At 52.8% G+C, this 138,891-nt stretch overlaps 5 protein-coding genes and 1 non-coding gene across 18 annotated transcripts in view; 3 read left to right on the top strand and 3 right to left on the bottom strand.

Annotated features, from left to right (window-relative positions):
* MAU2 (MAU2 sister chromatid cohesion factor) overlaps positions 1-29,124 on the bottom strand; it is a 36,922-nt gene extending 7,798 nt beyond the window's left edge. Inside the window, exons 1-16 of one of the 8 annotated variants that reach the window (XR_675861.5) lie at positions 28,780-29,055; positions 14,202-14,219; positions 13,750-13,815; positions 12,671-12,766; positions 10,997-11,091; positions 9,064-9,091; positions 8,530-8,685; positions 7,255-7,401; positions 7,070-7,160; positions 5,996-6,099; positions 5,007-5,084; positions 4,564-4,629; positions 2,547-2,656; positions 993-1,042; positions 699-776; positions 495-606 (exon numbers count right to left, since the gene is read on the bottom strand). Coding sequence is in view for 6 of the 8 variants with exons in the window: in XM_512526.9 (XP_512526.5) it covers positions 495-606; positions 699-776; positions 993-1,042; positions 2,570-2,656; positions 4,564-4,629; positions 5,007-5,084; positions 5,996-6,099; positions 7,070-7,160; positions 7,255-7,401; positions 8,530-8,685; positions 9,064-9,091; positions 10,997-11,091; positions 12,671-12,766; positions 13,750-13,815; positions 14,202-14,219; positions 28,780-29,055 (1,548 nt within the window). In the remaining 2 variants the exon portion in view is untranslated. Of the gene's footprint in view, positions 1-494; positions 607-698; positions 777-992; positions 1,043-2,546; positions 2,657-4,563; positions 4,630-5,006; positions 5,085-5,995; positions 6,100-7,069; positions 7,161-7,254; positions 7,402-8,529; positions 8,686-9,063; positions 9,092-10,996; positions 11,092-12,670; positions 12,767-13,749; positions 13,816-14,201; positions 14,220-28,253; positions 28,345-28,779 lie in introns of those variants that run through there. The other 7 variants (XR_675862.5, XM_512526.9, XM_009435080.5 and 4 more) reach the window with 7 other exon arrangements.
* A 279-nt stretch (positions 29,125-29,403) lies between these two features.
* SUGP1 (SURP and G-patch domain containing 1) lies at positions 29,404-73,433 on the top strand. The gene is given in 14 exon segments (NM_001246595.1): positions 29,404-29,450; positions 33,299-33,470; positions 39,712-39,815; positions 43,840-44,067; positions 46,069-46,192; positions 46,468-46,568; positions 47,528-47,651; positions 52,582-52,937; positions 69,655-69,761; positions 70,557-70,734; positions 71,151-71,257; positions 72,067-72,212; positions 72,870-72,999; positions 73,272-73,433. Coding segments are annotated over 14 exon segments (1,938 nt in total). The 5' UTR covers positions 29,404-29,416; the 3' UTR covers positions 73,299-73,433.
* Positions 73,434-76,554: 3,121 nt separating this feature from the next.
* TM6SF2 (transmembrane 6 superfamily member 2) lies at positions 76,555-85,529 on the top strand. Its single transcript, XM_001140342.7, has 10 exons — positions 76,555-76,819; positions 78,761-78,864; positions 79,444-79,541; positions 79,610-79,713; positions 80,117-80,199; positions 81,149-81,273; positions 81,817-81,918; positions 82,191-82,283; positions 83,291-83,410; positions 85,022-85,529. Exons 1-10 carry the CDS (start codon positions 76,725-76,727, stop codon positions 85,229-85,231), a joined length of 1,134 nt encoding a protein of 377 aa, XP_001140342.2. The 5' UTR covers positions 76,555-76,724; the 3' UTR covers positions 85,232-85,529.
* A 1,551-nt stretch (positions 85,530-87,080) lies between these two features.
* On the top strand, positions 87,081-94,294 carry HAPLN4 (hyaluronan and proteoglycan link protein 4). 2 transcript variants are annotated; one of them, XM_016937069.3, is made up of 5 exons: positions 87,081-87,162; positions 88,367-88,484; positions 88,755-89,117; positions 91,080-91,412; positions 91,727-94,294. In XM_016937069.3, the coding sequence occupies exons 1-5, from the start codon at positions 87,160-87,162 to the stop codon at positions 92,116-92,118; spliced, it is 1,209 nt and encodes a 402-aa protein (XP_016792558.1). In that variant the 5' UTR covers positions 87,081-87,159; the 3' UTR covers positions 92,119-94,294. The 2 variants fall into 2 exon arrangements, with proteins under 2 accessions (XP_016792558.1, XP_524163.2); XM_524163.9 differs by lacking the exon at positions 87,081-87,162 and having other exon boundaries at positions 88,164-88,484.
* A 3,421-nt stretch (positions 94,295-97,715) lies between these two features.
* On the bottom strand, positions 97,716-138,063 carry NCAN (neurocan). 5 transcript variants are annotated; one of them, XM_009435041.5, is made up of 15 exons: positions 137,957-138,063; positions 133,007-133,086; positions 130,717-131,118; positions 125,853-126,027; positions 125,615-125,742; positions 124,778-125,071; positions 122,955-123,542; positions 121,389-122,747; positions 116,106-116,222; positions 114,915-115,028; positions 111,576-111,734; positions 109,262-109,344; positions 104,496-104,640; positions 101,054-101,236; positions 97,716-100,180 (listed from the first exon to the last, which is right to left on the bottom strand). In XM_009435041.5, exons 2-15 carry the CDS (start codon positions 133,077-133,079, stop codon positions 100,035-100,037), a joined length of 3,966 nt encoding a protein of 1,321 aa, XP_009433316.3. In that variant the 5' UTR covers positions 133,080-133,086; positions 137,957-138,063; the 3' UTR covers positions 97,716-100,034.
* LOC112206479 (U6 spliceosomal RNA) lies at positions 117,065-117,168 on the bottom strand. The gene has a single exon (XR_002940842.1). It is a non-coding gene; the product is annotated as a U6 spliceosomal RNA (small nuclear RNA).
* Positions 138,064-138,891: the final 828 nt, after the last annotated feature.

Below are 138,891 nucleotides of genomic sequence, written 5' to 3'. Positions count from 1 at the left end.
GACAGGAAGGACTGAGGCGGCCAGTCCCACCAGAGACCAGCTGACCTTGGGTGGGGACCAATCCCAGGGGCCACTTGTACCCTGAGAGGACACTGTGTTGGCCAAGGATGATATGTTTGGAAGTCCGGCTGAGAGGAGGCACCTCTCTGCCCCTCAGGTGTCAACACATAGCATGGGGTGGCTGCGTCATCCCCAGTAGCTCAGGGCAGCTCCTTTGGTTCTGGCTTCAGCTCCCCTGAGCCCTGGGGCTCTGCCTGCCCAATGTCTGAGGCCACACCCATCAGGCCTCCTGCCTGCCCCCACACCCTCTGTGGGTGCCCAGCTCCTCTGGCCCTGCCTGCCCAGGTTGTGGGAGTCAGGGCATCCACCTAGACGTGCTCTGCGAGGGGCATAGGATGAACAGTGCCATGCCACCCTTAGGGTGCTGGCCGGCTCCTGTCCCTCAGCCAAGCCCCACAGGCACCCAAGCGAGGGGCCCAGGCCAGGGCACTCACCCTGTGGTTTCCCAGCACATAGAAGATGTGGCCCAGGAGCACGAGGGAGCAGGCTGTGAGCCGGTTCAGGTCCTCAGCATTGGACATCTTCAGAGTTTCCCGCAGAAATCGCCTGACAAGGAGAACATGGACGCTGATAACTGCAGGACGGGGCCTGGGCTACCCTGAGCATGGCCCTCACGCCACCCTCTGCCCCACACTTACTTGGCCTCGTTGTAGCGTCCCTGGAAGAAGGAGAAGAGCCCACGCACATAGAAGGCGGCTGCTCGGAGGCAGTGCGAGCTGCAGGGAGAGTGCAGTGTCACATGGGGTGGCGATTTTGAGAAGCAGGTTTACAAAACGGCAGTGGGCAGCTGGGGGCTATTTCTGAGAGCCCCCGCTGCAGACTGTCTGTGAGGAGGGGTATGGGGTATCAGGGTGCAAGGGGCAGTCGGGGGCCCCAACCGAAGAGCACGGGGAGCCTAGGCCATGCGTGGAGTGGTGCCTGGAGCGGCTCACCTGACAGGGAAGCTGTGGTCCGGGTTGATCCTCTCCAGCAGACTGTAGAGCTGGGGGGGAAAGAGCCAGTCAGCACCATTCTGCATCTTCACAGGAGAAAGGTCCCCAAGACACACTGCAGTGCATGGGAATTTCTCTACACCCCCGTCGGGACTGTGGCCTCCAGGCTGAGCCTGGTGACTGACCAGCAAGAACAGCCTCTGGTGAGAAGGGCCGGGGGCAAGATTTCCACGCCCTCAGCCAGCCCTGCCTGTGCCACCCTGTCCTGCAGTAGGTGACAGGGGCCTGGGCATCCAGAAGGCCTTTGTATGGTCAGAGTGGTGCTGAGGGGCTGGCCTGGCAGTGGGTAGGTTGGCAGGCTGGGGCCCGTGAGCCCTGTGGGCTGTGGGGGTGAGTGGGTGGGATTTCTCTGGAGGTGCAGGGACCCCGGGAGGCTCTGATGGGGGCGTGATCTGACTGATAATTTAGATGCCCTCTAGCTGCAGAGGCACAGGGGAGCCAAACTCCTCCTCAACACTGCGAGCCCACGTATGGCATCGGATGACTAAGCCGGGGCTGGGCTTTCTTTTTCCTTTGAGACAGGTTCTTGCTCTGTCGCCCAGGCTGGAGTGCAGTGGCTGGATCATGGCTCACTGCAGCCCTCAATCTCCCTAGCTCAAGCAATCCTCCTGCCTCAGTCTCCCGAGTAGTTGGGACCACAGGCCTGCACCCCCACACCAGGTTTTAAAAAAAATTTTTTGTAGAAATGGGGGTCTCCCTATGTTGCCCAGGCTGGTCTTGAACTCCTGACCTCAAGTGATCCTCCTGCCTTGCTTCCCAAAGTGCTGGGATTACAGGTGTGAGCCAAGCACCTGGCCTGATACACTTTGGAGGTAGACCCCCAGAGGTGAAGGAGATACTAGAACTGAGGGACATCCTAGGGCTGAGGGGGATCCCAGGGCTGAGTGGGCATCCCAGGGCTGAGGAGGGAATCCCAGAGCTGAGGGGGATCCCAGGGCTGAGGAGGGGATCCCGGGGCTGAGGAGGGGATCCCGGGGCTAAGGGGGATCCCAGGGCTGAGTGGGGATCCCAGGGCTAAGAGGGACAGAAGAGGGAACCTAACTCTTATGCAAGCATTGGTTCAGAAGCGCCACGTGAGGGCAACCCTGGGCATCCCCACCCAACACTGCAGCCAGTGAGTGCCCCTGATCCTGCAGGGGCATCAGCACAACCTGGGGACAAGGTGCTCTGGCTGCTGCCCCTTAGGACTGAGCCTCAATGCCTGGCCGACATCCTAGAGCAGACAGCTTGGGCTATAAGACCTTGTCTGTGTGATTCATACAGCTTGCTTTGTTTGTGATAAAGAGAAGTGTTCTGTGGCTATGGGAATGTTTTTGTCCCAGACCTGGCCTCCCCCGGCCATAGCCCCTGATTCACCTCTGGGTCGCCTTGTGTGTCTGTGTCGGGTGCCGCCCATCCCTCAAAAGGTGAACACCCTGGGGTCTGCTGAGATGTGCTGCTGCCCAGGACAACCCCCTGGTTCCCCAAAAAGAAGAGAACAGAGAGAAAGGATACCGAACATGAAGCATGTCACCTACTACCTCTTGGTGTCTATTTCCTTCCCGTATATACACACTCGCCAGGTTGGTGACGATGAAGGCCCACAGCTCCTGGTGGTTGGTGAGCTGGAATGGGAGGCGGGGACATTAGGGGGCTGGGTCGGGTGCTGTGACCCATGTGGCAGTGTCAGAGCACCCACAATCTCCATGGAGACTACTTTGGAAAAGACTTGTTCTTTTCATTTCAAACACACTTGTCTTGCCTCCTAAGCTCAAGGATAACACAGCTATTACTTCTTCTCATTATAAGACCATCATCTGCGTTACGGGGCAGTTAGAGAACACAGAAGAGGAAAACCAGCCACCCCAATCCTACCCTCAGAACATGTCGGGTTTTGGTCCATTTTCCACTGTCTCTCAGGACTGAGACCTGGTGGACCCTTCCTCCAGGCCACAGCCAGCAACCTGTGGGACCCAGGTGTCCACTGCCATCAAGGCATATGCTGGTCCTAGGCGGGGGTCACTCTTCATAGGGGGAAGTGGGGAAGAGGGGAGCTGTTTTCCCACAGGGGCCAGCACAGGCCCCGCTCGAGGTAGGTGATGCTGTGTCAGAGACCAGAAATGCTGCTGCTGACAGGTGGTGGATGGGCCATAGTCCCTGGCTCTTCTTGGCAAATGAGATCGTTCGTCAAGAGAGGGACCAATCTATGTAGCTCAAGCCCTGCTCAGACCCTGCTTCCCAGTGGGGCTGGGCAAGAGGTGGAGTGAGCCCAGGAAGCACAGACCCCACCTGCACAGATCCCCCCTGGCACACACCCAGGAGGCCCAGAGGATCTTCCGAATCAAGCACAGATGCTCTGAGACGTAGCAAGGTGGGGGATGTTTGTTTCAGGGCCACAGGAGGCGTGTGTGTTTGGGGTTAGGGGTGTTGGGGTTGCATCCTGGCTCCATCACTCCTGGGTGGGCCATGAAAAAGAGGCTCTCTTTTGGCCTCGGGGTGAGGACTCCTTAGGGTACATGGCCTTGGGAACTTTGATGCGGAACCAAACCAGCAAGAGCAACCACTTGTGGGGAGTGAGACGGAGACGGAGATGGAAGGATGGCAGGGCCACGAGGAGGGTCCTGGCCCTGCTGCAGTCAGAGTGAGCCAGGGTCCTGGGAGCGAGGTGAGGAGGCGGAGGAGTGGGTGCTGAGTCAGCCCTTCCCTCCCAAGCATGCTGTCTGCATGTCAGGGCTCCTGTGCATCTCTGAGGCCAGTGGCGGGGGTGGCAGCACCCACAGGCCTGCGGGGTGCCGTGGAGGGGAACCCTGTCCAACAGTCAGGGCGCACACAGGACTCCCTGGTGACCTTGCCCGAGTGGCAGACAGAGCAGCCTCTGCTCCCTGACACCTCTCCTCAGGGCCCTTCCTGGCACCACCAGGAAAAAGGTGTCCACAGCCTCCATTTCCTGTGAGGAGGTTGAGGCTGAGGTGGGGACACAATGGTCCAGCCCTGGGCTGGGGCGCTCCGTGAGGATGTGGCACCAGCCTTCTTCCAGGGCCTGGCGGGGCCCCCGTCTAAGGCCAGGAGCCTGGGGTGCTGCTTCACCCTCTCTGGCCCAGCAGGACCAAGAGTCCTCCTCTGTCCAAAGAGCACCTGGGAGATGGCCCAGCTCCACCACTCCCCATGGGAGCCCTGAACCCAGGATGGCTCTGAGTCGTCAGCTGACACTTGAGCCAATCCAGCCTTGGGGGTGGGTGCCGCAAAAGCTCCCACTCAGGCATGAAAGTGGTGTCCCCGGACGCGTCGCACCTCTCCCTCACGTCTGCCCTTGGGTCAGCTCAGGAAGCCCCTGGCCCCATAGCTGTCCCTTATCCAGATAAACAGTGCGTCACTGCCAAGGCTGGCATGGGCTGACTACTGTGCATCGCCTCTGGGGCTGCGGCTTTGCATAGCTGACCTAGCGCGACTGCTGTCCTCATCACAGACCACGCCCGACTCCTTACTCAGAAGTGTGGCCCGCCCCGAGCAGCAAGGAGGGCCGGCACCTTACCCGCAGGGCTGTGGTGAACTGGGCTTCCGCGTTGTCCATGCAGTTGACAGAGACACAGTACAGGCCCTGGAAGAAGGTGGTGCTGTCATCAGGGCTGGCCCCTGGGGAGGGGGCTCAGATCAGAGACACGTGGTGTGCCCGGGGCCTGCACGGCTGCCCTGGAGGAGTATGACAATGGCTCTACCGAGCCAGCTGCAAGGCAGGTAATATGCTTCACTGTCCCCACCTTTCAGACCCAAGCCAATGTGGGGTGGGACAAGATGCTCACTGGGAGCATTCCGGATCTTGCCTGGGAAGGTTATATGATTACCTATGGGAACATTCCGGATTCTGATTAGGGTGCTGTCAGGGGGTCCTTCACTGGGAATGTTCTGGATCTGGTTAGGTACTTACTTACTGACAACATTCGGATTCTCCTGGGGTGCTGTCACAGGGTTACTCACCAGCAATGTGTGCAGCTGTGCTGCATGGTTGGAGAAGAGCCGGGGGGACTGCTGGCACAGCTGGCAGACCTGGGAGATCTGCCGGGAGAGAGTGTACTGCCATCACAGGACTGCAACCTGGGACCTGGCGTCTGAGCAGCAATGGAGAGACCCCATAGCTGGTGGGTGAGCCCATGTCCTGTCTGACCAAACTGGGGTACAAAGCCCCAGCAGACATGTCCACCATGAGGGCAAAGGGCAGCCCAGATCCCATCGTGGACAGGGACCCTTGTCTGTTACTCGTCTCTTCCACCCTGTCCAACAGGTGTCTGGGTTGTAAAGGACCTCCAGCCTACTGAGGGCCCCCATGCCCTCTCAGGAGGGTGGGTACTGGGGGTAGAGTGTTCCTAATGGCAGGGTGGGGTATAACAATCACTGTCAAAGGACCCCCCCAAATCCCCAGAGACCATGTGCGCTATCCCCTTGGTGTGCAAGCTTTTGGGCCATGGCCCATTAGTTTTTTGGGTTTTTTTTTTTTTGAGATGGAGTCTCACTCTGTTGCCCAGGTTGGAGTGCAGTAGTGCGATCTCGGCTCACTGCAACCTCTGCCTCCTGGGTTCAAGCTATTCTCCTGCCTCAGCCTCTCAAGTAACTGGGATTACAGGTGTCTGCCACCACACCTGGCTAATTTTTATATTTTTAGTAGAGGCGGGGTTTCGCCATGTTGGCCAGGCTGGTCTCAAACTCCTGGCCTCAAGTGATCCACCCGCCTCGGCCTCCCAAACTGCTGGGATGACAGGCGTGAGCCACTGTGCCCGGCCTCCACTGGTTTTTGTATGAGATTCTCTGATCAGTGGTGCCCATGCAGGGCTGTAAAACGCTGGCCGACAGCGAGACAGCAGGATGGGCTGGCCTGCCAGTATGCACTTGGCGAATTCAGTCTCTTGTCTGACACTGCTGAGACCCAACAAACTCCTGGGCCTTCCCGCCCCTCCTGCTTCCAGCCTTACCTCCTGCAGCGCCGTGGCCTTGTGACCCGTGACGAGGCGGCACATGATGATGTGCTCCAGCAGGATCACTTGGAAGGATGACAGGATGGGGCTGCAGTCCAGCACTATGGGTGAGAGTCAGGGGTAAGCATGCAGGGGAGGCCAGAGGAGGCGCCACCCCCAGCCCACCGTGCCCCCACCTCGTTCCTGTCTCCTGCCACACTGGCTAGGCACCCACCCCGTCATCTCCCCTAGTCCCCACTGCACCCTCTGAGCGAAGGAGTGTGTCTTGCTGTCCAGGTGGGGAGACGGAGCTGGAGCCAGAGGTTGGTTCCCACAGTGCTCCAAGAAGGGTCGGCTCTCACCCTCACCCTCACCCTACGTGCTCAAGAGCTTGTGGACATGGCAGGTTCTAGAAATGTAGAAATGTGGAAACCACCCTGGATCATGAGACCATGCAGCAGAGCCTCAGGCAGTCGGGTAGGGGGACCTGGGCTGGGCCCCACCTCCCAACAGCCCCAAGCAACCATCCTCAAATGGGAATGAGAGAAGCACAGGGCCTATCCGGCTTTGGGCTGCCTTGGCTCTGATGCCTTCTCCCCCAGCAGCACTCACGAGGGAGCAAACAGACCGACTAATGGGCACACTATACCAGCCAGGGACATCTGCTCTGGGTTTGTGCTAGTCAAAGGTCCCTGGATGGATTAGACACTTGAGCATCTGGAAAGAACTCACAGCCTCCAAAGGACATGCTGGTGGTCAGTGAGGGCTGAGTTCTGATCCTGGCCTCATCCCGAGTGTCCCTGTCACAACACTGATAATAATTGGGAAAAGCAGCTACCACCTGTTTCAACTGAGCACGACTGGGCACAAGGGACCTGACCAGTCAGGGAGGTACCCCCGACCCCAGGCCTGTCTGCTCTGCTCTGACGTTGGACACCAGCATTTACCAACTAGGGGTGACGAGACCCACCAGGCAGGGTGGCTGGGCGCTGCGGTCACACAGGGTCACTGGGCCCTGGTACAGCCAGCGTCTGGCCAGGCCGTCCGCCAGGGGTCGCTGTGGCCATGTGGCCAGCCGAGCACCTGACTTACTCTTGAGCTTCTCCAGCTGCATGAGGGCCTTGTCCGTGTACTTCTGCGCCTTCTCCAGGTAGCCGGCCTGCATGGAGTGCATCACAGTCACCTGGCGACAAGACCAGACAGCAGGGGTTACCAGGGCCCTCTCCCTCTCCCTGCCCCCGCCCCCAGCCCTGGCCCGGGCCCTGGTGGGGACGCACCAGGTAGACAAGCACACACATGTGCTCCTTGGGCAGCCAGTGGAAGAGGTCAGCGGGGTTGCTGGGCAGGATCTCATCATCGTGCAGCGTGGAGATGGTCTGGATGCACTGCTGCAGCTGCTTCAGACACGGCTTCACGCTCTTCACCTGTGCAGCACCCACACCCGAGCATCCACCTGAGCCTGGCCTCTCAGGAAGCCAGGCCCAGCCCAGCCACCCCTGCTCCTTCCTCTAGGGAGCATCTGCCTTCCCCTTCTGCCAGGGCCACCTCCTGCAAGATGAAGCCGCCCCTGCCGCACTCCCATGAATCAGCCAGGCTTTTGGGGCATGGGGCACAGCCAGGCGGGCAGCTGTGGGACTGAGGCTTGTCCACTGCCCAGTGTTGGGTCCAACACCAAGGCCCAGGAGAGGCCTATCCAGACCCTGCTGGAGCTGCACTTGGTCTTCATGCAGCCAGACCTGAGACGGCAGGGGGAGGCTGTGCTCTGAGGGGGTGGGAGGTGGCTTCCTGGCCCAGGAGTCAGGCAGGCGCTGTGGTCCATCTCGCCCTGAGGCCCCGAGGGATGTCTCTGCAGCCCTTGCACCCTGAGGGAAGTGTGGCTGCAGTCTGCTCTGTGTCCCTATGCGCCGAGTGCAGTGCTTCACCCAATGGGCAACGATGGGTATGGATGGACGAACTGGGCAACCCCCTTACCAAGCCCTGTGGAGACTCGCCTGTGGCCCACTGCGACAGGGGTGGGTCTGAGTGGCACAGGGCAGCCCCCAGCCCCCGAAGGGCTGAGACTGTCACACAAGCACAGAGACAAGGAGCTCAAACACAGCCGCTCCCCACCCACGGCAGGGTCATGAGTCCAGTCTCGGACATGGCTGAGCACATCAGTCCCTACTCAACCCCACAGCCGGGGGGCCTGACAGACACCACCTGGGCATCTGCTGTGTGCAGGTGCCATCCCAGCACCTCTGTGGTTTATTCTCATGATTCCCTGAACTGCCATTGGAATCTCTGAGTGTCCATACACTGAGCGAGTGTATGCAATGTCACACATAGTACTCCCAAAGGGAGGTGGGGTGGCCAGGACAGACTCTGTTCCCAGATACCAGCACTCGTGGCAGAGCAGGACAGGAGTGTGTGTGTCCGGGACTGGTATGACAGCCCTGTTGTGTGGCAAGGTAAGGCGATGACACAGCTGACCTCACAGCCCAAGACCCATTGGCCTGGGTACCACCCATACCCACCGGTCACAACCAGCAGCTCGCCTGAGAGGCGCCACACACCTGCCCGGCATCCAGATAGTGGGTGACCTGGAGCACCAGGAAGAAGACACGCAGCGACTCCTTCTGGATGGGGTTCCCCTGCCAGTTCTCCACGATCTGCCCGCAGAGGGTCAGCAGCGGGTGCACCTCCTGCAGCTTTCGCTCCATCAGCAGCAGCTGGGGAGGGAGAGGTGCAGGTGTAGGGTACAGGGCTTACAGGGGCCCTCCCAGGACCGGGAGCACAGGGTCACCTGCCCACCTGCCCTGGGACTGCTGCCACCAACCCAGAGGGCAAGGCCAGCCTGAAACCCCAGCCCAGGCAGCTCCTAACCAGGCTCTTGCCTCAGCATGAATCCCATAGGGTGCAGCCTGAGTTTCCCTCCTGAACCCAGCAGGGCCTGGGCCTCACATTCCAGGCTGCTCACTGTGCCTAAGGGTCTGGGCGCCTAAGGGGCCATGCCATGGAGAGTGGGTGGGGTCTGAGCAGACTCTGTGGGGGCCCTGCCTCACCTCCACAACACCAGCTGCATCCAGCCATGCCCAGCCTCAACTTACCATCCCCTTGCTGAGGAGGAACAGCGCCCTGCAAAACAAGAGGCAGGGGTCAGGTCCTAGCAGGCCCAGGAGCCTCCTGGGATGACTGTGACTACCCCAAGGCTCACAGGACCTAATATGCCACCTCAGGGGATAGTTCAGTGGACAACAGAGAACAGTCCCCTTACAAGACTGCTCTGTTTTATCCTATTGTGTCTGTGTTTGTTTTTATTTTTATTTATTTATTTATTTTTTTGAGACGGAGTCTCGCTCTGTCGCCCAGGCTGGAGTGCAGTGGTGCGGTCTCAGCTCACTGCAAGCTCAGCCTCCCAGGTTCACGCCATTCTCCTGCCTCAGCCTCCTGAGTAGCTGGGACTACAGGCGCCCGCCACCACGCCCGGCTAATTTTTTGTATTTTTAGTAGAGACAGAATTTCACCGTGTTAGCCAGGATGGTCTCGATCTCCTGACCTCGTGATCCACCCGCCTCGGCCTCCCAAAGTGCTGGGATTACAGGTGTGAGCCACCGCGCCTGGCCTGTTTTTATTTTTATTATTATTTTTTTCTTAGAGTCTCACTCTGTTGCCCAGGCTGGAGTGCAATGGTGTGATCTCGATTCACTGCAACCTATGCTTCCCGGGTTCAAGCGATTCTCCTGCCTCAGCCTCCTGAGCACCTGGGACTACAGGCACCTGGCACCATGCCTGGTTAATTTTTTTTTTTTTTTTGAGACGGAGTCTCGCTCTGTCACCCAGGCTGGAGTGCAGTGGCACGATCTCAGCTCACTGCAACCTCCGCTTCCTGGGTTCATGCCATTCTCCCGCCTCAGCCTCCTGAGTAGCTGGGACTACAGGCACCCGCCACCATGCCCAGCTAATTTTTTGTATTTTTAGTAGAGACGGGGTTTCACCATTCACAGGATGGTCTTGATCTCCTGACCTCGTGATCTGCCCACCTTGGCCTCCCAAAGTGCTGGGATTACAGGTGTGAGCCACTGCGCCCGGCCATGCCTGGCTAATTTTTATATTTTTGGTACAGACGGGGTTTCACCATGTTGGCCAGGCTGGTCTCAAACTCCTGACCTCATGTGATCCACCTGCCTCGGCCTCCCAAAGTGCTGGGATTTCAGGCATCAGCCACTGTGCCTGGCCTGTATTTATTTTTCTTACATGGCTTAGACGCACTCACGTGAAAAGCCCAGAAGGTGGTTGGGTGCAATGGCTCATGCCTATAATCCCAGCACTTTGGGAGACCAAGGTGGGCAGATCACTTGAGGTCAGAAGTTTGAGACCAGCCTAGGCAACATGGTGAGACCCTATCTCTACAAAAAAAAAAAACCAAAAAAAAAAACGCGGCAGTGGACACACAGCGTTGGGGCCAGTGGGCAGGCTTGGGTGCCTGAACTCAGGCTCAAACCTGCGCCTCATGGTGACTAATTTTTTTTTTTTTGAGACGGAGTCTCGCTCTGTCGCTAGGCTGGAGTACAGTGGCATGATCTTGGCTCACTGCAACCTCTGCCTCCCGGGTTCAAGCTAGTCTCCTGCCTCAGCCTCCCGAGGACCTGGGACTACAGGCACCCACCACCACGCCCAGCTAATTTTTGTATTTTTAGTAGAAACAGGTTTCACCATGTTGGCCAGGATGGGCTCAATCTCTTGACCTCATGATCCTCCCACGTTAGCCTCTCAAAGTGCTGGGATTACAGGCCTAAGCCACTGTGCCCGGACCCAATTTTTGTATTTTTTGTGGAGATGGGGTTTCACTATGTTCCCCAGGCTGGTCTTGAACTCCTGGGCTCAAGTGATCCTCCTACCTTGGCCTTCCAAAGTGCTGGGAATATACTGTGAGCTACTGTACTTGGCCTGAAATGCCATTTCTGTGATTTGTCCTGGACCAAGATGGCCAAGCCCCTTCTGTTAACAGAGCAGGAGGGAAGGAGGGGAGTGGGTGCCTACCGTGTGTATTCAGATCCCACCACCCGGGCGTACTCGGCCCCTACACCCAGGAGGTCACAGGCCGACACCAGGTCCTTCTCAAGCGTGTGCAGTTGCTAAAAAGGAAAGAGAGCAGTGACCTTTGCTGCCAAACCCATCAGTTTTACGGTACCTGCCTTCGTGCTCTGTTAGCAAACTCAACCAAACCTCCCCACATCAGTGAAACTGCCTGTGTCAGTTCTGAGCTAAATTAACCAAATTATCTTATCAACGCTAATTGCTTTGGGTACACAGCTCCAGTTGGCCTGTAGTATATATGTCATCTAAACTGAATGGTGCCTGCAGTGGACACTATCTAAACTTAATGGAGCATAGAACCAGCAGCCAAGGCTCACGGCACAGACCCCCAAGGCTGTGTGAGCACCTAAGGCTGTTCTGAGTGCTTTGTGGGGTCTGTCTTCAGTGGGGTGTCCCTAGTGTGTTCCAGGGCCGAAAAGGAGGGACTCCCTCAGAGGCAAGTGTCAAAGTCTGAACAGGCTGAAAGGGAGGCACATGCCTGGCTTGACCCTGCAAGGCAACACCTATGGGGCTGTGGTGAAGAGCTCGGCCCTTGGGTGTGCGTGCACATGGTGCCTGCCAACTCTGTGGCCCAGGGGAGGTGACTCATGGCCTGGCCTGCTCCTTTGTCTGCTAATGGGCACAAGAGTGCGTGGGGAGATGGAAGGACACAGCATGTGTATGCGGCTTCTCATCAGGCCTGGGGGAGGAGGGCCTCGGGAACTCCTGGCTGCTGGGGGAGCTCTTCCCTGTGGGTACTTTTCTCAGCCAGACCCTCCTGGGGTGAGGGACTCAGCTGGAGGAACTCCCAACCCAGGGTCCACATACTGCATAGGTGTCATGGGAGGTGGCTAAGTGGTGGCCCGGAAGGCAGGCTGGGTCATGGAAGAGAGAGGCTGGGGGCCGGCCACCCGCCTGAGGGTCCCCAGTGCAGAAGTATGGGTGGAGCCCAGGACAGGAGAGGTGCCCCACGTGGTGGAGCCTGCCGGCCCCTCCACTGCAGCCGGGAAGGCCGAGTTCAGAGTCCCCCAACAACCGAGCACTGTGGAGCTCAGAGACCAGGGCTTCACCTATATCTGGGGGGGCCAAAGGGAGCATGAGGAGGAACTGTGTGGATCCCAGGATGAGGGTGTGCCCCAGCAGCCTCCAACGTGAGGGGCCCCATGTGGGAAACAACGCTTGACGTGGACATTTGTGGCCTGATAGGCAGCCCCTTGGAGTCTCAGTGTAGCTCCTAAAAAAAACCCACAGTGGGTCTCTGGCAGGAAATGTTCCTGGGATTTCAATGAGTGCAGGCCAAAGATGAGATGAGAATGGCTGGGAGGGAGGGGAACCCAAAGACACCCAACAAGCAGCAGGCCCGCTGTCAGTGTTGGCCCCGGGGAAGCCCCGCACTCCCACCACTCACCCCTGGGTGTTGCCAAGAGCCAGGCTCAAGCCAGAGATGCTCTCAAGGACGGAGGCTGGAAGTGGCTTGTGTGCAGGTTAAGGAAATGTTCCCATGTCCCCACCCACTCCATGTGCCAGCCCGAGGGGGTCTGCGCATCGTGGACTCTGCTGTTCTTTGCAAATGGGGCAGGTGTGCCCCAGGGTCATGGTCCCTGCCGGGCACCCTCGTTCCCGGGCCGCGGTACTCACAGCGAGCTGGAAGAGCAGGCGGCAGTGCCAATATGGGGTCTGCTGTGAGATCTGGATCGCCTTCCGCAGCAGCGGCTTTGCTGCATCAACGGAATTCTGAAAGGAAATAGTCACGTTTGGGAATGTAAGAAAAAAAAAAAAACAAGGCGGCAATCAAGCTGGATTCCTTAGCAGCAGCTGTGGTGCCAGAAGGCAGTTCCTGTTCATGCTTACCAAAGGATTTTTTGGGGTTGCCAATTTACTTTATTAAAAGCAAAAAAAGATATTTTATTGGACTCACTGGCTGGGAAGTTTCTGCATCACTCTTAAAATAACTTCTCATTCAACTGGACTGAAAGTAGTTTCAGTTCAAAATTCTAAACACTCAAATCAGACGCCAGTTCCCTTCTTTTATGTTCTCAGACCAGAGAGAGGCATCAGGGTGTGAAGCACACACATTCCCTGCTGCCAATGCCACCTTACCCGTCATCATTCTGAGGTGGGAGGAAGGCAAATTTCAGCTACAATTGAAATTAGGAACCAGATTAAGAAGAGAAACGGTACAGACTTGTCAGGTGAGGAACAGGCTGATCTTTCCAACAGTCTTATGTAGAAAAGGAAGCTGCTGGCCCTCCTTAGCAGGTGGCTACCCACCAAAGCCCTGGGGCTGGGGCATAAGAGGCAGGAAAGTAATCTGAGTGTTAAAAGCCACCGGGCTGGGCACAGTGGTTCCTGTGTATAATTTTGGCACTTTGGGAAGTCGAGGCAGGATTGCTTGAGGCCAGCCTGGGCGAGACCATCTCTAGAACAAATAAAAAAAATTAGCCAGGCATGGTGGTGCATGCCTATAGTCCCAGCTACTCGGGAGGCTGAGGTGGGAGGATCAAGTGAGCTCAGGAGTTTAAGGCTGCGGTGAGCCATGATTGTGCCATGCACTCCAGCCTGGGCGACAGAGTGAGACCCTGTCCTCCCACCCTGACCAAAAAAACAAAAAAAGCCGGAGGGATTCCAACTCCCGGAACCCCAATTTACCAATGTGCTGTCATGTCTTAGCGACACGGAGAAACACTTTGCTTTCAGAAACCTTAATATGTTCTTACCTCTTGACAGTACAATTCAGACAACAGACTTGCTGCTTCAAATTTAACATCTTCGAACTGCGGGATCTAGTGACGTCCAGTTAAGGAAGTACAGACACTGCGAAAAAGGTCGGTTTGAAAGGGCCACAGCTTGGGGCTCCTACCCTGCCAAGGTCTGCAGGGCACACACGTCCCTGCCTACCCTGAAATTCCAAGTTTTCCTGTTCCCCCAGTGAACCTTGAGCTTGCTGCAGGGCAGGGCTTGGAGCTGGATGCAAGGTACGAAGAGAAGCACAAAGAGGAGCACAGCGCCCAAGGGCAGCAGAGGGCCAGGTGGGGGACACTCCAGGTGCTCTGTGGGCCGAGCCTAAACTCACAGGGCATGTCGGGAGGTGGGATTCAAGCTTTGATACATTCTTTTTATTTAAGAGGAGAATTCCTTAAAGGGAACCATACCAACACAGAAAGGATACTTGCTGTGATATCAACCACTGAAAAAGAAAGAAAACAAAGATTAATTCTCAGGCAAACACCTGGCACCTGGTTACTGGCTCGCTTTGGGGCTTCCACAGGTTGTCCTGAGAACAGAGGCTGCCAGGTATCCAGGTAACAAGAAGGCGGCCTGCTTGGCCTGAGAGGGTAGGCTTACTCCCCTCCAATCCAGCCAGGGGAATGGAAGCTATAGAGAGAGCCCCAGTGGGTGCCTGGGCAGGAGGGGACATGCCCTTCTGACATCAGAGGAGGGGCTCGCACTTGGAGTCAGAGCCCACAGGCCCATGGGTGGGAGCTGCTTCAGAAAGGAACAGAGCTCAGAGGTGACCTGGCCCCAGCAAGGCCCCCACGTGTCACACGGAAGTAGGGCTGGCAGTCAGAGGTCAGGCAGAGAGGAAGGACGTTCAGCAAAGCATAACACGAGAAATCAGTTTCAACTGGAGAATGGGTCTTGGGGGGCAAGGTTAGTCCTTCTGAGCAAGAGGCATTAGAAAGATGCTTGGCTATAAGCAAAGTCAGTCTCTCAGAGGTGAGGGAGGGGGCTCCAGGAAGGGCCGACACAGGCAGAACTGCGGGATGGCACTGAAGATGCACACCAGGAAGGCAGTTCAGACAACAGGCTCCAACTCAGGGACCACTGTGCCCTAAAGTTTCATGTTCCAACAGTTCCCAGGCTAGTCCAGGCCACTGACCACAGCCCATCAGACCACCCAGGGTCCCAAGCACACAAGCCTAACGCTGTCCCCAGTGACTCGCATGTGCCACACACATTCAGAGCAACCTGCACCTGACAAGAGCCTTCGTGGTTGCTGGAAGGTGGATCCGGAGCATAGCAGGAGACCCTAACTCATCGCACTCTGTGGGAGGACTGCATGGGGCAGGGCAGCATGTGTGGCAAGTATGGGAAGTGAGGGGCCAGTTCTCCAGGAAAAGGGGGAGCAGGAGGTGCTCCAGGCACTGAAGAGCCCATAAAAAAGGCACAGAGGGCCAGGGAGGTGAGGCTGAAGCCCGATGGTCGCTGCCACTCATGCGGCAACAGCGGCCACTCCTAGCTGAGGGTCAGAATGCCCTGGTGTCACCCCTGGAAGCTGACTCAGTCAGGGGTGGAAAATGAAAGCACCTGCCCAGATGGGAGTTTTCAGACCATCCTGGATGCAGCAGAGAGTATTCACGAAGGGAGCGCGGAGGAGCCAGTGAGGCCTGGAGATCCACGGCTGGGGGCAGCCTTGGGGCTGGAGATCTCTAAGGCAAGGGTGAGCAGCAGCTGGGAATGTCACAGGCACTGGGAAAGCACAGAGCTGCATCGAGAGCAGCTACTGCCAAGACACAGGGGGCCAGGAGGACAGCTGTGGGAGAGAGCCCGAGCCCCTGACACACATGCACCCACACGCAGGAGCCCAGACCACAGGCCCTCTGCCAGCCCAAGCATCTGCCTCCTGTGGTCCCCTCTTGTGGCACGGACAGGAGGGGCTCGGGGTCCTCAGAGTGGCGGGGCCAGCACCTGCCGTCAGAAGTGTGGCCCCAGAGGTGAGGCTCCTCAGCCAGAGGCTGTGTGTGGGGACAGTGGCAACGTGTGTGATGTAACAGAAGAGCAGAAGTTGGGGGCTTTTTTCCACAGAAGCTGCTGCATCCCACTGAGAAGCCGGGTCTAACACGAGAAGCTCTGGAAGGCCACCAACTGGAAGGGATGCCCAATCACACAGGAGAGAGGGGACTGTGACAGAGGAGCCGTACTAGAGCTGGGCTGAGGTCTCCCCGAACCCTGAGATTTGGTGGTTCTGATTTGGGCACCATGGGGCTGGCAAGGGGGAGCTCTTCAGACACAGTCCAGGGTAGACAGCACTGCCACACACAAGCAGCAGCCCCAGCCTGGGTGAGCAAGGTGCAAACCTGGCACCTGCAGCTAAGCCTGGCACCTGTGACAAAGCTGGCCCCATTTCTGTCACTGCATCCCAGCAGAGGTAAGCAAGGCGACCAGTCAACACGTGAATTCCCCCACCTCCCTTTGGGCGGAGAAGCTTTCCTTTCCAGTCTGTGGCCATGGGATGCTCTCCCCAGAGCTGACGACAGCCCACACGTGCATGTCTGTGGCGGGTAGACTTCAAAAGGACATGTCCAGTCACTTCATGCCTCAGAATACTACACCCCCTTCTACAAAGCTTTGGCCTATGCCACCGAGCTCAGGCCCATGTGGGTCCAACAATGTCTCCTCATAGCAACAGCTTTTCCTTTTTTTTGAGACACAGTCTCACTGTGTTGTCCAGGCTGGAGTGCAGCAGTACAGTCAGAGCTCACTGCAGCCTTGACCTCCTGGGCTGAAGTGATCCTCCCACCTCAGCCTCCTGAGTAGCCGGGACTACTGGTGCGCACCACCATGTCTGGCTAATTTTTTTTATTTTTTGTAGAGATGGGGTCTGGCTACGCCGCCCAGACTGGTCTCGAGTTCCTAGGCTTGAGTGATTCTCCTGTCTTGGCCTTCAAAGGTGCTGGGATTACAGGCGTTGGACATCGTGCTTGGCCAGCAACAGCTTTGTGTCCCTTCTCCGTTTGGGGCCATGATGTGGCTAACATCAATCTATTCAGCACACAGTTGGACTGGACCTCATTTCTCCTGACCCCATGGACGTCTCTTCTTTTTTTTTTTTAAGATGGAGTTTCGCTCTTGTTGCCCACGCTGGAGTGCAATGGGATAATCTCAGCTCACCGCAACCTCCGCTTCCCAGGTTCAAGTGATTCTCCTGCCTCAGCCTCCCAAGTAGCTGGGATTACAGGCATGCGCCACCATGCCTGGCTAATTTTTGTATTTTCAGTAGAGACGGGGTTTCTCTATGTTGGTCAGGCTGGTCTCAAACTCCTGACCTCAGGTGATCTGCTCGCCTTAGCCTCCCGAAGTGCTGGGATTACAGGCGTGAGCCGCAGCGGCTGGCCAAGACATCTCTTCTTTACAAGCCAGTTATGCCTGCTGCTAACGGGCTCGCCTCTCTGCCAGCTCCGTCTGTCCACGGGTGGGCTAGACAGAGAGGATCCCATATCCCCTGAGGAAGGGGAGGCTCTCAGTGAGCACTGGTGAGCTGGGAAGTAATGTGCCCAAAGGCTCCAAATACAAGCATTCTCTTGTGGAAGGCCTTGTCCACTAGCGTCAGTGGGTGTCAGGAGTGCTGACTGGGAGCCAGAGGATTGGGTTCAAGGTGTGGATCCACTGTGAGTTAGCGACGCTCTAAGGCACTGGAGAAATTACATCCTAGCGCTTTTTAACATCCGTTTCCCATGTATCTTTATCGCCCACTTTAAATACATACAAACAGAGGACATTAGATAAAGCCCCTCTTTTTGTGACCGGCCTGGGCAACATAGCGAGACCCTGTCTCTCTCTCTAAAAAAAAAAAAAAAAAAAAAAATCAGCCAGGCATGGCGGTGCATGCTGTAATGCCAGTTACTTGGGAGGCTGAGGTGGGAGGATCACTTGAGCCCAGGAGTTTGGGGCTGCAGTGAGCTATGATCGTGCTGTTGCACTCCAGCCTGGGCAACAGGGCAAGACCCTGACTCTTACGAAAAAAAGCCCCATGATGTTTGACTTTAAAGTTGTGGCTGAAATGCCTGCAGCAGGCTGACATCCAGTAGGTGCTCGGGAAACATCTGCTGAACGAACGATGGCTTTATCCACTTGGATAATGAGTAGAGTTCATTAGAGGAAAGTGAGGGCTTCTGTGTAAGTGCAAATGGCCACAGAACGGAGGCGTATGCCTTTCAGACACAAAGCCCTAAATGGCATGGGATTTCTCCCTGTCTTTAAATGCCACTGCTTCTTCACTGGGACATCAGTGACACCTGGATCTCTCTGCATGAGGACACACATTCCTGAAGGGCAGTATGGGCCTGGTGTCAGGGTGATCCAGTCAATTCCCCAGGGCCATCAATCTGACACCTACTAAATGACTTCACTTTTGTATCTTTGTTAGAGTTTTGTTTTTTTTTTTTTTTTTGTAGAGACAGGGAAGGTCTTGCTATGCTGCACAGGCTGGTCTTGAACTCCTGGGCTCAGGTGATTGTCCCATCTCAGCCTTCCAAAGTACTGGGATTGCAGTTGTGAGCCACCTCACCCAGCCCTCTGTATGACTTGTAGCATATATTTGGAAATCAGAAAAATATATCCATCTCACAAATAAAGGATGTAGAATGCCTTACCCAAGGTTGCTACCTCATCTACGTGATTTTTTTTTTTTTTGAGACTGAATTGCGCTCTGTCGCCCAGGCTGGAGTGCAGTGGCGCGATCTCAGCTCACTGCAAGCTCCACCTCCCAGGTTCACACCATTCTCCTGCCTCAGCCTCCTGAGTAGCTGGGACTACAGGCGCCCGCCACCACGCCTGGCTAATTTTTCTTTGTATTTTCAGTAGAAATCGGGTTTCAGCATGTTAGCCAGGACGGTCTCGGTCTCCTGACCTTGTGATCCGCCTGCCTCGGCCTCCCAAAGTGCTGGGATTACAGGTGTGAGCCACCGTGCCCGGGTGTTTTTTTTTTTTTAACTTTGTAATGCTAAAAAGTAGCTTTTATGTTTCCTTCCTTATGATGGCAAAGCAGCCAAAGTGAGAGGCTGCAGGGAGCAGGGCAAGGAGGTGACTGTCTCCATCAGCAGCCCCTGGGGTCACCTTAGGGTTCTCAGGGAAAGCAAGAGAGGGTTGCAACAGGGCCAACAGGTTTCAAGTGGGGTGGAAGGGTCCAGACCAGCACAGCTCTGGTGCCTGGAGGATTCAGTCCAGGGCTGAGTGTTTCAAGGCTTCTTATTCCTTAAAACCAAAGTAACTTTTAAAAAAAAGGTTTTTTTTGATTGTAGTTTTTAGACATGGTATCCCTCTGTCACCCAGGGGGAGTGCAGTGGTCCTCACTGTAACCTTAAACTCCTGGGCTCAAGAGATCCTCCTGGCTCGGTCTCCCAAGTAGCTGGGACTACAGGTGCATCTCACCAGGTCCTACTAATTTTGTTTTTTGAGATGAATTTTCGCTCTTGCTGCCCAGGCTGGAGTGCAATGGTGTGATCTTGGCTCATGGCACCCTCCGGCTCCCGGGTTCAAGCAATTCTCCTGCCTCAGCCTCCCGAGTAGCTGGGATTACAGGCATGCGCCATCACACCTGGCTAATTTTGTATTTTCAGTAGAGACAGGGTTTCTCTATGTTGGTCAGGCAGGTCTCGAACTCCTGACCTCAGGTGATGCACCTGCCTTGGCCTCCCAAAGTGCTGGGATTACAGGCGTGAGCCATGGCGCCTGGCAGGCCCAACTAATTGTTTTACTTTTTTGTAGAGATGGGGGTCTCGCTATCTTGCCCAGGCTGGTCTCAAACTCCTGGGCTCAGGAGATACTACCACCTCAGCCTCCCAAAGTGCTGGGATTACAGGCGTGAGCCATCATGCCTGGCCTGTTGTTGTTTTGTTTTTATAAGAGACAGGGTTGGCTGGGAGCAATGGCTCACGCCTGTAATCCTGGCACTTTGGGAGGCCAAGACAGGTGGACTGCTTGAGCTCAGGAGTTTGAGACCAACCTGGGCAACATGGCAAAACCCCATCTCTACAAAATATACAAAAATTAGCTGGGCATGGTGGTGTGTGCCTGTCACATCAGCTACTCTGGAAGCTGAGGCAAAAGAACCACATGAGCCCAGGAGGCAGAAGTGGCAGGGAGCTAAGATCGTGCCACTGCACTCCAGCCTGGGTGACAGAGTGAGACTTTATCTCAAAAAAATAATAAATAAATAAATAAAAAAGACAGGGTTTTTGTCACCCAGGCTGGAATGCAGTGGTGCAATCATGGCTCACTGTAACCTTGAATTCTCAGGCTCAAGCACTCCTCCTACTTCAGCCTCCCAAGTAGCTGGGACTATAGGCATGTGTGGCTAATTTTTTATTTATTTATTTATTTATTTTAAGAGACAGGGTCTGGCTATGTTGCCCAGGCTGGTCTCAAACTCCTCCCGCCTTAGCCTCCCAAAGTGCTAGGATAACAGGCATGAGCCACCATGCCTGGCTCAAAATCTTTTTTTTTTAAAACTACCCTATTGCTTGCAACACCTCTGGGATGGAAGCACAGCATTTAGCAGCTTCCCTGGCCTCTTGCTGCTGTGTGACTGTGGCTAAGCACATTCTCCTGCAGTGGCTGGGTGTCATCACAGGTGAGTCTGAGGTGGGCCTTACCCTGTTAATTTGTTGAGGATCCAGGGAGACCTTGCTCTGTGAAGCACCAATGCAGGGCCTGGCATGTAGTAGGTGCCAATGATGCTATAGTAACTGGCAATCAGGAAGTAGAAGAACTGGGGTGGGAGAGGAAGGGACCAGCTGGTAGAACCGTGAGGTGATGGTTCCTAAACAGATTTCACATCCTGAAGTCAGAGGTGACTCAAGAGTGAGAGGGAAGGAAATAGAAACAAAAACAGGAGGAAGCACAGATCACTTCATGAAACTGCATAACGGCCAGCTCTGCACAAGTCTCTGCTCCCTGCAGATGGGACACGGAATTTAGCAGGACACAGTTGTGATCCTGAAGAATGAAAGAACTGCTTACGCTGGGCCTGATGAGGAGAGGCTCAGAACCTAGCCCTGTTGGGTCTTAAGAGAAAAGGAAGCATTGAATCACTTGCTGAGAAAGTGAACCATAGATGCTCAGGCTAAACCTGGATGCAGAATTAAGTATCTGACCAGCACAGTCTGGAGCTGCTTTCTAAGTCAGATGAGCAAAACCACCATTAAAAAGCAGCCCTGTTCCAACCACAGAGAAAGCATGCATGGCATTGACACAGAGAAAGCAAGCATGGCATACGCAGTCAGAAAACACCACTGTTCAAAGAATGACTGCCTGGATTATAGAAAATAGTAAGTTCTTCCAGAGAGGCGGCATTTAGTCCTGGGTGGCTTTCAAACCAGGAAAACCTAAGAATGATGGTGCACTTCCCAGGCCAAGGGATAAAAGGGACTGTGATCAAAAGTAAGAAAGTTAAAGGGGTGGCTGGGCACGGTGGCTCACGCCTGTAATCCCAGCACTTTGGGAGGCTGAGGCGGGCGGATTACGAGGTCAGGAGATCGAAACCATCCTGGCTAACATGGTGAAACCCCGTCTCTACTAAAATTACAAAAAATTAGCCGGGCACGGTGGCGGGCGCCTGCAGTCCCAGCTACTTGGGAGGCTGAGGCAGGAGAATGGCATGAACCCGGGAGACGGAGCTTGCAGTGAGCCGAGATCACGCCACTGCACTCCAACCTGGGCAACAGAGTGAGACTCTGTCTCAAAAAAAAAAAAAAAAGTTAAGGGGGAAACGGATATGCAGGTACATTCTCTTGATTCAACAGCAGATGTCCAAATGACCAAGATGGATCTGTCTGCTTAAAAGACAGGTGGGAAAATAAGAAAAAAGCCATAGGGCCTGGAAGAGAGGAGAAGAATGAAAACTTACAGGGATGGGTGTACAGCAGGAAGAGAGAGAACAAGAGGAAATCAAAATATAGAAGAACACAACCTGTCAGAATCTGCAGAAATGGCATTGCAAAAATTTTTTTTTTTTTTTTTGAGACAGGGTCTCTCTCTGTCACCCAGATTGGACTGCAGTGGCAGGAACACGGCTCACTGATGCCTCGACCTCCTGGGCTCAAGTGATCCTCACGCCTCAGCTTCCCAAGTAGCTAGGACTACAGATGTGAGCCACCACGGGCCCACTAATTTTCAAATTTTTTGTAGAGACAGGGTAGTGCCCAGGTTGGTCACTGCGAATTCTCTAGCCAAGGAATTTCTAAGTAAAGTGACAATGCTTATAGTCATCAACTATTTACTTAGGGGAGTCCCAGAGCAGCCAAAACACACCCACATCACTGCCAAAACCATACTCAAAGAAGGAAGGCTTTCAGGTAAAGTGTCCTGTCATGCACTGTAACAGCTCCAGGATCTGCTGAGCAGACCCAGGGAACAAGGCGGCCGGCAGGTGTTCTGAGGCCCTACGGAGGCAAGAGTCACCGAGACACCAACTACTGTGACCCCAAAAAAGCTGCTGAGGAGTTCGAGACCAGCGTGGCCAACATAGTGAAACCCCATCTCTAATAAAAGTAGAGGCCGGGCGCAGTGGCTCACGCCTGTAATCCCAGCACTTTGGCAGGTCGAGGCGGGTGGATCATGAGGTCAGGAGATCAAGACCATCCTGGCTAACACGGTGAAACCCTGTCTCCACTAAAAATATAAAAAATTAGCCGGGCGTGGTGGCAGGCGCCTGTAGTTCCAGCTACTCAGGAGGCTGAGGCAGGAGAATGGCATGAACCCAGGAGGCGGAGCTTGCAGTGAGCCGAGATCGCGCCATTGCACTCCAGCCTGGGCAACAGAGCGAGACTCTGTCTCAAAATAAATAAATAAATAAATAAATAAATAAATACAAGTAGAAAAAATTAGCCTGGCATGGTGGCAGGCACCTGTAATCCCAGCTGCTTGGGAGGCTGAGGCAGGAGAATAGTCTGAACCTGAGAGGCAGAGGTTTTAATGAGCTGAGATTGCGCCACTGCACTCCAGCCTGGGCAACAGAGTGAGAGTCCATCTAAAAAAAAAAAAAAAAAAAAAAAGCTGCTGGGGAGGCTGTGTGTGGTGGCTCACACCTGTAATCCCAGCACTTTGAGAGGCCAAGGCAGGTGATTGCTTGAGGCCCGGAGTTTAAGACCAGCCTGGGCAACACAGTTAGACCCTAGCTCTATAGAAAATATAAAAATAAATACAATCAAATTTTTAAAAAGTTGCTGAGGAAAGGAAGACATACCCTCTTTGACTCTGATGGGGATTCTTTTTTTAAAGTTTTGAGACAGGGTCTCGGTCTGTTGTCCAGGGTGGAGTGCAGTGGCACGATCACAGCTCACTGTAGCCTCAACTTCCTGGCTCAAGAATTGTCTTGCCTTAGCCTCCTGAGTAGCTGGGACCAGAGTCATGTGCCACCATGCCTGGTTAATTTTTGTATATACACATATATATATATATATTTTTTTTTTGAGACGGTCTCGCTTTTTCGCCCAGTCTAGAGTGCAGTGGCGCGATCTCGGCTCACTGCAAGCTCCGCCACCCGGGTTCACGCCATTCTCCTGCCTCAGCCTCCCGAGTAGCTGGGACTACAGGCGCCCGCCACCACGCCTGCCTAATTTTTGTATTTTTTAGTAGAGACAGGGTTTCACCTTGTTAGCCAGGATGGTCTCGATCTCCTGACCTCGTGATCCGCCCACCTCGGCCTCCCAAAGTGCTGGGATTACAGGCGTGAGCCACCGCGCCCGGCTATATTTTTTTTTCTGGTAGAGACAGGGTTTTGCTATGTTGCCAAGGCCGGTCTTGAACTCCTGGGCTTAAGCAATCTGCCCACTTTGGCCTCACAAAGTCTTGGGATTGCAGGTGTGAGCCACCACACCTGGCCTGATGGGGACATTTAATGGATGATTCTTTCAAAGTTAGTTGACTTGATGAAGTAGACGACTAAGTATGTTATATATCTTTCTAGACGACTTAAAATGCAGTTGAGGGCCAGGCATGGTGACACACACCTATAATCCCAGCTACTCAGGAGGCTGAGGTGGGAGGATTGCTTGAACCCGGAGGGCGGAGGTTACAATGATTTGAGATTGCGCCATTGCACTCCAGCCTGGGCAACAAAGTGAGACTCTGTCTCAAAAAAAAAAAATGCAGTTGAGGAGACCATTAGAAACTGACAGAAGCAGATAAAAGAGAAATAACCTTAAATAAAAATGTGATGACCAAGGAGGCTGGGGTCTCTTAGAGAGAAAGCAAAAGACAGTGAAAACAATAGGAAAGCTGGACGTAGCACTGAGTTCAGGGGCCAATAATAGGTTTTACCTAAGCACTTATGTTAGAGAAAATTAGTTCAGTGAAGAAGAGCAGAGAGATGCCGGGTGTGGTGGCATGCCTGTAATCCCGGCACTTTGGGAGGCTGAGGCGGGCAGATCACCTGAGGTCAGGAGTTCGAGACCAGCTTGACTAACATGATGAAACCTTGTTTCTACTAAAAATACAAAATTAGCCGGGCATGGTGGCACATGCCTGTAATCCTAGCTACTCAGGAGGTTGTGGTAGGAGAATCGTTTGAACCCGGGAGGTGGAGTATGCAGTCAGCTGAAATCCCACCACTGCACTCCAGCCTGGGTAATAGGAGTGAAACTCCTTCTCAAAAAAATGAAAAATAAAATAGGCTGGGTGTGGTGGCTCACACCTGTAATCCCAGCACTTTGGGAGGCCAAGGCGGGTGGATCACCTGACGTCAGGAGTTCAAGGCCAGCCTGACCAACATGGTGAAACCCCTTCTTTACTAAAAATACAAAAATTAGCTGGGCGTGGTGGTGGGCGCCTGTAATCCCAGCTGCTTGGGAGGCTGAAGCAGGAGACTCGCTTGAACCCGTGAGGCAGAGGTTGCAGTGAGCCAAGATTGCGCCATTGCACTCCAGAGCCTGGGTGACAGAGCAAGACTACATCTCAAAAAATAAATAAATAAAATAAAAGTAACAATAAAAATAAAAAGAACAGCAGAGAGAATGAGCAAGGAGAAAAGTCACAAACTATTGCAAAATACTGTTACACTGGGTTGGCTCTCCAAGAAGATACTGGAATCTCTTCAGCCATTTGCTTTTCAGAAGTAGAAACCAGCAAACCACCTCTAGGCGGAGAACATATGATTCTTTATTAAGTAGCTCTGGGGAAGGAAAGAATAAAAGTTGATAGCTCCCTGATTGGGAAAAAATGCACAATTAATAAAGAATGAAGATGAAAGAAAGCATGCTTATGTTGTAACACAAAAAAAATTCACAAACGTTGGTGGAAGGAAAACAGTATAGAAAACATTACTTTAACTAAAAGCTGGAAAAATTTTCAGTTGGGATGCGACTGACAAAAAGAACGGGATTTCCAGGCATAAAGTTGGCGTGAGCTACAGAGGGCACCATGTGGCTCAGTGGAAGACCCTTCAAGATTCAAAGTTCCATTTGACAGAGCAAAGGCACTTCGCAAGGAGAAGGGTTTAAATTATGGGTCCAAAAGCCAAGTGGTAAAGCGAGCAATTTGCAGCATGACTGCTTCTCCTAGACAGGGCTGAGTGGGCAAAATACGACAGTACACACAGTGACTATTAGCCACTGCCAGAAACAGGCTGAACAGCCCTGGGAGACAAGGGAAGGCAGGTGGTGGGAGTTGTTCATGGAGAGAAAGGAGAGTTTTAGAACCAGCACATCCACTGGAGATGCTGGGCCACCAGACCCCTCCCAGTCAATAAAGTCTGGTGCCTCATTTGATCTCAGCCTCATCATGACCCTGGAGAGACCCTGATACCATCTGCCAGTCCCCGACAGCTTAGGCACTCCTTGCCATCAACCTGACCCCCTGAGTGGTTCTCCAGGCTCCCTGCCCCACCCATTCAGGCCTCTGCTCAAATGTCACTCCCACAAATAGAGACTCTCTCACTACCTCTGCCAAAAATAGCTCCAAGTCAACTCCATCTCTTCTCCCTGGTTCAGTTCTCAAGGTTCTTCCATCACTGCCTAACCTCTTACTATATGCTTATCATTTGTCTTCCTCATGAAAACCTAGGCTTACGTGGGCAGAAACTGTTTTAGCCATTGCTGATCCCCCGGCACCAAAAATAGGGCTTGGCATCCTGCATGAGCTGAACAAGTATCTGTTGAATGAATCAAAGGAAAAAAAACTTCACCAAAACAATAATGATGTATCATCTTGGCATGTAACCTGGTTATCACTGAGCTGGAGTTTGAGCCCAGTTTTGTCAATAACTTGTTGTGCAGCCTTGGGCAAATCACTTTACCTCTCTGGGCCCATAATGCCTCCCTTTTGAAACAAGGCAGTTGATCCAGTGAGGACTAAAGTTGCCTTCCACGCTGGGCACAATGGCTCAAGCCTGTAGTTCCAGCACTTTGGGAGGCTGAGGCAGGTGGATGGCTTGAGCTCAGGAGTTCAAGCCCTTGTCTTTACAAAAAACACAAAAATTAGCTGGGTGTGGTGGTGCGTACCTGTGGTCCCAACTACTCAGGAGGCTGAGATGGGAGGACTGCTTGAGCCCAGGAGGTCAAGGCTGCAGTGAGCTGAGATCACGCCAGTGCACCCCAGCCTGGGTGATGGAGCGAGACCCTGTCTCAAAATAAATAAATAAATAAATAAATAAATAAAACTGGCCAGATGTGGTGACTCACACCTATAATCCTAGCACTTTGGGAGGACAAGATGGGCAGATCACTTGAGGTCAGGAGTTCGAAACCAGCCTGACCAAATGGTGAAACCCTGTCTCTACTAAAAATACAAAAATTAGCCAGATGAGGTGGTGCAAGCCTGTAATCCCAGCTACTCGGGAGGCTGAGGCAAGAGAATTGCTTGAACCCACGAGACGGAAGTTGCAGTGAGCCAAGACTGCGCCACTGCACTCCAGCCTGGTGACAAAGCGAGACTCTGTCTCAAAAAAAAAAAGAAAAAAAATTATCTGGGGCTGGGCGCAGTGGCTCATGCCTGTAATCTCAGCACTTTGGGAGGCCGAGGGGAGTGGATCACAAGGTCAGGAGTTCAAGACCAGCCTGGCCAATATTGTGAACCCCTGTCTCTACTAAAAATACAAAAATTAGTTGGGTGTGGTGGCGCACACCTGTAGTCCCAGCTACTCGGGAGGCTGAGGCAGGAGAATCACTTGAACCTGGGAGACGGAGGTTGCAGTGGGCTGAGATCCTGCCAATGCACTACAGCCCCTGCAACAAGAGCGAAACTCCGTCTCAAAATAAACAAATAAATAAAATAAAATAAAATAAAGTTTCCTTCCAACTTTTCAGTCTGTGAAACAAAGATTTGATCTATTCCTCAAGGCAAGTTGTTACTAGCTGAGGGTGGGCTTGGATTTACCTCAGATTAATGAGTTTTTAAAATCTGAGCTGATTCTTTTCAATAATTCTCTATTCAAGCAGGACAGAGCTGGGTAAAAGGTAAAAGGGAGGCAGGGGTCTGACAGGATCACAGCGCTGCTGTGAGAAAAAAACGACTCCACAGCCTGAAATTTTATTATTTTTTCCTTAATATTATCTTTTTTTTCTGAGACAGGGTTTCACTGTCACCAAGGCTGGAGTGAAGTGGCGTGATCACTGCTCACTGCAGCCACGACCTCCCTGGGCTTAGCTGATCCTCCCACCTCAGCCTCTGGAGTAGATGGGACTACAGGCCCGCGTCAGTACGCCCAGCTAGTTTTTGTATTTTTTGTAGAGACGGGATCTCACTGTGTTGCCCAGGCTGGTCTCAAACTCCTGGGGTCTAGTAATCTGTCTGCCTCCGCCTCCCAAAATACTGGGATTACAGGCATAAGCCACTGAGCCTGGCCCTAGAAAGTTTATTAAAGGGGCCGGGCGCGGTGGCTCAAGCCTGTAATCCCAGCACTGTGGGAGGCCGAGGTGGGCAGATCATGACGTCAGGAGATGGAGACCACCCTGGCTAACACGGTGAAACCCCATCTCTACTAAAAAATACAAAAAATTAGGCAGGCGTGGTGGCGGGCGCCTGTAGTCTCAGCTACTCAGGAGGCTGAGGCAGGAGAATGGCCTGAACCCGGGAGGCGGAACTTGCAGTGAGCCAAGATGGCACCACTGCACTCCAGCCTGGGTGACAGAGCAAGACTCCGTCTCAAAAAAAAAAAAAAAAAAAAAAAAATTAAGTTTACTAAAGGGCAGAATGACAGCCACTCTCCCGCATTCTTTGAGGCACCAAGATGACACAAATCAAGTTGGGTCAGGGGAGGGACTCACTCGGACGGAAGAGGATGGACTGATGGATGGTAGAAGTCACCAGTGGATGGAGAAAAAGCAGGAGCTGCTTTTAGTTCCCCTAATACTGAAACTGAACAGCGGGGCCTGGAATCCAGAACCCCTGTTTCTCCTCCTCATAGGCCTCAAATGACCAACTCCAGACTCTGGGTCTCAGCTTCCCTCGTACGACACCAGGCATTATTGATGGGGGCACAAGACCCTCCAAAAACCACGATTACCAAACTTCCGTGTCCAAGGAGAAGCATGCCCTTCCAGGTTCCTGAGACCAGACTTCAGATTCCCGGGAGAATGCCAGGGGTCTCGCCTCCGCCAACCCCTACCCCAAGTCACTTTAGGTGGAAGCGTTTGGGGCTGATGCTCCGGAAGCTGAAACAGGAGGAGCTAGTAGCTTCAGGACCCTGTGATGTCCCCATCGCCACCAACAGGTGGGATCCTCCTGAAAACCAGACGATTTGCGGATCCTGTTGCTCCCAATAACAGGCAACTTTCAGAGCACGGTGACGAGGCTCCTGGAGCCCTGTCACCAGAAACGGGAAATAAGGCGTGGGGGGCGAGGCTTTCGTGTCCCCTGAGAGGCTGGTGGCTTTGGGGTCCGGCAGAGGCGGGTGGGGGTCCTGCGGCTTTGACGGAGGTCGCGCCCCCAGGTCGCCGAGGAGCGGCCCCCACCCGCCGCGGTCGCGACCCGTCAGCCCAGATCTTGCAAGGAGCCCGCGACTCCTCCCTCGCGGCCCGGCCCGCGCTCACCGCCTTCTCCAGGTGGCTGCGCGCCTGCTCGCTGTTCTTGGTGTGGTGATAGAGAACGGAGCCCAGCTGCAGGTGTGTACGGGCCTCGATGCGCTGCGGCGGCTTGAAGGGGAACACGGCCTGCAGGCAGTGCACGCACAGGCGGATTTTGGGCGGGCTGGAAGTGCGGAAGTGCTCAGCGAAGCCCAGAAGCGCCAGGTACCACGAGTCGGCCGCCTCGGCCTGCGCAGCCTGAGCCGCCGCCGCCTGGGCCGCTGCCGCCGCCTGAGCCGCCATTTTGGCCTCCACAACAACAAGCCGCCGCCACAGGGAGGCGGAAGCAGGCGCGCGAGACGGGGCCGGGCTCTCCTCGCGGCTTCCGCGAGATCTGCCGCCCAAAGCATCCTGGAACATGTAGTTTGTATTTGAGATGACCGCCGCTCCGGGAAGGTGTAAAAGGGCGACGCCGTTTGGTTATCGTGACTGGGACTTAGGCATCGCCGATAGGCTGAGGCTTCCGTTTCTGGAGGTGAAAAAAAAAAACCCAGTCGTTCACGCAGTAGTAGGGCGAGTCTGACCGAGGCGGACTACATCTCCCATCAGGCGATGCACACTATAACAGGGCCCCTTAAGTGGCGCCGGAGCATTGTGGGATTGGATGAGTCTCAAGATGGACAACCGGGATGTTGCAGGTAACAGCCCCCGCCTCCTCTCAGGCGGCCGCCTGGGTCCCTGGGGCTAGGTGTCTCCCCTTACTCCTCGGGTCCGTCCTGCTGCGACCCGTGGATCCCTCGCTTCAGCCCGGGGCAGCCCACAGCGTCGGCTTCTGCACCTCTTGGTTTCTCGAGACCCCAGACCCAGGTTGCTGGCCGCCCCCGCTTGGTTTGTTGAGGACGCACGGATCTCCGTAGAGGCCGCCACCCGGCTCGGCCCTGCGTCCCGTTTCCGAAACAACCGCCTTCAGGGCTTCTCCAACCTCCGTTCCCCAATACGGCGACAACCTTGGGCTGTCCCTGCACCCCTCTTTTCGTAGCAGCTGGCCTCTGGCCTGCGTCCCGCTTTCTGGAAAAGCTGCTTTTCCGAAGTGCTTTGAGGCTCCCTTGACACACTTTCCCGCGTCTTTTGACCCTCACTTTGCTGCAAGCCTTGGCCTTTCTACTTCCCCAGTATAGAATGCATTTACCCATCAGCAAATACTTAGGGCGTGCTCACTGTGTGCCAAGCAGTGTGCTGGGCGCTACGCATGCAGCGGTGACCGAAACAGGGCCCTGCCTTCCTGGAGGTTGCTTTCTACTGGGGTGTCAGTGCATTAATGAGAAAATATTTACAAAAACTTACGTATGATGTGAGGTTACGTATGATATGATCAGAGTGGAGGCTTCTGATATTGGGTAGTCAGGAAAGACCTTTTATTTCTTTTCTTTTTTTTTTGAGACAGGGTCTCACTTTGTCGCCCAGGCTGTAGTGCAGTGGCTCACTGTGGCTCCCTGGGTTCAGGTGATCCTCCCACCTCAGCCTCCCTAGTAGCTGAGACCACAGATGCGCGCCACCACACAGCGAATTTGTGTATTTTTTGTGTTGCCACGTTTCCCATGCAGGTCTGGAATTCCTAGGCTCAAGCGATCCTCCCATCTCAGCCTCTTAAAGTGCTGGGGTTACGTAAAGGTGTGAGCCACCACACCTGGCCCAGGGAAAGGCCTTTTCAAGCAGAAGACATTTGAGTTAAGACAATGAATGCCAGCTATGGGAATCCCTGGAGGGTGGAGCCTTCCACACAGAGGGGGGCCAGTAAATGCAGAGGCCCTGGTAGGATGGGCTTGTCCTTTTGAAGAATGTCAAGGATGAAGCAGAAGGGAGGGGAACCATCTGGCGGGGCCTTGAAAATGGCCTTTTAGAATTCTTTTTTTCTTTTTGTTGAAGCGGAGTTTCGCTCTGTCACCCAGGCTGGAGTGCAGTGGCACGATGTCGGCTCACTGCAACCTCTACCTCCCGGGTTCAAGCCATTCTTCTGCCTCAGCCTCCTGAGTAGCTGGGATTACAGGCGCCGGCCACCGCACCTGGCCAGTGTTTTTTTGTATTTTTAGTAGAGACGGGGTTTCACCATGTTGGCCAGGCTGGTCTCGAACTCCTGACCTCAAGTGATCTTCCTGCTTCAGCCTCCCAGGTGCTGGGATTACAGGTGTGAGTCACCATGCCCGGCTCAGACTTTTAAAATTTGGATTTTATTCTGAGTCCCATGGGGAACCTCTGAGGTGTCTTCCCTGTCTCCATACTATCACCCTAGTCTGAAGACATCATTGTCTGTTGCTTGGAGCCAGTGAGCCTCCCTGGTCTTGTTGCCTGTGGATTCTCCGGCCAGAATGATTACCTAGTAGCCAGGATGAAAATAAAACGACCCTGTGGATATTGGCTAGGTGTGGTGATCCATGCCTAAAATCTCAGCATTTTGGGAGGCTTAAATGGGAGGCTCCCTTGAGGACAGGAGTTCAAGATTAGCCTGGGCAACATAGCAAGAACCTGTCTCTACAAAAAATAAAAGAAAATAGCTAGGCCTGGTAGAGTGTGCCTGTAGTCCTAGCCACTCGGGTGGCTGAGGTGGGAGAATCTCTAGAGCCCAGGAGTTTGAGGATGCAGTGAGCTACGATCATGCAACTGCACTCCTGCCTGGGCAACTCAGCGAGACCCTGTCTCAAAAAAACAAAACAAAACAAAAAAAACGGCTGGGTGTGGTGGCTCACGCCTGTAATCTCAGCACTTTGGGAGGCCGAGGTGGGTGGATCACTTGAGGTCAGGAATTCGAGACCAGCCTGGCCAACATGGTGAAGCCCCATCTCTACTAAAAATATGAAAAAATTAGCCAGGCATGGCGGCAGATGCCTGTAGTCCCAGATACTCGGGAGGCTGAGGCAGGAGAATCGCTGGAACTCTGGAGGTGGAGATTGCAGTGAGCCAAGATCGCACCATTGCACTCCAGCCTGGGGGAAAAGAGCAATACTTCATCTCAAAAAAAAAAAAAAAAAAAAGAAGGCTGGGTTCGGTGGCTCACGCCTGTAATTCCAGTGCTTTGAGAGGCGTAAATTGGAGGTTCCCTTGAGGACGGGAGTTCGAGACCAGCCTGGACAACATGGCGAAATCCTAACTGTACTAAAAATATAAAAATTAGCCAGGTGTGGTGGCTCACGCCTGTAATCCCAGCTACTCAGGAGGCTGAGGCAGGAGAATCGCTTGAACCTGGGAGGTGGAGGTTGCAGTGAGCCGAGGTGGTGCCACTGCATTCCATCTTGGCTGACAGAGTAACAGTCCGCCTCAAAAAAAAAAAAAAAAGCCACTGGGGCACGGTGCCTCATGCCTGTAAATCCCAGCACTTTGGGAGGCCAAGGTGGAAAGAATGTTTGAGACCAGCCTGGGCACTATAGCAAGACCTCATCTCTATGAAAAAATTTAAAAATTAGCCAAGTGAGGTGGTGCATGCCTATAATCCAAGCTATTTGGGAGGCTGAGGTGGGAGGATTGCTTGAGCTGGGCAGGCGGAGGCTGCAGTGAGCTGAGATCACACCACTGCACTCCAGCCTGGGAAACAGATCCAGACCCTGTCTCAAAAAAAGACCCAATGGATCTTGCATTCTTCATCTTAGTGCTTCTCCATCACTCCCCAAAGCGCTTATAATAAAGCACAGATGCTCTGACATGCCTCACCTCTGCCTGTCCCTGGAGCAGGCCCCTCTGACACTGGGCACTTGCTGCTCCTTGGATGTACCAGGCTTCTTCCTGCCTTGAGCTTTCACATCTGCTCCTTCTTCTGCCGAGATCATCTCCCATTTGGCTTTTCATGACGCTGGCTTCTTATTTGTTTTTTCTGGTTTAAATGTCTCCTCCTCTAGTGTTTATTTTCTGCCTGTCCTACCTGCATATGTACTCTCCTGTTACTTTTTCACCCTTTTTTGGTTTTCAGCAGAGCTCTTACCACATTGTGCACTTACTTTTTTTTTTTTTTTTTGAGACAGAGTCTTGCTCTGTTGCCAGGCTGGAGTGCAGTGGCACCATCTCGGCTCACTGCAACCTTCACCTCCCTGGTTCAAGCAATTTTCCTGCCTCGGCCTCCCTAGTAGCTGGGATTACAGGCACATGCCACCATACCCAGCTAATTTTTGTATTTTTAGTAGAGACAGGGTTTCACCACGTTGGCCAGGCTGGTCTCGATCTCCTGACCTCAAGTGATCCGCTTGCCCCTGCCTCCCAAAGTGCTGGGATTGCAGGCATGAGCCTCTGCACCAGCCTGAAAGTTACTTTTTTATTATGGGTCTATTGTCTTCCCAGCCCAAAGCGAGTCCCACGTGGGCAGAGACCTGTGTTCTCTTGCATAGCACGTAGTAAGTACAGGGTATGGTATGCAGCAGGCACTCTGTAAGTGTTTGCTGAATAAATGAACTAATAGACATATAAATTAATCTGAACATCAGTTGCTCTCTGGCCTGTCACAGCTTCTTGGGGTGTTTGTGGAGTAAAGGTGATTTCCGACGTACTCCTTTTCCCTCCCCAGGAAAGGCTAACCGGTGGTTTGGGGTTGCTCCCCCTAAATCTGGAAAAATGAACATGAACATCCTTCACCAGGAAGAGCTCATCGCTCAGAAGAAACGGGAAATTGAAGCCAAAATGGAACAGAAAGCCAAGCAGAATCAGGTGGCCAGCCCTCAGCCCCCACATCCTGGCGAGTAAGTGCCTGCTGGGGCCTGGATGGGGCCTGGATGTGAGTCTTTGAGGGTCACCAGCACAGGGTTTGGCTTGTGAGGGCAGTCGGCATGTGCTTGCACCCAGCCATAGCCTGATGATCCAAGGAATGACCCAGATGCCCTTGGGAGGCTCACTATGGCAAGAGAGAAATGAGGGGTATGTGGAAGCCCAGAGGACAGCCTGCCAACTCATCCACTCAGCAGTTATTTACTGCCAGCCAGCTGTGGTGCAGAGGGAAGGGGTATAACAGAGTAAAAATCTCTGCCTTGAGTTCAGGTGTGCTGCCTCACACCTGTAATCTCAGCCCTTTGGGAGGCTGAGACAGAGGATCACTAGAGGCCAGGAGTTTGAGACCAGCTTTGCCAACATAGTGAAACCCCATCTCTACTAAAAAATACAAAAAATTAGCTGGGCATTGTGGCACGTGCCTGTAGTCCCAGCTGCTCAGGAGGCTGAGGCACGAGAATCTCTGGGATCTGGGAGGCAAAGGTTGCAGTGAGTTGAGATCGTGCCACTGTACACTACCCTGGGCCATAGAGTGAGACTCTGTCTCAAAAAAAAAAAAAAAAAAAAAAACCTCTGCCCTTATGGGGTCACAAACTACTAGCAAAGGGATGCAGGTGCCGCCCCAGAGCTCCTGGAAGATAACAAAGGCAGTGTGTTCCCAGGCCCCGTGGCCACAGTAAGGCCACAGAGCTTTGCATCCTGAAAGCCCAGGTGGAGCTGGCCCACTGAGGAAGCAGAGAAAGGCCTGCCCAGCAGAGGGCAGGAAGGGGAGAGAGCCCATATGTGGAGGGCCAGCCTGAGCTGCTGTACCAAAGGGGCTGTCCCTTAGTGGATGGCAGGTGGATGATAGCTCAGCAAGGGTTTCCACTTGCCTGTCCTGAGAAACACTGAGGGCACCAAGGGTTTTGATCAAGGGGTGATGTTGTGATGAGGGTGACCAGATCCAAGCTTTTCAGGCTGGAGATTGATAATCTGAGAGGCAGGCCCCTTCCTCTGGGGTCTGGAGTGTAGAGTGTGTTAACCTTCCCCAAGGCCTTGTCCCAGCTCCAGCTTTTCCTTTTTTTTTTTCTTTGAGACAGGGTTTTGCTCTGTCACCCAGGCCGGAGTGCAGTGGTGGAATCATGGCTCACCGAAGCCTTGAGCTCTTGGGCTTTAGCAGTTCTCTTGCCTCAGCCTCCCAAGTAGCTGGGACCACAGGCACGTGCCACCATGCCTGGCTAATTTTTTTCTATTTTTGTAGAGATGAGGTCTTGTTATGTTGCCCAGGTTGGTCCCGAACTCCTAGACTCAAGTGATCCTCCCACCTTGGCCTCCCAAAGGGATTACAGGTGTGAGCCACTGCACCCAGCAGCTCTTGCCTTTTCTTTTTTCTTTTCCTTTTTTTGTTGCCTAGGCTAGAGTGCAGTGGCGCGATCTCAGCTCACCACAACCTCTGCCTCCCAGTTTCAAGCGATTCTCCTGCCTCAGCCTCCCAAGTAGCTGGGATTACAGGCATGCGCTGCCACGCCCAGCCAATTTTGTATTTTTAGTAGAGACGGGGTTTCTCCTTGTTGGTCAGGCTGGTCTCAAACTCCTGACCTCAGGTGATCCGCCCCTCTCAGTCTCCCAGAGTGCTGGGATTACAGGCGTGAGCCACTGCACCCGGCCAAGAACCGGCATTTTTATCTCCCAGTATTTGTTACCAATGGTTTTCAGGTGGGAGCCGTTCGCTGTACTCTGCAGCCTGAATGTGATTTCTTGTCTTTCCTTGTCCCTACCTCTTCTGGTCCCTCCTGAGTGAAGTGCTCAGGGTGTGAGTATGGGGGCAGGCACAGGAACTGAGGGGTGCCCAGAATGTCCTGGTTGTTTAGTGTCAACATTGAACCTTCTTTTTCATATAAAATTACTTCTACTCCTTCTTTTTTTAAACTTTAAAGGTAATTCATGTACATGGTAGGAAATCCAGGAAGTAGAAGAGGGGTAAACAAAAAACCAAAGTCACTCATAACTCTGCAGCACAGAGACAAGCACTGGTTGAGTGTTGAGGTGTTTTTCTGTTTTTTTTAATTTTATTTAATTAATTAATTAATTTATTTTTGAGACGAGTCTTGCTTTGTCACACAGGCTGGAGTGTAGTGGTGCCATCTCGGCTCACTACAACCTCCGCCTGTTGGATTCAGGAGATTCTCCTGCTCAGCCTCTCGAGTAGCTGGGATTACCAGTGTGCGCCACGATGCCCGGCTATTTATTTATTTATTTATTTATTTATTTATTTTATTTTTTGAGACAGAGTCTCACTCAGCCGCCCAGGCTGGAGTGCAGTGGTGTGATCTTGGCTCACTGCGACCTCTGCCTCTTGGGCTCAAGCGATTCTCCTGCTCAGCCTCCCGAGTAGCTGGGATTACAGGAACCCACCATCGTGCCCGGCTAATTTTTGTATTTTAGTAGAGATGGGGTTTCATCATGTTGGCCAGGCTGGTCTTGAACTCCTGGCCTCAGGTTGTTCCTCCCACCTCGGCCTCCCTAAGTGCTAGGATTACAGGCATAAGTCTCTGAGCCTGGCCATTTTTTTGTATTTTAGTAGAGACAGGGTTTCACTATGTTGACCAGGCTAGTCTTGAACTCCTGGCCACAGGTGACCTACCCGCCTCTGCCTCCCAAAGTGCTGGGATTACAGCCTTGAGCCACCGTGCTGGGCCTGTTTTATTTCAGAGGCAGGATCTCACTCTGTCACCCAGGCTGCAGTACAGTGGCACTATCATAGCTCACTGCAGTCTGGAATTCCTGGACTCAAGCTATCTTCCCACCTCAGCCTCTTGAGTAGCTGGGACTACAGATGTCCACTGCCATGCCTAGCTAATTTTTAAATTTTGTGTAGATGGGATCTCACTATGTTGCCCAGGCTGGTTTTGAACTTCTGGGTTCAAGTGATCCTCCTACCTTGGCCTCCCAAAGCATTAGCATTACAGGTGTGAGCCACTGCTCCTGGCCCGATGTGTTTGTCTAACAATTTTTTTTTATATTTGAGATGAAGTCTAACTCTGTTGTCCAGGCTGGAGTCCAATGGCGCGATCTTGGCCCACTGCAACGTTCGCTTCCTGGGTTCAAGTGATTCTCCTGTCTCAGCCTCCCCAGTGACTGGGATTACAGGTGCCCGCTACCACGCCCGGCTAATTTTTTGTATTTTTAGTAGAAACGGGGTTTCATCATGTTGGCCAGGCTGGTCTTGAACTCCTGACCTCAGGTGATCCGCCTGCTTTGGCCTACCGAAGTGCTGGGATTGCAGGTGTGAGGTCCCGCACCCGGCCTTTGTAACAATTTTTAATTCAAATGTATTTTGATGTAAGTAGAACCACACTGTAGATACTGTTCTATAGCCTGTCCTTTTGTTTTTCCTTTATTTATTTATTTATTTATTTATTTATTTATTTATTTTTTTGAGATGGAGTCTCGCGCTGTTGCCCAGGCTGGAGTGCAGTGGCACGATCTCGGCTCACTGCAGGCTCTGCCTCCTGGGTTCACGCCATTCTCCTGCCTCAGCCTCCTGAGTAGCTGGGACTACAGGTGCCCCCCACCATGCCCGGCTAATTTTTTTTTAATTTTTAGTAGAGACGGGGTTTCACTGTTTTAGCCAGGATGGTCTCGATCTCCTGACCACGTGATCCACCCGCCTTGGCCTCCCAAAGTGCTGGGATTACAGGCGTGAGCCACTGCGCCTGGCCTTGTTTTTCCTTTAACATTGTATTTGATTGCTTGTCTAAAATTTCAACTTTTCAGGGCTGCCCCATCTTCCCTGTGGATGGCCCGTAATTTATTTAACCAGTGCCCCTTGTTGATGTATTTAGGTTATTTTAGTTCTGATGAACTAAAAATTATTCCTTTCTCCTATTTAAAGGAAAAGGCTAGCCCTGTGGACTCCATGAGCTTTTTGCACCATTGGGTACATCCATATGGTGGAACGTCATGCGGGTTTAAAAAGCAGCGTATGTGAGGAATTTGAGATTGGAGCAGGATGGTGTGCTACAGTAGGAAATGGAAGAAGTAGAGTGTGTGCTGTGATCACAGCCTTATTTCTTCTGACTTCTAATTTAGAGAGCAAAATAAAGATATATACCAGTGTTAATAGTGGCTGTTGCAAAGTAGGGAGACGTTGTTGGGTTTTTCCATTCCTTTCTGTTTCAGTTTTTCTTTTCTTTTTATTTTTTTTTAAATGATCTTACTCTGTCACCCAGGCTAGAGCGCAGTGGCATGATTGCGGCCCACTTCCGCCTTGACCTCCTGGGCTCCGGTGATCCTCTGGAATGCTGGGATTATAGGCACACGCCACCACACCCAGCTAATTTTTTGTTTTGTTCGTAGAGATGGGGTTTTCTTCATATTGCCTAGGCTTATTTCAGTTTTTCTACATTTCCATTTGTTCCATAATGAGCCTCTGTTACTTTTTTTTGTTTTAAGAAACATGATCTCACTCTGTTGCCCAGGCAGACGTGCAGTGGCATGATCATATGTCACTGCAGCCTCAAACTCCTGGGCTCAAGTGATTCTCCTACCTCAGTGTCCCAAGTAGCTGGGATTACAGGGATGAGCCACCATGCTTAGCCAAAGCCTGTGTTTCTTTACCCATGTGGGCCTGCAGCTCAGAGCTGGGGTCTGCAAGCATTTCTGTGGGCATCATACATTTCTTTTTTTTTTTTTTTTTTTTTGAGACAGAGTCTTGCTCTGTCGCCCAGGCTGGAGTGCAGTGGCGCAATCTCGGCTCACTGCAAGCTCTGCCTCCTTGGTTCACGCCATTCTTCTGCCTCAGCCTCCCGAGTAGCTGGGACTACAGGCGCCTGCTACCACATCTGGCTAATTTTTTGTATTTTTAGTAGAGATGGGGTTTCACTGTGTTAGCCAGGGTGGTCTCTATCTCCTGACCTCGTGATCCGCCCACCTCGGCCTCCCAAAGTGCTGGGATTACAGGCGTGAGCCACCGCGCCCAGCCTGGGCATCAAACATTTCTAAGAAAACAGCCAAAGCAATCTTGCTGGAAGAATCACAGGGCATTTTATATTTTATCTTCACTCTCTCCCTCTTTTTTTTTTTTTTTTAGCAAAGTATTATGTTTTACTTTTTAAAAAATATGTTTTTAACAAGTTAACACAAAGGCAAACCCAGGGGCCTAAATATATTTAAACCAAAGTTGAGCACAGCTGATATACTGTTGTCAGAGCTGCCCTTCATGCCTGTCAAAAAAATGGCATTGGCCAGGAACAGTGTCACATGCCTTTAGTCCTAGTGACTTGGGAGGCTGAGGTGGGACCATTGCTTGAGGCCAGGAGTTCAAGACCAGCCTGGGCAACATAGTGAGATGTTACCTCTACCAAAAAAAAAAAAAAAAAAATTAAAAAATTAGCCAGGCAGAGTGGCACATGCCTGTAGTCCCTGTTATCGCACCATTGCGCTCTGCACTTTAGCCAGGGCAGCAGAGCAAGACCCTGTCTCTTAAATAAATAGGTCAGGCGTGGTGGCTCACACCTGTAATCCCAACACCTTGGGAGGATGAGGTGGGAGGATGGCTTGAGGTTAGAAGTTTGAGAACAGCCCAGCCAACATAGCGAAACCCCATCTCTACAAAAATACAAAAATTAGCCAGGTGTGGTGGCACATGCTTGTAATCCCAGCTGCTCAGGAGGCTGAGGCATGACAATCTCTTGAGCCTGGGTGGAGGAGGTTGCAGTGAGCCAAGATTGCCCCACTGCACTCCAGCCTGGGCGACAGAGTGAAACTCCGTTTCGGATAGATAGATAGAGAGAGAGACAGAGAGAGACAGAGAGAGAGAGACATGTAGGCCCTGCCTTGGAAAACTCTAAGGTCTAGCAGGAGGACAGACATGAGTCAGTAACAACCCAGATAATCAACTAGCAAGGGAGGACAGGTGCTGTGCAGAGAGAGCAGGAGCCATCTTGTTGGAGGGCCATTTGGACCTGGAGGGTTAATATTCAGGCAGAGATAATACATGGAGTATTGCTTTTATCAGAACAAGATTGTTCCCAGCTTACCGTACTGAAGCCTGCTGTGCGCACTTCGCAGTAGTCTCTTGAAATCTCTGGGGGCCAGTTTGGGGTCCCAGTAGGTGAGAGTGCTGGGGTGAGTTAGGGGCCATGATGGACGAGGTGATGGCCTCATCCTCATCCTCTGGTGCCCTCACTCCATCTCTAGCCAGCTCACCCTCTCTGTCCTCTGTCTTGGTTCTAGAATCACAAATGCACACAACTCTTCCTGCATTTCCAACAAGTTTGCCAACGATGGTAGCTTCTTGCAGCAGTTTCTGAAGTTGCAGAAGGCACAGACCAGCACAGGTGAGTGTAGGCCTCCCCTTTCCTTGTGCTGTCCTTGCATCTCCCCCTGGGGTTGCTGGGCACATGGGAAGTGATGGGTCCCACCTCAGACTCCTGCTCACCGGTAATCATAGATCGCCCTCATTCCACCCATGCGTGCACCAAAGGCATAAATAAATAAATAATACATAAATAATTTTTTTTTTGAGACAGAGTCTCGCTCTGTGGCCCAGGCTGGAGTGCGGTGGCGCGATCTCGGCTCACTGCAAGCTCCGCCTCCCGGGTTCACCCCATTCTCCTGCCTCAGCCTCCTGAGTACCTGGGACTACAGACGCCCGCCACCACACCTGGCTAATTTTTTAAATATTTTTACTAGAGATGGGGTTTCATCATGTTATCCAGGATGGTCTCGATCTCCTGACCTTGTGATCCGCCCACCTCAGCCTCCCAAAGTGCTGGGATTACAGGCGTGAGCCACTGTGCCCGGCCTTTTGTATCTTTTTAGTAGGGACTGGGTTTCATTGTGTTACCAGGATGATCTTGATCTCCTGATCTCGTGATCTGCCCGCCTTGGCCATCCAAAGTGCTGGGGTAATAGGCGTGAGCCACTCCGCCCGGCCAGTAATTTTTGTTTTTTTGAGAGGGCCTTACTCTTGCTCAGGCTAGAATGCAGTAGTGCAATCATAGCACACTGCAGCCTCAACCTCCGGGGCTCAAGCAAACCTTCCACCTCAGCCTCCCTGTAGCTGGGGCTACAGGGGCATGCCACCACACCTGGCTAATTTTTGTATTTTTTGTAGAGTTGTGATTTCGCCATGTTGGTCACGCTGGTCTTGGACTCCTAAGCTCAAGCAATCCACCTGTCTCAGCCTTCCAAAGTGTTGACATTACAGGCAGGAGCCACTGTACCCAGCCCAAGTAATAAATATGTAAATTAATACCAAGGGGGCAGGCTGGGCACAGTGGCTCACGCCTGTAATCCCAGCACTTTGGGAGGCCGAGACAGGCGGATCACCTGAGGTCAGGAGTTCGAGATCAGCCTGACCAACATGGTGAAACCCTGTCTCTACTAAAAATACAAAAATTAGCTGGGCGTGGTGGCAGGCGCCTGTAATCCCAGCTACTCAGGAGGCTGAGGCAGGAGAATCGGTTGAACCCCAGAGGTGGAGGTTGAGGTGAGCCAAGATCATGCCATTGCACTCCAGCCTGGGGGACAAGAGCGAGACTTCGTCTCAAAAAAAAAAAAAAAATTACCAAGGGGGCAAATGTAGACCCTGCACTCAATGTGCTTACCCTGTAGGAGCAGAGACAGATAAGTCAGATTTCAGTCTGGGGCAGGTGGAGCCATGATGAAGCCCTCCCCACACTTGTGAGACCACTTTGGGAGATGGGAGGCATCCCTAAGCTGGGTCAGCTTGAACCCACCAGCAGGGGTGAGCAGGTCTTCTGCATACAGGGTTTTCAGAGACACCAGGCTGGCCCGAGACACCTGAGCTGCATCAGAGAACAACAGGTTCTGGGGCCTGCTGCGGCTGAGGTGCCAGGTGGGCACGCAGCTGGGGGCACCCAACAATGACCACCAGGGCACTAGTGTTCATCGGGTACCACCCCGTGTGCCAGGGAATGTGGACTCAGTGCCTGCCATGTCCCTTGCTCCGTGCAAGCAGACCACGTCTGTGCTCTCACTGAATCCTCTGGAGGGACACCTCTCTCTACCTCTGTTTCCCTTTGGTAGACGTCTGATAACACACGTCGTATTCTCTTCACTCAGAATTTATAGATGTCGGCCGGGTGCGGTGGCTTATGCCTGTAATCCCAGCACTTTGGGAGGCCGAAGGGGACAGGATCGCTTGAGCTTGGGAATTCAAGACCAGCCTGGGCAACATGGCTAAGTCTCCTCTCTACAAAAAAAATACAAATAATTAGCCAGGCATGGTGATGCATAACTTTAACCCCAACTAATGGGGAGGCTGAGATGGGTGGATCACTTTTGGGCCTGGGAGGCGGAGGTAGCAGTGAGTGGAGATCACGTCACTGTACTCTAGCCTAGGCGACAGAGCAAGACTCCATCTCAAAAAAAGAAAACAAAAAAGAATTCATAGATGTAACATTTTGCCTTTGATACTTCTGATCTTTGTTAATTATGAAAAATACTCACTGGGCACAGTGGCTCATGCCTGTAATTCCAGCACTTTGGGAGGCCGAGGCGGGTGGACCTCCTCAAGTCAGGAGTTCGAGACCAGCCTGGCCAAAGTGGTAAAACCCCGTCTCTACTAAAAATACAAAAATTAGCTGGGCATGGTGGCACACCCCTATAATCCCAGCTACTTGGGAGGCTGAGGTGGGAGGATTGCACGAACCTGGGAGGCAACCAGCTCTGCTCACGTGAGCTGAGCTCACGCCACTGCACTCCAGCCTGGGCAACAGAGCGAGACTAAGTCTCAAAAAGAAAAAAAAAAAAAGAAAAATACCAGAGGTTGAAGTCCTCCCATCCGCCTTTCTTACAGGAAGTAACTGTCGAGAAATTGTGTGTCTGACAACCCCTGTTGTCCTCTCAGTCAAGCAGTGTGTGCCGTAGTTTCAGATGTTTGACCCTTTACGCAGATGACGACATAGTGTGCGTTTTGTTCCAAGCTTTTTTCTCTTACTTGACGTTATTTTTTTTAGGTCTAGGTGGTCCAACTAAATCTCATTGAGTTCTGTAAGCAGCTGGTTACCTCCATTTCCACACTTTCCATTTAGGAAGCTAAGGCTTAAAAAGATGAAGCCCCTGCCAGGCATGGTGGCTCATGTCTGTAATCCCTTTGAGAGGCTGAGCTGGGAGGATCGCTTGAATCTAAGAGTGTGAGACCAGCCTGGACAGCCTAGCAAGAACCCATCTCTGCAAAAAATAAAAATAAAATTAGCCAGACATGGTGGCGTGCACCTGTAGTCCCAGCTACGCTGGAGGCTGAGCTGGGAGGATTGCTTGAGCCCAGGAGTTTAGGAGGTAGAGGCTGCAGTGAACCATGATTGCACCACTGCACTTCAGCCTGGGTGATAGAGCAAGACCCTGTCACTAAAAAAAAAAAAGATGAGGTCCCCAAGTGCAGAGCCAGCCTCTTTCATGATCCGGGGGCCCTAGTCCTGCTCTCAGGGTGGTGAGCTGGCCAATTTCATGATGCTGCTCCCCACCAGACTCAGGGCTCTTCCTGAAGCTGTCACACACCAGCCTTGCCCCATCCCCTGCCTTGCTGTGGGTGCTTCTGCACTGTAGGTCCTCTGGACACCAAAGTGTGGGCTAGAATGGCTGGTCTCCAGGTCCTCACCTGGCCCCCTTGTCAGTGCCCCAGGGGATTCCCAGCCTTCTCCAGTGGGCAGCAATGCCTGTGCAAGGAATGGGACCCCTGTCTGTAGGTTGGTCGCCTACAGGTGTGCAGTGTGATATGCCAGGTGGGTAAATCGTCACCCGTGGAGCTTCTGCCCATGTCTCTGATTTTGGGGTTTACCGACCAGAGCCCATTGTTGCTGGTGAGACAGCTGGTCTTCGACCTCTGTCAGGTTTGCCAGGGAACAGCTAAGAAAAGTTAACCCAAGGCCAAATTCATCCTAGAATGAGGAAGGCTGGTTTGAGTCCCTTCCCCATCAGGTCTCAGGCTGAGAACACCCAGTAGGCTGGCCCCCGGCCAGTCACCCTGGCCACAGACCTCCAAGGGAATGGTTGTAAACTGAGATTCGGGGACTCGGGTCTTACCCGGCAGAACTGACGTTCTGTCCCCAGAACTGTCCCCAGTCTGTGGGTGCAGCGCGACCGAGATGCCTCCAGCCACAGCAGCCCACTTCAGAGCCCCAGGCTGCTGCTTTTCTGGCTGGGGGACCACAACGAGTCCTTTTGCTCTTTGCCTCACTGTCCCCATCTGTAAAATCAGGGTGGCCTCCTCTGAGCCCCTGAGTTCTGGAAGTCAAGGACCCAGCTCCCCCGGGGCCCACAGCACCTAGGTTAGGTTGGAAGCCGGGAGAGGTGCCCTGCAGATCCCGAGTGCGCATATCCTTCCTTCTATACCAGACGCCCCAACCAGTGCGCCCAGCGCCCCTCCCAGCACACCCACCCCCAGCGCTGGGAAGAGGTCCCTGCTCATCAGCAGGCGGACAGGCCTGGGGCTGGCCAGCCTGCCGGGCCCTGTGAAGAGCTACTCCCACGCCAAGCAGCTGCCCGTGGCGCACCGCCCGAGTGTCTTCCAGTCCCCTGACGAGGACGAGGAGGAGGACTATGAGCAGTGGCTGGAGATCAAAGGTAAGTTGTGGGAGCTGCTGCTCCCCCACCACCAGTGCCCGTGCTCTAGCAGGTGGGATCTGTGGTGGGCAGGGCAAGTGCTACCAGGGGCGTGGGTGCTTTGGGCTGAGTTGCAGCCACCAGACCTCCGAGCTGAGCCTCAGGCCCTCTGAGGTGAGGAGAGCAAAGGAGGGTGAGGGGCGGGGCTGGGGTGTTGCTGGGCATCAGCGCGTGGGCTTCATCTTGGGAGCAGCGGGATCCACCTTCCACTCACACAGCGGCTCATCCCAGCCAAGGCAGGGGCGCACGCCCTTCTCGCATTTGCTCCAAAAGGGCATCCTCACATCCCTTCTAGGAGGAGCTTCTAAGGCTCTTCCGCTGAGCCCTTGAGGCCCCAAAGCACTGCCCCTCACCATGGGTTACCTGTCCCCTGAGTTTAGGCCAGAGGTATGAGCTGCAGGTTGGAGGGTGCTCTCTTTTATCCCTGGGAAAGGACGGTCACTGGTCACGGGTGAGCTTGTCCAGACCACCCAGTGTAGGAGGGCAAAGGGGGGTGGCTGTGGTGACAGCATTGCCAGCAAGTCCAGCCCTGTCCACATTCAGGATGAGTCCCTGTGACACCTGAACTGTGTGGAGGGCTGGCCGGTGAGGTCACATCACCCTGACAGCACAGACTGAAGCGACTGTGGAGTTGTGCCATGACAGCCTTGAGATCCCTTGCTTCTGGCTGTGTGTCTGAGCGGATCAGAGGCCAGCTTGGCCCCCGGGCCATTAGAATGGAGCTGGCGTGTGTCCTTTCCTTAGAGGGGTGCCCCAGCAGCTCCAAGGGTACCCTGTTGGGAACTGCTGCATTACAAGGGGTATTGGCCATCTCGGGGCCCTTGAAGCCCATTATGACCCACTGTCTGCATGGCCTCAGAAACGCACCTGTTCCTGTAAACAGCAACCAGGTCAGGATTGTTGCTGGGCCCATGGCAGGAGGGCGACCTAGGGTGAAAGACAGTCACGGAATGCTCTCGGGACCTCACAGGGGCCCTCGTTGGGCCACACACTCCCCACCTCTCCCCCATTCCCAGCAGCCCAAGCAACAAGGGGAATAAGATTAGCCACAGGTCTGGCATGTTGCCCAGTTGCCAGGCACTTGCTGGCAGCGAGAAATTTCTCTTGTGCATCTCCTACAAGGACTGCAGTCTGTGTAGTAGCTGACAAACTCACAGCCTCAGAAACAGGCCAAGGGAAAAATGCAAAAGCAAGTTCCACATGGCTCAGTGGGGAGGCTAATCCGTATATAAAAATATATCTTTATAGCTCTGTTCACTGAAAAGGCCCCGAAATAATGATTAAGCCCGTGGCATTGAGCATCCCTAGCTCCCAGATGCTGGTCTGGAGATGCAGTTTCTCATGGAAACCGACTTCTTGGAGAAGTGGCTGGCTCTGGGTCTGGGCAGGAAGTGTATGAGATGATCTTGGAGCGCCTGTCCTGGCAGATGGCAAGGAGGCCATCAGAGACTCCTGGGGCCATGTCCAGAGCCCTCAGGAGCCAGCTTGAAGAGGTTCCACCCGCCGCAGAGCTTCTATGATGACACTAGTTGCCATGGATCGAAACCCACCCAGTGTGTTTAAATCAGAGCTCATAATGGTATTTTTTAAAAAAGAATGTGTCATCTTTGAAGGATGAAAGGGAACCGATGTATTATGCTGAAAACTGGTAAAGAAAGAAAAGAATTAAGCATTTCCCCCACCAAAACCAGGGGAAGCTGGATATATTTTCTGCTAGCTTCCAGCCTGGAGTTCACCACAGCCTCACACACTTCTCTCCCACCTAGTGTGTCTCACCAAGACAGTGAGACCGACTCCCCCCTCGTCATGGTGTTTTGTGCCTGGACTCGGGACGCCCGACAGCCTCCTGCATCTCACACTCTTCTCCCCCCACCCCCTCTGTCGTTGTGGTCCATAGAGAGAGTGTGCCTATTGACTGTGGGGTGTGTGAGTTGAACCCCAGTACTGACAGCCTCCTTAAAGTTTCACCCCCAGAGGGAGCCGAGACTCGGAAAGTGATAGAGAAATTGGCCCGCTTTGTGGCAGAAGGAGGCCCCGAGTTAGAAAAAGTAGCTATGGAGGACTACAAGGATAACCCAGCATTTGCGTGAGTATCTCCGGGGAAGGGAAGGCTGTGCTGTTGAATGCGTTTGCTGCACAGTCGCACGTGTGGGGCTGGATGCTTGCTAGTGTGGGCCGGATGCTGTTCCAAGCGTTTTCTGATTCTCACCAGAAGTGACAAGTGGCTCCCATGTGGCACGGAGACTTGCTTTCGGGTCCCTGCTCGCCAGCCTGCCTTTTTTTGCACGATAGAAGCTGCAGGGATATGCCTGTCACAGATACTCATTTTCCCCTCTCTTCTGCAAACTTCCTCCTCTCCAGATTTTTGCACGATAAGAATAGCAGGGAATTCCTCTACTACAGGAAGAAGGTGGCTGAGATAAGAAAGGAAGCACAGAAGTCGCAGGCAGCCTCTCAGAAAGGTAGGTGGACGGAGCGGGTGGGAGATTCTGGGGAGGCCTGTGGACATACCGTGCCCCAATGCGGAATCGGGGTTCCTGGAGGTGCTGGAGTGGCACTGTGTGGCACCGGTGGTTGAGGCCTGTATTCTCCCAGGCATCTGGGGTCACTCTGGGAATGGGTCTGACACCACCTTCCCCCTCAGTGCTCCAAGGACCTGGTGAAGCCTGAGCGTCAAGCCACATTGTGGGGTAGACGGGAGCTCATGGAGGTCGAGGTCGCTTCTGGGAGAGCGGTTCAGGGCAGTACCCTAGGTAGAGGGGGCTTTTGCTTGTTGGTTCTTTGTTACATTAACAAGTGTTGATGAGCCCCAGCTTCCTCCTGGGCACTGAGGACAGGGCAAGGCAAGTGTAGTGTAGGGCCGAGGGCCTGGGGGACAGACACTGTCAGCTGGTGCAATTCTGATGGGATGAATTTCAGGGGAAGGGGAAATACTGGCTGGTCTCTGACTGCAATGACATAAAATCCCAGCCAAGTGCTGGTGGGTTGGGGGGGTGGAATTGATGTTCAGGCCAAGCGCAGGCTGCAGAGGTTTGTTCCTTGTGTTCCCTGTGGCCCTGTGCCCTGAGCCTCTCCCCAGGAGAGGAGGCCCAACAGCACCCCCTAACCATGTAACCTGGGGTGCTCCCATCTCCCTTCCCGCCCTAGCCAGACCCGCAGTCACATTTGGATCCTTTGTCCTGGCTCGTGTCCCAGGCCTTCTTGACCTCCCTTGTGGGACGGGGCGGGGGTCGGGGGCGGGGGCTTGAGGTGTGTTATGAATTCTGGCATCTGGTCCCAGTGTAGTAATCTGATTCCCATTTGCCTGTTTCTCTTTGCATCATTCCTAAAACAAACCCCACTTGTTGCCCTTGGGGTTCTTAGCAGAAATTAGGCTGTTGGGTGTGGTGAGTTGAGCCCAGTACTGACAGCCTGCTTAAAGTTTCACCCCCAGAGGACGAAGAGGTCAAGAACCTTGCAGAAAAGTTGGCCAGGTTCATAGCGGACGGGGGTCCCGAGGTGGAAACCATTGCCCTCCAGAACAACCGTGAGAACCAGGCATTCAGGTAAGGGGGGCCCTGCCAGGGAGGTGACCGTCACCCTGGCCACAGCCCCCCTGCAGGGGAGAACACTGGATCAGCATAGTCTAGCCACCTGCTGGGGTCCCACTGTGAGAAGCTGGCAGGTCCAAGAGTCTCTGACCCCAGAGCCCAGCTCTGCCTCCCCACAGGCATGTCCCACGCACACACCAGCACCCCTGGGTAGTCTCTGAGGCAGGTGCACGGGGCCTTTGGGGCCTTTGTGTCTTTCAGGTGCCTCATGGAGAAAGTCTCTAGCACTTGCCCAGTTGCCTTTGGGACACACAGCAGCCCTTGGCCGGGGGCAAGTCAGGCTCTCAAGTGGAAATTCACAGTACTGTTGAGTTTATGTTGTGTATGTTTTTAGGGTCTCCCCTTTATGATGAGGGAAATGGCAGGGAATGGGGAACTTTAGGATCTGTGGAGGGGGAACACCCAGCCTGTGTGCGAGTTCCACAGAAGGGTGGGTGTGTGACAAGCAGCCTAGCCTCCCTGCCATCCCCGGCCATGTGGTCGTACCCTAGCCCCCAGTGGCTGGGTCTGTGTTCACTGGCTCATCCATTCATTGGGTGGGTTTGGCACTTGTTCTGTGCCCGGGGAGGCGGGTGGGTGCCTGGGGGATGTGAGGGTGACATGCCCGTGAGCACACGCCTGGCCTCAGGTTACACAAGCCCCGACTCAGTCAGTGAGGAGGTGTGACAGCGCATGACAGTCCTGGGGCAGCAGCTGTCTGGGCTGGTTGATTCAGCAGCCCTAGACTTCATCACAGATGGGGCAACTGTGCTTCTGTGGTCACTGGCCAAGGTCGTGGAGGGTGGGCAGACATGGCCAGGCCAGGTCCAGGCAGACGAGGGCAGTGGGCCACCATTGGGAGGTGGGACTGAGGGAACATGGGGGCTGGGAACAGGGAGGGTCAAGGCTCAGCTGACCCAGTGAATGGGGACGGGGAGAGGGGCTGCTTGGGATTCAGGTGTGCCCCAGTCTGGTACCTGTGTGTCCAGGAGCCTGTGTTGGGGCCGTGGATTGTTTAGGCCTGGAGTTCAGGAGATGGATCTGCCTGGGACGGGAGGCCCCCCCGACAGGTGTCCTGAATGTCAGACTTGCCCTGGGGATCATTGAGTTGTTGACCACACCTCAGGGTTGGATCACTAGTCCACTCCAAGTCATCATTGTCTTTCCTTCATTTGCCTGATTAAGGCTATATAAATAAGAAACCTAGTTTGCTGTCATTGTAGGTAGACACTGACTGTGGAACCCTTTCAAAGGAGAAGCAGGCAAGGATATGGAATTCTGTCCAAGGCCCAGAGCCCAGTGGCTCTGCTAGGTCAGAGGGGTCCAGGGCCCAGCCGCTGCAGCCCAGCCTCACCCCTGATGTCAGAACTGAGAGATGCTACTGGTGCAGGTGGCCCCGGCCCTCCTGTGTGTCCTTTCTGTTCTGGGGTGTTGCTGACAGGCGCCCAGCTTGTCAGGTGTGGCTGTCGGGGAGGCCAGGCTGGTTGAGGTCGCCTGGGGTGGGTACCCTGGGCAGCCAGAGGAGACGAGGCTGAAGGGAGCTCATTTCCGCACTCACTGCAGAGCCAGAGCCAGACCAGGAAAGAACTGGGTGGGTCGGGGGGACGACCAGGTATTCAAGCCCCTGCAGGGTGTGCAGGTTTGCTCCTGCGTTTAATCTCCATGCAGGGTCAACTGTGAGGCAGCCCCAAAGCACAGAAATGCTGGTTAGACCCACATGGTTGGCAGACCTCCCCTCACCCCCAAATCTAACAGCCGCCTCATGTGGCCACTCCTGGCCCTTCCCTGTCACGCCTGTGGGCCAGGCATACCCCAGCCACTTTGGGAAACAATTTGTAACCAATTGCATGGCTATAAAGAAGCTGGAGGCCTGGTGCGGTGGCTCACGCCTGTAATCCCAGCACTTTGGGAGGCCGAGGCAGGTGGATCACCTGAGGTCAGGAGTTCGAGAACAGCCTGGCCAACATGGCGAAACCCCATCTCTACTAAAAATATAGAAATTAACTGGGCATGGTGGCATGTGCCTATAATCCCAGCTACTTGGGAGGCTAAGGCAGGAAAATCACTTGAACCCAGGAGGCAAAGGTTGCAGTGAGCCGAGATCATGCCATTGCACTTCAGCCTGGGTGACAGAGCAAGACTCCATCTCAAAAAATAAAAAATGAGGCTGGGCTTGGTGGCTCACACCTGTAATCCCAGCACTTTGGGAGGCCGAGGCAGGTGGATCACCTGAGGTCGAGAGTTCAAGACCAGCCTGACCAACGTGGAGAAACCCCATCTCTACTAAAAATACAAAATTAGTGCATGCCTGCAATCTCAGCTACTTGGGAGGCTGAGGCAGGAGAATGGCTTGAACCTGGCAGGCGGAGGTTGCGGTAAGCCAAGATTGCGCCACTGCACTCCAGCCTGGGCAACAAGAGTGAAACTCCGTCTTGAAAAACAAAACAAAAAAAAAATGAAAAGCTGGAAACGCCCATCCCTTGGACTAGTCATTCTCCCATTTCTGAGATACATCCTGGAAATCATGTCAATAGAGCATCAGCTGTAATGAAAAGTCAGTAGGCCGGGTGCGGTGGCTCATGCCTGTAATCCCAGCACTTTGGGAGGCTGAGCGGGGTGGATCACGAGGTCAGGAGATCGAGACCATCCTGGCTAACACAGTGAAACCCCGTCTCTACTAAAAAATACAAAAAAAAAAAAAAAAAAATTAGCCTGGTGTGGTGGTGGGCGTCTGTAGTCCCAGCTAGTCAGGAGGCTGAAGCAGGAGAATTGCCTGAACCCAGGAGGCGGAGCTTGCAGTGAGCTGAGATTGTGCCACTGCACTCCAGCCTGGGTGACAGAGCAAGACTCCGTCTCAGAAAAAAAAAGGAAGAAAAAAAAGAAAAGTCAGTGACACAGTCAGCGTCCAACCTCTGTGGGTTAAATCATCAGCACATCTCCCCAGTGGAGTATGCCGCCTTCAGAAGGCACCCATGTGAGCTGGCAGCCCAGTGTGAGGGAACTGAAGCAAGGCCAGTCAGTGAACATGCTTCCACTGTTCTAATAGGAAAGGCTTATGTCATCAGCTTGAGGCAGAAATTTTTTTTAAAACTGGGATATGTATAGGATCACAGCTCTATTAAGATAAATCTTTGCTGAAACTGGCAGGAAACACCTTAACAGTGGTTATCCCTGGGTTCAGGGTGGGATTAGTTCCACCAGAGGGGAGCCTTGGTGGTGCACCCAGCCGTGTTCTAGATGGGGTGTTGGGGGGGCTCCACTTTCTCCCCCTCATGGGGGTCTACCATTGGGTGCCATTGTAACCCCCTCCCTGAGATGGGCAGACCCTCCAGGGGACTGTGATGCATCCTTGGACCATCCTGGAGGACACTCAGGGTGAAGCACCAGCTGAGACCAGGAAGGGGCCCCCACACCCCGATGCCTGCTTGCCCTAGCAAGTGAGCCTCCCCAGCTTGGCCTCAAATCCATGTCTGAACTCACCCGGCTGTCAAGTGTCTTTTCCAAATCTGACCAACTGTTCCCTTCTCTCCTGAACAGTTGTTGCTTTTACCTCTTAATCTTTGCAAATGTTCCTCACTGGGTCACACGTGTACCATGACCCAGGATTACAGAGAAGATGCTGTCATCTCCTGTCCTTCCGTCCCACCCTCTTGAGGTACCGGATGTTAGCAGGGCCGTAGACACACAGGCTCACCTAGAAACTGTCTAAGGGGTCTCTTGTTGCTTGCTCACTATTTATCTTATTTTTTTGAGATGGAGTCTCACTCTGTGGTCCAGGCTGGAGTGCAGTGGCCCAGTCTTGGCTCACTGCAACCTCCGCCTCCCAGGTTCGCGTGATTGTCCTGCCTCAGCCTCCCGAGCAGTTGGGACTGCAGGCGTGTACCACCACGCCCAGCTAATTTTTTTATTTTTAGTACAGACGGGATTTCACCATGTCGGCCAGGCTGGTCTCGAACTCCTGACCTCAGGTGATCTGCCTGCCTCGGCCTCCCAAAGAGCTGGGATTACAGGCGTGAGCCACCGCGCCCGGCCTCTCTCTAACACAAAGGGACTTCACAGCATCCTTGACCCTTTAATTCACATTAGTTGCACGCCTTGGTGCTATGACCATCCCTCCAGATTCACAAGTGCAGGTCCAGCCCCATCTTGTTCAGCACTGTAACATGCTTTCAGGGCTGTACATGCATTCAGTTCTCTCCCAGTGTTCTGCCATGTGGAGCTGGGCCAAGACTCTCCCTTTTGGCATAGACCCCAAAGACAGTCCTGTGGACTGGGGATGTGTACGGTCCGAGAGGCGCCAGTAGGTGCGGAACATGGCTCTGAACCCAGCGCCACCTGCTGTGCTCCTCAGGCTGGGTAGGGACAGAGAAGACCTGTGCTCCCAGCCTCACTGGAAGCCACACTTCCCTGAGGCTGCCTGCCCCCACGTGGGGTAGAAATCAGCTCCTTGATCCATTCTGATGTTCAGTGTCTCAAAGATGCATTTGAGAAGCCCTTGGGATCAAGACAAGTCCCTCTGCCCTGTCTCGTGTCTGGTGTCTCCCCACAATCTGAGATTTTTTGGTGTGAATGTCTCACTTTTCCCAGGCCCTGGGGAAGGGTCTGAGGGTCCCTGCCCTTTCCCTTTGTAGCAGGGTGAACAATGACAGTGTGATGGGTGCCTGATAAAGACAGGGTGAGGATTGGAGTGACTCAGTTCAAAGGAAGGGCATTGGGCCACCAGAACCAGCAGTCACTGCCAGGAGGCCTGGCAGGGCAGGAGGTCGTGGTGGAGACCGTGACTATGACATGACCATGAAGTGACCCTGGCCAACGTGGGCACACAAGGCCAGAACTGCTCCTGCCCAGAATCAGGGACAGGGCCTCGGGCCCAGCTGACACTGCACCCCCCAACTCTCCTTTGCAGCTTTCTGTATGAGCCCAATAGCCAAGGGTACAAGTACTACCGACAGAAGCTGGAGGAGTTCCGGAAAGCCAAGGCCAGCTCCACAGGCAGCCTCACAGCACCTGATCCCGGCCTGAAGCGCAAGTCCCCTCCTGAGGCCCTGTCAGGGTCCTTACCCCCAGCCACCACCTGCCCCGCCTCGTCCACGCCTGCGCCCACTATCATCCCTGCTCCAGCTGCCCCCGGGAAGCCAGCCTCCGCAGCCACCGTGAAGAGGAAGCGGAAGAGCCGGTGGGGGCCTGAAGAGGATAAGGTAGAGCTCCCACCTGCTGAACTGGTGCAGAGGGACGTGGATGCCTCTCCCTCGCCTCTGTCAGGTGGGCAGACCCTCTCCCCCTCCCTGTGTTGGAAGGGTCTGGCTTCTTTCACTGAGCATAATGTCTTCAAGGTTCATCCACAGTGTAGCTTGTATCAGAATTTCATTCCTTCTGTGGCCATATCTTCCACTGTGCGTACATACCACATTTGGCTTACCCACTCATCTGTGAATGAACTCTTACATTCACAGAGGTTGTTTACACTGCTTGGCTGTTGTGAATAATACTGCTGTGACTATCTGAATTGTTTTCAGTTCTCTTGTCAGTATACCTAGGTGTGGAATTGCTGGGACTATTGCAATTCTGCCTTTTTTTTCTTTCTTTTTTCTTTCTTTTTTTTTTTTTTTTGAGACAGAGTCTCGCTCTGTTACCCAGGCTGGAGTGCAGTGGTGCGATTTCAGCTCACCATAAGCTCTGCCTCCTGGGTTCACACCATTCTCCTGCCTCAGCCTCCCAAGTAGCTGGGACTACAGGTGCCCGCCACCATGCCCGCCTAATTTTTTGTATTTTTTAATAGAGATGGGGTTTTACTGTGTTAGCCAGGATGGTCTCTATCTCCTGACCTCGTGATCTCCCGCTTCGGCCTCCCAAAGTGCTGGGACGTAGAGATGGGGTTTCACCATGTTGGCCAGGCTGGTTTCGAACTCCTGACCTCAGATGATCCACCCGCCTCAGCCTCCCAAAGTGCTGTGATTACAGGTATGAGCCACCACGCCTGGCCTGTAATTCTGCTTTTAACTTTGAGGAACCTGCAGCTGCACCATTTTACATTCCCACCAGCAGTGCACAAGGGTTCCACTTTTTCTGTATCCTCACCTTTTTTTAAAATAAAAAAAGTTTTATGGAGACGGGGTCTCACTATGTTGCTGAGGCTGGTCTTGAACTTCTGTCCTCAAGTGATCCTCCTGCCTCGGCCTCCCAAAGTGCCGGGATTATAGGCAAGAATCATACTCTCATCTTTTTATTATAACCATCCTAAGAGGTATGAAGTGATATCTCGTCGTCTGGGTTGGCATTTCCCTAATGACCAGTGCTGTTGAGCTTATTTTCATATGCTTATTGACCATGTGTATAGCTTCTTTGGAGAAATGTCTATTTTAGTCCTTTTTTCCCCACGTTTTATGTTTTTGACATGAGGTCTCTGTCGCCCATGTTCGAGTACACTGGCACAATCATAGCTCACTGAAACCTCTACCACCCTGGCTTAAGGAATCCTCCTACCTCAGCCTCCTGAGTAGCTGAGACCACAGACTTGCCCCACCATGCCCAGTTTTTGTTTGTTTTGAGACAGAGTTTCGCTCTGTTGCCCAGGCTGCAGTGCAAGTGGCACGATCTCAGCTCACTGCAACCTCTGCCGTCGGGTTCTTTTTTTTTTTTTTTTTTTTTTTTGAGGAGTCTCACTGTGTTGTCCAGGCTGGAGTACAGTGTGGCACAGTCTCAGCTCACTGCAACCTCTGCCTCCGAGGTTCAAGTGATTCTCCTGCCTCAGCCTCCCAAGTAGCTGGGACTACAGGCGTGTGCCACCACGCCTGGCAAATTTTTTGTATTTTTAGTAGAGAGGGGGTTTCACCATGTTAGCCAGGATGATCTCGATCTCCTGACCTCATGATCCGCCTGCCTTAGCCTCCCAAAGTGCTGGGATTATAGGCGTGAACCACCGCTCCCGGCCCACCTCCCAGGTTCAAGCGAATTCTCCTGCCTTAGCCTCCTGAGTATCTGGGACTACAGGCACACACCACCATGCTCAGCTAATTTTTTTTTTTTTTTTGTAGTAGAGACAGGATTTCACCATGTTGACCAGGCTGGTGTTGAACTCCTGACCTCAAGTGAGCCACCAGGCCCAGCCTTGCCCAGTTATTATATAAACAAGGTCTCAGTATGTTACCCAGGCTGATCTCGAACTCCTGGGCTCAAGCCATCTTCTTGCCTCAGCCTCTCAGAGTCCTGGGTTTACAGGCCACTGCACCCAGCCACCTTTTCCCGTTTTAAAGTTGGTTTGTTTGTGTTGTTGAGTTGTACGAGTTCTCTTTTATAGATTCTGGATATTAACCCCCTCGTCAGCTATGTGATTTGCAAATACTTTCTCTCATTCTATGGGTTGTCTTTTCACTTTAGTAATAGCGTCTTTTGATGCATACAACTTTTAAATTTTCTTTCTTTTTTTAATGTGGCCAGAAAGTATCATTGTTTTTTTTTTTTTTTTTTTTTTGAACTGAAGGCAGACCCTCCAGGGGGTGGTAGTGCCAGGGAGGGGGCAGGTAGTTGTGCGGTCTCCCAGTGCCTGCTGTAATCCAGCCCTCCCTAGAAATGGAATTTTAATGAAGTCAAATGTATCTATTTTTTCTTCTGTGGTTTATGCTTTTGGTGTCATTTTTAAGGAACCATTGCCAAATCCGGGCATGAAAATTTGCCCCTGTGTTTCCTACCGAGAGTTTTGTACCGTTAGTTCTTAAATTTAGGTCTTTAGCCTATTTTGGGTTTTTTTTTTTGAGTCTCACTCTGTCACCCAGGCTGGAGTGCAGTGGCTACTCACTGCAGCCTCGACCTCCCCAAGCTCAAGTGGTCTTCCCACCTCAGCCTCCCAAGTAGGTGGGACTACAAGTGCATGCCAGCACACCTGGCTAACTTTTGTACTTTTTGTAGAGATGGAGTTTCACCATGTTGCCCAGGCTGGTCTTGAATTCGTGAGTTCAAGCAATCCTCCTGCCTTGGCCTCCCAAAGTGTTGGAATTATAGGCATGAGCCATTGCACCCAGGGTTTTTGGTCCATTTTGAGTTAATTTTTCCAACTTTATTCTTTTTTTTTTTCTTTTGAGACAGGGTCTCACTCTGTCACGCAGGCTGGAGTGCCGTGGCATGATGACAGCTTACTGCAGCCTTGACCTCCCGGGCTCAATTGATTCTCCTGCCCCAGTCTCCCAAGTAGCTGGGACTACAGACATGCTCTTCCATGCCTGGCTAATCTTTGCATTTTTTGTGTCGATACGAGGTCCCACTATGTTGCCCAGGCTGGTCTCAAACTCCTGGCCTCAAACAATCTTGCCACCTTGGCCTCCCAAAGTGCTGGGATTACAGGCATGAGCTACTGCACCCGGTCTGTTTGGATTCTTCAGGGTTTTCCACATTAAAGTTTGTGTTATCTGCAAACAGAAATAGTTTTACAGGTTCTTTTCCAACTTGGATACTTCTTATTTCTTTTTCTGCCTAATTCCTCTGGCTAGGACTTCTAGTACCGTATTGAATGGAAATGGTGGAAGTGTGCATCCTTGTCTTGTTGCTGATCTTAGGGGGAAAGCTTTCAGCCTTTTACCAGTCTGTGAAATGTATGATGTGTGGGTGTATGATGTTAGCTATGTGTTTTTTATATATGGGCTTTATTGTGTTGAGGAACTTCACTTCTTTTTGTTCTTTTTTTTTGAGACAGAGTCTTTCTCTGATGCGCAGGCTGGAGTGGTGTGATCTCAGCTCACTGCAACCTCTGCCTCCCGGGTTCAAGCAATTCTCCTGCCTCAGCCTCCCTAGTACCTGGGACTACAGGTGCCCACCACCACGACTGGCCAATTTTTGTGTTTTTGGTAGAGACAGGGTTTCACCATGTTGGCCAGGCTGGTCTCGAACTCCTGACCTCGGGTGATCTGCCTGCCTTGGCCTCCCAAAGTGCTGGGATTACAGGCGTGAGCCACCAGGCCTGGCTGGAAGTTCACTTCTGTTCCTAGTTTATTGAGCGTTTTTATCATGAAAATGTTTTAGTTTTTGTCAGATGCTTTTTCTGCATCAATTAAAACAGGCCAGGCACGGTGACTCACGCCTGTAATCCCAGCACTTTGGGAGACTGAGGTGGGCAGATTACTTGAGGCCGGGAGTTCAAGACCAGCCTGGCCAACATGGTGAAACCCCATCTCTACCAAAAAAAATTCAAAAATTAGCTGGGTGTGGTGGCACACGCCTGTAATCCCAGCTACTTGGGAGGCTGAAGCAGGAGAATCTCTTGAACCTGGGAGGCAGAGGTTGCAGTGAGCCGAGATTGAGCAACTGCACTCCAGCCTGGGCAACAGAGTGAGACTGAGTCTCAAAAAAAAAAAGTAAATAAATACATAAAATCATCGTGTGGTTACTTTCCTTCATTCTATTAATTTGGTGTATTACATGGATTGATTTTCAAATGTTGAGCCATCCTTGCATTGCGGGGATAAATCCCACTTGGTCATGGTGTATAATCCTTTCATAAGCTGCTGAATTTGGTTTCCTAGTATTTTATTGAGGATTTCTCCATCTGTATTCATAGGAATATTCAATTGTATTTTTCTTTCTTTCTTTTTCTTTTTTTTTGAAATAGAGTTTTGCTCTTTGTTGCCCAGGCTGGAGTGCAGTAGCGCGATCTCAGCTCACTGCAACCTCCACCTCCTGGGTTCAAGCGATTCTTCCACCACCACACCCGGCTAATTTTTGTATTTTTAGTAGAGACAGGGTTTCACCATGTTGGCCAGGCTGGTCTTGAACTCCTGGCCTCAAGTGATCTGCCCATGTTGGCCTCCTAAAGTTCTGGGATTACAGGCGTGAGCCACCACACCCGGCCTATTTTTCTTTCTTTGTAGTATCTTTGTCTGCCTTGGGTATCAGGCTAATCCTAGCCCCATAGAGTAAGTTTAGAAATGTTCTCTCTTTTGTGTTTTTGGAAGAGTTTGAGGAGAATTGGTATTATTTCTTTTTTTTTTTTTTTTTGAGACGGAGTCTCACTCTGTCACCCTGGCTGGAGTGCAGTCGTGCAATCTCGGCTCCCTGCAACCTCCACCTCCCAGGTTCAAGCAATTCTCCTACCTCAGCCTCCCGAGTAGCTGGGATTACAGGCACCTGCCACCATACCCGGCTAATTTTTGTATTATTAGTAGAGATGGGGTTTTGCCATGTTGGCCAGGCTGGTCTTGAATGCTTGACCTCAAGTGATCTGCCCACCTCAGCCTCCCAAAGCACTGGGATTACAGGCATGAATCACTGCACGCGGCTTATTTCTTCTTTTAAATGTTTGCTTTACCAGTGAAGCTATCTGATTCTTGGCCCTTTTGTGTGTGTGTGTGTGTGTGTGTGTGTGTGTGTGTGTGACAGAGTCTCACTCTGTCACCCAGGCTGGAGTGCAGTGGCGTGATCTCGGCTCACTGCAAGCTCCGCCTCCCAGGTTCACGCCATTCTTCTGCCTCAGCCTCCTGAGTAGCTAGGACTACAGGCGCCGCCACCAAGCCTCGCTAATTTTTTGTATTTTTTTTTTTTTTTAGTAGAGACGGGGTTTCACTGTGTTAGCCAGGATGGTCTTGAACTCCTGACCTCGTGATCCACCCGCTTCGGCCTCCCAAATTGCTGGGATTACAGGTGTGAGCCACCGTGCCCAGCCTCTTGGCCTTTTTTTGTTGGAAGGTTTTTTCGAATCCTGATTTACTTGTCTATTCAGATTTTCTATTTCTTCTTGTGTTTTGATGGTTTGTGTTTCTAGGAATTTGTTCACTTCATCTATCTAATTTGTTGGGGCACAGTTTATTGTATTTTCTTATGGTCCTTTTAACTTATGTCTTATTTTCAGTCGTTAGTTACAGCCCCTCCTTCATTTCTGATTTTAGTAATTGGGTCTTCTCTCATTTTTTTCTTAGTTTAACTAAAAGGTTTGTCACTTTTGTTGATCTTTTCAAAGAACCAACTTGTGGTTTCATAGATTTTTCTCCATTGTATTTATAGTCCTCATTTTCTTATCTCCACTCTAAACTTTACTATTTTCTTCTTTCTGTTAGCTTTGGATTTAGTTTGATCTTCTTTTTCTAGCTCACTAAGGTGTACGCTTAGGTTATTGGTTTTAGATCTTCTTTCTTTCTTATTTTTTTGTTTGTTTGTTTTTGAGATGGAGTCTCACTCTGTCACCCAGGCTGGAGTGCAGTGGCATGATCTTGTCTCACTGCAACCTCTACCTCCCGGGTTCAAGCAATTCTCCTGCCCCAGCCTCCCGAGTAGCTGGGATTACAGGTGGGCGCCCCCATGCCCAGCTAATTTTTGTATTTTTAGTAGAGACGGGGTTTCACCATGTTGGCCAGGCTGGTCTCGAGCTCCTGACCTTGTGATCCGCCCACCTCAGCCTCCCAAAGTGCTGGGATTACTGGCATGAGCCACCACACCCAGCCTCTTTCTTTTAAAAATAAATAAATAAATAAATGATTGTTATATATATTAACTGATAGATTGGCTTTGTCAGTAATCTATAATAAACTTCTCTTCAAACCCTACTTTCAGAAATACGGTTTTCCTTAAAAATAAAAATAACAAAACTGTGTATATATAGCAAAGAGTTTTTTTTGTTTTTTGTTTTTTCCCTTTGAGACAGAGTCTTGCTCTTTTGTCCGGGCTGGAGTGCAGTGGCACAATCTTGGCTTACTGCAACCTCTGCCTACCAGGTTCAAGTGATTCTCCTGCCTCAGCCTCCCGAGTAGCTGGGATTATAGGTGCCCACCATCATGCCCGGCTAATTTTTATATTTTTAGTAGAGACGGGGTTTTGCCACGTTGGCCAGGCTGGTCTCGCACTCCTGGCCTCAGATGATCCACTTGCTTCTGCCTCCCAAAGTGCTGGGATTACAGGTGTGAGCCACCGTGCCTGACTTAGCAAGAATGTTTGTACGTTGATTATCTAAACATTAAAAATAATAACACAAGCACACTCAGTTCTCCTTGTATAGATTTATGTACCATAACCAGTTTCTGCTCCTTCCCTCTCTCCTTGCCCGCAAGAACTTGCAGCCTTCCTCCATCACTTGGGAGCCACAGGAAACTGAAGGGTAATTTCCTAGGGGTCTCCAACTAGTCTCAGTGTGCCACCATCTCTTCCATTCTTCTTGTGTGATGGCGGGTCACATCTGCCAGTCTACCACCTTCTTAAAATTCTAGAAGAGAAGCAGAGCAGAAGTTCATGTTGCTCTTAGATCTCCAGACATAAAGTTCCTATCACCCACACCCACCGAGATTAGGGGTTGGGGGCCGAGTACATGGCCCTTATATTCTTCCTAACTCCCTCTTAGTTCCTTGTATTCTTGACTTGAGGGATTTTTTCAGATGAAGAGTCACATAGGGCGACGTATGGGGGAAGGGGCGTGGAGCTTCCATGCCCTCCCTGGGCACGCCACCCTCCAGGAATCTCCATGAGTTCTGCTGTCCGGAACCTCTTTCTTCATTCATTCTTTTTTGTTTTTGTTATTGTTTTTTGTTTTTTTTTGAGGCAGAGTCTCCCTCTGTCGCCCAGGCTGGAGTGCTGTGGCACTATCTCGGCTCATTGCAACCTCTACCTCCCGGGTTCAAGCGATCCTCCTGCCTCAGTCTCCCGAGTAGCTGGGACTACAGGCGCCTGCAACCACACCCTGCTAATTTTTTTGGTTTTAATAGAGACGAGGTTTCGCCAAGTTGGCCAGACTGATCTTGAACTCTTGACCTCAGATGATCCACCTGCCTCAGCCTCCCAAAGTGCTAGGATTACAGGCGTGAGCCACCATGCCCAGCCCACGCCCAGCTAATTTTTGTATTTTTAGTAGAAATGGGATTTCACCATGCTGGCTAGGCTGGTCTCAAACTCCTGACCTCAAGTAATTTCCCCGCCTCGGCCTCCCAAAGTGCTGGGATTACAGGTGTGAGCCACCATGCCCGGCCCTGTATGACACTATTTTGGTCAGTGATGGACTGCATATATGACAGTGGTCATTATTAAAATTGTTATAAGATTATAGTACAGTATTTTTACTGTACTTTTTTATGTTTAGATACATAAATACTTACTGTGTTACTTTACAGGTTTGTAGCCTGGGAGCAACGGGGTATACAGCTGTCCCTTGAACAACATGGGGGTTGGGACACCAAGCCCTGTGCAGTTGAAAATCTGAATATAGGCCGGGTATGGTGGCTCACACCTGTAATCCCAGCACTTTGGAAGGCTGAGGTGGATAGATCACAAGGTCAGGAGTCCGAGACCAGCCTGACCAACATGGTGAAACTCTGTCTCTACTAAAAATACAAAAATTAGCCGGGCATGGTGGCACATGCCTGTAATCCCAGCTACTCAGGAGGCTGAGGCAGGAGAATCGCTTGAACTCGGGAGGTGGAGGTTGCAGTGAGCTGAGATCGCGCCACTGCACTCCAGCCCAGGTAACAGAGCAAGACTCCGTCTCACAAAAAAAGAAAAAAAAAAAAAAGAAAATCTGAATATAAACTTTTTTTTTGAGGCAGGGTCTCACTCTGTTTCCCAGGCTGGAGTACAGTGGTATAATCACAGCTCACTGCAGCCTCAACCTCTTGAGCTCAAGCTATCCTTCCACCTTAGCCTCCCAAGTAGCTGGGACTATAGCCCTGTACCAGCATGCCTGGCTAATTCTTTAATTTTTTGTAGAGACAGGGTTTCACCACATTGCCCAGGCTGGTTTCAAAACTGAGCTCAAGTGGTCTGCCCACCTCAGCCTCTACATGTAACTTTTCACTCCCCAAAAACTTAACTACTAATAGCCTACTGTTGACCGGAAGCCTTATTGGTAACATAAACAGTTGATTAACATGCTTTTTATATGTTATATGTATTATGTACTATATTCTTATAATAAAATAAGCTAGAAGAAAGAAAATATTACTAAGAAAATCATAGGAAAAATTAGCCAGGCTGTGTGGTGTGCATCTATAGCTCTAGCTACTCAGGAGGCTGAGAGGCAGGAGGAACACGAGTCCAGGAATTTGAGGCTGCAGTGAGCTATGATCGTGGCACTGCACTCCAGCCTAGATGACAGAGGGTCCAAACAGAGCAACCAGACAGACCCTGCCTCTTTATTTATTTATTTTTGAGACAGTTTCACTCTATTGCCCAGGCTGTAGTGCAATGGCATGATCTCGGCTCACTGTAACCTCTGCCTCCCGAGACCCTGCCTCTTTTAAAAAAAAAGAAGGGAGGAAGAGAAAATATATTGACTATTTATGAAGCGGACATGGATCATCACAAAGGTCATCTTCATCAGTGTCGTGTTGAACAGCTAAGGAGGAAGAAGAGTAGGGGTTGGTCTTGCTGCCGAAGAGGTGGAAGGAGAGACAGGCACTCTGTAACTTTATGGGAATATCTCACAATTTCTGCCTGACTTCTTTTTCATTTCCCTAAAAATGTTTATATACAGTATTATTCCTTCTTCTACCATTTACACTTAGTTTCAGTGCCCATGTCTCGGGTCCATGTCATAAAAGAAGTCAGAAACAGTCTCGAATAATGAGAATCCTCCTACCAGATTGTCATTTTCTTTTCTGGTGCTGCTGCCGCTTCTCCAGCTTCTTACTCATCATCTGGCACTCATTTGGAAGCACTCCTTTCCATCCAGCTGTCTTCTGTTAATTTCTCCAGTGTGGTATCTGTTAGCTCTTCTATTTTTAATTAATTAATTATTTTTCGATTTGGAGTGTTTGTGTGTTGCCCAGGCTAGAGTCCAGCGGCACAATCTCAGCTCACTGCAGCCTCTGCCCCTCTGGTTCAAACGATTCTCATGCCTCAGCCTCCCGAGTAGCTGGGATTACAGGCATGCACCACCATGCCCGGCTAATTTTTTGTATTTTTTGTAGAGATAGGGTTTCACCATGTTGCCCAGGCTGATCTCAAACTCCTGACTTCAAGTGATCCGCCCACCTCAGCTTCCCAATATGCTGGGATTACAGGTGTGAGCCACCTCGCCTCACCTATGTTTTGAGACACGGTATCACTCTGTCACCCAGGCTGGAGTGAATTGGCACGATCTCGGCTCACTGCAGCCTCTGCGCTCCGGGGTCAAGGGATCCTCCCGTCTCAGTCTTCCGAGCAGCTTGGATTACAAGTGTGTGCCATCATGCCTGGCTAATTTTTGTATTTGGTAGAGACAGGGTTTCACCATGTTGCTCAGGCTGGTCTCTTACTCCTGACCTCAAATGATCCATCTGCCTCAGCCTTCCAAAGTACTGGGATTACAGGCGTGAGCCACTTTGCCCGGCCTATTTTTTTGTTGTTGTCGTCGTTTTTTTTTTTTTGCTTTTTTTTTGGAGACAGAGTCTCGCACTGTCACCCAGGCATGTGCCATCACGGCCAGCTAGTTTTGTATTTTTAGTAGACATGCGGTTTCGCCATGTTAGCCAGGCTGCTCTCGAACTCTTGACCTCAGGTGATCCACCTGCCTCGGGCTTCCGAAGTGCTGGGATTGTAGGCATGACCCACTGCGCCTGGCCAGACCTATTTTTTTTAATTTTTATTTAATTTTTATTTTTTTATAGAGACAAGAGATTTGTTATGTTGCCCGGGCTGGACTCAAACTCCTGGGCTCAAGTGATCTCCCCGCCTCAGCCTCCCAAGCAGTTGGGACCACAGACATGAGCCACCCATGTCCAGCTTTTTAGTTCTTAAATTTCTCCAAGATCTATCTTTTGAAATCCCTTACCCTCTACCCGTTTTTGCTGTCTCTACAATCTCTTTCATGATTTCCTTCATGGACTCTGTTATAAATCCCATGAAGTCATGCACATCTGAAGACAGTTTTCTCTAGCAGGAATTTATTGTTTCAGGCTTGATGGCCTTTCCTGTAGTGTAACCCTTCCAGACTTTCATAATGTTCGCTCTGCTGAGGTTCTCTTCCATAGCTTTGATAATCCTCTCCATAGAGTACGTGTGTTATGAGCCTTGAGGGTTTTTATGACCCCCCAATCTAGAGGCTGAAGTAGAGACCTTGTTTGGATGCAGTAGACCACTTTGATGCCTTCAGTGTTAAACTCATGAAGTTCTGGGTGGCCAGGGGCATTGTCCAATATCAAAAGAACTTTAACAAGCAGTCACTAGCAAGGTACTTCCTGATTTCAGGGGCAAACCAATCTAGAAAAAGAATTTTTGTTGTCCAGGCATTTTTACCTCCTGCCTTGGCCTCTCAAAGTGTTAGGATTACAGGCGTGAGCCACCATGGCTGTCCTGCCCTGGCCTTCTTGTTGTATAACCAGAAGACGGGCAGCTGGTGTTTATCTTTTTCCCTTTAAGACTCAGGGGTTAGCAGCTTCATAGATAAGGGCAGCCCCGATCATAAACCCACTGCATTTGCACAAAACAGTAGCATTATCCTGCCTTAAGTTCTGGTGCTTGGCCGGGTACGGTGGCTCATGCCTGTAATCCCAGTGCTTTGGGAGGTGGGCGGATCGCTTGAGGCCTGAATTGAGACCAGCCTGGGCAACATGAGAAAACCCTGTCTCTACAAAAAAACACAAAAATTAGCCGGGTGTGGTGGTGTTCACTTGTAGTCCCAGCTACTTGGAAGGCTGAGGCGAGAGGTTCACTTGAGCCTGGGAGATTGAGGCTGCAGTGAGCCATGTTCACGCCATTGCACTCCAGCCTGGACAAAAAAGTGAGAACCTGTGTCCAAGCAAACAGAAATAAATAAATGAATTCTGGTGTTAGCCCCTCTTCCTTACTAATGTCTTTTTTGGCTCCCCCACCCCAATAGGGCACTTATGTCTGCATTAAAAAACCTGTTTGAGGCCGGGTACAGTGGCTCATGCCTGTGATCCTAGCACTTTGGGAGGCCAGTGTGGGTGGATCACTTGAGGTCAGGAGTTTGAAACCAGCCTGGCCAACATGGTGAAACCCCATCTCTACTAAAAATACAAAAAATTAGCTGTGTGTAGTGGCAGGCTCCTGTAATCCCAGATACTTGGGAGGCTGAGGCAGGAGAATCGCTTGAACCCAGGAGGCGGAGGTTGCAGTGAGCCACGATTGCTCCACTGCACTCCATCCTGAGTGACAGAGCAAGACTCCATTTCAAAATAAACCTGTTTGAGGCTGGGCGTAGTAGCTCACGCCTGTAATCCCAGCACTTTGGGAGGCCGAGGCGGGCGGATCACGAGGTCAGGAGATCGAGACCATCCTGGCTAACACGGTGAAACCCCGTCTCTACTAAAAATACAAAAAATTAGCCAGGCGCGGTGGCGGGCGCCTGTAGTCCCAGCTACTCGGGAGGCTGAGGCAGGAGAATGGCATGAACCCGGGAGGCAGCAGTGAGCCGAGATCACACCACTGCAGTCCGGCCTGGGCGAAAGAGCGAGACTCCATCTAAAAAAAAAAAAAAAAAAAAACCTGTTTGAGCACATGCATATCTTTCCTTCTCAATGATTTTCTTAATGGCATCTGGGAACTCATCTGCCACCTCTAGGTGGGCAGAAGCTGTTGTTCCTGTTATCTTGACATCTTCTTAAAGCCAAACCTCTTTCTAAACCTGTCAAACCATCCTTTGCTGCCATTATATTCTCCACCTTTCACTCCTTCGCCTTGCTTTTGTTCTAAATTGTCATATAGTGACTTTGCTTTTTTCTTAAATCATATTAAACCTTGTAGGTGTGTCATTCTGATAGCAGTCCTATACACATAAAAACTGCATTTTCAAAGTGAGATAAAAAGTTACTTCACAGAAAGTGCAAGGTTTTCACGCCTGTTGACATAGCTGCAATAACAGCTTCGTGAATTTCTCTTCTTCTTTTTTTTTTTTTAACAGTGGTCCTTATGCTGGATTCATTTATCTTGAAATAGTGGGCAACTGCAGTTGCAGACCTCAATCTATGGCACATATCAAACAATTCAGCTTTTTCTTGTAATGTCTTGACTTTTCTCTGCTTCTTGGGAGCACTTCCGCCATCACTAGTGGCACTTTTTTTTGAGATGGAGTCTTGCTCTGTTGCCCAGGTTGGAGTGCAGTGGCACACTCTAGGCTCACTGCAACCTCCATTTCTGGGGTTCAAGTGATTCTCCTGCCTCAGCCTCCCGAGTAGCTGGGACTACAGTCACTTGACTAGTGGCAATTTTTATGGGACCCATGATGTTATTCAAGGTTTACTATATTGCACTAAACCTGAAAAATACTTGAGAACACTGAGAGATGTCTCTTTACCGCAATATGCAATTTGCTAAAGGGACAAACAGCTTGTGCAGAGATGATCAGTGTCACGTGGTGTTTTAAGCAGCTATTCTCAACACTTGAGCTCATTACAATAGCAACAGGAGGTTACAAAATGATTACAGTAGTACCGTGTGCACTACAGCTAATGTTATGCAGTTAAGATTTAATCTGCTAGGTGCAGTGGCTCACGCCTGTAATCCCAGCACTTTGGGAGGCCAGGGCGGGCAGATCACAAGGTTGGAGTTCGAGACCAGCCTGGCCAATATGGTGAAACCCTGTCTCTACTAAAAATACAAAATTGGCCAGACGTGGTGGCTCACGCCTGTAATCCCAACACTTTGGGAGGCCGAGGCGGGCGGATCAGTGAAGTCAGGAGTTTGAGACCAGCCTGGCCAGTATGGTGAAACCTGTCTCTACTAAAAATACAAAAATTAGCTGAGTGTGGTGGCGTGCCACCTGTAGTCCCAGCTACTCGGGAGGCTGAGGCAGGAGAATCTCTTGAACCCAGGAGGCAGAGGTTGCAGTGAGCCAAAGTCGTACCACTGCATTCCAGCCTGGATGACAGAGTGAGACTCTGTCTCAAAAACAGAAAAAAAAGAAGAAAAAAAAAAAACTAGCTGGGCATGGTGGCAGGTGCCTGTAGTCCCAACTACTCGGGAGGCTGAGGCAGGAGAATTTGTTTGAACCCGGGAGGTGGAGGCGGAGGTTGCAGTGAGCTGAGATTGCGCCATTACACTCCAGCGTGGGTGACAGAGCAAGACTCCATATCCAAAAAAAAAGATTTAATCTACCATCTTTACATTTGTTTACATTTCTCTTGACTGCAAAACACATTATGTATAGTCTGTGTGCATAAGTTTTGATAAAGTTTAACTTTCTGCAATGTGTATATGTTTTATGGTAGTAAGTGATAAAACAGACTAGCATCTACATATATCTTATACATTCATTGACACTCCTAACTTTTTTTTTTTTTTTTTTGAGATGGAGTCTTACTCTGTCGCCCAGGCTGGAGTGTAGTAGCATGATCTTGGCTCACTGCAATCTCCACCTCCCGGGTTCACACCATTCTCCTACTTCAGCCTCCCAAGTAGCTGGGACGACAGGCGCCCACCACCACGCCTGGCTAATTTTTTGTATTTTTAGTAGAGACGGGGTTTCACCGTGTTAGCCAGGATGGTCTCGATCTTCTGACCTTGTGATCCGCCCACCTTGGCCTCCCAAAGTTCTGGGATTACAGGCGTGAGCCGCCGTGCCTGGCCACACCTAACATTTTCTTGATATTTTTTTTCAGTATTTCTAGGCTACGTGGTTCATCTGACTTTTTTCGAATTGTTGCAAATCTCCAAAAATTTTTTCAATATATTCATTCAAAGAAATCAGCATATTAAGTAGACCTGTATAGTTCAAACCCATGTAGTTCAAGGTCAACTGTAATATCTAGTGTAGGTGTGCAGTAGGCGGTAGCATCTAGGTTTGTGGAGGTACAGTCTGTGATGCTCACACATTGGTAACAGCGCCTAATGATGCATTTCCAGAATGGTCCCCTCCATGAAGTGATTCCTGACTGTATTTGTGTCTTTGAGTCTGAATTGAGTCTCTCTTTTTTTTTTTTTTTTAACATAAATAGAGATGGGGTCTTACTATGTTGCCTAGGCTAGTCTCAAACTCCTGGGCTCAAGCTGTCCTCCCACCTCAGTCTCCCAAAGTGCTGGGATTACAGGCATGAGCCACCACTCCCGGCCAGTACTTAGATTCTTTCTTGTCATAGAAAGTTCAGGAGGCCGGGTGTGGTGGCTCACGCCTGTAATCCCAGCACTTTGGGAGGCCAAGGCGGGCGGATCGCCTGAGGTCAGGAGTTCAAGACCAGCCTGACTAATATGGTGAAACTCCGTCTCTACTAAAAATACAAAAATTAGCTGGATGTGGTGCCACGTGCCTGTAGTCCCAGCTACTTGGGAGGCTGAGGCAGGAGAATTGCTTGATCCTGGGAGGCGGAGGTTGCAGTGAGCCAAGATCGCACCACTGCACTCCAGCCTGAGCGACAGAGCAAGACTCCATCTCGGGAAAAATGAAAGAAAGTTCAAGAGACAGACAACGATAAGCACAGTAATTACCACAGTTTTGCACAATCACCTTTTCACCTCTCCCTTCTTAGCAGCAATTTCGGGGAGGGCCAGCCTATGGCCTGGTCTCTCATTTTCTTACCAAACCTACAAGGGTTGGGGGGTGGTCTCTTGTCATTGCATTCTGCAGATGATAATCAGTGACTGACACCCACTATCTCATGTCATATGGTCCCCCACTATGCAGCTATGCAGCCTGCACTGTGAGCAGAAACATCACCCCCTCACTCCACCTTCACTGGCGCTCAACACACAGGTGCATGGAGGAGTCCGACGTGCCCTGTTGTGTGGCGCCATCACCTGTGTTTGCAAGATGAGGACAGGACCCCAAAAGGGAAGGCGGCAAGCCTTCCCAGGTCGGGTGGCCAGCCTCTTGGACCTACCTGCTCGTCCAATTCAGGGATGATTGCTTTCTCGGTGCCTCCCTGGCCCCAAGGGCCTCAGAGATTCTAGGTCAAGGAGAAAAGCTACTGAATGAAGATTCTTATGCTTACCAGGGCTGTAGCCAGCAACTGCAGCCAGGGTGGAGGGTACCTAGGATTGGTTTGTCACTCAAGTGCCGAACCCTAGTGCTTAGATCCGGGTGCTTCAATGCGCACACACCCCAGCTCTGAGACACCCAGCAGGTGAAGAAGTCGCCCTGTGGCTTAGTTGGACAGAACAGGCTCCAAAGTCTGAGGCCCAGGTTCAAGTCCCACTGATCCATGTCCTCAGGGAGCATGGCAGCCCTCACCCGCCCGCTCATGTGGTGGAGTGGGCCTGGGGGAAAGGGACTGTGGGCATGCTCTAAGGCAATCAACCAGATGCTCAGACTTCGGCTCCTGCGTCTCCCCAACAGGGCTCCCCCACATCCCTCAGTGCCCTGTAAACCAAGGAAGGACTAAGAGTGCAAATGTGGGCCATTCTTAGCGGCAAAGCCCGAGTGTTGATGAGCTGGAAGGACCCAAATCTTTTCCCTTCCCAGAGGGCCCGCTGCACCCCTCTGCTCACCTTCTCCCCCGGGAAGCACCACACCGCCCAAGGGGTGGTGGTTTCTGCCACCCGGATGGGGCTGTTGCAGCATCTTTCTATGTGTCAGTGTTACTGGAGCCTGCCAAGTTCCACAGCTGATGCCAAATTAAATGTCAGCTGCTCTGAGGATGGTTGGCTGCCTCCCCTGAAGGAGCTAAGGGAGTCGCACAGCTGAGTCTTACGCCAGACTCTGAATCTGTGCGCGCTTACACCTGGTGTCTGTTAGCAACGGAGCTGCCTTCTGAGAGCCCGTTTGTGCGTGCGCCCATGCATGCTGCCCACATGCCGTCTCAGCTCTCTTGTCTCCGGCTCTGCAAATTCCTGCCCTGTCACTCATTAGCTGTGTGACCCTGAGTGAGTCCCGGAACCTCTGATTCTTGGTGTCCACATCTGCAATGTGGTGGTGCGTAGAGCCTGGCTGGAGAGGTCACAAGGACATAAGATGCGGGGGTGCACGTGGCAGCACACAGCGGGACCCCGAGGCCGTCACGTACCACGTGGCACTGACAGTAATGATATGAGGTCCCCGTGTGCCTGGAGTGTCATGAAGGTGTGAGACTCACAGCACACCCCAGCGCAGGAGCGAGATCGGGGTGCACCTGTCAGGCTCTGACTACCCTGTGTCTTTGGTTTCCAGTTCAGGACCTCAAGGGGCTCGGCTATGAGAAGGGGAAGCCTGTGGGTCTAGTGGGCGTCACAGAGCTTTCGGACGCCCAGAAGAAGCAGCTGAAGGAGCAGCAGGAGGTAAGACTGCGGGGACAAGGGGACGGGGACATGGTCGGCGCCCATAGAGTGTTGTCCTCTACCACCGGGTGCAGCGGTCACAGGGGTTCATGTGCTTCGCCAAGCTCCTGTGTTCAGGTGGAACCCATGGCCAGCGGGGAGGCTTCCAGGCAGGCAGGTCCCCCTGCCCCAGTAGGTGGCATGCCACCCCCCACTGCACCTGAGTGGCCTCTCAGCCTGCCTGGGAGACCACTGGCCCTTGGGGCGGCCCCGGTGGTCTGTGATCCTGGCCTGAGCTTTGTGGCTGCTTCTCGCCGCGCTCCAGGGCTGGTTCCCATGGGAGAGTCTACGTTGATGTTCTTTGTCTGCAGTCCTCTGTCGTGTCTAGTGCAGGACCATCCTGGTCAGCACAGGGCACCCTGAGGGACTTGAGGCCTCCCAGTTGTAGTTGGGCAGTGTCGGTGTTGGCTTCCCTGAGGAGCTGCAGGCGCTTGCCTGTCAGTCTCTGGGGTCAGCTCACTGTGACCCCTCCTCCAGGCCCGCAGCCCCGTCACATCACCCTTGACCCTCCCAGGGGTCAGGACCCTGAGTCACCCTCATTCAGTGGCCAAGAGGTCCTCCGTGCTCCACACTGGGATTTAGAGAACCCAGGGCAGTACTCAGTACTTGCTAGAGTCCTTGCTCCAGTCCTGCCCAGGGGTCCAGATGAGCCACGTTCCGGCGGGGGCATGCCCAGCGCTGGAGGCGGGGAGCAGGAGCGGGGCTCCGGCAGGCCACGGCACTGTGCCCTGGCTCACTGGCGAGTGTGCCCTGCAGATGCAGCAGATGTACGACATGATCATGCAGCACAAGCGGGCCATGCAGGACATGCAGCTGCTGTGGGAGAAGGCGGTCCAGCAGCACCAGCACGGCTATGACAGTGACGAGGAGGTGGACAGCGAGCTGGGCACCTGGGAGCACCAGCTGCGGCGCATGGAGATGGACAAGACCAGGGGTATGTGGGGCAGCGGGGTGGGCCGGGCTGGGCTGGGCATGGCCCCCCTCACCTGCCCTGGAAGGTTACCTGGATGCGCCACACGTGGTCTTGAGCTGCCATCCTGGTTCAGCCCCCAGCCTGCTTCCTGTGGCTGTGAGGCCTGGAGTGAGAGGCTCAGTCTCTCTGGGGCCTAGTTTTCTCCGTGGTGAAAAGGAGCAGTCCTGACATCGTGAGGGTGGAGAGCTGCACAGGGTTCACTAAATGCTGGGCTGCCTCACCAGGCAGAGGCTCGGGCTGGGGTCATGGCCTAGCTGCCTCCTTCCCTGGGGGCCCCAGGCTCCCACTGAGCCTCATACCTGTGCCCTGGGAGCCACCAGGCCTGCTCCCCTCCTTCCTGCTTCTCCCTCTTCTCACCTTTCTGCTTCTCTGAGCAGAATGGGCCGAGCAGCTGACAAAGATGGGCCGGGGCAAGCACTTCATCGGAGACTTCCTGCCTCCAGACGAGCTGGAAAAGTTTATGGAGACCTTCAAGGCCCTGAAGGTGAGCCAGGAGGGGCCCCAGCTCCAGCCTCTGCCACGTGTCAGCCCTCCTGTAGCTGCCTCACCCTGCAGGTGCCCAAAGTAGCCTGGCTACCCTCTCGATCACAGCAGGAGCCAGGCCCTTTCGCTGCAGGAGGCATCTGTTAATGACAGGCGCCGTCTGTGTAGGGAATTAGGAAACAGCAGCTTAGCTGCTGCCTCAGAAACATTTCCTGGGGCTGCGGGGGAAATTTTGCTTCCAGTGGAGCCAATTAAGTGCAGTTTACAGGCAAAGTGTTTCTCTGGCAGAAGTCCCCACGGACTGGCCTCTCCAGAACCAGAGTTTAACATTCTGCGTCTGCTGCTGTTGGGCTCCTGAGGGGAGAGGGCTGACATGGCATGTCCCCCATTATCTTTTTGAGGTTTTTTTATAAAACTGTTCAGGGCCTGATAACCTCATTAGTGAGGTGGTAACCTCGTTGTCCATCTCTTATTAGAACCTTGTACAACAAATTGCTCTCAGGACATGAACACAGGGCTTCTCTTTGCCAGTGAACCATTGCTTTATCTCAGGTGGATAAGGCCTGTGTAACTCATCCTCTTGCCCTTTTGACTTGGCCACCAGGGGTGCACAGTTTGGCACTAAGGCCCCGGGGACCCTGAGAAGCAGGAGGAGCTTGGTCTGTTTGTTCTCAAGGAGTCTGATCTGGTGAGAGGGAGGCAGATGGGCCACTGGTCCCAGCACTGATTCAAACCAAAGGCAGAAGGTTGGATTTGGGGGCCACCACAGCCCCAGCCCTGGTGGGTGACAGCTGCCTCCTCACCTTGCAGGAGGGCCGTGAGCCTGACTACTCAGAGTACAAGGAGTTCAAGCTGACTGTGGAGAACATCGGCTACCAGATGCTGATGAAGATGGGCTGGAAGGAGGGCGAGGGGCTGGGCTCAGAGGGCCAGGGCATCAAGAACCCAGTGAACAAGTGAGTGTGGCCTTGTGGGAGGGCATGGCCATTAACTTGGGGTCTGTGGGTCCCCTGCCGCCTCCCCATTCCCACCCCTTTATGTCATCGCTTTTCCCTTGTGGCAAAATGATCACAGCACCCCACTGCACACCCCTTGTCAGGCACAGGCCTGCAGTGCAGGAGGCCATACGGGCTGGGTCCTCCCCAGTCCCAGGGCCTCCTTCCGTCCCCTCATGAGTATCTCCAGGCCAGATGGGGTGGGTGAGGGTACAGATGGGTCAGGCCTTGTCTGCCTTGTGAAGGGCCTTATTTGAATTCCCCATGAGTGCGAAACCACTCCCAGAGATGGGCAGGAGCTCTCCCAGGTGTGACCCTGGCCCTGAGTGCCCCCTTCAAGGCTGTCCTTGAGTAACCATCCTGCCATCCCAAGAGCTGGGACAACTTGCACTGTGGGCTCCTCCTTCCTGTGTGGGACCCTGGGGCCTAGGCCCCTCCCCCCGCCCCGCCCCGGGGGTCTCCCCTCCTTGACCGTTCAGGTTCAAGCTTCTCTCTGTGCAGATATGTCCCAGCCCAGCCCTGCACCCGCGGGAGGTGCTGTTGAGAGCCCAGCTGTGCCCGGCCCCCCGGCCAGAGTTCTGGCCCCAGGTCCCTGCTCACATCCTCTTCTCCCTGTAGGGGCACCACCACAGTGGACGGCGCTGGCTTCGGCATTGACCGGCCGGCGGAGCTCTCCAAGGAGGACGACGAGTATGAGGCGTTCCGCAAAAGGATGATGCTGGCCTACCGCTTCCGGCCCAACCCCCTGGTACGCATGCCCGCCTGGGCCGCCTTTGCTCAGTCGACAGGAGAGGGTGGTGGTAGGAACAGAAGGCTCCCTTCCTTCCTCAGTCCAGCCAGGCTGGGTCTCACCAGCGAGCCCCCTACCACCCACCTGCATTCAAGCCCCCACCCGTCCCCCAAGCCTGCCCTGCCACCTCAAGGGTGTGGGCTCAGCTGCCTCCGGAAGGTTCCAGACAGGAGGAACTGCTGTCTTTAGCGCTAATCCCCTCCTCCTGTTATCTGTTTTGCCTTCCACAGAACAATCCCAGACGGCCTTACTACTGAGTGTTCTGGAAATACATACTTTCTGAATGACCAACCGTCCCTGGACTGTGGAATGTTCCGGCCTGCATTTCTGCCCACCCCTTCCGTTGTCACGAGTGCCGTGCCGTGTAATAAAGTCCCAGTGCTCATCCACAACAGATGCCTGGTCCTGTTGCAGGAAGCCCCTCCTGTTAGCAGCGGGATGCAAGATGCTGTCTCGGGGCTCTCCTTATTGGCCTGTGGAGTCTCCATCCCCGCTCAGCCTGGGTTGCACTGGAGGGGAGGAAGAAAGCTGTTTTCAGCATAGTAAAGCTGGAAGGCCAGGTGCGGTGTCTCACGCCTGTCATCCCAGCACTTTGAGAGGCCAGGGCGGGCGGATCACTGGAGGTCAGGAGTTTAAGACCAGCCTGGCCAACATGGTGAAATCCTGTCTCTACTAAAAATATAAAATTAGCTGGGCATGGTGGTGCACACCTGTCATCTCAGCTACTCGGGAGGCAGAGGCAGGAGAATTGCTTGAACCTGGGAAGCGGTTGCAGTGAGCCAAGATTGCACCTTTGCACTCCAGCCTGGGCAAGAGAGCAAGACTCTGTCTCAAATAATAATAATAATAATAAAGCTGGAGACTTGGCCACATCTGGGCTAAAGGAATGTCAGGAACCTCCGAGCCTAGCACTGTGCTGCAGAGGGAGGTTGGGGAGGGGTCTCCAGGCAGGGCCCCACCTTCCCTCAGACCTGTGGGGGCAGGTGGCTTCTGGGCACACCCATGTGCTCTCCTGGCAGGTGGTGCTGGCACGGCCCAGCACACAGGTGTTGGCTGTGGCCCTTCAGGTCCCACCAATGTGGTAGGCACACGAGTCCCTGGGGCTTGTGTCATTAGGGGACAGCCGCATGAATGCATGGATGTGCCATGCCAACATGTCAGGCAGCTCCTAGAAGGAAGGGCCTCAGAGCCGGAGGTTTTGAGGCAGGAGGGTAGCCCAGGCCACAGTGTGTGCCAAGACTCCCACATCTGCCCCAGGGCCAGAGCCCCACATTTGTGCCTTAGTCACTCTGGGGATCTTGTTAAGCTGCAGCTGCCGAGTCAGCTGGTTGGGCAGGGCCCTGGGAATCTGCATTTCCATCTGCCCCCACCCCCCCCACACACCCAGTGGGTGCTGCCCAGCCCCTGCAGGCACCAGGGTCTCCCTATTCACATGCTTGGCATGGAGTCGGGCTCCTGGGCCAGCTTGTGTTCACACAGCCATTCAGCAAACACTAGGTGCCAAGTGTGGGGACCAGGTGGACAAGATCTGCTCCAGTCAGCCAGGCTGCTGGGGATGAGGTCTGAGGCTGCTACTGAGAGGAACCAGGGAGCCGTGGTGGGGCGGTCTGCAGAGTGTCTCAGTGGGGTCTGAGACCAGGGAGGTGCCAGATGCAGTGGCAGAGCCAAGGCTGGGGTGATATACCACCCTTTGTTCCTTCCTGACGCTGTGGCTGAGGCAGAGCAAAGAGTAACATTGGTGGGCTTGGCCTGGGTGCCCATGCATGAGGGCTGCCCAGAAGGCAGTGGGCCAGGACCCTGAGCACAGCGGGGTAGTTCTCTGCAGCCAGTGGTTCAGGGAATCCTGGCACTGGGTCCCAGGCATTCAGCCATCCAAGTCACTTCTCAGTTCTCAGCAACCTGGAGGCTCACCAGGCTCAGGGCATGGACTTTACCCCTTGCGAGGGGACGAGGCCTCCAAGTGCTGTGTGCGTGTGTAGGTGCATCCTGTACACGGGACAAGGCCAAGCCCCTAGGCTGAGCTGGGCACAGACACCCTGGCCTTGTGTGGAGAAGGTGGGGTGGGGGTGGCAGGCAGGGCTGCCTGGAGGAGGGGATGCTGGGGCCCGCTTACAAGAAGGCTCATTTTGCAGACAGAAAGCAGGCCTGGGGGGTGTTGACCCTGTTAGAGTTGGGGAAAGTCCAGGGGAACCTGAACTTCACCCATGGGCAGTGGACACCTGGGGAAGGAGGCTGAGTCAGACATGCGGCCAGAAGACCCTCTTGTGGCCCAGTTCAGGAAGACCTGTGACCCAGTTGGCGTCAAGCTAAGGGGCTGCGTGCAGAATGGGGCCTGAGGTAGGGGTAGTGGTTAGAATTTGTGCCAGCTGCAGACTGGGGTCCCGCAGGGCAGGCGTCAGGTGGGCATGGTTCACCTTGCTGTCTGCAGCATCCACAAGTACTCCACATGGGCCAGAGTCTGGTTGGAGGGGGTGACAAAGACAGATGGTCTCCTTATTCTCCCCCCCAATACTGTGGCCCCCTCCCAGCTGTTCAAAACCTCCCACAGCCTCTCACAGCTGTCTCGCTTCTCATCACACCCCAGCAGAACCGACCTCCTTTCCACTGCTCAGTTCCAAGCCTGAGCCATTTTCCTCCCTGCCAGGAACACCGTTCCCAAACTCTTCACCAAACTGGCTCCATCCCGATATTCTAACTTCAGCCCCCACCCCCTAGGACCCCTTCTACCCTCTCCCTGAAATGAAGAACCCTCAACCCGGGACTAGCCTGCAAAGGGACAGCCCCGGAGTCAAAGCCTCACACTTAAAGACCCCTCACAGTGGCTCACGCCTGTAATCCCAGCTCCTTGGGAGGCTGATGTGGGAGGATCCGTTGAGCCCAGGAGTTTGAAACCAGTCTGGGCAACAAAGTGAGACCTCTGTCTTTACAAAAAATAACTAGCTGCGCGTGGTGGTGCATACCTGTCGTCCCAACTACTTGGGAGGCTGAGGTAGGAGGATCTCTTGAGGCTGGGAGTTCAAGGAGGGCCACTGCACTCCAGTCTGGGCCACAGAGTGAGACCTCTCAAAAAACAAACAAACTTCACACTTGCCTGGAAACACGTTTACATTTGTGGCCACCTTATGAAAACTCAAATCTAAGCCCACTGAAAGGCATTTTGCACCCAAGAGCTGGAGGTTGCTCCATCAGTGCGCACAGGGAATGCCGACCTGATCTTTGGGTGGGGATGGGAAACTCTGGGGAATGCAGAGGTTTAGAAGCGCAGAGTCCAGGAGAACGAATTTCCTTAGAACGAAGTTGTGGAGGCAGGGGAAAGAGGGGGCATGCCAGGACCTCCAGGGCGCACCCCTTGGCCTAAGAGCAGAAGCATCCCGAGGTGTTGTGTCCCAGCCTTTGACAGTGAGGGAAACTGAGGCTGAGTAGCGGGACGGCCATTGGAGACGAGGGTGTCGATGGTGAGGGGCGAAGGGGCGGGGCAGCTGCCAGGGGGAGGGCCGGGGAGGGGCCTTGGAGGCTCCCTGGGAACACGCAGGGCGGTCACGGCGGCCTGCCCAGGGCGCAGCGGGGGGCGACCTTTGTGCGGGGCGGGTCCCTGGCAGCCTCGGCCGGGACGCGCCGCCAACGAGGAGCCGAGCGCCCTGGAGAACGCGTCGGGGCTGAGCCGGGGTCCAGCAGCCGCCGCTATGGACATCCCGCCGCTGGCCGGCAAGATCGCGGCGCTGTCGCTGAGCGCCCTCCCGGTGTCCTACGCGCTCAACCACGTCTCGGCGCTCTCGCAGTGCGTGCGGAGAGGGGCCAGGGCGGCCTTGGGGACAGTGGGGGCGGGCGGGGGCGGGGAGGACTGGAGGTGGGCTGGAGGGAGGATGCGCGGTCCGCGGACCTGGCTTCTGCGAGCCCTGCGCCCCAGCTCAGCTCCGACCCGGCAGGATTGGGGTGGGCCAGAAGAACACCCCCCTCTAACCGGAAGTCCCCTTCCCGCCGGGCTGGAGGCTGGGATGCGGCCGCTCCTGGGATGTTTGTGGCCTGGGAAGAAGGAATGATGAGTCCCCACAAGCCAGAGCTTTGGAGGGTTTCTGGGGTTTTCCCAGGGATGCGCCCTGCATAGGTTCCAAAGTCACCAAGGGTACACACACACACACACACACACACACACACACACACACCCTACTCCATTGCCTGTCTCAGGCCTGTGACTTTCCTCTTGTTCAGGGCTGGCTAACCATGTCCCTAGACTCAGTTCCCCCTACTGGTTCCCTTTCCTGGTCCCTGTCTCCTAACCCTAGATCCTAGCCCTGTGGGTCCAGCCACCGGATAGTGGGCATCTGCAAGCCCCTCACACTTCTAAACCCAGCTCAACTCAAGCCATGGGGTGGAGAGAGTCTTAACCATGAACCTGGCTCCCTGGGTGGGAATACCCATCTCCATCTCCTGGGATCCTGGGGAGCCTCAGTTCCCTCATCAGTGTAATGGGCACGATCCTAGATCTCATCTCATAGTTACGGTTAAGGATTATAAACTGTGTACAAAGATTTGTCTTCGTCTCATCTGAGTACTATAATGTCATTGTTAGATGGGGTCAGGATGGAAATCTTGGGTTCTGAGGGGATCATGAGAAAATAGGGGCCTGGAGAGTGATGGACAGAGTCTTGAGTGTGACCCTGGACAACTGGACGGTACTCCCATCCTCTCTGGGCCTGGATTTGCCCACCTGGGTTGAGGGCTGCCCAGAGACCTGGCTTCTGTTATCTATGCAACTGGTTGACCTGTCTTATCAGGTTGTGGGTGCAGATCAGGGCAGGGGTAGGGTGGAGTTAATAGAGGCATTTGGACTTTAGCTGGGAGGAGCTGGGAGCGTCAGACAATGAAGTCTACAGAACTGAGCACTCGAGACCATGTGGCTTGGGAGCTGGGCCTGGCCACAGAGGGGCTTGACATTGTCGAATGACTGAACAGACTGAGTCAAACACATAACAAATGATGGGATAAATGGTAAAGTCAGAAGGGGCAGGCCAGGCGTGGTGGCTCATGCCTGTAATCCTAGCACTTTGGGAGGCCGAGGTGGGCAAATCACCTGAGGTCAGGAGTTCGAGACCAGCCTGGCCAACATGGTGAAACCCCGTCTCTACTAAAAATACAAAAATTAGCCGGATGTGGTGGTGGGCACCTGTAATCCCAGCTACTTGGGAGGCTGAGGCAGGATAATCGCTTGAACTGAGAAGGCAGAGGTTGCAGTGAGCCAAGATTGCACCACTGCACTCCAGCCTGGGTGTCAGTGCTCTGTCTCAAAAAGAAAGAGAGAGAGAGAGAGAAAGAAGAAAGAAAAAGAAAAAAAGAAAGAAAGAAAGAGAAAAGAAAAGAGAAAAAGAAACAGGCTGATGAATATCCCCTCTGTAGCTAGCCCGAGTTAAACAGTGATCCTTTCTGGGGAGTCAGTGAGGGCTTCATGGAGGAAGAACAATGTGGATGGGCCATGAAGGATGAGTAGGAGTTTGCCAAGTGGAAAAGACTTCTGGAAGCGGTTTCCAGAAGGAAGAAACAGCCTGAGCAAGGGCCTGGCACAGGGTGAGAGCAGTTTCAGGGAACAGCATTGATGGGTGAACAGACACTTTAGTCTCTTCCCCTGGGGCTTCCAGGAGTCTGCCCCTTCCCCCACCAGGGAGAGTGGGGCGATGCCTCAGCACTGGGCCTGGCCTCCCTGACTTGGCTTCCCTCTCCACAGCCCCCTGTGGGTGGCATTGATGAGCGCCCTAATCCTGGGTCTGCTCTTCGTGGCGGTCTACAGCTTGTCCCATGGCGAGGTCTCCTATGACCCACTCTATGCTGGTGAGTCAGTGGGAAGCTGTGGGGAAGAAGACTGTCCAGGCAAGGGCCTCCACCCTCAGACTTGGGGGCCATTAAAGGGCCTCCTCCATCAGACTGGGGGCCCTTTAAGAGCTCCCATCAGACTGGAGACCTCAAAGAGATTTGAACACTCCCATTAAACTGGGGAACCTCAAAGAGCCTCCCCCTTCAGAGCTGGGGCTCCTAAGAACAGGGACTGCATCTCCTGCATCAGATTAGAAGCTCCTGAAAAAGAGTATACTGCCTCATCACTTTGAGATCTCCTGAGGGCAGGGACGGTGCCTCTCCCATGAGACTGGGGACTCCCAAAGGCAGGCACTGGGCCTCTGAATCAAACCAGGGACTTCTGAGAGCCAGGCTGTGTCTCCTCCATCAGACATGCAGAATGAGGCAGGACTGTGGTCATGCAACCTTTGGGGTTGGGGCAGGGACTGGGTCTGGAGTCCTTGCCTGGAATAATCTCATCCCTGACCTTAACTTCAAGCCCCGCCCACACTGAGCCCTAGCCCCACCCACACGTGTCCCCTCCCACACCTGACCCGGCCCGCCCACTCACTGCAGTCTTCGCTGTCTTCGCCTTCACCTCGGTTGTGGACCTCATCATCGCTCTTCAGGAAGACAGCTATGTGGTGGGCTTCATGGAGTTCTACACCAAGGAGGTACTTGGGGGACGACCAGGGAGCCCCCTACCGCACTGCCCGTCTGAGTCTCCCACCTGCTCCCACAGGGAGAGCCATACCTGCGCACAGCGCACGGAGTCTTCATCTGCTACTGGGATGGCACTGTTCACTACCTCCTCTACCTGGCCATGGCTGGCGCCATCTGCAGAAGGTGCAGGAGGCAGGGAGAGGGTGGCCCCTGACCCTGGGAGAGAAGTTGCATCCTCAGATGGGGTCCCAGGGCAGGGTGGAGCCAGAAGTGTCTGTAGGAGAAATCAGGACGCCTCTCTAGGGCTCCAGCCAGGGGTGGCCAGGAGAAGGTTCCAGGGAACGTCTCAGGTGTAGGTGGTGGCCTAGCATTGCTTACATCCACCCTGTGCCTGGGCAGCCACTTCTGTTCTTGGACAGAGGGTCTCACTGTTATTCCCCCGTTCAACTCCCTGTTGTCCCTTCCATCCTGGGCAAAACTGAAAGGGACCCGGAGCTGGGAAACCCACGGTGGTCTCCGGGCCCTGGCTGGGGCTCTGAGATTACGGAGTGACTACCTGCTGGTCACCCCTCCATCCCCTGCTCAGGAAGAGATACCGGAATTTTGGACTCTACTGGCTGGGTTCCTTCGCCATGAGCATCCTGGTGTTCCTTACAGGAAACATTCTTGGTAAGGACAAGGCTTTGGGAAATCCAGGTTCTCTTGGGCTTGGTCACTGCCCTGCACCTAGAAGCACCCCCATTGGATCCTCCATCCCTTCCCTGATGTCTGCAGAGGCCCCACCTCCCTCTTTGCGTGTCCACAGCCTCAGTCAGCAGCCCACCCCTTTCCGGTCCCTGTTTCCTCTTGGAAGGCGGGAGAACCCAAACTCTGCTTCCTCCCCAGGCAATGGTTCCCAGCCCCAGGGGTTTGACCCAGAATGGTCTTGACACAGGAAGGGAATTTTAGGGTGAATCTTGGGGACAGGGTGAAAGCTTCAGGGGTAGGTGTTGGGAGGTAGAGCAGTGAAGGCAGTCTGGGAGGTTGGCATGGCAAAACCTCAGCAAAGGGAACACCCAAGGTGTATTTGTAGGAAGCAAAGAACCCACTGGAAGGTAGCATCCATATTCAGAAGGTAAATTGAGGCAGGCTAGGCTAAGGAGCATGGACATCATCCTGTGGGCACTAGGGAGCCATGGAAGGTGGTGGAGCTTGAATGAGGATGGTATTTCTGAATCAAGATGTCCAGCCAGAGAGGCCACGTGTGGTGGCTCACGCCTGTAATCCTTATGTTGCTCAGGCTGGTCTCCAACTCTCGGCTCAAGCGATCCACCTGCCTCATCAATCACTTGAGCCGTGGAGATCAAGATCAGCCTGGGCAGCATGGTGAAACCCTGCCTATACTAAAAATACAAAAATTAGCCAGGTATAATGGCGCATGCCTGTAATCCCAGCTACTCAGGAGGTTGAGACAAGAGAATTGCTTGAACCTGGGAGGCAGAGGTTGCAGTGAGCCAAGATTGCATCACTGCACTCCAGCCTGGGTGACAGAGCAAGACTCTGTCTCAGAACAAACAAACAAACAGATGTCCAGCAGGGTTCTGGCATGGCTGATGCCCTCTCTCCTGCACCATGGCAGGCAAATACAGCTCCGAGATCAGGCCTGCCTTCTTCCTCACCATCCCCTACCTGCTGGTGCCATGCTGGGCTGGCATGAAGGTCTTCAGCCAGCCCCGGGCGCTAACCCGCTGCACCGCCAACATGGTGAGTGCCTTACCCCTCTTAGGCCTTGTCCCAATGTGCCTGAACCTTCCCCGTGTCAGTTGCTTTTGGTCAAAGACTTAGTTTCTGTGGAAGGTTCTCCTTTGTCACAAGAAAGAAGGGAGGGCTGGGTGCAGTGGCTCATGCCTGTAATCCCAACATTTTGGGAGGCCAAGGCATGAGGATCGCTTGAGCCCAGGAATTGGAGACCAGCCTGGGCAACACAGCCAGATTTTTTAACTCTACAAAAAGTTAAAAAATTAGCCAGATGTGGTGGTGCATGCCTGTGGTCCCAGCTATTCGGGAGGCTGAGGTGGGAGGATCACTTGAGCCCAGGAGATTGAGGCTGCAGTGAGCTGAGACTGTGCTACTTCACTCAAGCCTGGGCAACAGAATGAGACCCTGTCTCAAAAAAAAAAAAAGAAAAAGAAAAAGAAAAAAGAAAAAAAGAAAGAAGGGAGGAGCCTTAGGAACCTTTATTGAGTACCTACTGAATACTTGTCATTGACTACCTCTCATGCTGTCTGTTTCTCTCCCCTGGGCCAGGTGCAAGAGGAACAAAGAAAGGGACTCCTGCAGCGTCCGGCTGACCTGGCCCTTGTCATATATCTCATCCTTGCTGGCTTCTTCACTCTGTTCCGGGGCCTGGTGAGTCTGCGCTGGTTGGTCTCCCCCTCCCCTGCCACCAGTCTCCCTTCCCTGACCCACCTCTCCCACACTGCCCTTCCTGTTTGATCATCCAAGGAAGATCTTCATCAAGTCTAACCTGAGTGTTCCATGACAAAGCCCCATTTCTCCCAGCCAGCCCAACTTGAGATGGGCTGGGAGAGGCCAGAGCAAGGGGTGTGGGCCTGGGAGGGTGGGGGAGGCTTCCTGTGGGAGGGATGTCTGAGGGTTCTTGGTATGTCTGTCTGCTCCAGGTGGTGCTTGATTGCCCCACAGATGCCTGCTTTGTCTATATCTACCAGTATGAGCCATACCTGCGGGACCCTGTGGCCTACCCTAAGGTGCAGGTGAGAGGGGAGCGGGGAGAAGACCACGCCCCTGCCATGGGTAGGGGTCCACTGGGCCTCTTTGAAGCAGGTGCCAGAAGCACAACTCAAACAGGCAGAAGCCCGTATGGAATTTACTGTCCTACCAAAAAAGGACAGATGTGGTCTTCAGGTGTGGCTGGATCCAGGTGCTCAAGGTGCAGACTCTGGGCTCTTCTTTTCTTTTCTTTTCCTTTCTTTTCTTTCTTTCTTTTTCTTTTTTTTTTTTTTAAACAGAGTTTTGCTCTTGTGGCCCAGGCTGGAGTGCAATGGCATGATCTCGGCTCACTGCAACCTCCACCTCCTGGGCTCAAGTGATTCTCCTGCCTCAGCCTCCCAAGTAGCTGGGATTACAGGCGTGAGCCACCATACTCAGCTAATTTTGTATTTTTAGTAGATACGGGGTTTTGCCATGTTGGTCAGGCTGGTCTCGAACTCCTGACCTCAAGTGATCCACCCACCTCGGCCTCCCAAAGTGCTGGGATTACAGGCATGAGCCACCATGCCCGGCCTCTGAGCTCTGCTTTCTTTGCATGGCTTCACTCTCAGGCAGTCCCTTTATGGGGTGGCAGAGACAGCCTGTGGCAGCTTCAGGCTTCCATGCACCCCACTCAGCCACCCCAGAGCAATGTGAGCCCTTATTACCCCCGAGCTTAAGCACAAGTCTTAGGCAGGCTCAGATTGGCCCAGCCTGAATCACTTGCCCATCCCTTACTGAGCATCATGGACAGGGGGCTGGAATGCTCCGACTGGCTAGGCCAGGGTCGCATGCCACTTCCAGAGAAAGGTTAGTAGGTTTGGTGTATGTGTTCGGGGGTTGGGGGCAAGGATCCCCAAGGGAAATAGAGGAGCACTTTGCAGAGAGCCTGGGTGGGGTCTGAGGCCATCCAGATCCTTCCTCAGGGCCTCCACCTCAGGGGTCTCAGGAGACCCACCTGGGGTAGCTGCTCATCTCACAGGCTGGTGCCCCTCTCCTCCCGCCCCTGCAGATGCTGATGTACATGTTTTATGTCCTGCCTTTCTGCGGCCTGGCTGCCTATGCTCTCACCTTCCCTGGTTGCTCCTGGCTGCCAGACTGGGCCTTGGTGTTTGCTGGAGCCATCGGCCAGGTGAGGTGGCGGGTGGGTGGGTGAGCAGGCATGTGGGAGGGAATTTCTGTCTACTCATCAATGCCTTTGGTGTCCTCCCTGGGCACTGTAATGATGAGCCCCCAAGAGGCCCCAGCCCCAGGCCCAGTATCCCAGGATTCCCTAGTCTAGGGGAGACAAAGCCAGATACAGACACTCCAAGCCCCATGAAAACAGGGACAGGGGCTGTGAAGGATTCCAGAGGGGAAAGGTTTCCTAGAAGCAAGGCATAGGAGCTAGGCTTTGATGTACGAGGATGAGTTCTCCAGGCAGGGAAGGGCATTCCAGGAATGGGAACAGCACAAGGAGAAGCACAGAGGGAGAGAGAGACTTAACAGGGCCATAACCCAGGTAAAGGCAGATAAGAGAAATTGGCAGCTGGATGCTGAAGACTTTGAACTCTGGGACTGGGGGCTTGTACTGAGGGTGATGGGGCGTTTGAGGAGGAGTTTGAGCAGTGAGGGGCCCAGTCAGAGCTAGGAGCCTTTTTCTGGGTTCCTGATGAAAAGTGCTAAAGCCTGGGCCCCGGCCAGGGAAGTAGGGACCAGGAAAACATTTAGAATCCACAGGATTTGTGCCAAGACCTCTGGGGTGGGGAAGACTGGGAGGAGGATCTGGAGCCAGGTCAGAGAGAGATGGGGTGCAGGGCCCAGGAGATGGGGTTAGGCAAGTTGGGGGGGACTCACAGACAAGTGGACAAGCACAGGGAGGGACAGACAGGACATGTAAGGGCAGGAATCTTTACAGACAGAAGGCCAGGCGAGGTGGCTCACACCTGTAAGCCCAGCATTTTGGGAGGCCGAGGTGGGAGGGCTGCTTGAGCCCAGGAGTCTGAGACCAGCCTAGGCAACATGGCAAAAACCTGTCTCTACAAAAAGTACAAAAATTAGCTGGGCATGGTAGCACGTGCCTGCTGTGCTAGCTACTCGGGAGGCTGAGATTGGAGGATAACTTGAGCCCAGGAGGTTGGGGCTGCAGTGAGCCATGATTGTGCCACTGCACTCCAGCCTGGCCAACAGAGCAAGACCCTATCTCTAAATAGATAGATAGATGGATGGATGGATAGATAGATAGATAGATAGATAGATAGATAGATAGATAGATAGAAATTTTAAAAATAGGCCAGGCATGGTGGCTTACGCCTGTAATCCTAGCACTTTGGGAGGCCAAGATGGATGGATTGCCTGACCTCAGGAGTTCGAGACCAGCCTGGGCAACATGATGATACCCCATCTCTACTAAAAATACAAAAAATTAACTGGGCATAGAGGTGCACGCCTGTAGTCCCAGCTACTCAGAGGAGGCTGAAGCACGAGAATCACTTGAACCCAGGAGGCAGCGGAGGTTGCAGTGAACCGAGATTGCACCACTGCACTCCAGCATGGGCAACAGAGTGAGACTGTGTCTCAAAAAAAAAAAAAAAAAAGACAGATAGATGGACTGGAGATGGGAAACAGATAGATGACCAAAGCCCGAGAGGTGGGGATGGGCATCCCCTGGGTTCTGCCTGACCTACCTGGGGGGCTGTCGGTGATGCTGGGATTTCAGTTCCTTCCTGGCCCCTGACATCCATCTTCCCTGTCTGGCTACCAGGCACAGTTCTCGCACATGGGGGCTTCCATGCACCTGCGCACACCCTTCACCTACCGTGTGCCTGAGGACACCTGGGGCTGCTTCTTCGTGTGCAATCTGCTGTATGCGCTGGGCCCCCACCTGCTGGCCTACCGTTGCCTTCAGTGGCCCGCATTCTTCCACCAGCCACCACCCTCCGACCCCCTAGCCCTCCACAAGAAGCAGCATTGAGAGAGCTGTGGACTCAGGACCCAGGACTCTGTTTACGTGCCCAGTCAGCCCTACCTGGGGAAGCGGGGGTTGGGTGTTTTAGAGACAGGAGGGACATCTCCGGGTGTCTTTAGTCTTGGCTATGGTAGTTTCAGTCCAGTGGGTGGGACGGAGACCAACGACCAAGTGTTCCTGCAAGGAGAGCCTCCCACAGCTGTCACCATGCTCCAACTCCCACACGAACGCTTCTACCCCTTCCAGAACTTACCCATCATCCCCCCATGGATCCTTTCAGTAAAAACCCTTTCGATTTCCAGAATATCACTGCCTAAGTGTTTCAGGGTGCAGGGGCAAGGGATCCTCTTCTTGGCCCCCATGAGGGCCCACCTATCACTGCCATCGTGGTTGCCAGGAGCGAGAGGTGCTGGGATAGCAGAAGGTGGCCTCTGGTTGGTATGCACGGCTCATCTTCCAGATGGGAAAACCGAGGCTCAGTATGGACAAGAGACCTGCCCAAGGTCACGGCCAGAGAGAAAAGTTCCTGCTCTACCAATAAATCATAACTAATAGCATGATACATTTATTAAGCACCTACTGTATACCTTGACTGCTACATGCTGGATCTCACTCCATATTCCAGATGGGGAAACCAAGGCTGCAGGAGGTGAAGGTCCTGGTCTGAGATCATTCCCCCCCTCAGCCCCCAAGGCATGGCTGAGCTAAGAGATGGAGCCCCAGCCTGTTGGACCACAGAAACCACAACCCTGCCTCTCCTATCTGGTCGGGTTGGGCTCATTTTAGGGGAAACTGAGTCCTGGAAGGAAGCCAAGGTGTTAGGAGAAAGACTCACTGTTTGCTATTGTTTGATTTTTTGAAATTGGGTGAAAGGCCAGGTTTAGGGCCGACTTGGGCCTGGAGTAAGTCAGGGACCTTGACCAGATGTCCCTTTTCCTTTTCTTTCTTTCTTTCCTTTTTTTTTTTTTTTTTTTTTTGAGACGGCGTTTTCACTCTTGTTGCCCCGGCTGATATGCAATGGCACGATCTTGGCTCACCACAACCTCCACCTCCTGGGTTCAAGCAATTCTCCTGCCTCAGCCCCCTGAGTAGCTGGGATTACAGGCATGTGCCACCACACCTGGCTAATTTTGTATTTTTAGTAGAGACAGAGTTTCTCCATGTTGGTCAGGTTGGCCTCGAACTCCTGACCTCAGGTGATCCTCCCTTCTTGGCCTCACAAAGTGCTGGGATTACAGACGTGAGCCACCGCACCCGGCCTAGATGTCCCTTTTTCTTGCCCCTCCCAACCCCTACCGGAGATCTACTGTATGTCTAGCTACTGGATCTTCACCAAAGAGTCAGCAGCAGGCTCAGAGAGGCCAACTGTCTCCTCCAAGGTCTCACAGCCAGTGAGGGGCAGACTTGGATTGGGGCCTGTGGCTCCAGTCCACAGCAGAGTGTGACTATCGTGAGGCCCCCACCCTGCACAGGGAGCACCTTTGGGGTGCTGGAGACCAGGACTCCACTATGACTACCCAATGGACAGGTGGCCTGCAGGCCAAATGATCTCTTTCACCAGATCCCCCAGGTCCCCTGCCAAAGCACAGTAACCAAGATAGAAGACTCAGCCCCCTCCTCCATTTCAAAGATGGTTAAACTGAGGCTCAGAGAGGTTCTTCCCTGGCCTAAGTTCAGCTAGCAGGATGAGGGAACTAGCTCTGCACTCCAAGTCCAGAGCGCTTCTTTCTCCACCCGCGCTCCAGCCACTGCTCCAGGGGAGCCTGGGCCGCCGCGGCCCCTTTAACACACCCCGCCTCGCCCGCCTTCCTCCTCCCCTTGCAGGCAGACGCCGGGATTGCGCCGCCTGCAGGGACCTGCCCAGTCTTAACCGGGTGTGCGGGGAGCGCAGTCCGGGTGCGTAGGGGCCGCTCGGCGGGGGCCGCGCGGGCAAGATGGTAAGTGGGGCTGCGGGCTCGGGTGGTGCGTGCCCCGTCTCCCCAGTCTTGGATTCTATATCTCTCTGCCTCTGAATCTATATCCCTCTGAGTTTCTTCTGTCTCTTCCTTTTCTCTGTCTCTCACCCTCTTTGATCTCTCTTTTTGGCACTCTAGGTTCTCTCCCTCTCCATTTCTCCCTGCCTCTCTCCATCTCTGTCATCCTCTCTGCCTTTTTCCTCTCCTCTCCGCCTTTTTCCTCTCCTCTCCGTTTCTGTCTTTCCCTGTCCCTATCTCTCCCTCCTCTTCTCTAAGTCTCTCTGCCTCTGGCACTCTCCTGTCTCTCCCTCTCCCTTTCTGTCTCTCCCTCTCCCTCTCTGTCGCTCCCTCTGCCTCTCTGTCTCTCCCTCTGCCTCTCTGTCTCCCTCTGCCTCTCTGTCTCTCCCTCTCCATCTGTGTCTCTCCCTCTCCATCTCTGTATCTTCCTCTGCCTCTCTCTCTCTCCCTCTGCTTCTCTGTCTCTTCCTCTCTGTCTCTCCCTTTCCATCTCTGTCTTTCCCTCTCCATCTCTGTATCTTCCTCTGCCCCTCTGTCTCTCCCTCTGCCTCTCTGTCTCTCCCTTTCCATCTCTGTCTCTCCCTCTCCATCTGTCTCTTCTTTTCCATCTGTCTCTCCTTTTCCATCTGTCTCTCCCTCTCCATCTCTGCCTCTCCCTCTTCCCTTCCCCTTTTTCTGTGTCGCGCACTCTCTTCTCTGCCTCTCCCTGCCTTTCTCTCTGTCCCTGTTCTCTCCCCGCGTCTCTCCCTCTGTCTCTCCAGCTCTCCCCCCTCCCTGCCCGCCCCGGCCCGGTTTGCTGCAGTCTCCTGGCGCACGGATAACCTTGCTGCCGCCGCTCCTCCAGCTCTTCCCCACCCCCCTATCCCCGGCCCGGGCCAGGGCCAGAAGGGGGCGGGGCAGCGAGCCTCGGGTTTTGGGGTGGGGGGGAATGAGGCGGGATCTGGGGCAGGACTGAGGGCGGGGGGGAGTCTAGGGGCGTGGGTTCTTGCAGAAGCTAGGATGTGAGGTCCCAAGAGGAGGAGGGGGAGTTCTCCAGGACCCCGGAAAGGGTGGGGACATGGGCGTGAGAGAGGTCCTCGCTGTGGGGAAGGCAGGCCCGGGAGGGAGCCAGGCCTCCGAAAAGCCAAGGCTGGGAGGCTGGACTGAGCGCCCTGTGCCCGCCCCCCAGGTGTGCGCTCGGGCGGCCCTCGGTCCCGGCGCGCTCTGGGCCGCGGCCTGGGGCGTCCTGCTGCTCACAGCCCCTGCGGGGGCGCAGCGTGGCCGGAAGAAGGTCGTGCACGTGCTGGGTGAGTCCGGGCCGCTAAAAGTGGTCTTCTCCGCGAAAAGCAGAAGTGGCCAAGTGCGGAGAGGGGTAGGGGGTAGGGCGTTCCTGACGTCCGCGGTTCCCCCAACCACTCCCCATCTGAGCCCCTCGCCCTCTCCCTGAGCCCCTGGACCCTTCTGATTCCCCGACCCCCACCCGAGTCTTCCCACGTTCCCCTCCCCAGAGACACCTTCCCCAGAGGCCCCCTTCTGCCCCTAGGCCCCTCCTCTGAACCCTGCTTGGTTGTCCTCAGAGGGTGAGTCGGGCTCGGTAGTGGTACAGACAGCGCCTGGGCAGGTGGTAAGCCACCGTGGTGGCACCATCGTCTTGCCCTGCCGCTACCACTATGAGGCAGCCGCCCACGGTCACGACGGCGTCCGGCTCAAGTGGACAAAGGTGGTGGACCCGCTGGCCTTCACCGACGTCTTCGTGGCACTAGGCCCCCAGCACCGGGCATTCGGCAGCTACCGTGGGCGGGCTGAGCTGCAGGGCGACGGGCCTGGGGATGCCTCCCTGGTCCTCCGCAACGTCACGCTGCAAGACTACGGGCGCTATGAGTGCGAAGTCACCAATGAGCTGGAAGACGACGCTGGCATGGTCAAGCTGGACCTGGAAGGTGATCAGCCGGTGGGGAGGATAAACCTTGCTTCTGAGGAAGGAGGGGGGCGGTGATGGCAAGGGACATAAACCAAATCAAGTTGGCCTGCAGGCATTTAGAAGGTTGGTTGGGGTAGAGCCCCCATATCTGGTTCTGGGTGATTTTCCTCCCCAGGGACATTGGCGATGTCTGGAGATATTTTACGTTGTCACATCTGGAGAAGGCAGTTGCTACTAGCCCCTAGTGGGTAGAGGCCAAGGATGCAGCTAAACATCCTACCAGGCACAGGATAGTCCCCCACAAGGAGTGATCCAGGCCGGGCATGGTGGCTCACGACTGTAATCTCAGCACTTTGGGAGGTTGAGGCAGGCGGATCACCTGAGGTCAGGAGTTCAAGACCAGCCTGGCCAACATGCCGAAACCCCATCTCTAGTAAAAATACAAAAATTAGCCAGGCATGGTGGTGCATTCCTGTAATTCCAGCTACTTGGGAGGCTGAGGCAGGAAAATCTCTTGAACCCGGGAGGTGGAGGTTGCGGTGAGTGGAGATCGTGCCACTGCACTCCAGCCTGGGCGACAGAGCGAGACTCCATCTCAAAAATAAATAAATAAATACATAAATAAAATAAAATAAAATAAAAGTGATCCAGTCCAAAATGTCCACAATGAGGACACTGAGAAGTCCTGGGATAGGATTCAGGCACAGTGAGATCCAGGCACTCACACCATGTCAGAAACCATCCTTCTGCTCTGCTTCCCAGGTAGGCTTTCTTCCGACAGGCTTCTCTTTCTGGAACCAAGACCACAGTGCCTAAGCTTTCACTTCCCTGCTTAGCAACTGATTTCCTAGGAGCAGCAGCTAGAGTCCCAGAGTTGTCCCTCACTGGCTCAGCTTGAGTCATGTGCCCAACTGTGAGCCAATCACTGTAGCTGGAAGATGGGATGCTCTGATTGGCTCACCCTGGAGCTGGGAGGTGGGGTTTCTATTTGAAGAATTCCCTCCCATTTGATTGGCCTTTTCCAGTTCTCTTTAGAAGATTCTAGGTGAGATTTCAGGGCCCTTGCTTGCTGACCTCCCTAACAATAACAAATAACAACAATAATAGCAGCAGCTCTCCTTTACTGGACATTTTCTGTGGCAGGTGCTTAGTTGAAGAGTTCTCAGGAGTCTCTAATTTAATTTCCTAAAAACCCCAAGGGAGACAGCTATTACCAGCAGATGGACAACAGGCTCAGAGAGGTTACAGCCTTGCCCAGGACAGTGCTAGTTGGTGGCAGAGACAGGATTCAATCCCCAGTCTGTCAGCTCCAGGCCTTCTCCCTGGACCCTGTCTGCCTCTTTCCTGGGTACCCCACTCACCCCCAACTCGCGTCCCTCAAACACAGACACACAAAATACTTGAGCTGAACGGACTGTGAGTCCAATGAGGGACAAGTTCCAAAGTCATCAGAACTGAAGGTAGAAGGGAACCCAGTGGGTACTCCCTTGGACAATGCTGGGGGAATCAAAGGGGTCTTCACCTAGGGCCAATCTTCCAGGGGGTCCTAGTCTAGGAGAGTCAGCACTGAACGCAGGCTCCGTGGGCTCAGGGCTGGACCAGAGGGAGGGACCCAGTACTGGCGGAATGTCAGAGGCACACAGGACTGAATGGAAGAGGGTTTGGGAGTTGGATTTTGAAGGATGAATAGGAGTTCAACAGGTAGAATAAGGTGGAAAGAGCATGAGCAAAGTCCTCCAGAGGTGGAAGGGGATGGACACAAATAGTATGTTAAGGGGGAGGGTCAAGTGAATCCCAAGCTTAAAGTGAAGGGAGACAGCTATATGGGGTGTGAGCTGGGGAGGATCGTGGTCAGGTCTGAGGCCAGAGTGAGGAGGAATGGACTGAAAGGTCCCGGTTGAAGAGTCACATAGCACCCCAGACGTCAGGTGCATGAGGGTGGGCTGGGGTATACCTGCTGATCCCGTGCGCCCCCCGCCAGGCGTGGTCTTTCCCTACCACCCCCGTGGGGGCCGATACAAGCTGACCTTCGCGGAGGCGCAGCGCGCGTGCGCCGAGCAGGACGGCATCCTGGCATCTGCAGAACAGCTGCACGCGGCCTGGCGCGACGGCCTGGACTGGTGCAACGCGGGCTGGTTGCGCGACGGCTCAGTGCAATACCCCGTGAACCGGCCCCGGGAGCCCTGCGGCGGCCTGGGGGGGACCGGGAGCGCAGGGGGCGGCGGTGATGCCAACGGGGGCCTGCGCAACTACGGGTATCGCCATAATGCCGAGGAACGCTACGACGCCTTCTGCTTCACGTCCAACCTGCCGGGTGCGTAGGCCTTACCCCAAGACTGGCCTCTGCTGCAACACTACCCCAACCCCGGGGCCTTCTTCCCCACCCAGCTCTTAGCGATCAGAAACAGGAGACCCCTCTCCCAAGAGTGCCTAGGCGCCGCACACACCGCCTGGTACCAACGCTGGTTGGGCCTAGGCTGGGGTCCCAGGCTGCAAAGGAGGAACTGTTCCTGGATCCCGGGGCCGAGGCCAGAGTCCTAGGCTGCATGCGGGGGGCAGTCCTGAATCCCACCGAAGCAGGGTCCCAGGAGCCGCACTAATAACCCACCCCCCACCCTACCCCCGCAGGGCGCGTGTTCTTCCTGAAGCCGCTGCGACCTGTACCCTTCTCCGGAGCTGCGCGCGCGTGTGCAGCGCGTGGCGCGGCCGTGGCCAAGGTGGGGCAGCTGTTCGCCGCGTGGAAGCTGCAGCTGCTGGACCGCTGCACCGCGGGTTGGCTGGCCGATGGCAGCGCGCGCTACCCCATCGTGAACCCGCGCGCGCGCTGCGGAGGCCGCAGGCCTGGTGTGCGCAGCCTCGGCTTCCCGGACGCCACCCGACGGCTCTTCGGCGTCTACTGCTACCGCGCTCCAGGAGCACCGGACCCGGCACCTGGCGGCTGGGGCTGGGGCTGGGCGGGCGGCGGCGGCTGGGCAGGGGGCGCGCGCGATCCTGCTGCCTGGACCCCTCTGCACGTCTAGGCTGGGAGCAGGCGGACAGCCAGGGCGCTTGACCACTGGTCTAGAGCCCTGTGGTCCCCTGGAGGCTGGCCACGCCCTTGAAGCCCTGGACACTGGCCACATTCCCTGTGGTCCCTTACAAACTAACTGTGCCCCTGGGGTCCCTGAAGACTGGCTAGTCCTGGCAGAACAGTACTTTGGAGTTCCCTGGAGCCTGGCCAGCCTTCACCTCTTCTGGACAGAGGATTCCCCCAACTCCCCAACTTTCTCCATGAGGGCCACGCCCCCTGAGGACCTCAGGAGGCCAGCAGAACCCGCAGGCTCCTGAAGACTGGCCACGCCTCCTGAGACCACTTGGAAACAGACCAACTGCCCCCGTGGTCGCCTGGTGGCTGGACCCCCGGGATTGACTAGAGACCGGCCGTACACCTTCTGCATCTCACTGGAGACTGAACACTAGTCCCTTGCGGTCACGTGGGACACTGGGCGCCTCCTCCTCCCCCTCCTCCTCAACTGGAGAGACTACAGGAACTTCAGGGTCACTCCCCGCGGTCACATGGAGGTTGTGGGCCGAGGCGCTTATTTTCCCTTATGGTGACCTGAGTCCTGGAGACTCCCATTCTCCCCCTCTCCCTGAGAGTCCCCTGCAGTTTCTGGGTAACAGGGCACACCCCTCTAGTTTCATGGGCGAGCACCCCCATCTGCCACCTCAGACTGACACACAGCCAGCTGGCTCACTTACTGGGGGCCACGTCCCACCCCTCAGATATTTCTTTGAAGGGAGAGCAAACCCACCCTGTCCTCTGACGTCCCTTTCCCAACTGTCACCAAACAGACCATCTTCCCAGGCCTGGGGACCGGTAAGATCCACGTCACTAGTTATGCAGAGCAGTTGCCTTGGGTCCCACTGTCACCAAGGCAACCAGTCCTGCTGCTACCTGTCACCTAGAGCCACACACCCCTTCCCTCATCAGGCACACCCATGAAGACAGTGCCTCCCTCCTCCAGCTGTAACCATGGATACCACACATTTCTCATCTCATTGGCCCCCACCCCAGAGACCTCCACCTCAACTTCTGGCTGTCCCTACCCTGACTCACCGCCATGGAGATCACCCTCCCCGAAGCTGTCCCCAGGGTGACCCAACATCCAGTTCTCCGGCTCTCACCATGGAAACAAACTGTCCCTGTCCCCAGGCCCACTCCAGTTCCAGACCACCCTCCATGCTCCGCCCCCAGGCGGTTTGGACCCCACCACTGTTGCCATGGTGACCAAACTCTGGTGTCCGAGGTAACAGAACACCTGTCCCCCTAGGCTTTTCCTTGTGGACAACGGGGCCCTGTTCACCAAGCTGTTGCCATAGAGACTGTCAACGTTGTCCTCATGACAACCAAACTTCCAGTTCTCAGGAACTTCTCATTGTGGGCCAGAAGTCCTGGGTGCCTCCTACTAGGGCTACCCTACTGCACCCCATCAGGGGCCTGATGGCTGCCCCTTCCCCAGACAGGGCTGGACTTCTGGAGCTGCTAAGCCACCCTCCGTTTGCACGTTAACTCTATGCCGCATAGCAGCTGTGCACGAGACAATCTTGCAACACCCGGGCATGTTTGTCGTCGTCCTACAAATGAGGAAACCGAGCCTATGGCGTGCCCTGGTCTGTTGAGATATGCAAGCACTGAGCTCCTCTTTTGTCCTCTGAGACCCCATCTCCATTCTCACTCAGTTCCTCTCTCCTTCCCTGACCCCCACCCACATTTCCCTCCTTAGAGATCCAGGAGGGATGGAATGTTCTTTAAAATTCAACACCCACCAGGCTCTAAGCGGCGATCTGTGCTAAGAGGTCAGGACCCAGCCGAAGTTCTCGGCGTTGACAGGCAGCTGGGGGGACATGATCCATGGACAAGGCCATCCCGGCCGTGGGAGACCCCAGTCCTGAAGTCTTGCCTGCAGGAGTACTGGGGTCCCCCTGGGGCCCTCTTTACTGTCACGTCATCTCTAGGAAACCTATCTCTGAGTTTTGGGACCAGGTCGGTTTGGGTTTGAATTCTGCCTCTTCTTGCTCACTGTGTGACCAAGTGACAAACTCCTTCTGAACCTGTGTTCTCCCACTGTACCAGGGCTGTTCTGTGGTCCCCGTGAGTGCCAAGCATACAGTAGGGGCTCAATAAATCCTTGTTTCTTTTGATGAATGAGAAAATGAGGCAGCCAGTGGGTAATTCCTGTATAAATGCACTTTGGTAGATAAGATGTTACAAGCTTGGGGGGCTTGGGGTTTTTTTTTGTTTTGTTTTTTTGAGATGGAGTCCTGCCCTGTCGCCCAGGCTGGAGTGCAGTCGTGCAATCTTGGCTCACTGCAACCTCTGCCTCCCGGGTTCAAGTGATTCTCCTGCCTCAGCCTCCCGAGTAGCTGGGATTACAGGTGCCTGCCACCACACCCGGCTAATTTTTGTATTTTTAGTAGAGACAGGGTTTCACCATGTTGGCCAGGCTGGTCTTGAACTCCTGACCTCAGGTGATCTACCCACCTCGGCCTCCCAAAGTGTTGGGGTTACAGGCGTGAGCCACTGCGCCTGGCCGGGCTTGATTTTTATTCTCTTTGGAAGTGGGGTCCTTTATTCCTCCCCCACCTCCCCAATCTCTTGCTCCTCTTTCTTCCCCCATCCTGTGCCCACTGTCTCCCTTTAGCCACCCACCATGGGTCTGCTCCTTGTCAACTCTGTCCTGACTGGGTCATTGACAAGATCCAGGGCATGAAATTCGGGAAACTGGATGGGGAGTTCCTGTACCAGGAAGGGAGAGACGTTACAAACTTTCCCTGACATGAATATGTGGGCTGAGGGCGGGGGCTGAGGAAGCACTGGAAGTTTCTAGGATACAACAAAGCATGAAGAGAAAAAATAGTGTAAGGTCCTGACCGTGCACAGTGGATCATGCCTATAATCCCAGCACTTTAAGAGACCAAGGTGGGAGGATTGCTTGAGCCAGAAGGTCGAGGCTGCAGTGAGCCATGATTGTACCACTGCACTCCAGCTTGGGCGACGGAGTGAGACCCTGTCTCAAAAAATAAAAATAAGTAAATCTCCTCTTCCTCATTCTTCTGACAGTCTGAAGAGGATCAATGGTTTGGATTGAATGCATCATAATTTTGTAGTCAGGTTCCTAATGGTGGACATTTATATTGTTCTCAATATTTTTCTGCTAGAAGTAAGTATCCACATCATCACTCACAAGTTCAAGTATAACTGGAGGATGATATCAGAAGTTGTTTGTTCAGGCCAGGCACGGTGGCACACACCTGTAATACCAGCACTTTGGAAGGCTGAGGTGGGCGAATCACGAGGTCAGGAGATCGAGATCATCCTGGCTAACATGGTGAAACCCTGTCTCTACTAAAAATACAAAAAATTAGCTGGGCGTGGTGGCAGGCATCTGTAGTCCCAGCTACTCGGGAGGCTGAGGCAGGAGAATGGCCTAACCTGGGATGCGGAGCTTGCAGTGAGCTGAGATAGCGCCACTGCACTCCAGCCTGGGCGACAGAGTGAGACTCCGTCTCAAAAAAAAAAAAAAAAAAAAAAAAAAAGAAGCTGTTTGTTCAAAGGGTCAAAACTCCCCATTTACCTTTTTTTTTTTTTTTTTTGAGACAGAGTTTTGCTCTTATTGCCCAGGCTGGAGTGCAATGTCACGGTCTCGGCTCACCTCAACCTCTGCTTCCCGGGTTCAAGCGATTCTTCTGCCTAAGCCTCTAAAGTAGCTGGGATTACAGGCGCCTGCCACTACGCCCAACTAATTTTTCTGTTTTTAGCAGAGATGGGGTTTTACCATGTTGGCCAGGTTGGTCTCGAACTCCTGACCTCAGGTGATCCACCTGCCTTGGCCTCCTACGGTGCTAGTATTACAGGCATGAGCCACTGTGCCCAGACTAAAACTCGCCGTTTTCATAGTGATTTCCACATTTTCTTAGAGATGGGGCCAATTTATACTCCACAGGTAATAGATATACTCACCTGGCTGGGCATGGTGGCTCACGGCTGTAATCCCAACAGTTTGGGAGGCCGAGGCGGGTGGATCACCTGAGGTCAGGAGTTCGAGACTAGCCTGGCCAACATGGCAAAACCCCATCTCTACCAAAAATACAAAAATTAGCCCAGCACGGTGGCAGGCACCTGTAATCCCAACTACTCAGGAGGTTGAGGCAGGAGAATCACTTGAACTGAGGAGGCGGAGGTTACAGTGAGGTGAGACTGCACCATTGCACTCCAGCCTGGGCGACAGAGCGAGACTCCTTCTCAAAAAAAAAAAAAAAAAAAGTACTCACCTGTTCCACACATCCTCATCAGCCTCATGTCTTGTCACTTTTTATTTTTGTCAATCTGATAGGTGAAAAATGGTATCTCAATGTGGTTGTTGCTTGCGATTCTATTTGTGAGGTTGAACATCTCCAACCACCACCACCAACTTTGACCTTAGGTGCAGGCGGTCGAGCAAATCGTAAATCATTCACAGTTCAAGCACATTATCATCTTTGATGTATGCAAGGATCTTTTTTTTTTTTTTTTTTTTAGATGGAGATCACTCTATCACCCAGGCTGGAGTGCAATGGTGTGATCTTGGCTCACTGCAACCTCCACCTCCTGGGTTCAAGCGATTCTCCTGTTTCAGCCTCCTGAGTAGCTGGGATTACAGGTGCGCATCACCGCACCTGACTAATTTTTGTATGTTTAGTAGAGACAGGGTTTCACCATGTTAGCCAGGCTGGTCTTGAACTCCTGGCCTCATGTGATCTGCTCACCTTAGCCTCCCAAATTGCTGGGATTACAGGCGTGAACCACCATGCTGGCCATCTTTTGTTACATTTGTTTATTCTCTTATATTTTTATGTCCTTCCTTGTGAATCTAGATGTTCTTGCAAAATGTGTATTATTTTATTGAGTCTATGTTGTAGTTTTAGAGCTGCTATTTCCTTTTTTGTAAACTTTTTCTTTATATCTTTTGCCTGCTTGGCTAATGGATTTGTCTTTTTCCTATTGATTTGAGTGAGCCCTTCTTTTTTTTTTTTTTTTTTTTTTTCTGAGACGGAGTCTCTCTCTGTTGCCAGGCTAGAGTACAGTGGCACCATCTCAGCTCACTGCAACTTCTGCCTCCTGGGTTCAAGTGATTCTCCTGCCTCAGCTTCCTGAGTAGCTGGGGCTACAGGCGCATGCCACCATGCCCAGCTGATTTTTGTATTTTTAATAGAGACAGGGTTTCACCATGTCAGCCAAGATGGTCTCGATCTCTTGACCCTGTGATCCGCCTGGCTCGGCCTCCCAAGGTGCTGGGATTACAGGCATGAGCCACTGCACCCGCTCCTTTCTGCAAGAAGACTTTTGCTTTCACTCTTTCCTCTGAGTGGAATGCCTTTCCTTTCTTTCTCTCCTCATCTAGTTAATGCGACTTCTTCTTTAGATTCCATTCCCCTCCTCTGGGAAGCCTTCTGTGACTACCCACTAAAGACCAAACCTTCTCTGTTCACCACTATCTCCCCAGCACCCAGTACAGTACATGGATCACAATAGCTGCTCGGGTAAATACTTGCTGAATGAATGAATGAATGAAGGTATCAGGTGGTGACGAGCAGGTTGAACTGTTAAAAAATTTATTAAAATGTCCAAGAAGTACATTAATGTCCACAGTGTCAGATACCACAGACCCACAGAACACTGCAGCTCACAGCAAAACCAGCAGGACCCAAAGCCGTTCACACGCACACACACTCATATGCGTGCCACGCACATGGCACACGCAGACACACACGCACATCCAAAAGGGAAAGATCAAAAGACAAACCACCCACTTTAGAAAAGACCGGAGCCCCCTCCCACCGTGGAGCCGAGGTGAGGGCAGGGCAAACGGCTGAGGGGCTCAAGGGCAGGGAGCATAAACCAAGACCCCCAAAAAACACTGCATCCCCAGCCCCCCGCAAACAAAGGAAAATTTTTGTGTGACATAGATGACCAAAGATGTGTTATTATTATTATTTTAAACTAAGAAGAGTTATCAAAGTAAGAAGACAAACCTGTATCCCTGGGTTTTCTGAATAATAACCATAATAAGATAGATGTCTACAGGGAGGAAGATTGAAGACAAGGATAAGGGTTCAGTTTACACTTCTTAACCATTTCCTAAATGTGTATGAGGGTGCAATTATGTTTCAATCTCCTCTCCAGAGTCCAGAACAGGATTTGGGTCAGAACCAAGATGGGAGTTGGCTCTGACTTCTGGATTTGGAGTAAGGATTTGGTGATGGAGAGAAAGTGTAAGCAGAGCCAGAGTAAGGATTTGGTCCAGAAAACAGGACCAAATCCTTATTCCAAATCCTTACTCCTGTCGTGGTTGTGACTTCAAGCCAGTACCTTTCCTTTATATCTGAGCCTCAGTTTCACTGTGTGTAAAATGGGAAAGTAACAGTTTCTAAGTCAATGGGCTATTGAGAAGATTCAAGGAGATTGTATGTAAGTCTTTAGCATGGTGTCTACTTCTTAGTTGTCAATGGTCATTATTACTTCCCAGAAGGGATTCAGGCTCAGTTAACACATTTCTTTCTTTACTGAACCCCTAGGTGGACCATTCATTTGCTTATTTTTCTTTCCTGAAGAAGGCCATTCTCCACGGTGTTTTTTTAACCCTGATCCACAGATTTTACCCAGACTGCTGAAAGTGAGTAACAGACATGGAGGAAAAGCTGTGGATCTTTCCTGCCAGAGATGAGGGAACTGGATCCTGGCCCCTGGTGTGGAGAGACCTTTTACAGGTTGCACATTTGGGGGAGGAAGGCAAGGTGAGTTCTTTCCCACTTAAAAAATTAAAATCTACAAGAGAAAAATGTGTGTGTGTGTGTTTGTGTGTTTCAGTTTTAACACTGAGCATCTCTCTACAATATGACCGCAGGTAGGTGTCACTACTTCAAGTTTTAAGTGTTTCTAGACCACCAAGCAATGGCCAGGGACAAGGGTGGGGTGGGGCAGGAGTGGGACCCAGGGCAGGGGCACTACCAATGTCTGCTTAAGGACTGGGTATGTGCACTGGGCTAGAAAACTTGGCAGCACCTCCTTGGTCCAGGAAGGAGGTTCTTTGTCTCCCTGAGAGATGGAGGGGGAAGAAATCTGGGCTCATCTAGCCCTAAATATCCTCTCATCTATTTGTGTGAAAGAGATTCGTCACACATGCAGAACCACCAAATCTCAGCGCTGGACTAGACCTGGAAGGGTTAGCAATACACTCTCCCTCCATCACCTACATATTGCTTTGATCATTCTCACTCCTAACTCTGAAGGCATGGAGGGAGGTTGTCCTAAAAACATCCCTAAAATGCAGTACGTGGGATCTCCACACTGTGTGTTTATCCACCAAGACCAAAGACGGAACTTGGGCTGAAGTCCAGGGTAAAGGGAGAGCTGTTGTCAAGTTCAAAAACAGTGTGCTTCTGTGTAGCCTTCTATTCCCAAAGCTAATGACCCTACGTCCAGGCTTCTTCCTGGATTTAGGAATTCAGCCAACATTGACTAAGTCTGAATTTCTGGTGTGAAAAGCAATTCCTTCATGTGAATGCAAACATACACTCATGCACCCTCATCAAGGCCTGCTTCGATCAGCCTGGCAAACAAGAGACCAGACCGATGAGCTTTGCTACTTGTGCTTCCCTCAGCTGGGACACACTCCCAGAGTTCAGCCAGACGAGAATGAACTTTTCAGACACCTGGCTCCACCTGCCAAGAGGATCTTGTGTATGTAAAAAAAGGGGAAAGAGGAGCTTTGTACAAAGGATTATGTGTGTGGGGGATGTGGTTTGGGGTTCAGGGACTTCTGGACTCTCTTGTTTCTCTCTGGGTCCTGTCTCCCCAGGCGAAGGCTCCAGAGGAGGCATGGGAAAGGTGTTGTGCTTTCTTTTTTCTGGTTCTTCAGCAGAAATTCCCTTCGTCCTTCTCCCAGTCCTCCGTTGGGTGTTTCTTGTGTTTTCTGCGCTCCTTGCGGGATTTGTGGTGGTGATGCTGGTGGTGGTGTTGGTGGTGGTGGTGGTGTCGCCGCATCCGATGTGAACGTCTGGCTGCAGGGAAGTGAGGGAGGACAGGGAAGGGACAAAAGGTGGTGAGAGGCAGGTGGCCTGATGCAGCGGGTGTCCTTGGGAGAGAAAGTAGAGGAAAGAGGCCAGACACGAGGGCTCATCCCTGTCATCCCAGCACTTTGGGAGGCCAAAGTGGGAGGATCTCTCGAAGCCAGGAGTTTGAGAGCAGCTTGGGCAACATAGCGAGAACCTATCTCTACAAAAATAAAAAAATTAGCCAGGCGTGGCGGCACATGCTTGTAGTCCCAGCTATTTGGGAGGCTGAGTTTGGAGGATCCCTTGAGACTGGGAGGATGAGGCTATAGTGAGCTGTGATTGAGCCTCGCACTCCAGCCTGGGCAACAGAGTGAGGCTCTGTTTCAAAAAAAACAAAACCAGGCCGGATGTGGTGGCTCACGCCTGTCATCCCAGCACTTTGGGAGGCTGAGGTGAGCTGATCACATGAACTCAGGAGTTCGAGATCAGCCTGGCCAACATAGTGAAACCCTGTCTCTACTAAAAATACAAAAATTAGCCGGGCATGGCAGTGGACACCTGTGATCCCAGCTACTCAGGAGGCTGAGACACAAGGATCGCTTGAACCCGGGAGGTTGCAGTGAGCCGAGATTGTGCCACTGCACTCCAGCCTGGGCAACAGAGCACAACTCCATCTCTCTCTCATACACATACACACACACACACACACACACACAAATGAAGGAAACATCAGACAGGCTGGTAAGTTCTCACTTATCTGCAAGGCTGTATTATCAGGCAGACATTAAGCCAGATCAATGTGTGGAGAAATAGGATGTCTTACTTGGAAACTAGAAATACCAAAAACCTATGTTGAGATCTCTGGGAGAAGCTACTTACGTTTGGTGCAGACAATTTGGGGCCTGTCCCACTTGCCAGTGCTCCGGCATCGAATGGTGGCCACATGGTGCTGGGCAAATCCTTCATTGCACTGGTACCTTACAGTGGCATGGACATTGTACTTGGCCTTGCGGGCACCGATGAGTGAGGCATTCTCCACTGCCGGAGGGGGACCACAGAGCACTGGGACAGAGGAATCTCTAGTGAGAGAGGTGCTCACATCTGGGGCTAAATTAGTTGTTGTTGTTGTTGTTGTTTGAGACAGAGTTTCACTCTGTCACCCAGACTGGAGTGCAGTGGCGCGCTCTTGCCTCACTGCAACCTCTGCCTCTCTGGTTCAAGCGATTCTCCTGCCTCAGCCTCCCAAGTAGCTGGGATTACAGGCACCTGCCTGTAATCTACACCTGGCTAATTTTTGTATTTTTTTGTTCTTTTTTTGAGACAGGGTCTCACTCTGTCTCCCAGACTGGAGTGCAGTGGTGTGATCTCGGCTCACTGCAACCCCTGCCTCCCAGACTCAAGTGATTCTCCTGCCTCAACCTCCCGAGGAGCTGGGATTACAGACATGCACCACCATGGCTGGCTAATTTTTGTATTTATAGTAGAGACCGGGTTTCGTCATATTGGCCAGGCTGGTCTTGAACTCCTGACCTCAGATGAGCTGCCCACCTTGTCCTCCCAAAGTGCTGGGATTAAAGGCATGAGCCACCGTGCCTGGCTCTTATTGTTGTTTTTAAAAGAGCGTCTTCCTTTGTCGCCCAGGCTGGAGTGCAGTGGCACAATCACAACTCACTGCAGCCTCAACCTCCTAGGCTCAAGGGATCTTCCCACCTCAGCCTCTCAAGTAGCTGAGACTACAGGTGCGCACCACCAAGCCTAGCTAATTTTTTGATTTTTTGTAAAGACGGGGTCCCACTATGTTGCCCGGGCTAGTTTTGAACTCATGGGCTCAAGCTGAGTTTTATTGGGAATGACACCCCCCTCAGCTTGTCAACAGGTCCCTGCCTCTGCCCAGTTCTGATCTCACAGGGCTGGAAGTGACTGTGTCTGTCTGTCTCTTCTACCCAAATCAGCAGCTCCTTAGGGACAGCAACCTCCCGGACACACCTCACTTTCTAATTCTTACACCAAACATAGGGCACAATGGGAATGAAGGAGACAGACGGCAATAATAATTATCTGAGCAAATAAAGGCTGGGTGCGGCAGCTCAGGCCTGTAATGCCAGCACTTTGGGAGGCTGAGGTGGAAGGATTGCTTCAGTCCAGGAGTTTGAGACCAGCCTGGGCAACACAGCAAGACCCTGTCTCTACAAAAAAATTTTAAAATAAGGGCTGGGTGCGGTGGCTCACACCTGTAATCCCAGCACTTTCGGAGGCTGAGGCAGGCGGCTCACAAGGTCAGGAGATCGAGACCATCCTGGCTAACACGGTGAAACATCGTCTCTACTAAAAATACAAAAAATTAGCTGGGTGTAGCAGCGTGCGCCTGTAGTCCCAGCTGCTGAGGAGGCCAAGGCAGGAGAATGGCGTGAACCCGGGAGGCGGAGCTTGCAGTGAGCCGAGATCACGCCACTGCACTCCAGCCTGGGCGACAGAGCAAGACGCCGTCTCAAAATAAATAAATAAATAAATAAATAAATAAATAAATAAATAAGCCAGGCATGGTGGTGTGCACCCGTAGTCCAGCTACTGGTAAGACTGAGGTAGGAGGATCACTTGAGCCCTGGAGTTCAAGTGATCTGCAGTGAGCCGTGATAATGCCACTGTACTCCAGCCTGGGCAACATCGCAAGACCCTGTTTCAAAAATAAATAAATAAATACATGAATAAATGGGGGGGAGGATGTGAAAATTGACAAAGAAATGGCAACAAAAATAAACCAAAGTATAAAATAAAGGTGGATGTACAAATGTATACAAATGATTTCTTTCATATATAAAGATCTCTTAAAAATCAGTAAGATCAACAAGTCAATAGAAAACTGGGCAAAAGAGATGAATTGACAGTTCACAGGGAAAGAAATATATGCCAACAGGCTGTCAACATATAAACAGTTGGTTAGGCCAGACACGGTGGCTCACACCTGTAACCCCAGAACTTTGGGAGGCTGAGGCAGGCAGACCACTTAAGGTCAGAAGTTTGAGACCAGCCTGGTCAACATGGTGAAACCCCGTCTCCACTAAAAATACAAAAACAAAAAAAAAATTAGCCAGGTGTGGTGTGTGCCTGTAATCCCAGCTACTCGGGAGGCTGAGGCAGGAGAATCGCTTGAACCTCAGAGGCGGAGGTTGCAGTGAACCGAGACCGCAATACTGCACTCCAGCTCGGATGACAGAGTGAGACTCCATCTCAAACAAACAAAAAACAACTGGTTATTCTCATCCTTAAAGGCATGCAAACTAAGATAACAATGAGATACTATTTTTCCCCACTTAGATGAACAAAGAACAAAAGTTCAAGAATGTGCGGAGTTGGCAAGGGTGGGAGGAAACAAGCACTCTCATACGCTGATGGAAAGTGAGAACTGGCTGCGCTGACATTTACCAACTTAAAAAGATGAAGGCGAGGTGCAGTGGCTCATGCTTGTAATCCCTGCCCTTTGGGAGGCCGAGGTGGGTGGATCACCTGAGGTCAGGAGTTCGAGACCAGCCTGGCCAACAAGGTGAAACCCCCGTCTCTACTAATAATATAAAAACCAGCTGGGCGTGGTGGCATACGCCTGTAATCCCAGCTACTTGGGAGGCTGAGGCAGGAGAATCACTTGAACATGGGAGGCAGAGGTTGAAGTGAGCCAAGATCATGCCATTGCACTCCAGCCTGGGCAACAAGAGCGAAACTGTCTCCAAAAACATAAATAAGTAAAAACAAAATAAGAATAAATTAAAAAAATAAAATATAATCCCACCCACCTTGGCCTCCCGAAGTGTTGGGATTACAGGCGTGAGCCACCCCGAGCGGCCTATTTCCATAACTTTTTCATCACGACACACCAAAATTGTATACCCATTAAGCACTAGTGACTCCCCCTTCTCCCAAACCCTAGCCCCTGGCAAACACTAATCTACTTCTTGTCTCTAAATTTGTGTACTCTGAATGCTTCATGAAGAAAAAAAAGGAATCAAGGCTGGGCACAATGGCTTATGCATATAATCCCAGCACTTCGAGAGGCTGAGACGGGCAGATCGCTTGAGCCCAGGAGTTCGGGACCAGCCTGGGCAACATGGCAAGACCCCATCTCTACAAAAAATACAAAAATTAGCTGGGCATGTTGGTGCATGCCTATAGTCCCACCTACTCGGGAGGCTGAGGCAGGAGGATCGCTTGAACCCAGGCGGTGGAGGCTGTGATGAGCCATGATTATGCCACTGCACTCCAGCCTGGGCAACAGAGAACCAGTGAGCCAAAGTGACAGAGAGGAAAAGAAGCAGGGGGCACAGCATACCTGTGCCCTTCTTGCAGACATAGGGTAGGTTGTAGTTGCAGGGGACATCGTTCCAGCGCCCGCTTTCATGCGCCACCATCACCACACAGTCCTCGCCACCCGCGAAGAAATTGTCCGGCTGGTTCTCTCGCCAGTTCTCAAATTGCTGCAGGAATAGGGGGCAGGGAGTTGTTCAGGGGACCTCTGTTCCAGCCCAGGTTCTGGCAATTCCTGCTGTGGGACTCCCCTGGCCAGACCCCTCAAACTCACAGGGATTCAGTGTTCCCATCTCTACAATGGCCACTGTCCTGCCCATCCTGACGGGGGCCACCACTGTAATCCAATACACCATTCCTCTGGTTTGGAGGCTGCAGCATTCCCCTCCCTGGTCCTCCTGCCTCCCTGGGTGCCCGGCCGCACCCAGTTCATTTTCAACGTGAATCAGTGTTAGATAAGTGGTGGGACAAGGCCAGGCCTGGTGGCTCATGCCTGTAATCCCAGCACTTTGGGAGGCCGAGGTGGGCGGATCACCTGAGGTCAGGAGTTCGAGACCAGCCTGGTCAATATGGTGAAACCCCATCACCACTAAAAATACAAAAAATTAGCCAGGCATGGTAGTGGGAACCTGTAATCCCAGCAGGAGAATTGCTTGAACCCGGGAGGCAGAGGTTGCAGTGAGCCGAGATTGCGCTATTGTACTACAGCCTGGGTGACAAGACCGAGACTCTGCCTCAAAAAAAAAAAAAAAAGGAAAAGAAAAAGAAAAAAGATACATGGTGGGACAAATGGTGATCTCAGCCCGAAGTCCAGGAGGACTTCCCTGAGGAGGCAATGTGAGAGTTAAAGAATCAAAGATAGTAAGGATTCAAGGCCGGGCTCAGTGGCTCACGCCTGTAATCCCAGCACTTTGAGAGGCCAAGGGGGTCAGATCACTTGAGGTCAGGAGTTTGGGACCACCTTGGACAACAAGGTGAAACCCTGTCTCTCATAAAAATACAAAAATTAGCCGGGCATGATGGTGTGCGCCTGTAGTCCCAAGATACTCGGGATGCTGAAGCAGGAGAATCGCTTGAGCCTGGGAGGCAGAGGTTGCAGTGAGCTGGGTTGCATCACTGAACTCCAGCCCGGGTGATGGAGTGAGATTCTATCTCAAAAAAAAAAAAAAAAAAAAAAAAAAAGATAGTAAGGGTTCAGACAGGGAACAGCATTCCTAGCAAAGGGAACCACCAGTATGAAGGCTCAGAGGCAGGACTGAACTTGTTCTGCTTGAGGAACAGACAAAGCCCAGGGAGGCTGGAGCTGCGTGATGGGGCTGGGGTGTGCTCAGAGAGTAGAGAGGGACCAGATCTTGCATCAGAGGAAAGGAAGTGAATTTTTAAAAATTGTGGCAAAATATATATAGCGCAAAATATATATAGCACATAATTCCTAATTTTAACCATTTTTGTTTTGTTTTGTTTTGTTTGAGACAGAGCCCAGGCTGGAGTGTAGTGGTGCGATCTCGCTCACTGCTACCTCCGCCTCCCAGGTCCCGGTTCAAGCAATTCTCCTGCCCCAGCCTCCTGAGTAGCTGGGATTACAGGCATGCACCACCATGCCCAGCTAATTTTTGTATTTTTAGTAGAGATGGGGTTTCACCATGTTGGCCAGGCTGGTCTTGAACTCCTGACCTCGCGATCCACCCACCTTGGCCTCCCAAAGTGCTGGGATTACAGGCGTGAGCCACCGCACCTGGCCAATTTTAACCATTTTTACATGTGCAGTTTATTTTTATTTTTATTTTGTTGAGACAGAGTCTCTATTATCCAGGCTGGATTGCAGTGGTGCTACCTTGGCACGCTGCAACCTCCACCTCCCGGGTTCAAGAGGTGGTGTGCAGTTTAATGCACTAATTACATTCACAATGTTGCATAACCATCATTGTTATTTCCAGAACTTTTTCTTTTCTTTTTTTTTTGAGATGGAGTCTCTCTCTGTCGCCCAGGCTGGAGTGCAGTGGCATGATCTTGGCTCACTGCAACCTCCGCCTCCCAGGTTCAAGCGATTCTCCTGCCCCAACCTCCTGAGTAGCTGGGATTACATGTGCACGCCACCACGCCTGGCTAATTTTTGTATTTTTAGTAGACACAGGGTTTTACCATATTGGTCAGGCTGGTCTTGAACTCCTGACCTTGTGATCCATCCACCTCAGCCTCCCAAAGTGTTGGGATTACAGGCCTGAGCCACCCCGCACAGCCTATTTCCAGAACTTTTTCATCACAACACACCAAAATTCTGTACTCATTGAGCACTAGTGACTCCCCCTTCTCCCGACCCCAGCCCCTGGCAAACACTAATCTACTTCCTGTCTCTAAATTTGCCTACTCTGAATGCTTCATGAAAAAAAAAAATCATACAACAGCTGGCCTTCTATGCCTGGCTCATTCCACATTTTGTTTATTATTTTATTTTTTTTATTTTTGAGCCAGAGTCTCGCTCTGTCTCAATTTTTGAATTTTTTGTAGAGATGGGGTTTCGCCATGTTGCCCAGGCTGGTCTCAAACTCCACAACTCAAACAATCCACCCACGTTGGCCTCCAAAAGTGCTGGGATTGCAGGCATGAACCACTGCACCTGGCCAACTTCTCCTTTATGGCCGAACAATATTCCATTGCATGGATGGACCACATTTTGTCTCTTCCTTCATCTGTTGATGGGTATTTTGGTTGTTCCCACCTTGGCTATTGTGAATAGTGGGGCTGTGAACATTCATGCACAAGTTTTTGTTTGTTTGTTTGTTTTTTGAGACAGAGTCTCCCTCTGTCACCCAGGCTGGAGTGCAGTGACGCGATCTCGGCTCACTGCAACCTACGCCTCCCAGGTTCAAGCGATTCTCCTGCCTCAGCCTTGCAAGTAGCTGGGACTACAGGCATGTGCCATCACACCCAGCTATTTTTTTATTTTTAGTAGAGACAGGGTTTCACCATGTTGGCCAGGCTGGTCTCGAACTCCCGACCTCAGGTGATCCACTCGCCTCAGCCTCCCAAAGTGCTGGGATTACAGGCGTGAGTCACCCACCACGCCTGGCCTGTTTTGTTTTGTTTGAGACAGGGTCTTGCTCTGTCACCCAGGCTGGAGTGCAGTGGTGCAATCATAGCTCACTGGAGCCTCAACCTCCTGGGCTCCAGCAATCCTCCTACTTTGGCCTCCCCAAAGTGCTGGGATTACAGGTGTGAGCCACCACACCCAGCCTCTTTTTCTTTCTTTGTACAATTTTTTGTTTGTTTGTGTTGTTTTGGAGATGGAGTCCTGCTCTGTTGCCCAGGCTGGAGTGCAATGGTGTGATCTTGGCTCACTGCAACCTCTGCCTCCCGGGTTCAAGTGATTCTCCTGCCTCAGCCTCTCAAGTAGCTGGGATTACAGGTACATGCCACCACACCCAGCTAATTTTTGTATTTTTAATAGAGATGGGGTTTCACCACGTTGGCCAGGCTCTTCTGGAACTCCTGACCTCAAGTGATCTGCCTGCCTCGGCCTTCCAAAGTGCTGGGATCACAGGCGTGAGCCACTGTGCCCGGCCTCTGTGTATAAATTTAAAGGGTACAAGTGCAATTTTATTATATGCATATGCATATAATAAAATATATATCGTCTAGTGGCAAAGTCTTGGCTTTTAGTGTATCCATGACCCGAATAATGTACATTTTTGTACCACTTTGAATCTCTGTTTTCAATTCTTCTGGGTATGTATCCAGTAGTAGAATCGCTGGGTCATGTGGTAACTCTATGTTTAACTTTTTATTTTTATTTTTATATTTTTAGAGACGGGGGTCTCACTGTGTTGCCCAGGCTGGATTCCAATTCCTAGGCTTAAGTGATCCTCCCGCCTCAGCTTCCCGATAGCTGAGACTACAGGCTCGTACCACTGTGCCCAGCTTCTATGTTTAACTGTGTGAGGAACCGCCAGATTTTTACACAGCGGGAGAAGGGGAATTTTTATCTTGAGAACAATGGAGAGTCTGGGAGGGCTTGAAGCAGGGAGGATGCTGAGCTAATATGTTTTTAGAGACAGGGTCTCGCTCTGTCACCCAGGCTGGAGTGCAGTGACGTGATCACAGGTCACTGCAGCATTGAACTCCTGGGCTCAAGCGATCCTCCTCACTCATTCTCCCAAAGTGCTGGGATTACAAGCATGGACCACCAGCCTGGCATATATATAATTTTTTTATTTTTTTGAGACAGGATCTCGTTCTATCATCACCCAGGCTGAAGTGCAGTGGAGTGATCTCGGCTCACTGCAACCTCCGCCTCACAGGTTCAAGCGATTCTCACGCCTCAGCCTCCTGAGTAGCTGGGATTAGAGGCGTGGGCCACCACACCCAGCTAATTTTTATATTTTTAGTAGAGACGGGTTTTCACCATGTTGGCCAGGCTAGTCTCAAGTGCCCACCTTGGCCTCCCAAAGTGCTGGGATTACAGGCATGAGCCATCATGCCCAGGCTAGAAATGAGAATATTTGAGAGACCATGGCTGGGGGACCAGGCAGAGTGAGTAGGGGAGGCATCAGACCCTAGTCTCAGGTTTGTAACCTCTGCAGCTTGGTGGGCGCGGTCTGTTTACTTGGGCTGGGGAAGTCAGGGGAGAAAGTTTAGCCTTCACTTGAAGCTCCTTTGCCAACTCCAGCATCTTGGAGCCACTAGAGACCTCTGACACCCAATTGCGATAACTTTGCACAAAAGGGTAAACTGAGGCCAGATGGCAGGGCTGATGTGGCTCAGCAGCCTAGGCCCGCAGCCCCTGCCACTCACCAGCCCGGTGTTGTCCGTCCACTGGAAATCTCTCTCCACGATCCTGTCGTTCAGGCCGATCCACGTGTTTTCATGCCCAAAGCCTGCAGGGTCGGGGGTTGTGGGTCTGGGTGTTCACCCATGCCTCTCCCGGCCCAGGGCGCAGGCTGCAGGTGAGGTGGGGTAGGGTGTGGGAGGAAAGAATTCCTCACCTTTCCCAGCCTGGAGGTGGGCTGGGTGGGGGGAAAGATCTAGAAGGTGGAAATGAAGAGGGAAGAAGCGGGTACAGGGATGGAGGAGGACCCAGAGCCCCTCCCTCAGCCTTTCTGTGGGCTGGGGGCTGGGTGAGGTATGTATGGGAGGGGAAGACCCAGCCCCTTCCCCAGCCTGGAGGTGGGCTGGAGGTTGAGGTGGAGAGGACAGGAGATAGAAGTGAAGTTTACAGAGGTGAGGGAGTACACAGATGCCCTCCCTAACCTCTGTAAGAGCTGGAGAAGGGAAAGGGGAAGGAAGGGAGAAGGAGAGAGATGAGGGGGAGGAAAAAGGAGGAGGAGTGAAAGGGAGGAGGGGCAGGAGTGGGAAGAAGGATGGGGAGGAGGGAGGAGGAATGGAAGGGAGGATGAGGAGCAGGAGGGAGGAGGGGGGAATGGGAGGAGGAGGGGGAGGAGAAAGGAGGAGAAAGATGAGTGGAAGAAGGAGGGGGAGGAGTGGGAGGGAGGATGGGGAAGAGAAAAGAGGAGGAAGATGAGTGGAAGGAGGAGGCAGAGGAATGGGAGGGAGGAGGGAGAGAAGAGGGAGGAGGAAGGGAAGGAGACAGGAGGAGAAAGATGAATGGAAGGAGGAGGGGAGGAGTTGGAGGGAGGAGGGAGAGGAGTGGGAGGAGAATGGGGAGGAGAAAAGAGGAGGAGTGGAAGGGAGGAGGAAGAGCAAGGGGGGAGGAAAGAGAAGGAGGAGGAGTAGAAGGGAGGAGGCCTGGGGAGGAGCAGGAGGGAGGAGGAGACGAATGGGAGGAGGGAGAGGCAGGATGAGGAGGAGAAAGGAGGAAGAAGATGAGTGGAAGGAGGAGGGGGAGGGAAGGGGGAGGAGAGGAGAGAGGAGGAGGAGGAATGGGAGGAGGAGGAGGAATGGGAGGAGGAGGAATGGGAGGAGGAGAGGGAGGAGGGGAGGGAGGATGGAGAGGAGAAAGGAGGTGGAAGATGAGTGGAAGGAGGAGGGGGAGGAGAGGAGGGAGAAGGGGAGGAGTAGGAGGGAGGAGGAGAAAGAATGGAAGGAGGAGAGAGAGGAGGGGGAGGGAGGATGGGGAAGAGGGAGGAAGAGGTATAGAAGGAGGAGGGGGAGGAGGGGGAGGGAAGATGGGGAGGTAGGAGGGAAAGGAAGGAGGAGAAGGGTAGGGGGCAGGCATGAACCCCTCTCCCAGCCTCAGTGTAGGCTGGAGGTGCATCCTCACCCCACCCTCCACAAGTGGGGACTCTGGCTACCCTCTTTTAGGGGGGCGAGGCATGGGAAGAACCGGAAGTAGGCCCAGGCTATGACAGGGTTTGTGGCCAGGAGAAGCAGGAGTAAACCCGGGCACTGTCGCATCTTTGCAGAAATGAGAAGTAGGGGACAGGAGACGCCAGTGGGCGCTAGACGGGCAGATAGGTGAGAAGACGTGAGCCAGTCGCTCAGGAGGGAGAGGCCCAGTGGGATACATCAAGGAAAAAGAAGCAAATCAGGGAAGGAAGAAAGGAAGGAGTCACGAGGGATGGGATGGTGGCAAATGGAATAAACAGAATAAATGGATGGATGAGCAAAAGGCAGAGGGATAATGAATAAATCAATAAGTCCCGGATTACATGAATGGAACACTTGTCTCTCTCCTAGGTCTTTGAACACATTACAGGTGCTTCTCCCATCACCCTCCATCTCCTGGCCCTGTTTTGTTATCAGCACACATAGGATCTGTTGAATTACAGTATAGACTTATTTACTTAGATATTTACTTGCTTGTCTATATCCTCCCCAAGAAATGGTCACTCCCTGGGGACAGAGCAAAGTCAGCCTTGATTGCTGCTGTGCTGTGTCAATATTCCTGGAATGGTGCCCGGCACATAGCAGGTGCTCAGTAAATATTTGGTGAATGAATGAATGAATGAATGAAGTGAATGTATGAATTAACAAGTGAATTGACAGATTTCATGCATTAAGAAGCAGTCAGGGCTTGCATTAATGAACACAGCTTTGGAAAGATGATGTCTTGAAAACCAGGGGAGGGATGCGATGCCCTGGCAAAAGGGCTACAAGTGCCACCCCTGCCCACCCTCCAGGCAGGTGGCCCCCTCCCCAGAGCCCCTACTATTAATGAAGCTGTGTTCCTCCGATGAGTGGACGCTGGTCAGGTGGCCGGAGCGGCGGCGGCAGTCCCTCTCGGCATCTTCCCATGCCCTCCGGTGGGCAAAATAGCGATAACAGTGGCCCTGGAACTTGTGCCAGCCACGGTCACAGCCCTCGGTGTCTGGGAGATGGGATAGGAGCGTGAGGGGGGGCTGGCCTTGGCCCAAGGCCTACCAGCCATGAGCACAGCCAGCCCACCAGAGAGAGGGCCCAATCCAAGGTCACTGCGGGGCGAGATCACCCCTTTCCCCATGCCTGGCCCCTCCTCCTGAGGCTCTGCTCTCCCAACCCTTTCACCTCCCATATTGACTTCTTTTTTTTATTTTTATTTTTGGACAGGGTCTCACTCCGTCGCCCAGGCTGGCGTGCAATGGCGCAATCTCGGCTCACTGCTACCTCCGCCTCCCATACTCAAGCAATCCTCCCATCTCAGCCTCCTGAGTAGCTGGGATCACAGGCGTGCGCCACCACGCCCAGCTAATTTTGTATTTTTAGTAGAGATAGGGTTTCACCATGTTGGTCAGGTTGGTCTCAAACTCCTGGCCTCAAGTGATCTGCCCGCCTCAGCCTCCCAAAATGCTGGAATTACAGACGTGAGCCACCACACTGGCCAAATCTTAATGTCTTTTCTTTGTTTCTGGAAGAGATTTAACTGGGAGATCATTCCCTGACACCCCCTCTCATTCCAATGCTGAAGGCTCCTTCTCTGATGTCGGGGCCACACCCTTCGTATGGACATGGGAGCTCAGACATTTCTCCACAGAAGACATACAAATGGCCAACAAGCACATGAAAAGATGCTCATTGTCAATGTCAAAACCACCATGAGATATCACTTCACACCCACTAGGATGGAGATATATATATATATATATATATATATATATATATATATATAATTTTTTTTTTTTTTTGAGATGGAGTCTGGCTCTGTCGCCCAGGCTGGAGTGTAATGGTGCGATCTTGGCTCACTGTAGACACCACCTCCCAGGTTCAAGCAATTCTCCTGCCTCAGCCTCCCAAGTACCTGGGATTACAGGCATGTGTCGCCATGCCTGCTAATTTTTGTATTTTTAGTAGAGATGGGGTTTCTCCATGTTGGCCAGGATGGTCTTGATCTCCTGACATGATCAGCCTGCCTTGGCCTCCCAAAGTGCTGGGATAACATATAATTTTTTTTTTTTAAAGGAAAAGTAGGCTGAGGATGGTGGTTCATGCCTGTAATCCCAGTATTTTTGGAGGTCGAGGCTGGTGCATCACTTGAGGCCAGGAGTTCAAGACCAGCCTGGCCCCATCTCTACTAAACTTCAAAAAAAAAAAAAATTGAGGCACGTGTGGTGGTAGGTGCCTATAGTCCCAGATACTGGGGAGATTGAGGCACAAGAATCACTTGAACTGGGAGGTGGAGGTTGTAGTGAGCCAAGATCATACCACTGCACTCCAGCCTAGGTGACAGAGTGAGACCCTGTCTCAAAAAATAAAAAGAAAAAGAAATTAAAAAAATAAAAATTAGCCAGGCATGGTGGCACAAACCTGTAGTTCCAGCTACTGGGTAGGCTGAAGCAAGAGAATCGCTTGAGCCTGGGAGTTCAAGGTGACAGTGAACTATGATTGTACCACTGTACTTTCCAGCCTGGGCACAGAGTGAGAACCTGTTTCAGAAAAAAAAAAAGGCCAAGCACAGTGGCTCATGTCTGTAATTCCAGCACTTTGGGAGGCTGAGGCAGGAGGATCACATGAACCCAGGAGTTTGAGAGCAGCCTGGGCAACATGGCAAAACCCCATCTCTACAAAAAAAAAGTAAATTAAACCTAGAGTTACCATATGACCCAGCAATTCCACTCCTGAGAGTATACACCAAAAAGAGTAGAGGGAAAAAAAAGAATGGCAAATAGTTATTCAAACAAAAGCACATACAAGAATATATTCACAGCAGCACTATTGACCTTAGCCTCTGGAGGAAACAACCCAAATATCCATCAAACCATGAATGGATAAACAAAATGTGATATAGCCATACAATGGAATACTACTCAGCCATGAAAAGGAATGAAACACTGATTCATATTACAATACAGGTGAACCTTGAAAACATGCCAAGTGAAAGAAGCCAGACACAAAAGACACATATTTTGAGATTCCATTCATATGAAATGTCTAGAACAGGCAAATCCACAGAGACAGAAAGCAGATTAGTGGTTGCCAGGGACTGGGGAATGGGAATAGGGAGTGACCACCTAGTGGGCACAGAGTTTCCTTCTGGGGTGTTGAAAAAGTTCTGGAACTAGACAGAGGTGATGGCTGTACAACATTGTGATTGTACAGAATGCCACTGAAATGTACACTTTAAAATGGTTAATTTGGCTGGGCTCAGTGGCTGTAATCCCAGTAGTTTGGGAGGCTGATGTGGACAGATTGCCTGAGCTCAGGAGTTCAAGACCAGTCTGGGCAACATGGTGAAACCTTGTCTCTACAAAAAATACAAAAATTAGCCAGGCATGGTGGTGTGTGCCTGTAGTCCCAGCCTACTGGGGAGGCTAAGGAGGGAGGATCACTTGAGCTTGGGAGGTCAAAGCTGCAATGAGCCAAGATCGCACCACTGCACTCCAGCCTGGGTGCCAGGGTGAGACCCTGTCTCAAAAAATAAAATAAATTTAGCTGGGCGTGGTGGCGTGTGCCTGTAATCCCAGCTACTTGGGAGGCTGAGGTAGGAGAATCACTTGGACCAGGGAGTTGGAGGTTGCAGTGAGCTGAGATTGTGCCACTACATTCCAGCCTGGTGACAGAGCGAGACTCTGTCTCAAAAAAATAAAATAAAATAAAATAGGGCAGGCGCAGTGGCACATGCCTGTAATTCCAGCACTTTGGGATGCCGAGGTGGGTGGATCACCTGAGGTCAGGAGTTCAAGACCAGCCTGGCCAACATAGCAAAACCCCATCTCTACTAAAAAATACAAAAATTAGCCAGGCGTGGTGGCGGGCGCCTGTAATCCCAGCTACTTGGGAGGCTGAGGCAGGGAAAATTGCTTGAAACTGGGAGGTGGGGGTTGCAGTGAGCTGAGACGGCACCACTGCACTCCAGCCTGGGTGACAGAGCAAGACTCCATCTCAAAAAAATAATAAAATAAAGTAAAATGGTTAATTCTATGTTACGCACAGTTTGTCTAAAAGAATAATTTATCTTGTGTCAGGCTCACAGCCATGGAACTGGAGGCAGGGACCTGGAGTATGTGGGGAAGCCTGTGGCTGGGCACCCAACCCCACTCTTGGTACTGTTTCTGGTGTTGCAATAGAAACTCACCTTTCTCACAAAAGCTGCCCCCATAGCTGGGGAGGCAAAGGCAGACAAAGCCATTGACCTCATCAATACAGGTGCCTCCATTCTCACAGGGGCTGCAGAGGCAGTCATCAATGTCTGGTAGAGAGGGGAAGAGACTGAGTTAGAGGTCAGCTTCCCCTTGGCTCTGAGCCCCCACAGGAAACTAAGCAGAAGATGGGGTCATGGTCCTACCGTCCATCCTGGACCTAAGTGCAGCAGTCACAGTCTGCACAGATGGCCCAATGACTCTGCAGGCAAGGGGGTGGAACCTCATACAATTAACATAAATTAGCATTAATGAGAGCAGATGCCACTGGGACAGCTGAGAGCCAGGATGTGCAGACTGTTCTACCTGACTCTAGAGAAGCGAAGGTTATACTCTCAAAAACAGGCTCATAGAATGCTGAAGCTGGAGTCTCTTTTAGGCATTTGCAAAGACTTGCACAGAGTCACAAAGCTGTTTGTGGGTAAAGCTAGATATTCATTGAGCTCCTCTTCTACTGGTCCATGTGTAGACAGTGCTTGAGGCATGTATGGCACTGGGCAAGTCACTTCCCCTCCTTGAAACTCAGCTTACTTTTTTTGAAAATGGTAATAATAATGGGCTCCTACTCAAGGATGATTGTGAGTAGGGAAGCAATAGAAGAGCTCAAGAAATTATATCATTTATATTTATTGTTATAATTCTGTAATCAGTCATGTGGTTGTGAAGGTTGTGAAGTCAAGATGACACATAGAGCTCAAAAAATTATGTCATTTATATTTGTTGTTGTAATTTCATAATTGGTAGTATTTCTTGTGTTGGGCTTTGAAGCTAGCACCCAACAGTTCTGGTGGCAGTGCTTATACCTCCCACCGACCCAGGAAAGGGCAGGATCTCCAAAGGGCCTTTGCAGGGAGGAGTCTCAGACATATAATTCCTTTGTCTTTTCCTTCCCACCTCTGACTGGTAGTAATGGGAGACAGCACACCAGAGATGAAAGCTCAGCTGTTTGATTCTGGTTCCACTAACTGGGCTGATTTAGCTGAATGCAAGGAGTGGGGTTTGGGAATGGAGCATCTGAAACCAGCTTTTTGTGATCTCTGAATTCTGAGGGCATGGCTGCTGGAGTACAACCCAAGGCTCTGGAGTCAAACAAATTCAGATTCAGATCCTGAGTCTGGGGTACTCACCAATCTCACAGTTCTCCCCAGCGAAGCCCTGATCACAGCTACAGCCATACATGGTGCCATTGGCATTACATGTCCCTCCATGAAGACAAGGGTTGTTCTCACAGGGATCTGAGTGCACTGCAGGATGGATGGGTAGTGTGGGGAAGAGTCAGGCCACAGATCTTTTGCCTTCCTGGAATCAAGACCCCAGGCCCCCAAACCACTCTAATCAAACCCTCTCTATGGAGCCCTCTTTATAACTTCCCCAACCAGCGGTCACCAACTCCCTCCCATATGACCCCTGTTACGAGGAGTTTACTGCTTCCAGAAACTGCCCCAAAGCATCTGGGGACTTTCCTGCCTGTAGCAAAGTCCTTCCTCAGACTGAACTGGAATGGGGCTCCCAGAGACCAGGGCTTCCCGAAGGACCTCGTAGAATGTCTTCTCCCAGAACATGGGCTTCAGTGTCCTCCCTGACTTCAATGTCCTTCCCCTCCTTTGGGCACACCCTGCTCATCACTGTGCTTCTCATGAATTGGGGCACAGGAGTGGACATAGGTTCTAGCCTGGGTGACAGACTGAAAAAAAAAATCCTCATCCTGCTCCAGCCAACCGAGATCCTGTCAGGGCAGCATCTGACCATTCCACTGCCCAGTGGAATTAAATTTTTTGAAAAATTAAATTAAAAAAAAAGAGGCCAGGTGCCATGGCTCATGCCTGTAATCCTAGCACTTTGGGAGGCCAAGGCAGGTGGATCACCTGAGGTCAGGAGTTCGAGACCAGCCTGGCCAACATGGTGAAACCCCATCTCTACTAAAAATACAAAAAATTAGCTGGGTATGGTGGCAGGAACCTGTAATCCCAGCTACTCGGGAGGCTGAGGCAGGAGAATCCCTTGAATGCCGAAGGCGGAGGTTGCAGTGAGCTGAGATCGCGCCACTGCACTCCAGCCTGGGTGACAGAGTGAGACTCCATCTCAAAAAAAAAAAAAAAAAGAATGAAATGCTTCATTTTTTGCACAGGGGCTGTGCTAAGCTTCTCTATATTGTTCTAATTATAGCATATGTGCTGCTGAAGCGAGCACTACTTTACTTTTTTTATTAGAACAATCGTTTCTTGTCTGTATCTTTCCCTAGAGCACTGGTGTTCCATATGGCAGCCACATATAGATATTCACGCTTAAATCAATTAAAGTGAAATAAAAGTAAAAACGTCGTCCCTCAGTTGTCCTAGCCATTTTTCAAATTAGCGTGGATAGAGAACATTTCCATCCCTGGGAAAGTTCTAGCATGTTGCTCTAGGACGTCAGTTTTCAGAGGAGAGGGGATTTGGTTTCAACATATGGTCTGGGACAGAACAGGCACTCAGTAATTGCTTGCTAACGGAATGAAGGTAGCAGCTGGCCCTCCTGCGGTAGCTGAGGCCTGTCCCTGGGGTGGCCCCATGGATGGCAAACGGGCTTGTGGATGGCAGGGCCTGTGGCTGGACGACGGCCCTGCACGTGTGTGCACACGCACAAGGCTGCCAGGCGGCGGGACACATGAGCCCCGCCAGGTGCCCCGTGCTGCTGACACCTGCCCACGGACTGGCGGTGACTCAGTCACTCGCTGCTACTGCATTTATTTTTGGCTTCATTAGCATTTCTTCTGCAAGCGGCGGGTGGGTAGCTGCCTGGGTCTCCCCAGCACTGCCCGCCAATCTCCATCCTGCTGTGGTTGGCTTCACTGTGGAGCCCAGGATCCAGAAAAGTCCAAGACAGACCCAGCCTCAGCCCAGGTGCAGCTCCAACCCCCGTTTCCTTAGTGTTCCTATGTGGTCGCCCTCCCACCTCTCTGACTGCCCCTTCTCTATTTCTTTGGGCATTGAGCTTCTTCCCCTCTGATCATCTTTCCAGGGTTGATCCCCACCTAGCCCGTCTCTTCTCTCCTCACCACCACCCTAAGATTAATTATTTTTTTTTTTGAGATGGAGTCTTGCTCTGTCCCCTAGGCTGGAGTGCAGTTGCATGATCATAGCTCACTGCAGCCGCAACCTCCCAGGGTCAAGCGGTCCTCCCACCTCAGCACCCCTGAGTAGCTGGGACCACAGGTACGCACCATGCCCGGCTAATTTTAAAATTTGTTTTGTAGAGACGGGGTCTCACTATGTTGCCAAGGCTGGTCTCCAATTCCTGGGCTCAAGTGATCCTCCGTCTCAGCCTCCCAAAGTGCTGGAATTACAGGTGTGAGCCATCATGCCCAGCCTCATGTACTTTTTTATGCCAATGAGCTAAGCATTTCGCAGCCTAGTGGCTGAGACAGAAGCTCTGTTTTCTGGCCAGGTGCGGTGGCTCACGCCTGTAATCCCAGCACTTCGGGAGGCTGAGGCAGGCAGATCACTTGAGTCAGGAGCTTGAGACCAACCTGGTCAACATGGTGAAACACCATCTCTACTAAAAGTATAAAAATTAGCCAGACATGGTGTTGCACGCCTACAATCCCAGCTACTCAGGAGGCTGAGGCACGAAAATCACTTGAACCTGGGAGGCGGAGGTTGCAGTGACCTGAGATCACCACTGTACTCCAGCCTGGGCGACGGAGAAAGACTCTCTCTCAAAAAAAAAAAAAAAAAAAGAAAAGAAACCCTGTGTTCAGATGACCTGGATTCAAACCCCAGCCTTGACGCTCCCTTAGTTGCATGGCTGCACAAGGCACTTCACCTCTCTGTGTCTGTCTCCCTATCTGCAAAGTAAGGATCACACTGGAGCTTTTCCCATAAGGACATTAAAAGGATTAACCAAGATAACTCCAGTAAAGTGCTTTGAATAAGCCAAGCACACTGGCAGTAACCCATAAATGTCAGCCTTTATCGATACGGGGTGGGGCAGTTGGCCTGCCTCCTGGACATCTAAGAAAAAAAGATCTGCCCGGCGCTATGGCTCACGTCTGTAATCCCAACACTTTGGGAGGCCAAGGCAAGAGGATAACTTGAGCCCAGGAGTTCGAGACCAGCCTGGATAACATAGGGAGACCCCATCTCTACGCGCACACACACACACACACACACACACACACACACACACACACAGCCGGGTGTGGTGGTTGCATGCCTGTAGTCCAAGCTACTGGAGAGGCTGATGTGGGAGGATCACTTGAGCCTGGGTGCAATGAGCTATGATTGCACCACTGCACTCCAGCCTGAACAACTGACCAAGACCCTGTCTGGAAAAAAAAAAAAAAAAAGATCCCACCCCAACACAGCCCAGAAGTGACAGGCTGGATGATGAAATCTGCATCAGCTATTTCCATCATCATGACACTCTGCCTTCAAAAAAACGGGCACCAGCTTGGGCAACATGGCAAAACCCTGGCTATAAAAAATACAAAAATTAGCCAGGCCTGTTGGTGCACACCTGGTCCCAGCTGCTTGGGAGCCTGAGGCAGAAGGATCACCTGAGCCTGGGGAAGTCAAGGCTGCAGTGAGCCACGATCTTGCCACTGCACTCAAGCCTAGGTGACAGAGTGAGACCCTTTCTAAAAAAAAAAAAAAAATTTGGGGGTGGGGGGGTGCGGTAGTTAAACATCAATGGTGTTAATAAAAGTGTGCAACTCGACTGGGTGCTATGGCTCACAGTTGTAATCCCAGCAATTTGGGAGGCCAAGGCAGGTGGATCACCTGAGGTCAGGAGTTCGAGACCAGCCTGGCCAACATGGTGAAGCCCTGTCTCTACTAAAAATACAAAAATTAGCCAGGCGTGGTGGCAGGAGCCTATAATCCCAGCTACTCAGAAGGTTGAGGCAGGAGAATCACTTGAACCTGGGAGGCGGAGGTTGCAGTGCGCCGAGATCGCACCACTGCACTCCAGGCTGGATGACAGAGTGATACTCAGTCTCAAAAAACAAACAAACAAAAAAAGTGTGCAACTCAGAAAAAAAGACTTATTAATTAGCTGCTTGTTTTGTTTTGTTAGTTTGATTTCATGCAGGGTCTCGCGGTGGAACTATCATAGCTCACTGCAGCCTGGCTAATTTCTTTTTATTTTTAGTAGAGATGGGGTCTTGCTGTGTTGGCCAGCCTGGTCTTAACTCTTGAGCTCAAGAGATTCTCCCACCTCAGCCTCCCAAAGGGCTAGGATGACAGGCATGAGCCATCATACGCAGCCTCTTTTTTGTTTGTTTGTTTCTAAATTTCATTTGGCCAAAAAACTCAGCTTAATTTGGCAGAACCTAAGAAGGGCTGGAATTTGCAGGCTGAGCTGAGGCTGACCTGGCCCCAGGGAGAACAGGGCAGCCGATTTCTATGGACGCTGCTGGCCACAGAGTAGCTAAGACTCAGGCTGACTTGGGCTCCAATTGAGGTTTGACCACTGATTAGCCAAGCGGCGTTTTACCTCCCTGAGCCTCGGTTTGCTATCTGTAGAATGGGGGTGATTCTCGCCCCTTGCATGCCTCCCCAGCACCCACTTTCCCTGTGGCTTGAGGTACCCCACGAGTCAAATCGCTGAATTCCAGCTCCCATTCACATTTGTCCAGGAAACCCTCCCTGCCACGCCTCCTCCCTCTGGTCTCGCCTGGGAGGCGTCTGTGTCCTGCTCTGTCTTCCCCAGACTCGGGGAATCCTGGAAAGCCAGTCCCTGGGCATCACACCACTGTCCAGCTCAAAGCAGATGTAGACATGGCTTGTAACTGAACTCATTCCCCAAATCAGACTCTACTCAATGCCTCGCCACTCCCACATTTTGTTTTTGTTTTTGTTTTTGACAGAGTCTCACTCTGTCACCCAGGCTGGAAGTGCAGTGGTACAATCTCAGCTCACTGCAACCTCCGCCTCCCGGGTTCAAGCGATTCTTATGCCTCAGCTTCCCCAGTAGCTGGGATTACAGATGTGTGCCACCACACCTGGCTAATTTTTATATTTCTAGTAGAGACGGAGTTTTGCCACGTTGGCCAGGCTGGTCTTGAACTCCTGACCTCAAGTGATCTGCCAGCCTCGGCCTCCCAAAGTGCTGGGATTACAGGCATGAGGCACCATGCCCGGCCACTCACTACTCTCACATTTTGTTCATTGGGATGTATGCTCTGTGCCCAAAATTGATCAAGCGCTACTTCATCTCCTGACCTTTGCCAGTGCTCGTTCCTCTGCCAGGAATGTCCTTTCTGAAATTCAACTCCACCCGATAAGCTCCTACCTCCAGCGTCATGCCCCACTAGAAAGCTTCCAGATCCCCAGGGACAACCATTCCTCCCTGCTCTGGGATCCCCCAGCCCCTGCTCCCCAAGCCCTGACCATGGAGAGCTGGACAGAGCCCTGGGACTTTGTACTCACCCTCCTCCGCACCTGCTTTCATAGGGGTCCCTGGCAGGGCTGGCTCCTCTCCACTTGCCACCTCCTCCCAGAAGCTCTCTACACCCGGGCTCCCTGCCAGGACCTCCAGTTCGAAGTCCTCTATGCCCAGGGTGACAGGCAGCAGGGTGCTGGAGGGGTCCCACGGTACCGTAGGCTCCCCTGAGGAAACTGAGGCAGACTCGCCCACACTGGCTGCAGTCGGTGTCCCAGGAGGAACAGCCGGTTTCCCTAGGGGACTGCTCTGATGCGGAGGCACTGAAGCTCCTGATGTTCCCTGGGTCTCCACCTGATCCTCTGGCTCTGGGTGGGGTTGGGAGCTTGAGGAGCCCAGTGTAGACATGGCTGGAACTCCAACCTTGTCCCCCTGCTCCAGGGTCGTGAGGGGCGTCACAATGCTTGTATCCAGGGCCACCTGAGGGCTCAAGGTGGTGCTTTCGGCTTCTTCAAACACTTGGGATCCAGGTTCCCAAATTCCACTAGCATCACTGGGGGCCAGCGTGACTGTGGAATCCATGGGATTCACAGTGGGTCCTTCATCTGTAGCAACCCAAGGCTCCAAACTTGGGGTGACTTTAGGTACCAAGAAGACTCCAGGGCTCCCCAGGGGCGCAGATGGGGAACTTGCACCCAGCCCTTTGCTGTACACTGAGGGCCAGGGGTCCTGCACCTCATCTACAGTGGCCTGCAAGCCAGAAGTGGGGCTTTCTGCTGTGTCCAAGACCCCAGACTCAGACCCCGAGATACCCCTGAGGCCCGTTGGCTCAGTGGCAGTCTCAGTGGGGACAAAACCTACAGCCACATTCCTGTTTACAGAAGGCCATGGGCTGGAGCTGGAGTGCTCAGCTTTGTTGACCTGAGCAGGGCTGGTCTCCCCAGTTTCTCTGAAGTCTGCCCCGGGGGACTCAGGTGTTGTGGGCATGGCCTCTCCACCCTGTCCTGTTGGGGTCAAAGAGAGAGGCAGGGAATACACCTTGGTCTCTGCAGCAGGGGAGGGTGGAGGCGTGGTGGTGGCCTCACCATGTGCCTCAACTCTATTGGCCTCGGTGGAGATGGGGGTGGGGTGTGGTAGCATCCACTCTTTGGGACCACGCAGCATGGCCATCATAGGGAGATCTGGGGAGGTGGCCACAGGGAATGCCTCCCAGGGGGCAGGGCTGGGAGCTGAGACAGTGGCCTCCAAGGGGGACCAAAACAGGTCTGGGGTGGCTGGCCTGGCACTGGGGCCCTCGGCTTTCTCTAGCTCCAGGACAGGGGCCCTGCTGTGGCCTGAGATGCTGGGTGGGACCATGGTAGGGGGCCACAGCCAGGGCTCTGGGGAGCTCTTGCCACCAGCGGAACCTGCAACAACATCAAGGCAATCATTACAATGATCTCTCAGCAGCCCCTTTGGTTGGACTCCAGGCCCAAGGGAGAGGGGGCTTCTGGGGCCAGAGGACCCAGCTGGGATTTGGAGCTTCCTCCCTCAACCTGAGTGTAGCCATGGCTACCTCTCTACCCTCACCTCCAGATCCCCAGGTAGGTCCCGCCTCCCCCAGAGCAACTCACCAGCTCCAGGCATATCCACCTCATTGGTCAGATCAGCCCAGGGGCTCCGGCTCTGGCCACTGCCCAACATCTCTGTGACTGCCATGGCCAACGGAGGCTCCATTTGGTTCCCTGCAGCCTCTGAGGTGGGGGGCTGGGCGCTGGCCTCCATCCCCCCTTGCAGCCCCGGCTCCGGTTCCTGCTGCTGGAAGTAGCGCCCATTCAACCCTTTGAAGCGCCCCCTTCTCCTAGGCATAGGGTCAGTTGGGGCCACCTCCGTGTGTGAACTTGCTGCAGTACCTGCCCCCATGTCGCTAGGGCTGGGGGCCACCGTGCTTAGCCACACTTCCCCAGTGGGCCATGAGGCCAGCATGGGGTCCCCAGGGGTAGGGCTGAGGGTCTGTTGAGACTCCTGCTTCTCCTCCAAAATCAGGGGTTCTTCTTCCCCACTGGACACCAGAGGCTCCTGGAAGTCAGGGGTGACCACCTCTTCCTCCTCCAGGGTGGGCTCCAGTTCTCTAACTGGGGGCCCCTCTGCTGACAGAATCTCCCCCTCATCCCCAGAGGATGGGGTCTCTAGGTCTCCATGTTGTGACGTGGGGTGATGAGCTGTGGGAGAAAGCAGAAGAGGTTGTGTTAGGCCCAGGGGTTGCCTGGGAAGTTTTGCTTGAAGTCTACCCACTTTGCAGCATGCTGCAGCACAAGCCTTCTGTGTACCTCTGTCTCTCCTAAGTAGTTTCTGAGATTCCCCCAGCCTGGGAGAGGGAAGTGCAAAATTTTCACCTCCACTGTTCAGGCTGGAGACCACCTGAGCCACTGTCAGGGTCAGAGTCAACTGGCTGCAGTGAGGACTCAAGAGAATTTGGGCCAGGCGCGGTGGCTCACGTCCGTAATCCCAGCACTTTGGGAGGCCAAGGTGGGTGGATCACTTGAGGTCAGGAGTTCAAGACCAGCCTGGACAACATGGTGAAACCCCGTCTCTACTAAAAATACAAAAATTAGCTGGGCATGGTGGCACATTCCTGTAGTCCCAGCTACTCCGAAGGCTGAGGCAGGAGACTTGCTTGAACAAGAGAGGTGGAGGTTGCAGTGAGCTGAGATCACACCACTGCACTCCAGCCTGGGTGACAGAGTGAGACTCTGTCTCAAAAGAAAAAAAAAAAAAAAGACAATTTGGCTCATGGGCAAAGCTCAGGTAGTGTCCAACTCTCATGAACTTGGGTCTGCCTGTTGAGGGGTTCAACTCAACCTTGGTGACGGATCCTCCCCTGGTACAGGTGGTGCCCCGTGGGCATGGTATGCCCATGCCAGGACTGGGGCAGCTTACTTAGAGGACATGACTCCTTGGGGTTGATGCTTGCAGCTTCCAAAGCTGTCCCCACTGCCCCCCAACAAGGGCGAGTGTCATCCCTGCTCCCACATCCGGTGTGGTGCCCAGAGGTGGCCAATTGAGGCATTATCTCTTCCACGGGGGTGTTTCTGCGTATGGGCGTGGCTCTAGGTAGAGTATGCCCCACCTAGGGGCTTGTCTTCCAAGGTTATGGGGCCTCCGGACCTCAGGAGATACAGCCCACCCAGCAAAGGTGACTCCCCACCAGAGTGGCCTCCTCTGGAGCCCTGTTCTTTACCCAGGACGGGGCTCCTAGGGAAAGACTTGTCGTAACGGGTGTGGCCTTCACCCGGGGGCGTGGCCCTCACCCAGGGACGTGGCCCTCACCCAGGGACGTGGCTTATCACAAAGCGAGCTTCCATGTGTCTCTCCCTTGGCCTGGCGAGGCTTTCAGGGACGTGGCCTTCGCCAAAGTGAAAGCCCTGGGGGCACGGCCACCAGGGGACGCACGCACCTCGGAAGCAGTAGGCGTCGAAGCGCTCGGCGGGTGAGGGGAAGCCGGTCCGGTTAGCGAAGCGGTAGACGGTGCGCACGCCCGGGGCTGGGCCCCCGCAGCGCCGGCGCGGCGTCTGGATCGGGTAGCGCACGCTGCCGTCGGCCAGCCAGCCCGGGTCGCACTGGTCCAGGCCCTCATGCCAGGCCAGGTGCAGCTGTCCCACCGAGGCCAGCGCGGCACCCTGGCGGCGGCACTGTGCACGCGCGCCGGCCAGTGTCAGGCGGCGGGCCGGGCCCACGTAGAAGACCTCGCCTGCGGGAGGGGCGGGTGGAGGTCAGGGGGGCTGGGGAACCCTCCCCTGGAGCCCAGGAAGTGGGTCCAACTCCAAATAGTTCCGACCTGGACGTGTTAGGGTGCTGGTTAGAAGAGGCGGTGACAACCGCAGCTGTGCGTCCAGCTCCGGGATCATCCTTGTCCTTACCTCTCATGCAGAGCTAAGCCTCTTTTTACAAATGGAGTAACTCAGGCCCATGGGCAAGTCGGGCTTCAGAGAGAGGGAGGGGCTCGGTGAAGGGGGCTCACAGAGGAGGAAGGGGATAGGGACAGGGAGGCAGGCAGGGGACAGGGGATTAGAGAGGGAAAGAGGATCAGAGAGAGGAAGGGGGCAAAGGGAGGGAGGGGGACTCAGGGAGGCATGGAAAGCTCAGAAAATGAGTGGAATCATGTCTTGGTTGCAGGTTTAGGGAGGTATAAGACAGGGGAGTTGCATAAGGACCCCGGAGGATGGGAGTTGGGGAGAATAATAGATACTCAAAGAGAGGCAAAGGGGCCGGGTCCTGCCAGTCCCAGACTTACCCCCCAGCTCCCGGGCAAAGCAATACACATCGTAGAGTTCCTGTGGGTTGCGCCTCCCATAGCTCCGAACCCCTGGAAGGCTGCTACGGTCGCCATAGCAACCAGGACGGGACTGGGTGATAGGATACCTGACAACACAAGGGAAGGGTCCCTCTCAGATGTGTGCTCCTGGACCGCCCAAGGAACCTCCTTCCCCATGAGCTAGTCTTCATCTCCCTGCCCTGTGTATCCCCCTCACCGAACAGTGCGGTCAGAGAGCCAGCCAGCATCACAGTTGTCAAAGCCATCCTCAAAGGCAGCCTGTAGATGCCGAGGGGCTGCAATGATGGCTGAGCTGAGACGGCAGGCCTCCTGGGCCTCAGCGAAGGTCAGTGCATAGCGGTCCCGGGCTGATCGGTAGTGGAACACAACACCTGTGGGGGAACATCCAGGATGGGGGGACAGTTGACTTATGCTGGAATCTTCAAGAACAGACCTACCTCTTGCAGAATGACTCCCCACCCCTGTCTGATAATAATAGACCTAGCGCCAGGCACAGTGTGGGTCGAGGGTGGGGAGCAAGATCCATATGCCCCCATTTTACAGATGAGGAAACTGATAACAATGGCCATAAAGGGTTACAAGTTAGCAAATATTTACAATGTGAAAAGCGTTTACGGCCGGTCAGGCATGTTGGCTCACTTCTGTAATCCTAGCACTTTGGGAGGCCAAGGTGGGCGGATCACTTTAGGTCAGGAGTTCGAGACCAGCCTGGCTAACATGGTGAAACCCTGTCTCTACTAAAAATACAAAAAATAGCTGGGCATGGTGGCATGCGTCTGTAATCCCAGCTACTAGGGCGGCTGAGGCAGGAGAATCGCTTGAACCCAGGAGGCAGAGGTTGCGGTGAGCCGGGATTGAGCCACTGCACTCCAGCCTGGGAGACAGAACAAGACTCCATCTCAAAAAAACTAAAACATTAAAAAAAAGAAAAGCATTTATAAGCATTATCTTATTGAACTCTTACAACAAATCTGATTGTTCCAGAGGAGGAAACTTAGGGTCAGAAAGGTTGAGGGACAGGTCCAGGCCCACGCAGCAAATAAGAAACAGAACCAGAATTCAAATTCAGAGAGATCTGACTCCAAAGATAGCACTCTTCATGCCCAGGGTTAGGCCCTGGAGGTGGCAGGAGGTGTGGAGAAGGCTGACAGAGAGTTTCTGCCTTTTAGGAATTAGGTGCATGCGCTGATAGGGAAGCACAGGCAGCAATGGGAGACCAAATGTGGTTCTTTTTTATTTATTTATTTTTATTTTATTTATTTTATTTTGTTTATTTTTTGAGACAGAATCTCACTCTGTCGCCAGGCTGCAGTGCAGTGGCACGATCTCAGCTCACTGCAAGCTCCGCCTCCCGGGTTCACACCATTCTCCTGCCTCAGCCTCCCAAGTAGCTGGGACTACAGGCGCCTGCCATCATGCCCAGCTAATTTTTTTGTATTTTTAGTAGAGATGGGGTTTCACTATGTTAGCCAGGATGGTCTTGATCTCCTGACCTCGTGATCCGCCCACCTCAGCCTCCCAAAGTGCTGGGATTACAGGCGTGAGCCACCGCGCCCGGCCCAAATGTGGTTCTTGCCTGGCCTGGAAATGTGGTCCTGGAAGGCTTCCTGGAGGAGGTGACATGTAAGCCAGGATGTGAAGCCCTGGTAACAGGCTCACTGTGATTCAAATTCTGATTTAGGGATGAAAGAAATGGCTGAACAAGACAATGAAATGAAACACTTTGCTCTGTCTTATCCAACTGAGAGCCCTGTGTCCTCAGCATTGGACCAGTACAGTGTAGGTGCTCAATAAATGTTTGGCTGAATGTCCGGGCATAGCAGCTCACGCCTGTAATCCCAGCACTTTGGAAGACCGAGGCAGGCAGATCGCTTGAGGCTGAGTTGGAAACCAGCCTGGCCAATGTGGTGAAACCCTGTCTCTACTAAAAATACAAAAATTAGCCAGGTGTGGTTGTGTGCACCTGTAATCCCAGCTACTCCAGAGGCTGAAGCAGGAGAATCGCTTGAACCCACGAGGCAGAGGTGCAGTGAGCCAAGATCACACCACTGAACTCCAGCCTGGGTGACAGAGTGAGACTCTGTCTCAAACAACAACAAAAAGAGTTTGGCTGAATGAATAAAATTGAAGTTACCTAGATGTGGAATTCACTTGCCTCACCACCAATCAGTTTGTTGTTGTTGTTGTTGTTGTTGTTAGCTTTTATCAATTTTCAGAAATGAGGCCTCTGAAAGGGGATGACTGGTTGACTCCATAAACTATGTGGTAAGACACTGTGTCCCCAGTTCCCAGTTTGGGGGCATGCAGGTTAAGCCCCAAGACAGGAATCAGGGACTTGCCCAAGGTCAATGTAAGTTAAGGGAAACAGGTTTCCCAGCAGGAGTCCACAGGATGTTTGCTGTACAATAATCCATTCACTGAGTCATTTATTGAGCATCTACTGTGTGCCAAACCCTGTTCTTTATTTTTAGTTTTTGACTATTTATTTATTTATTTATTTGAGTCAGGGTCTCCCTCTGTCACCCAGGCTGAAGTGCAGTGGTGCGATCTCAGCTCACTGCAGCTTCCAACCTTCCAGACTTAAGCGATCCTCCCACCTCAGCCTCCTGACAAGCTGAGACTACAGGCGCACACTAGCATGCCCTGCTAATATTTTTTTAAAAATTTTGTAGAGACGGGGTCTCACCATCTTGCTCAGACTGGTCTTGAACTCCTGGGCTCAAGCAATCCTCCTGCCTTAGTCTTTCAAAATGCTGAGATTAGAGGTGTGAGCCGCCACATCTGGCTTATTTAGTTGTATTATTATTATTATTATTTTTAAGACGGAGTTTCGCTCTTGTTGCCCAGGCTGGAGTGCAATAGCACGATCTCGGCTCACCTCAACCTCCACCTCCTGGGTTCAAGCGATTCTCCTGCCTCAGCCTCCCGAGTAGCTGGGGTTACAGGAATGTGCCACCATGCCCGGCTAATTTTTGTATTTTTAGTGGAGAAGGGGTTTCACCATCTTGGCCAGGCTGGTCTCGAACTCCTGACCTCATGATTCGCTGGTCTCGAACTCCTGACCTTATGATCCACCCGCCTCGACCTCCCAAAATGCTGGGATTACAGGCGTGAGCCACTGCGCCCAGCCATATTATTATTATTTTTGAGACAGGTTCTTGCTCTGTTGCCCAGGCTGGAGTGCAGTGGCATGATCAAGGCTCGCTGCAGCCTCGATCTCTTGGGACTCAAGCAATCCTCCTACCTCAGCCTCCTGAGTAGCTAAGACTACAGGAACACACCATCATGCCTGGCTAATGTTTTGGAATTTGGAATTTTGTATAGACAAGGTCTCACTATGTTGCCCAGGCTGGTCTCAAACTCCTGAGCTTAAGTGATTCTCCTGCCTTGGTCTCCCAAAGTGCTGGGATTACAGACATGAGCCACTGGGCCCCCATCCCCGTTTTTTGTTTTTTGTTTTTTTGTTTGTTTTTGTTTTTTTAATAGAGACAGGGTCTTGCTATGTTGCCCAGGCTGGTCTTGAATTCCTGGCTCAAGTGACCCTTCCTCTTCAGCCTCCCAAAGTGCTGAAACTACAGGTGTGCACTACCACACGCAGCTCAACAAGAAGAATTTAATAAAGGAATTGGTTGCCGGGTGCGGTGGCTCACACCTGGTAATCCCAGCACTTTGGGAGGCCGAGGTGGGCAGATCACGAGGTCAGGAGATCAAGACCATCCTGGCTAACACGGTGAAACCCCGTCTCTACTAAAAATACAAAAAATTAGCCAGGCACTGTGGCGGGCGCCTGTAGTCCCAGCTACTCAGGAGGCTGAGGCAGGAGAATGGCGTGAACCCGGGAGGCAGAGCTGGCGGTGAGCTGAGATCATGCCACTGCACTCCAGCCTGGGAGACAGAGCGAGACTCCCATCTCAAAAAAAAAAAAAAGAATTGGCTAAACAGGTATTTGAGAATTGTTCTTGCTTAATATTTAATACACATCTTAAATTAACTTACTTTTAAAAAATTGCCTCACTTAGAAAAAAACTTAAGTTTATTTTACAAGGAATTTTTTATTTCTATTTTAAATAGAAAGCCAGTATCCTTTGTCTTACATAAAATCAGATAACCATAAAATTGACTCCAAGTAAAATCCTGCCTAGACGGAGGATGCAGTGAGCTTAGACAGCACCACTGCACTCCAGCCTGGGCAACAAGAGTGAGACTCCATCTCAAAACAAACAAACAAAAATCCTGCCTAGATATTGTGGCCCCCAGAAGTCTGAGCTGGAGACTCCTCTCTCATAGCTAAAAAAGAGAGGTGTTAAAGACAAGATAGTACCCATACCGATACAGACTTTTTTTTTCTTTTGAGGCAGAGTCTCGCTGTGTGGCCCAGGCTGGAGTGCAGTGGCTCAATTTCAGCTCACTGCAACCTCCACCTTCTGGGTTCAAGCAGTTCTCCTGCCTCAGCCTCCCAAGTAGCTGGGATCACAGGCATGCATCACCATGCCTGGCTAATTTTTTTTTTTTTTTTAAAGACAGGGTTTCACCATGTTGGCCACACTGGTCTCAAACTCCTGACCTCAACTGATCCACACGCCTCGGCCTCCCAAAGTGCTCGGATTATAGGCACCATAAAGACTTTAGGACTTTATCAGAAGAATTCAAAGGGAATCCCGGTTCAGAGAGTGATTTCTTTCCTTTTTTTTTTTTTTTTTTTTTGTGACAGGGTCTCCCTCTGTCATCCAGGCTGGAGTGGAGTAGCCTCAACCTCCCAGTCTCAAGTGATCCTCCCACCTATGCCTCCCAAGTAGCTGGACTACAGGCATGTGCCACCATGCCTGGCTAATTTTTGTATTTTCTGTGGAGACGAGGTTTCACCATGTTACCCAGGCTGGTCTCGAACTCCTGTGCTCAAGCAATCCACCCGCCTTGGCCTGCCAAAGTGCTGGGATTACAGGCATGAGACACCAGGCCAGGTCTCAGGGAGTGATTTCTAAGGTGACATTCAGTGGGTGGGCTCCAGGCTCAGCCCTCCCTCTCCCCGGCCCCCGGCCCCTCCTTTGCCCCCAACTGACCTGTCACCTCCAAGGGCACCAGGTCCTGCTCATCCTCGATGCCCCTCACCACCTGGCAGCGGTACAGCCCAGAGTCGCTGGCCCTCAGCGGCCCCAGAAGTAGCGTGGCGTTGGCTCGGCGCCGGGGGTAGGAAGGCAGTGACACTCGTCCCTGCCAGCTTTTGGCCACCTTCACGACATTGTCCTTGGCCACCAGGATGGGCAAGTCCTGTCGCTGGCCCGACGCAGTCCGCACCTTGGTCCACTTTATCCGAGGGGCATCTCGGGCTGCACTTGGCTGTGGCTGCAGGGTAAAGAGACAGGGCAGGGCCACCAGCTCCGCCAGCGCAGCCTGCACTGACCCAGACCCCAGCTTCTGCATGTGGAGCCCCCTTTCGCTGGCATCGGCGATATCCTGTGTGCCTGGGTTGGAGAAGGTGGAGAGAGGGCCTGATTCAGAGGCAAGAACCAAGCAGGGACTGCTATTTCCCTCTTTTAAAAAATTTTTTAAAAGGGCTGAGCCAGAATTTGAACCTAGGGCCACTTGACCTCAGAATCCAAGCAGTGGCTGGACGCGATAGCTCATGCCTGTAACCCCAGCACTTTGAGAGACCGAGGCGGGCAAATCACCTGAGGTCAGGAATTTGAAACCAGCCTGACCAACATGGAGAAACCCTGTCTTTACTAAAAATACAAAATTAGCTGGGTGTGGTGGCACATGCCTGTAATCCCAGCTACTCAGGAGGCTGAGGCAGGAGAATCGCTTGAACCCGGGAGGCAGAGGTTGCGGTGAGCCAAGGTCGCACCATTGCACTCCAGCCTGGGCAACAAGAGCGAAACTCCATCTCAAAAAAAAACACAAAAAACTATTTTTAGAGATTGAGTCTCACTCTATCGCCCAGGGTAGAATGCAGTGACACGATCATGATTCACTGCAGCCTCAAGCTCCTAGACTCAAGCAATCCTCCCACCTCAGCCTCCCGAAAGTGCTGGGATTATAGGTATGAGCCACTGTGCCCAGCCCCTTATTATTATTATTCTTTTATTTATTTATACTTTTGAGATGGAGTCTCGCTCCATCTCCCAGGCTGGAGTGCAGTGGCATGATCTCAGCTCACTGCAACCTCTGCCTCCTAAGTTCAAGCAATTCTCCTGCCTCAGCCTCCCCAGTAGCTGGGATTACAGGTGCGTGCCACCACGCCTGGCTAATTTTTGCATTTTTAGTAGAGATGGGTTTCACCATGTTGGCCAGGCTGGTCTCCAATTCCTGACCTCAACTGATCCACCTACCTTGGCCTCCCACAGTTCTGGGATTATAGGGGTGAGCCACTACACCCAGCCTTATTATTATTTTTTTGAGTCTGACTCTGTCACCCAGGCTGGAGTGGAGTGGCATGATCTCGGCTCACTGCAACCTTCGCCTCCCAGGTTCAAGCGATTCTCATGCCTCAGCTTCCCGAGAAGATGGGATTACAGGCATGTGCCACCACACCTGGCTAATTTTTGTATTTTCTGTAGAGACGGAGTTTCACCATGTTAGGCAGGCTAGCCTGGAACCCCTGACCTCAAGTGATCTGCCTGCCTCAGCCTCCCAAAGTGCTAGAATTATAGGCATAAACCACTGTGCCTAGCCCCTCACTTTATTTTTATAAGGACAGGGATTTCACTCCAGTGCCACTGATTCACTGTATGGCCCCGGGAGAGGCATTTTCCTTCCCTGAGCCCCAGTTTTTCCGAAAGGTAAAGCAAGAGACAGCTAATGAAAAGGAAATGGTGTTTGCAGAGTACCATCTTTATAACAGGCACTTTATAGCAATCAGCTCATTTGATTTTCATAACCATCTGCAGCGTAGCAATGTCTCATTCTCTTTGGGGGGAGTTGAGGAAACTGAAGTTCAGAGAGATAATTATACTTGCCTAAGGTCACAGACCAAATCTGTGAGGGATTTCTAAAACCTGGGCTCTTGACCACCAGTAGAGGGACACAGACCTTTATTTCCATCGCTCCACCCTTGGCAGACATCACTAATCAATCTCTGCACTATTCTCATTTCTTTCTTTCTTTCTCTCCAGTTCATCTGAGCAAAACGATGAGAGGCGGGAATCTCCAGCTTCTGCTGACAATGACTAAAAATAACCTCTTAGGTATCTTGTTCGCTTTTGACTGTTCAAAGACCTTTTAAAATCTATTCTCATTTTATTCTCTAGCCCATGCCAGGAGACCAGCAGGAGAAGGCTCTGGAATTCAAAAGCTGCCCCATCTTGTCCATCCCCCAGACCCCAATCTCTCCCTCCCCACAAACCAACTCACCCTGTTCCCCAGCCACAAAGAGCAGCATCTGCAGCATCAAAAGGCCCAAGGCCCAGACAAACGGGGCCCCCATCCTGGATCTGGAACAAAATGGAGAGGGAGGGAGGAGTGAGCCACAGCCCAACCCTCCCAGATATTCAGCATTGCAGGACCAAACTCCCCCACTCTACAGATCAGGAAACCAGGGCTCAGAGAGACCAGTGTGTTATTCTAGGTCACAGAAGGAGCCAGCAAAGGGCTGAGCCAGAATTCGAACCCAGGGCCACCTGACCTCAGAATCCAAGCAGTGGCTGGATGCGGTGGCTCACGCCTATAGTTCCAGCACTTTGGGAGGCTGAGGTGGGAGGACTGCTTGAGGCCAGAAGCTTGAGACCAGCCTGGGCAACATAGTGAGATCTTACCTCTATTTAAAAAATTAGCAGCCAGGCGTGGTGGCTCACGCCTGTAATCCTAGCACTTTGGGAGGCCGAGGAGGGTGGATCACGAGGTCAGGGGTTCGAGACCAGCCTGACCAACATGGTGAAACCCCGTCTCTACTAAAAATACAAAAATTAGCTGGGCGTGGTGGCAGGCGCCTGTAATCCCAGCTACTCAGGAGGCTGAGGCAGGAGAATTACTTGAACCCGGGAGGTGGAGGTTGCAGTGAGCCGAGATCACGCCACTGCACTCCAGCCTGGGCGACAGGGTGAGACTCTGTCTCAAAAAAAAAAAAAAAATTATCTGGGCTTGGTGGCGCACACCTGTGGTCCCAGCTACGCAGGAGGCTGAGGTGGGAGGATTGCTTGAGCCCAGGAGTTAAGGCTGCAGTGAGCTATGATTCCACCACCACACTCCAGCCTGGGTGACAGCGCGAGACTGAAAACAAAACACAACACAACACAACAACAAAAAACAATCCAAGCAATGAAGTCTGTGGTCAGAAGCCTGGGTGCTGGTAGTGAATCAAATCTGGAATTGGCTCACTGTTCCTTTTGTGTGATCTTGGGCAAGTTGCTTACCTTCTCTGTGCCTTACTTTCTTTGTGGGTCAGATGGGGATAACATCAGGTAGTTGAAAGGAATGGATGAGTCAATATATATAAAATGCTTAGAACTGTCTCATGCAGTAAGGGGTACATTTTAGCTGCTGCTATTATTATTACTGACCTTAACACAGCCAAGACTGAAATACCATTTTTCAAGTCAGCCTCCTCCATCAGACTGGCGGCTCCTAGAGGGCAGCAGTCTGTCCCAGTCCTCCCAGAATCCTCAGTCCAGGCAGCAGGCTGGCCTCTAAGCCATCCTTTAATCTGGGTTTGCTGGCTGACACGATTCGCAGCTTCAATTCCAGGATGTGGTTGTCACCAAGATTCTATTCTTGGTTTCTGGGATTTTGGAGGAGCCGCCAACTCCCAGCTGGAGGAAGGGGCTCACCCCTGCCCACCCATCCTCCTCCTGACTTCACACAGCTCAACAAAGATACTTCTTAGGCCCACAGAGAAACTTCAGTTGTGGGTCCATTTCCCTATAGGGGCTAGGACCCATAGGGATAAAGTGGACAATTATTAAGCGCCTACTGTGAGCAAAGCCCATGCCAGTCGTTGGGACACAGCAGTGCATTTCCTGACTTCACATTGTTCCAGAGACTAGGAATCCTGGGGAGGTGGTCCCTCCCCAAAACCTCCCACTCCTGCGAACCCTGGTCACCAGGGCTTAGGAGGTGGGCGCAGATGGAAAATTAGAACATCATCTGCAAACCCAATCCTTGCTCCCCGCCCCCATAAGAAATTATCCCTGAGGAAGGGGTGTGAATGGAGTCCAGAAGGGGAGGCTGTATGTGACAGCTGTCCCTTTCCCCAGTTCTCCTTCCCAGCTCCCAGAGTCCCCTGCTGGGAGGCCGGCCTGGGACCTGTCCGTGGTGCTGAACTCTGAGGCGGCAACGCAGCGGCAAAGCCCACCTAGTCCACCCCTGCCTCCTGCCTGCTAACATGATGCCTCAGGGACCAGAGAGGGCTAGAGGTTTGCCTCAGGCTGCACAGCAGGGTAGAGGTCAAAGCCAGACCCTGGACCGGTGCTCTCAACTACCAACTTGTAAACCTCAGCAACCTCTGCCTTCACCAGGCTGTTCTCATTTCTTCCCCTTGGAACCCTGAGCAAGTGTGGGGTCCCCTCATGGCTGTTCCAGGCCTGGCCAGGTATTAGAGAGAGACAGGACTCCGGGTTGCACCTGCCCCCAGCAGGGCCTTATGAGAGGACAAGGCCAGAGAATTCTCTCTCTTTCTCTCTCTCTCTCTCTCACACACACACACACACACACACACACACACACCCCGTTAACAGGTCAGACTACATCCAGATAGCCCTGCTTCTAATCCGGGACAAGCTGCTTCAATCTCTCTGTGCCTCAGTTTCCCCACCTGTAAAATGGAGATTATCCAGCAAGTACCACCTGCAGCTACTGTGAGGATGAAATGACCTAAGACTTGCAAAGTCCTAGAAATGTTAAATTTAAAAACAGCTCTTTAGACACAAAGCCTCATGTATACGCTAAAAATATACTGAGGTTGCCCGACATGGTGACAGACACAGTTTCAGGTGCACACCCCCCACACACACCCTCCCACTCCCTTCCACTCGCACCCTCACACACCCACACCCTTCTCTTAAAATACCTCCTCCCCAGGGCGGCCAGAGATGAGCATTTACACAGCTGTCTGGGGCCCGTGCCCTCATGAATAATGTACAAGCCTCATGCATATGCAAGCAGGGGCCTGCGGGGTGCTGGAGGAGGGGCAGCTCGGATCCATGTGAATGTGTGTGAGAGAGAGAGTGTGTGTGAGTGTGTGTGTAAGTGTGTGTGTGTCCCCTCCTTCACTTCACCCCCACCTCAAGTCTCCGTTAGCACTGAGTGAAGGTGAGTTTGCCAATGGGCATTTGTGAGTGTTTGTGACTGGGTGTGTGTCCGGGGTGTTGTGTCCTGGCAAGGGGGTGAAGGCGGTTGTGCCATGTGGTGGGTGCATGTTGTGTGTGTGAGCCTGCAGCAGCTCCGTGCACCGGGTGGAGCACATGGGACCTAGTGTGATCTGTGGATGTGTGTGAGTCTGAGTGACCCTCAGCAGGGGGCTGTGCGCACATGTGTGTGTTTCTGACCTGAGAGTCAGGGTGTATTAGTGTGCATGGGTGTGAATGTGGAACTCCGTGGAGGAGAAAGGGAGATGGGCTCAGTCATCATCCCAGGCTTCCCCTTGGGGATTTCAACCCCTGCTCAAGCTTTCCCTGTTAGCACCCCAACTCTGAACACAGACCACGTCCCACACCCCCGTGCCGAGGGTGCACGCTGCCAACCGCCCCTCCAGATACACAAGCGGGACACACACAGCCACGCACCCCAGACACAGACCCCGGGGAAACACACACTCACACAGATTCACAGTGACATTAACAAAGAGAGACAATATGGGCACTTACAAGACAGGCGGCGTGTCTTCTGCACAAAGACACACACCCACAGTCTCGGGCCCCCCCCCCCCAACATAAACCCCTTGATGAACGGAACAGCATCAGACATAGCTCCTCACTCACACGGCGATGCCAGCCCCTGGCACAAACCGAGATGGATAAATGTGGCCTTGGTGACCGATGGACACCCATCATTTTGCCACATGGTGATGTGGCCCTCGGCACAAGTTTTCTGACAAAAGACAACCACAGTCACATCAGACTCACAGGGGACCCTAGAACCCCTGGGCATACTCCCCCTCCCTGCCTGTCTGGGGCGGACACACACACAAAACCCCCATATCCTTGAGGGGGAACTTTGATTTCAGAATGTCCATCAGCTATTGCGACGGCTGGGTTCTGGGGTCCCACAGTGCACCCACCCCTTCCTGCCTGCCCTGCCCCCACGTCCCCCGCTGGGGCCCAGAGCCAACCCTCTCCCTGGCCTGGCTGTTTCTCATTGATGCTGCCTGAGAGGAACAAAGCCCCACGCGTAGGGATGGGGGTCGCTCCTGCCCAGACAGGGCCCTTACTTCCCAGCCCCTTACTTCCCAGCCCCTGTGCCCCCAAACCAAGCCAGCGCTTCCACATGTGTCCATATGGACAGGTGGAACTAAAGGGGGTGGGGGTAGGGGTCTGTGTCATGCTGTAAGGACGTGGGAGGCTGTGAAGGTGCTGGGGGACAGCCCCCCCTCTGAGCTGGTATCCCTCACAGGTCCTGGGGATCCATAGCGGGGGGGTCTAGGGGACCCCCACCCAACATTCACCTGGGACACCCAGTGTGTTCCCTGGGATAAGGGACAACACCTCAACCCAAGGTCTAAGGGAATAACGGGGAACCACGTTGGGATGGGGACCCCCAGGACCTCCTCCCTGAGTCAGAACGTGGTGACCGGACCTGACCCAAAAGGACAGGGAGATGGCAGGGAGCCCCTTCCCCATGGCCGTTCGCTCTCAGCGCAGATACCCTTCCATTGGGCACAGGGTGATCTGGGGGCCCCCTCCCCACTGCAGTCCGGCCCGGAATCCTCCATTCAACCGCAAATTGGGAATCCCCACTTAAAATCCTGGGGTGTCTCGGCTGAGATACGGGGGTGCCCTGTTCCAGAGTCCCCCATTCGGCATCTGGGTGTCCTCTTCTTCCCTCCAAACTCCGGGGGCCCCTCCCCTAGCCCTGTTTCCCATTGCTCCCTCCTCAACCCTGAGACCCACCCCCAGCCCGGCCCCCTCCCCACCGGGGGGTAGTCTCCGGATTCCGCGGACAACCTTCCTCCCCAAATGTCTGTTCACCTGACATTCCCAAGCCCCCTCCCAGTTTGCGCTCCCTCCTCAACCTAGGGCTCCCCTCCCCCGCTTCAGCCCCCTCCCCATTCTGGGGACTTCTCCCTGGTCTCAGGTCCTCTCCCTAATCCCGAGCTCTGTCTCTAATCCCGAAGTCTTCTCCCGCAACACGGCCCCCTCACGGATCCCCCACCTGGCTCCTAGCTCGGACGCATCCCGGGGCGGCCGCCGGGCACAAAGGACGCTGCGCTCCGGCTCAGCCAGCTCCGCGCCGGGTCCAGCCCCTGCGCCCTGCGCTCCGCTCGCCCCAGCGCCGCCTCAGTGCTTATAAAGGGGCCGCGAGGGCTCTCTGCGCATGCGCCCCCGCCAGCCCGAGGCCTCTGGCTGCGCGAGGGAGGGGGCTCCCCTGCCTAAAATCCCCACCCCGCCCATTTTTTGGACACTCACCGCACCCAGGAGAAGACGGCACCCACCGACTCTCCTCCCATTCTCTTTGCCCCAGGAACCGCGTTAAACGTCCCCATTATGCCCCAGGATGAGGCCGTCCCATTTTACAGGTGGGGAAACTGAGCCCCAAGGAGGCAAAGTCGCTTCCCAAGGTCACGCACAGAGACAGAGCTGGGATTCGAACCTCGCCCTGCCTGATTCTCCAGGACTCATGTTCAAAGCAGTTTTGGCTACAATTACTGGTTTACCCCATTTACAGAGAGGAAACTGAGGCACGGACGAGACGGGGAGACTCCTTGTTCACACAGCTGGTAAGAGGCACGCAGGGTGGGAGTCCAGGTGTGTGACACCCCCGAGCTGTTTCCAGCAACTACAGCCAGATTGTATCATTCATTCATTCACCTTTGTCTGATCAGCATTTATGGAGCACACTCTATGGACTGGGTACTGCTGTTGACACATGAATAATTTTGCTTTATGCAGAGGCATAGGCATGTCCCTGCCATGAGACATGAGACCCCAATCTTTTTTTTTTTTTCAGACGGAGTCTTGCTCCGTCACCCAGGCTGGAGTACAGTGGCACGATGTTGGCTCACTGCAACCTCCACCTCCCAGGTTCAAGCGATTCTCCTGCCTCAGCCTCCTGAATAGCTGGGATTACAGGCACCTGCCACCACACCC

Source organism: Pan troglodytes, chromosome 20 (assembly GCF_028858775.2).
Source record: "Pan troglodytes isolate AG18354 chromosome 20, NHGRI_mPanTro3-v2.0_pri, whole genome shotgun sequence".
In the NCBI taxonomy this organism is placed as follows: Eukaryota; Metazoa; Chordata; class Mammalia; order Primates; family Hominidae; genus Pan; species Pan troglodytes.
The sequence above is the reverse complement of the archived record's forward strand: the minus strand, read 5'-3'. Positions and strand labels throughout refer to the sequence as shown.

Bases quoted from the DNA above. Each gene is read 5' to 3' on its own strand.
- NCAN (XM_009435039.5), bottom strand. From the start codon at position 134,201: ATGGAGGAGGCTGACTTGAAAAATGGTATTTCAGTCTTGGCTGTGTTA. The intron at 125,072-125,614 runs GTAAGTCTGGGA...CCCCTCCCGCAG, and splicing joins CTTTGCCCGGGAGCTGGGGG to GCGAGGTCTTCTACGTGGGC. The intron at 100,181-101,053 runs GTAAGTAGCTTC...ACTTCCCTGCAG, and splicing joins CCAAATTGTCTGCACCAAAC to CCAGACGTTCACATCGGATG.
- HAPLN4 (XM_524163.9), top strand. From the start codon at position 88,256: ATGGGCGTGAGAGAGGTCCTCGCTGTGGGGAAGGCAGGCCCGGGAGGG. The intron at 88,485-88,754 runs GTGAGTCCGGGC...GGTTGTCCTCAG, and splicing joins GAAGGTCGTGCACGTGCTGG to AGGGTGAGTCGGGCTCGGTA. The intron at 89,118-91,079 runs GTGATCAGCCGG...GCCCCCCGCCAG, and splicing joins GGTCAAGCTGGACCTGGAAG to GCGTGGTCTTTCCCTACCAC.
- TM6SF2 (XM_001140342.7), top strand. From the start codon at position 76,725: ATGGACATCCCGCCGCTGGCCGGCAAGATCGCGGCGCTGTCGCTGAGC. The intron at 79,542-79,609 runs GTACTTGGGGGA...CTGCTCCCACAG, and splicing joins TGGAGTTCTACACCAAGGAG to GGAGAGCCATACCTGCGCAC. The intron at 81,919-82,190 runs GTGAGTCTGCGC...TGTCTGCTCCAG, and splicing joins TCACTCTGTTCCGGGGCCTG to GTGGTGCTTGATTGCCCCAC.